This window comes from Trichosurus vulpecula, chromosome 1 (genome assembly GCF_011100635.1).
Source record: "Trichosurus vulpecula isolate mTriVul1 chromosome 1, mTriVul1.pri, whole genome shotgun sequence".
In the NCBI taxonomy this organism is placed as follows: Eukaryota; Metazoa; Chordata; class Mammalia; order Diprotodontia; family Phalangeridae; genus Trichosurus; species Trichosurus vulpecula.
Genome location: NC_050573.1, coordinates 539674965 through 539796860, shown reverse-complemented (window position 1 = coordinate 539796860; position 121896 = coordinate 539674965). Strand labels below are relative to the sequence as shown.

The 121896-nt window shown below is 41.7% G+C and overlaps 2 protein-coding genes across 5 annotated transcripts; one reads left to right on the top strand and one right to left on the bottom strand.

Annotated features, from left to right (window-relative positions):
* The first annotated feature begins 7067 nt into the window (after positions 1–7067).
* Positions 7068–7595, top strand: BHLHA15 (basic helix-loop-helix family member a15). Its single transcript, XM_036746370.1, has one exon. The coding sequence runs from the start codon at positions 7068–7070 to the stop codon at positions 7593–7595; it is 528 nt and encodes a 175-aa protein (XP_036602265.1).
* An 8282-nt stretch (positions 7596–15877) lies between these two features.
* Positions 15878–90250, bottom strand: TECPR1 (tectonin beta-propeller repeat containing 1). Of its 4 annotated transcripts, none has more exons than XM_036741403.1 (25): positions 90043–90250; positions 76872–77109; positions 75091–75273; positions 74635–74757; positions 70176–70301; positions 66685–66859; positions 66465–66565; positions 63695–63796; positions 58784–58929; positions 56781–57244; positions 53503–53648; positions 52277–52432; positions 50031–50180; positions 49585–49742; positions 45152–45279; positions 44035–44137; positions 41429–41525; positions 39954–40033; positions 36467–36523; positions 35116–35290; positions 33931–34066; positions 30178–30270; positions 24725–24831; positions 24262–24381; positions 15878–18375 (listed from the first exon to the last, which is right to left on the bottom strand). In XM_036741403.1, exons 2-25 carry the CDS (start codon positions 77094–77096, stop codon positions 18175–18177), a joined length of 3552 nt encoding a protein of 1183 aa, XP_036597298.1. In that variant the 5' UTR covers positions 77097–77109; positions 90043–90250; the 3' UTR covers positions 15878–18174. The 4 variants fall into 4 exon arrangements, with proteins under 4 accessions (XP_036597298.1, XP_036597300.1, XP_036597299.1 ...); XM_036741405.1 differs by having other exon boundaries at positions 75134–75273; positions 90043–90238; XM_036741404.1 differs by having other exon boundaries at positions 90055–90182.
* Positions 90251–121896: the final 31646 nt, after the last annotated feature.

Here is a 121896-nt window from a genome sequence, read left to right as displayed (position 1 = left end):
CCATTCTTTTATTAATTTGGTTATTTTATATTTTCATAAAATTAGTTTATTTTCTATAAGTTCTCAATTTTGTTAACATGTGTTTGGATGAGATAGTTTGATAATTTCCTTTATTTCCTCTTCAGTTGTTGTGAAATCCTCCCTTCCATTTTTAACATAAACACTTTGGTTTTTCTTTCCCTTTTTTTATAAATCAAATTAGCTAATGGTTTATCTATTTTATTAGTTCAAAAAATCAGCTCCTTGTTTTAGTTATTATTTCAATGTTCTTTTTTGCTTTAAATTTTACTTCTTTTTTTATTTTCAAAATTTTTCCTTTGTATTGAATTGGGGATTTTTTACTTGCTAATATTTGTTGCAATTCTGCTAGCAGCTGTTGTGGGGGTGAAAGACCAACACAAGCCCAACAACAAGAGCACTGCCAGCACAAGTTCTTTTGATCTGCTTTACTAAGGAAAGCAACGTTAAGGGGTTAACAATCTTACTTTAATCCAACATATATGTATATCATTCACTTAGTTCAGGGGAAAAAGCCAGCACCCTGAACTTCAGAGCAAATACAAACAAATTACAAAGATACATTATAAACAGACCAAATACAGTTCATAGTTACCAAGAAGGCATCAACATCTGGGTTCACAAGCTGGAGGGCTCTTAACTACAGCTGCCCAGAGTCTCCACATCAACACTCCTCCAAGAGTGAGAATTTGTTTGCAAAATAGGTCTAATAATTTTTATGCCACCTACCTCACAGGATATCTGTGAGAAAATCATTTTGCCAGTGTGAATTGTTATAAAGTGAAATTGAGCTATTTTTGTATGGATTGTGGAGGTCAGAATATGGTTAATTTAGATGTGATTCTTTAGCAATAACTACTGGTTTTTGTTTCTTAAAAGGCAACTACAAAAATGACCATGAAAATATAATTTTTTTTTTACCAAAATGGTATCTTTCTTTTTCTTTTAAATTTTTTTTTTAATTTTTAAGAAATTTTGAGTTCCAAATTCTCTCCCTCCCTCCAAGCCCTCCCCCAACCAATGAGAAGGCAAGCACTATGATATCCATTCCAAATGTGAAATCATGCAAAACGTATTTCTATATTATCCTTCCAGGAAACATAAAATTTTTAAGTGCAAAATGGGCTTTGGTTTATCTTTTCCCGTTGCTGTCAGTGAAGGCAGAATGTTCCTAAAGAAACATCATCTTCATAATTGTACTCAAAGTCTTAAGTGGGAAAGAAGTTGTGATATGTACAAACACTGTGATGGAAGAAAGTCTGGCTCCTCAAAGCCTGGATTTTACCTGCTTTGTGTTTTAATGTTTAATTGAAAACAGGTTCTTCTTCTTCTAATAGCACTCGATGTAGCTTAAGTTTGAGGTGATCCAACATTCTGTCATTTAACAGCAGCAACAACAAATTTTTAACCAATCTATCTTTTTGAATTCTCTACTTCCTATCTGTGATTGGGGATGGGGGATGAAATAAAAGGAGGGAGAAGAGAGGCAGATGAAGGAGGGGAGGGCTTGGCTGGCAGATAACAATGAAAAGTGTCCAAATTAAGGACTGTCATCAATCCATATGTTCCATTATGGAACACTTTGTAGGGGAAGCAAGGAAAGAGATAAAACCACAAACTATTTGGTTGGTTTAATTATTTAGGCCAGGAACTCATAATTCTCAGCTGCCAATAACAAGTGCCCCTAAAGACTGTTAAGCCTGATGGACAGCAAACAGATGGGCACCGAACATGTATCATTTTCAGTCCTCTTACTGGAGTTGAGTTTAAGTCAGGTAAGAGACTCGAGCAACACTAAGAAGATAACTGGAGAGCTTCCTGAAATTGTCTGCCTTACAAAGGCCTCATTTTTCCAAGGATGAACTATGTTGAAACAATTTCAACTTTTCTTCCATCTCAGATACGTCCTTTGAGTCTTCTTACCAACAAGAACTGTGGACGGTAGAAGGAAACTCACTTTCCAAAAGGGGATTTTTCCATAGTGCCCAAGCTGGCATTCCAAAGGATCTTTCCAGTGGGAAATCCAAAGCTTCCTTCTGCATTGCCTGGTTCCCGAACTCATTTTCCCAAAGTGCTTCTTTGCCCCTTCCTTTCCATGTTCTTTGGAGAAGGGGAAGGAAATGCTGTTTGCAGGGTGTCTTGTTCTGGATACACACACACGTATGTAATATGTATTTCACACATATTCACACCAAGCTGGCTAACTAACAATGTTTCAAAATAATCTTCTCTACTGAGATCCGTCCAGTGCGGATTTGTGATGTCCTTGTCCAGTTGTTTCTGTTGTGTCCGGCTCTTCATGACCCCATTTGGGGCTTTCTTTGCAGAGTTACTAGAATGGTTTACCATTTCCTTCTCCAGCTCATTTTACAGGTGAGGAAACTGAGGCAAACAGGGTTAAGTGACTTGCCCAGGGTCACACAGCTAGTAAGTGTCTGAGGCCAGATTTGAACTCACGAAGATGAATCTTCCTGTCTCCAGGCCTGACGCTCTATCCACTGTGCCATCTAGCAGCAACCTGATACATGGCATAGAGAACCACTATGTATTCACTAAATTAATAATAATAATAGTATTTATGTAGCATTTTGCTTTACAAATATTATTTTATCTTCACAACAACCTTGGGAGATAAGTGCTATAATAATCTCCATTTTGCAGTTGAAGAAACTAAGGCATCAGAGGTTAAGTGACTTGCCCAGGGTCACACAACTAGGAAGTGACTGAGGCCACATTTGAATTCAGGTCCTCCTGAGTCCGGGTGTAGCACTCTATCCACTTCATCACCTACCTGCCCTCAGCAACCGTAATGACCTGAAAAGAGCACTGAATTTGGAGTCAGACCTGGGTTCAGATCCTAGCTCCATCACTTTCTAACTCTGTCACCTTGCGCAGGTTCCCTGTACCTTTCTGGGCTGCAATTTCTTCATCTGTAAAAGGAAGGGGCCCCTCCCCCAGGTCTATCCTTTCCAGCTCTAAGTCCTTTAACAATGGTTATTAATATTAAATGATTAATAATTGATCATATCATAAGGTTACTGTTTTTATTATTAACTTGAATTTACAGTTATGACATTTATCTAACATATCACCAAGTACAGCATAATACTTACCATTTACATGGCACCTCCTATGTGCCAGGCACTGTGCTAAGTGCCTCCTAAATATTCTCTCTCTTGATCCTGTGGGAGGTGAGTGACATGATTATCCCCATTTCACAGATGAGGAAATTGAGGCTGAAAGATGTTAAGTGACTTGCCCAGGGTCACACAGCTAGCAAGTGTTTGTGGTCAGATTTGAACTCTGGTCTTTTTGACTCCAGTCCCAGAGCTCTATCACCACCTAGCTGACCAAGAATAGAGCCTGTCCAATTGGATGATAATAATAGCTAACATTTACTTATGGGTCAGGCACTGTGCTAAGTATTTTACACTTATTATCTCATTTGAGCCTCACAACAACCCTGGAAAGGACATACTATTTATTAATTTCATTTTACAGATGAGGAAACCAGAGGTTAAGTGACTTGCCCAAGGTTACACAGCTGGTAAGTATCTGAGGGTGGATTTGAATTCAGGTCTTCCGGACTCCAGGCCCAATGCTCTAGCCACTGTGCCACCAAGCAGCCCAAGAACAGGGTACCTACTTTGGTCAGGGAGACCCGGGTTCAAGTTCTGACTTTGACAAATATTGGTTACATGTAGGAGGTATGATTGAGTGGAAAGTCAGGCAGTCAGGCACCAGGGATACAAATACAAGAAAAAAAAGCTCTCAAGTAGTTTACATTGCCATGCAGGAAGACAATACACCAGAGAGAACTGAAGAATTCTGGAGGGTCAGGAGAGACAGGGGGGAAGGCTGGACAGGCCAGCATTGGAGCCCTTAGAAGGAGCTCACCCAAGGGAGACAGACAAGGACTTTTCCCAGGTGAGAAGGTGGCAGATGTATGATAGCAAAGTCCCAAGAGTCAGAAGGGGAGAGGAAAGAGTGATGGTTCTGGAGTCCCAGGCCCCGGGTTCAGGTCCCAGTTTTTGATGATTACTACTTAGGTAATCTTGGGCAAGTCACTTAATTTTCCTGGGCCTCAGTTCCTTCATCTGTAAAATGACACCGAAGTCCCTTCCAGCTCTAGCTATAATAGTTGTGTAAACCTGGCAGACCTATAAATGGCAGAAGAAATGCAGATCTGTAGAGGGAGGGGGCGTTTCCTCTTTGGGAGGTCCCAGTGCCAATAAAATCACAGATTCAAGTCCAAAAAAAAAAAAAGAAAAAGACATTTATGTAGTCTCTAAAGAGCTTTTCTCTTTCACTTTTTTTTCTCTGCCTCTATGCTTCAGATCTGCTGTGAATTTAGTCCATTTCCCCCACCAGACTAACTGTTTTTCTTCACTCGGTTTTTTTTTAACCCTTTTCTGTTAATAGTCTCCTCCTATACCTAAGGGAAGAGAAAGAACCAAGTTGTGAAACCGCCTGCTCCGGGCACATCTACTAGGTCTATACCCCACAGAGTTCAATGAAAGAGGGCCCACGTGTACAAAAATATTTATAGCTGCTTTTTTTGTGGTGGCAAAGAACTGGAAACTAAGGGGGAAGGGCATCAACTGGGAACTGGCTGAACAAAGTATATATGAGTGTATGTATGTAAATGTAGAGGAATATTATTGTTCTGCAAGAAGTGAAGAAGGGGTGTTGGAGAAACCTAGAATGACTTGTATGAACTGATGCAGAAGTGATGGCAGAACCAAGAGAACAATTTCTACAATAACTGCGACATTGTAAAGACTACCATCTCTGAAAGACTTGAGCAAGGCGACGACCAAGCTCAGACCATAGGACAAACGATGAAGTAATCCACCCTCCTCCAGACGGGAGGTGATCCGTCCCAGGTGTTGAGTGGGACAAACACTTTAGGTCGGGGATCTGCTGCGCTTGATTATACTTATGTGTTACAGGGCTTGTTTTTTTTCTTCCGATGGGAGGTGGGGAGAGATGGGAGAGAGAAAGAAAATCAATGTCTGTTAATTGAAATTTTTTAAAGAAAGAAGGTCATGCCAGTTCCACCCCGAGGTAGCCCAGCCGGTCAGGTAACGGCTTGGGACTAGGTTTCCTCCTTAAGCTCCTCCAGACAATGCCGGGTCTGTTCCTCCCCCTGCCTCCGGGCTGCTGGACGTCCCTCCCTCCCCTAGGCTCGGGGGGGGGGGGGAGGGGGTTGGGGGGGGAGAGGTTTCCCCCTCCCTTTATAGGAGGGAGGGAGATTCGGGACAGACACCGCCCCCACTCCTGTCCCACCCCTCGAACCCAGCTCCCGCCTCTTCTCTCTCCTCCCCTCCTCCCAGCAGACTTCCTCCTCGTCTCCCCTCCACTTCTCTCTAGCATCCCCCAACCTTTCCCCTCCCATGCCACCCCCCCCCGGCTCATTTACATCCCGGAGCCGCTGGCCCAGCCCTGCCCCGCCCAGCCAGGGCCCGAACTAAAGCGACGTGTCCTTGTCCCCCGTGGGCAGCCCGAGCCCGCTGGCCCCGCGCACCTGTCCCGGCCCAGCACCTGTTCCAGCCCCACGCCTCTGATCCGCAGGTAAAGGGGCGGGGGCGGGGGTCGCACGCAGTCACCTGGAGTGGGAGGCGGGGGGTAGGAGGGTTGATTGCCCTTGTCCTCACACTTGTGGATGGGGGCACGGGAGAAGCGAAATGGTGAGGCTGGTGCCTTCTGATTGAGCTGTGGTCCTATTGCCACCTCTCTTTTCCTATTCTGTTTCCTTCTCCCTGCTGCTGACCCTGGCAGGGCACTGGCAAAGGCTCCCAACTCCCATCCCCCTGCCCATCGCTGTGGGTCACGGAGGGAGAAGACAGGATCCTCACTCGCTAGAGGCTGTCTGTGGGAGTTCATGCTCCTTAGCCAAGTCTCCAGGGATTTATTGTTTGGGGATGGGAGGGCTGCTTGGGAGAGGGCTGCGCGGGGTGGGGGAGGGTGGTACATCGTGACAGGTCTCTTGGTGGGGTCGGGAAGCTCGGGCTAGGAGCTGCCTGCCCAGCTGAGCCTTTGAATGTCTTGACTCTTCTCCCTTGTAACTTCTGCCCCCTAATGTCTAAAACCTTCCTGGCCACCCTGTTGTCGTCAGAGCTACTGCTACATTCTTCTTGGACTCCACTCCGTTTTTGAGGTCTTCCCTTGGCGTGTTTATGAGGACCAGGGCTTAAAGGTGGGGAGGGGGGCTCTTTGCATGTGCTTTCACGTGGGAACGTGGGGGAATGAGATGATGGGTCCAGGACACACAAAGATTTGAGGGCAGTGACTTCTCTTTGAGGTCGGCAGTCAGGGAACTTCAGAGATGTCAACTTCAGGGATGAATGTCCAGGGTTTAAAGTGGGACATGGATGACCTATATCAGATTGCTCTCTGTCTTGGGGAGGGAGGAAAGAAAGAGGGAGGGGAGAAGGGAAGTGAGGGAGGGAGAAAAATTTGGAACTCAAAATCTTACCAAAAAAATGAATGTTGAAAATTATCTTTATATGTAATTGGAAAAAATAAAATATAATTTACAATTTTTTTTAAAGTGATGGCATCTTGTCTTGGAGAGGGCAAAAAGGTGAAAGCCACATAGAACCAAATGAGGTCCTACAGCATAAGACAGGGACACAAAGGTACTAATGGGAGCCCCACTGATCTCATTGAATCAATCTGAAAATTTTCCATAGTCAATCAATCGATATGTATAGCCACTATGCTAAGCTCTTGAGACACAAAGAGAAAGCAGTAACAGTCATTGTGGGAGACAACATATTAGTACAATCACAATAAATACAAAGATACTTAGACGAAAAGGCATTAAAAATGAAAGCAATCAGTTACTGGCTTCTCTGGTTCTAGTGGTGTTGAGCCCTCCTTGACAAGTGTGGTCATTCAGTCCAAAACTGTGAACCGTCTGTGTCTTATTGTTAACAACCTATTCATGGTTGTTGCCCAAAGATTTTTTAAAAAGTCCTTTTATTTGTAGGAGGAAAAAAATTGGAGATAAGCCTGGGTTGCCATTTCCCATCTTCTACTGAAATATGAAGACCAAAAACAAACCCACAAAGCGCAGGATTTTGGCGGACAAAGAGACATTTCATGGTGAGCCAACATCCAGTAAGCAGGACCTGGAGAAATGTTTGAGGAACAGAGACAGGCGGAAGGGGGAGAAGGCTGAGGGCAGCAAGGTGGGGACTGCCAGGAAGAAATCATCCTCAGGCAGCCGGGAAAGCAATTTGAGGAGGCTGGAGAGTAATGAAAGAGAGAGGCAGAGGATGCACAAACTCAACAATGCCTTCCAGGCCTTGCGAGAAGTCATTCCCCACGTCAGGGCCGAGAAGAAACTCTCCAAAATTGAGACCCTCACTTTGGCCAAGAACTATATCAAATGTCTGACCTCCACCATCCTCAACATGTCGAATGGTTGTCTTCCTCCCCTGGAAGGGGAAGGATCTGCTCACAACTCTAAATTCTACCAGCACTATCAGCAGCAGCGAGGAGAGGAGGAAAGTGAAGACCACCTAAAGAAATACTCCACCCAGATTCACAGTTTTCGGGAAGGAAGCTAAAGGGACCTCCTCCCTCTGGACCAACATCACAACGTCTTCAGGCAAGGAGTAAAGGACTCCGGAAAGGTGTAACGGACCATCACCCTGATTTTATTGTCTGTTAACGTTTTGGCCAACATCTCAAATTGTCATGCACAGACTACTGGGTGATTTTTTTCCCCATACAGAAATAGTAAAAGTGGTTCATCTTCCTTCTAAAAAATAGTCAATTACTACTGAGAAAAAACTTGAACTGACAGCCCCTTGCTCAATCACAGTCCCCAGAGGGCATTTTCCACCCCTCAGCCCCAGGCACAGTGTGACTCCCGGCTCCCCTGTGTCTCTAGATGCCTGGGTGTCCTGGGACAGGTGTCCAAGGCCTGATTCTTGTATTATCCACTTGAAACATGCCCTGAGGAGTAGGCAATGGAAAGTGAGTTGGCTCAGCTGTAGCTTGTGGTGACCAGGGTGGTGCATTATTCCCATAAACATTTTGACCTTTGTAACTGAATCATTTCTGACCCTCTCTTGTGTGACAGATAATCTTCTAAGAGATTATTTTTTTGTAAATATCGCCAACAAAAGTTGAAGCCTCAATCTACCTTTTTGCAATGAATCCCCTCCCCCCCCCTTTTTTGGTCAGAAACTGTGATTTATTTGATTTATGTAGGGAACTCCACTAATGCAAATGGCAACTCTATGATTCAATACCTTATAGTGTTAGTGACTTGACCACAGTCACACAGTTAGTATATGTCAGACGTGAGAAATTTACCCATCTTCCTGACTCCAAGGCCAACCAACTTTAATCAAATATCATCCTATGATTATTGGTGTGTTATAGTATTTGAGTGCTGGAAGGGACTTTCATAATTATTTAATTCAATTCTCTCATTTTGCAGATTAGGAAATTTGAGGCTTACACCAGTAAAGGGTTCACCTATCCAGAGGGTAGCAGGGTGGGGTGATAGTTAGTTTTTTGCTTTAGCTGATCAGTGATGGAATAGAAAACCTCTAAAACTCCAGAACAGGAGCTCTTAACCATTTTAATATTATGGACCCCTTTGGCAGTCTAGTGAAGCCCACGAGCCCCTTCTCAGAAGAATGTTTTTAAATAATTGAAGGAAATGCTAAATTTTAGTTAGAAGGTAGGGAAAATAAAGCAATTTTTCCCCCAATCCAAGTTCACATACCTCCCTGAAATCTAAAAGCCCCTTTGGGGTTTTTGGATGACAGGTTAAAAACTCTTGTTCTAGAGGGAGTTTTGCTAGGAAGGAGGGTTTTACATCTTTTTTCTCCTTCTTATGGTTTTCTAAAAGACTGTCTCCTAGAAAAAGAAAATTGTAACCAAATCCCACAAGTTTGTGAAACACATTGTTGATGAGGTCAATTCTTGCCGTTCGCTAATCTAAATACAAAAAATCATTGGACAGTGCCTTGGAAAGGACTTTCTGTACTTGGTACAAAAAGCATACTTGATGCTGGGTTGGGGAGAAAATCCTCTAGGTCCTGGGCACTAGGCCACTCTAAGTGTTAGCCTAGAGACCTTAAATGTTTTAAAGTTTCTTCTTCATGTGCATCCGTCCTTGCAGAAGAAAAATCTGTTTCTTTTCTTCGTGCAGAAATGCTGGCTATCTCTTGTAGTCAGATTGTCTTGTTCTCCCAAAGGTTCACAGTTTTGCCAAGCTCCATTCTGATCTCCTTTCTGGTTGGGATGAACTCTACCGACAATTCTTCGAATAGTTGTTTGTGTATTGTGCATTGTTCCGCATGAGGGGTGATGGGGGAAGGAACACACTTCCCCCATCTGCAGCTGCACACTTTCCTTGACCCCCTCGTACTCCCAGATGGGTATCAAGTTGGGTAGTCAGGTAAGAGGGGACATGGTCCTTTTATTCATTTGGCTCCCGTAGAGGTCCTGGTGGTCTGCTCTGGCACTGAAAACCAGACCATACAAACAAGGATCATTCACTCCTTAGAGACATTTCCTTGTGTTTCATAGAAGAGGGAGGTGGTGAACTTAGAGACAGGAGGGACGGCACAGGGTTGCTTTTGCCTAATGAAAACAATAGTATTTCTTACATAGGAGGGAATAATGTAAGATTGTGTTTTCTGCTTGGCACATAGTAGATTTCATAAATGCTACATGCTTGTGCGGGGAGAGTTGGAATTCTTGGTGTGATTCCCTTTGGAAGTTCAGAGGAAGATCTTCAGGAGAATTCAGGAGAATTGGGAAGCTTAGAAGAGGCTATAGTGTCCCTGAGCATGAGGGGAACTGATAAATGGTAAAATGTTATTTAATTGTGTTACAATATGATTATGTAATATGACATGTGATCACTGAGATGCAATCATCAGGGAAATGTGCTGGGACTTTCTTGCAGATTGCTGGTTAAAGCTGGAAACTGAAAACACAATTCCAGATCTGTTTGGTGGGGGGCACCAGTCCTGGAGTCAGGAAGACCTGGTTTCAAATCTGACCTTAGAATTAGCTGTGTGACCCTGGGCAAGTCACTTAACCCTGTTTGCCTCAGTTTCCTCACCTGGGAAATGAGCTGGTGAAGGAAATGGCAAACACTCCAGTATCTTTGCCAAGAAAACCCCAAATGGGGTTACAAAGTCTCATACGAGTGAAACAACTGAACAAGAAAAGATATGTTTTATGATGCTGTGATTAGGAGTGGAATGTTTTTAGTAAGGGTCTAGAAACAGGGTGTATAGGGTTTGTGTCCCACACACAATCTCTTTCTAGTCCCCTACTAAAAAGCATTGTTTTCAGTTCCTTGATGACAGAAACTAATAGCTACTTGACCATGAGCAAATCACAACCTCTTAGCCTCAGACAACCCTCTCCAAGACAGTTATAGAGGGATCTGCCTCCCACGTCATACTTCAAAATCACAGGTCATTTTCAAGAAACTCTGTTTTGTCTAGTGCCGAATTATGCCCTATTTGGACACTCAGTAGGTATTTTGTTACTATTTCTAGTCAATATTCTACTGGTTGTCTGCCAGACAATCCTTCACAATTTCACTTTCTTCCCACTTGCCTGGCCCTTGGAGCAAAACTTCGCAATGTGGGTAAGGCTTAGAGTCTACCAAGCTAGGTTCAAATGTTGCTTCAGGTACACAGATAGCTGTGTGACCTCAGGCCAAGCCACAGCCTCTTTGCATCTCCATTGGCCCGGTGTAAAATTTATATTTATTTCACATTTATATGGCCCTTTGAGGTTTTCAAAGTACCTTCTTCACAACAACCCTATGTGGTAGTTAGTTAATTAAGCAACTATTTTTTTTTCATAGTGAATAACTAAAATATTTATTTCCTTTGACACAGAATTTCCACTGCTAGACATCTATCCCAAGGAGGTTAAAAACAAAGAAAAAAGGCCCCATATATGCCCAAATATTTGTAATGATACTTTTTAAAAAACATTTTAAATTTTTTGTTTTTAGTTTACAACACTCAGTTCCACAAGTTTTTGAGTACCAAATTTTCTTCCCCTCCCTCTCCTCCCCCCTCCCCCCAAGACAGCATGAAATCCAATATATGTTCTACACATACCTTTGCATTAAACTTATTTACACAATAGTCAAGTTGTATAATTAGGCAACTATTGTTAAACCTGTCTTTCAGATGAGGAAACTGACCCAGAGAAATTCAATGATCATACAGCTAACATTTGAGGCAGGATTCAAACCCTGGTCTCCTGATCCCAAGGCTAGCATGCCATGCTTTCTCTCAGCGGGGGCAATGATACTTCCACTTCCTGCCTCCTGGGGTTATTGCAAAGAAAGCCCTTTAGAGAAAGAAGTTACTATACAAATCATGGAGTCCAATAACCTCATTTTACAGAGGCCCAGAGGGATTGACTTGCCCAAGATGAATGTTACTTTATAGACACAATCTGAGCTTAAAGATCTTAAAAAAAAAAAGGCTAGATATTTCTTTATTTATATAATATTTTAGAGGAAGAAAAGGAGCTTAACTCTCAGCATATCTTTCTTCCTTTTAATTTCCTAAATACACACAGACACGGATACACAGACACACACACAATATCCCAAAAGTCTTAGTGCAGTTCCTGAACTGAGGGATGAGATGTGTGTGTGTGTGTGTGTGTGTGTGTGTGTGTGTGTGTGTAATATAAGGGGATCATAAGGTTAAGGGTGAAGGGCTTATATCAGGGTGAATTAATCCATCCATCCATCAATGAATATTTATTAAGTGTCTGATAAGCCCTGGTGATAAATATATAAAGAATGAAACCCCTTTTGCAATTAATTTACATTCTGACAGAGATAATAACAAGGACATATACAAGTGTGTGCAGAATAAATATAAAGGGTAGTTTGGGAGGAAAGGCACAAGGAGTTAAATGGGTCAAGAAAAGCTCCCTGTAGAAGATGATGCCTAAACTATCTTGAAGGACAAATTCTTGGTGGGGAGTGGGGGCTGCATTCCAGGCATGAAGGACAGCCCTTGATGACCAGGGCAAAATCCAAGAGACAGAAGACCCAGTGTCGAGTGTCGTGTGTGAGGCTTTTAGAGAAAAGGCAGGGTTTGGTTGGATTGTGGAGTCCAGGAAGGGAGTTAAAGTACAGTGAGACCAGAGAGATGGGCTGGAGCAAGGTTGGGAAGAGTTTCAAAAGCTGACCTAGGAGTTTATATTTTAATCTACAGGCAATAGGAAGCTACGGAAGTTTGTGGGTCGGTGAGTAACATGGTCAGATCCACACTTAAAGGAGGCTAGGAATCTTGACACGTCGGACTAGGGGAATTCTAATTTCCTGTCTCAGTGCTTATATTTTAATATGTTATATGTTAATATATTTTATATATAGTATATTAATATATAGTGTTATATGTTAATATATATTTTTCCATAAACTGCAAAAAAATTATTTTTAAAAAGCTTTGAGAAAAATGAGACATGATTCGCCAGAACACCCATCTCTTCCACTGCATTTCCCCACTCTTAAAAAGTACCTCAGGATAGAGGCTGTGGGATCTTTCTGTGCTGGACTAATGTTTTTGCTGCAATTTCAAGTACCATTTACACAAGTAGGAAAATGACGGTGGAATGAGTCAGTCTCGCTGCTGCTCTGGAGTCCAGGATGCCCCCGTTGGGACACGGTTTCCAAGAGTGAAGATTTCCTTAGGGTGCCACAGTCAATCTTTCCAAACTCACCTTGCAGGGCTGGGCACAGGAGTGAGAGGCAGCTGCTGTTGTTCTAACTAGTTTTTTTGGACTTAGGCAATTCTTAGGGCAAATATAGGCATTATGAAATATCAAAGGGTTTGGCAAATGGCCCTGTTTACATAGAAAAGGCATGAAACAGCAGTGTCCGGCACCCCAAGGTACAGATAATGACTTTGAGTTTGAGTCTTAACTTTGCTGATCAAATACTGGTCACAGGAACTTGTTGTAACAGTTCTCCTCGCCCCAACTCATATCTCTTCCAAAGCCAAATGCGGAGGTGCAATCTGTGGGTGTTTCAGATATTCCCATAGTAATGCTGCCTAGTCAAATAGAGGCAGGATGATCTGGGGTAGTTCAGGAGATGGTTTTAGTCCCAGCTTTACTGTTTTTACCGTATATGATACAGGTAGGTCAATCTATACATATATATGAACCAGACCTATCATTTTATTGATACAGGGAACTCACAGGGAGTTCACCAACACTGACCAGCATCCACCCAGCAAGTGAGTTGCCTGGGGCATCAAGAAATTAAATGACTCACCTAAGACGTCACAGACATTTCATGGGAGCATAGATTTAGAGCTAGACGTGATTCTTATTTTACAGAGGAGGAAACTGAGGTTCACAGAGGTTATGTCCTGCTCTGGGGCACACAGCTAGTAAGTGTCTGAACTGGGATCTGAATCTAGGTCTTCCTGACTCCAACACTATCCATTGAACCACACTATACTCTTACACGAGGCAAGAGAATTTACCTTTCTCTGCCTAGTTCCTTGTCTTTCAAACGGGGAGTGAGAATACTTGTTCTACCTACCTCCCAGGGTGATTGTGAGGCCCAAGTGAGTTAGAGTGGATGTGAAAGCACTTTGAAAATCATTAAACGTGTTACACAAAAGTAAGGTAGATAATGGAGTTCTTTGTCCTCACAGAAACAAAGGTGTGTCATAGAGTTCTCTTTCTTGTCCAAGTGTTTTGAATTTCTGGGGGTGGGCCTTGGACGAAAGGCAAGATTGCCCCCTGACTTACTAGGTTTTTTTCCTTTGCATCTTATGTGTGGTTTATTCAAAATACACTCTAAACACAATTCTTAGTTTCCCCATAAATAGCATAAGACGAATCTGCTTTGGAGTGCCTCCAGTCAGATTTTGACTCAAGCTGTGAATGGGATGGGAAAGGAGGAGGATCTAATTGGGATCTTAAGACTAGCAGGACTTTAAGGGAACTCTTTAGACTGTCGAGTTGCTTTGTGAAATGTATTTGGATGGGTGAGCATGCCAGTTCGGGATTTTGTGTGGCCAGCTCTGGAAAGGGTTGGACTGCCCAGAGCGAACTCATTTCCTCGTCAGTGGGACCACCCTGTTCTGCCTGCCAAGGACACCTCCAAGGTGGGTGCCACCATTGTGCTGGATTTTGAAAGAAAGGCATGTTTCCAGCACAAGAACTTTGAAATCCAACCTGTGAAACCCAAAAGCCTGATGGACAGTGGAAAGTACTGCTTACATAAGTAGTAAATTCTGTACTGGATGCAATAAATTCACATTGTGCTCATGTTCTCTCGAGTGCTGTATCTTGATGCAAATATCCCCTGGAAAACAAGAAGACAGGTTGCTTCCCCTCCTTAAGTCTTCTCATCCTTTCTAATGGGATTTGGTGAACCTTGATTCTCAGAGGGTGGCACTTAGCTACAAACGGCCATTCCTTTTTTTATTTTTCCCATGAACAAAAATTGATATTCTCTCTATCAACCCCCCAAATTGGGGGGAAAAAATACAAGTGAAACCCTTGTAGCAAATATGCAATCGAGCAAAACAAATTCCCCAATGGCATTGGAAGCCATTTCTCCTTGTTGGGGCAAAAGAGACTTAAAACTATGTCTTCAATGATCATGAAATCTGTTCAGTGCATGTGGATGCAAGCTGAGGGATGAAAACAAGGTCGCCTCCATCCACCTTTCAACACAAGATGTGCAGGACATTTTTCCTAGGCCACCTACTATTTATCTGGGTAATTATCGAGCCTTTTAAGAGATCCTAAATCCATGACTTTCAATCCAATAAATATGAAATGACAAGGGAGGGTTTAACTACACTCATACTGGAAGTATAAATGAGATAGGGGTGAGGTCCTGAAAATAACTCAGTGGGTTGCTTCAGTCTGACTTTCTATTTCCTCTTTCCAGAATTCAGACCTGGATACTGATTTCTTAGATACACAAGAAAAACAATCCTTGAAGCCTCTTTGTGTAAGGGGGTGGAGGGAGGTTCCCTTTACCTCAGAATTGGAGAGGACTTCAAAAGCTACTTAGTACAACTGGTGGAGAATATGCTCTTCAACATACCTTCGAAGGCATCACCTCAAGAAATGGGAACCCACAACTCCCTGAGACAGTCCATTCATTTTGGGATAGCTCTGTTAGGAGGCCTATCACTTTTACATGTCTGACTTCTACCCACTAATGTTCTGCCCTCTGGGGCCACACAAAGTCTAATCCCTCATTCACATAACAGTCCTCTTCAGATGAGATCTTCTTTTAAGCTGAACATTCCCAGTTCTTTCCACTTAATGGAGTCACAAAATTCTGGCTGTAGGGTATGGGCTGTATTTTGGGATTGTAAATGTTTTCTGAAGCCAGCTTTCACAGCCTGTTAGAAGCACAGAATCCCAGGCTGTAAATAGCTCAATCATTCATCTGAACCACCTCTTATGTAAAAACAGATAACTGATCCTTGGGTAGGTCATATAAGTACTTCCCACAGATTTACAGCATGAATGTACATTTCCTAAGTGGTATATGCCCATTTTCTCTGATGCTAAAGCTACAAGCTTCCTCATACAAATAAGCAGCTATGTAAGTAGAGGAAACCATCTGAAATCAAACTAGAAAATCTTCCCAGCAAAAACATTGTCCTAAGTGACCCATGGAACAATTTCTTTTCTGAAAATAACTGACATAATAGTATAAACACAGAAAAAGATAGTTTTTCAATCATTTTAATGCTCCCCACAGTGCACAATGTACATGGGCCTTCTACACTTTATATAATCATATGTGTGATAAAGGAAGTGGCCTTGATGAACCAAATAAAATGCACAAACATTTTATTTTGGAATATATTTTATTGACTCAAAGAATCCTGGAAATTTGAGAGAATGTGGTAATGTTGAACATGTAAACATTTGATTCTCAAAAGGGAAAAAGAACAAGTTTGCCCTTTGAGTGAGTGCAGAGTTAAAACCCATAAAGTAGTTTGTTCTGAGAACAAATAGAAATTGATAGCATAACCTGGAAGTAATTTTTAGGAAAATACAGAACATAATGCCCATTTACAAGGAAATCTTGAAATGCAACATGTAAACAAGATAGGAAATCGACCCACTGTAAGTAAACAAGCTTCTCTCTTTTTTCAGGCAAACCATCTTGAATAGTTTTCCATTTGGGACATCCAAACTCTACACCCTGGTGTCAAAGATGCCAGAAGACACAATACATGCAAAAAAGACTTCACTTCAGGACTTCAAATCTGGTTCATGAGATGAAGTCACAAAGCAACTTTTCGTTCAAAATCCTGTTCATGTGTAATAAAACACAATATAGAGGAATATAATTAAACATATGCCTGTCCTCTCTCCTAACAACAGAAGAAAATAGATCAAACTAAAAGGATGATGATTCTGGATAAAGCTAATTATAAATCAGCTTCTATTTAATCTTAAAATAATAACAGAATGGGCATTTGTTTTTGATTCACAGCACATGCAAAGGTCCCTAGTTTGGAAAGACAAACTAGAGATTTCACCAAGAGGATGTAAATCTGATAATAAAATGACAGAAGAATTATCCATCATTGCCCCTGTGTAAAGCGGATCAAAAGCAAGGGCAACTTAATAAACTGATTCAGCTGACTCATCAGTTTAACAAAGTGCATTTTGATTCATGTGATGGAATGGGGGCAGTGGTGTTTCTGAGTGGAACAGCAAGCCTTATCTCATAAGGGCAGTTCATTGAAGAACTCAAAAACGAGTATTACTGAGTGCTTTAGGGGGATGGGCTGAGAAAGACAACTGCCCTCTCCCCGAAAGGTGCCTACTCCTAAAGTCTAGTCTTCCTTCCTTGGCCTTAGCGTTATTTGGTTATAATAATATAAGTTAATGACTACTCAGAGCGATGTCAATTCAAGTTTTTTGGACAAACTACAGTTTCCTAAAACTCGCCTCTCTTTCTAATCTAACGGCATATCAAATTAATTCTTTCTAATCATGGCAGCACGTTCCTTTGCAACACAAGTAAAGAGCAACAAAATAAGGAAAACTCAGTAGTATTATGTCTACACACAGAGACACGGCTGAATTAAGTCCAACTTTTTTTTTAAACAACCACTTCATTAACTGGTTGTGGTTGGATTAAGTCTATCCATTTTGTTTGGTTTTGAAATCCCGCTTTATATGCAGATACAGCCTCATTAAATGAAAGGGAAAAAATAAAGGAAAAGAAAAATGAAATAAGACAACAGTGAGTGAGGGAGGTCTGGCCATCTGGTTGTTGCCTCCAATCTCACAACTCTCCGGACCTTCCTTCCCCACTGAAGTCCAACGTTAGGCTCTAAGAAATACCAGGGGCATAGGCGAACTGTGTGAGCACAGTATTGTGATCATTGCTTTCTGGAGGAGGAAGAGGGCAGCTCAAGAAGGGACTCTGGGGCTCCCAGCTCAGAAATGATTCAGGTATGGACAGAGACAAAAGGACTGGTCAGTGCTGACAACTCCCCCTCTGGGAGGGAGGGGTCCCCCAAAACTCTTTCCTCCAACCCTGGAATCTCTTCTCTCGTCTTCACCTGGGCCCATCTGCAGTAAGGAGGCTGCTCAGGGCCCAGGGCTCTGCCTCCTCTTTGCTGTTACCAACAGGACATGCTCCCAAACCACGACTCAGACCTTAGTAGTGATGGTACTTTGTAGTGATAGTTGAGTACAGAGAGAGAGAGAGAGCAGTAGGGAACAAAGGAGCTATTTCCCATGACTGTGGTTCTTCTGGGGAGGAGGACTCGACCAGAACAAGGATGTAGGGGTCAGACATTCCATGAGACATGGAAAGATAAAATTAAAGACATTTACCAGATTTGAGACAAAAGTGCAATGACACAAAAATTCACATTTCTGAGGCGGTGGGGTGGCCTCTGAAATGGCCACCTCCCTCAAACCTCACACAGGCTCTATGCCTGTCTTCTCTCCCTGGACAAACAGTAATATTCCAATACAAGAATAAAATAAATTTAATTGTAAAAGGCTCACAATAGCAAATCTAGACCCTACAAAATCTAGCAGCAACAGGGAACTGCTGCTGCCGAAACAGCCTCCTGTTTCAAGTTCCCCGAAGCCAGCAAAGGGTGTCTCGACTCTTCAGCAGGTCACGGCACTGCCATTGACCTCTTGTAGTGAATTCATGACAAGCATCGTCTTGTTAAAGAAGCTGCTCTCTCCACTCCCATCTCCCTCTTCGAGGTCCGTTGTCCTAGAGAAATTGTCTTCCGTTGTCTCCTGTGACACACTCTTCAGGGCTTTGGTGGTATTGGCCCGGACTGAAATATGGTCCCATCCTCCCTATAAGAAAAGAGAAGCGAGGGCAACCTGACCACTCATTCAGGGCGAGTAGCAACAACTGGTGCCAGGGAAGTGAAGCACCAATGTACATCCCCCCCAGGCTGGGGGGAGGGGGAGGGGTAAGAAGAGCTAGTAAAAATAAAAGAATCACATGCAGGTTGTCAATCTCCTGACAGAGGGGGTGCTAGATTTAAGGTACAGAATAAGACCTACTTAAAAATATTTCTTTTTAATAATTATAAACCATTTATTTTTTCTTCCTCTCATCACCCTTCCAGAGTGTGTGTGTGTGTGTGTGTGTGTGTGTGTGTGTGTGTGTGTGTGTGTGTAACAAAAGAAAAACAAAACCCTTGTAATAAATATAGCAGCCAAGTGAGAAATCCCTGTTACCCAAGGAGGCTGAGGCTGTGGATGTTGAGCTCAGGAGTTCCGAGCCAAAAATGTCCAGCACCAGCATGATGGGCCCCTGGGAGCTGAGGGTCTCCAGGTTGCCCAAAACTCCCATGTCAGTCAGCAGTGGGATGGAGCCCTCGAGTGGCCACTATACTTTATACCTGGGCAAGTTAAGGAGATTCAGTCTCAAAAAAACCCCAAACCCAAAACAACAATAACAACAAAAAACAAACATGCATGGCAAACCGAACAAATGCCCACTTTGTTCATTCTGGACATAGCAAACTTGTGGATTTCCTTTGCTTGAGCAAAAGCTTGAGAAAAGCTATGCTTGTTTGTCTTATGTGGCTTCAGTTTTTCTTTTTTTATTGGGGAAAGGAGAATATGGGGAAAGAAACAGGAGCCAAAAATAGAGTTACCTAAAAGAAAGAAAGAAGGAAGGAAGGAAGAAGAGAAGGAAGGAAAGGGGAAAAAAAAGAAAGGAAGCATTTTATTAGAATGAACAAAAGAGAACAAAAGGAGGTTCAGAAGAAAACGGACATATGTCAGCTTTGAAAGTAACATTAAATTTGCTACAGACTTAAAAGCAAGTTGTTTGTAAATAAGAGATTCATATAACTTTTTTTCTGTTCTATCATGTATATGAAAATATCAGGGGGATAACTCTTAAATTTAGAATAAAAAATCAGATGCAGTTAGAATAGAAAGACGATACATTAGGGGGAAAATTCTGAACATCTCTGACAAAAATCTGACAATCCAAAATATGTAAGGAATTAACAAAAACCTGTAAGAGACAGTCATTCTCCATTAGATGAGTGGTCAAAAGATATAAACAGTTTTCAAAAGGACTACAAACTATTGAAAACCACATGAAAAAAATGCTCCAAATTTGAACAATAAAATTAAGGGAAATTCAAACAAATCTCAAATATCACCTCACTCACATTCATCAAAGACAAAATGGAAAACGTCAGTGATGGAAGGGCTGTGGGAAGCCAAGCACACTCATCTACTGTTCACGGAATTGTGACAACTGGTCCGACTCTTGTGGAAAACAACGTGAGAAAAGTTTTCCTTTGACCCTGTGTGTGATCCCATTCTTAGATACCTATCTCCATACATCAATCAGAGTATCCATCTCCTCTGATGTCCTCCAAGAAGCCAAAGACAGAAACAAGGGTCCTATATATACCCACAAATTCATAGCAACATAATTTTTAAAAGCAAAAAGCTAGAAACAAATCATGTGTCCAATGAATGGGGTGTTGAAATATCAATTAAGTTGGGACTTTCTTACTGTTTAAAAATGATTAAGTGTCTTTGATTGAGTCTTACTAGGTGCTAAGCCCCAGGCCCAAACCCCTATCAGGCGCTAAGCCTATGTGGGTGTGAATTGGTAACTAAGGTGGGGCTCCAGATGGGGCCAGTGAAGGGAGGTCTGATTATATCTTCATTCCCAAGTAGACCCAAAACCCGTAGCTATTAGGTGCTAAGCCGATGTGGGCATGAAGCCTTCAAGGTTCTAGGGGGAGGTGCTAACTCCAGAGCCAACAGTAAGAGCCTAAGTTCTGGTCGCTCAGATGACATTTGATGACAGCTAAAGAGTACATATAAAGAGAAGACAGAGCTATTTGCTTAGGGCTGTCACTCTTGGTGGCTCGCTGATGTGGAAACTCCCAGCAGCTGTAGAGCCCTCCAGTTTGTAAACCCAGATGTTGGGACTTTGTTAAACTCTGGCAACTACGCATTGAGATTTGAATCAGACAAGGTCTGTCTGCTGATGTTTGTAATTTGTTTCTATTTTCTTTGAAGCTCAGGGTGCTGGCTTTTCCCCCTGAACTGAGTGAATGATATTTGCATGCTGGATTAAAGTAAGATTGTTAACCCTTAACGTTGCTTTCCTTAGTAAAACAGATCAAGAGAACCTAGGCTTGCAGTGTTCCATGAGCTGGTTGTTGTTGGTTTTACACCCCCACAGCAGCTGCTAGCTGGACTGTGGAAATAGGTATAGTTAGACAAAGTATGGTAAATGGATGTAAAGGAATATCGGTGTGTCATAAGGAATGACAAATAGGAAGAACTGAGAAACTTGGGAAGATGCAGAGTGAAAAAGGTAGAAGCAAAATAACCATACACAGCGATCACAATGAGACAAATTAAGACACCACAATAAGGCTGAAATTGCTCTCTTCGAAGCCACCAAACATGCAGTCTTCTCTAAGATGTCATTCTCCTAGATCTGTCTGCTGCATTTGACATGGCTGACTATCTTCTCCTCTGGGTTTTCATGCCCCTACTCTTTCCTGGTTCTCCTGTCTATATAACCGCTCCATCTCAATCTTCTTTGCTGGCTCATCATCCACCATGCCCCATAATCGTGAGTGTTCCCAAACTTCTGTCCTAGGCCCTCTTCTCTTCTCCTTCTACACTGTCTTGGTATCCTAGTTGGGTTCCATGAGTTTAACTATCACCTCTACGCAAATGACTCACAGATCTATATATCTAGCCCCAGTCTCTCTCCTCTGAACTTCAGGCCTAGATTACCAATTGCCTCCCAGACCTTTGAGAGAAACCTGAAACTCAATAGTCTCAGACTCAAGTCCCCTAAACCCTCCCCTCTTCCTTACTTCTTTTTTTTTTTGTCAGAGGTCACAGTGATTCTCAGCATTATACAGAGCTCCTTACCCTTCCTCGCCCACATCCAATCAGTTGTCAAATCTTGCTATTTCTACCTTCACATTTTTCACTTCCTACTCCTTCTCTCCATGTACACAGCTCCCTTTCTGATTCAGGCCCTCATCACCTCTTTGCCTAGATTATTGCAACAGTCACTTATTTGGTCTTCCTGACTCAAGTTTCTCACCTCTCCAGTCCATCCTGCTGAAGTCATTTTCCATAAACATAGATCTAACTACCTTATTCCCCTACTTAGTCAACTCCAGTGGCCATCTTCTGCCTTTTGAGTAAAATATCAACTCCTCTGTTTCACTTTTAAAATCCTATACAACCTTGCTCCAACCTGTATTTCCAGCCTCACTGGACATTACTTCCTCTACGACATGCTGCAATCCAGCCAGACTCCTTCCTTCTGCTCCTCACATGCTCCAGCTCCAGCTCCTGGCCTGTTTGCTAGCTATGCTCCATGGCTGAAAAGCATTCTCTTCTCCCCTCCATCTCAGAGTTCCTTTCTTCTTTAAGATGCAGTGGCTCAAGCATCAGCTTCTGCAGGAAGTCTTTTCTGATTCCCCCTCAAATGCTGGTGCCCCCCACCAGACTACTGGGCTTTAACTACTTTGCATATATTTGTATTTACTCACTTTACATTTAAGCTGCATATATATTTGTGCTTGCGGTCTCCATTAGATGCTAATTTCACTGTGAGTAGGGATTGTGCCATCTGTGGTATTTGTGCCCCCAGAGGCCAGCACAGGGTCTGATGTATAGCAGGCGCTTAACAAATACTTTGACTGAATAATTGGCTAATATCGATTCCATATGAGTACGGTTAAAACATATTTCCTTTCCATTAAGGAATGAAAAACTGAAACTTGAAAGTTATATGAACTGTCAGTCAAAATCACCATATTATGTGGGTTACTTAGCTTTTTAAGGAAATCATTCTGCAGTCAATCATCAATACAAAAAAGATGAGAATTTCGAGAGAGAACAGAAAAAATATTCTATGTGAATTTGCAAGTCTCTATTAATGATGTACAGCTTGCTTTGTAAAAAGTATAATAAGTTCTCTATGTTGCTTTCAACGCTATCCTGTTTGTCCATTTCCTCTGAACTTTCTTCTATTTTCTTCTGTGTATTCTTTTAAATGCCTCAATGACACTTCTTTCTTTTTTTGGGCAATATTATGATATTCTCCATCTTTCCCCAATTAAAAAAAAACAAAACTCTTTGTAACATTCACCCCAAACCCATCAATCCACATATTGTCCATGTCCAAAAAGTGCATTTGAGTCCGTTGCCTCTGTCAGGAGGTGAGTGAACAACCTGTCCCATCATCAATTCCCTCTAGCTGTGCTTGGTCACCGAATGACCAGAGTTCTTAAGTCTTTCAGAACTAGTTTTACTTACGTTTACCTGGTTTTTATGGGATAATTACAATGTGATGATATTTACTGGGAAGTGAATAATGCAGCAAAACAAAGTGCATCAATAAAGAGTTAAGAATTAGGATGTGGACTAATTTTTTTTCTTCTTTTCATAAATTTCATCTTCAATTGCCATTTGTCAAGTACTGATTAGATAATATATCATGCACTTTCCTCCTTCTAAAAAATTATCCTAGCACTTAAGGGTTCCAGAGCTGGAAGGTACTGAGAAGCCTACTCACTGCCTTTAGATAAGGTGCCTAAACCTCTAGGAAAGGCAGACTTCTGGTTCCTAGTCTTCTTAATGACTTCACATCCATACTCTATAGCCCACTATAGTACTTCAGCATCCCAGGGATTTTTTGGCCCAAATCCCTTCTGCTTTAATTTAAACCTATTTCTCCTTTGTAAACAGAAAATAATTAATCCAAAAAAACTTCTTGATAGGTTTAGTCTTTTCTTCTTTAGGCCAACAAACCCAGTTCACATGAAATAACATGGAGTAACATGAAATAACAAGGATTTCTAAGCCTAGATGACCACATATTGTCAAGAACTATATATAGTGATAGGATTTAAAGTCCTGTGGAAGTGAGATGGTTTGTCCATAGGCAAAATGATAACTGGGACAACTATAAAACAATTTGAGGTTCTCTTGAAAAGAAGTGAAAGGCTTTTTACTCTTCACTTCCTCCTACTCCACACCAGGTATTCCTTGACTAACAGCGGGTATAGAGGCAAGTTATTAAATGGGAAGGATTACTGCTGCTGGCCATGCCACATATAACCCCAAACTCACCAGATTTAAAGACTTGGGGGAATAGGTGTGGACAGGGGTCTTTATGGTCCTACTGGAAAGCTGCACCCAAGTGTCTTAGCGGGGTAAGAAGGGGGAGGGTCCCAGATACGTGGTTCCCAAGTTCCAATTTCTAAGAGGTGTCTTCAGAAAGATAACCCTCCCACCCCACATCTCTCTTTCAGTTTTGTCAAGGTTTCAGCTGGGAAGGTGGCACCTGGCAACCAGAATGTCCTCCACCCCCTCCTTTCTTCACCAGGCAAGTATGGTGAGTAAACATTTTAGAGGGTAACTCAATTTTTGAATCTCTGCCAGGTGCTCAGGGAAAATATGTTATCTTACATAAAGCTTTGCCCTCAAGTGGCTGAAGAAGCCAAACATATACTGATTCCAAGTGATAGAACTCTACAAAATTGTACACAAATGTACTATGTCTGACAACATAACTGGGCATCCTGTGGTTGTGTGACACTGGACTGCTAAGTCCCAGCACTGACCAAAGTAATGGGAGCCTCTTTGTCTTCCATCCTCTGCAGGGACACTGCTGCATGCTCCACCATCTTAACCCGAAAAGAAGGGGTCCATACTCACCCCAATGCCATAATCCCATCCTTGCCCTTTTGGCTCCCGGGGCTGCACTCCTGTTCTGTGACACACAGTCCCACAGCTCAGGCTGTGGCTTCCTTGAACCTTATTGGCAATGACCCAGACCTAAAATGGAAGAGAGAATGAGATCCCTGACTGTCCTATTCCACTGAAACCAGCAGCTGTACTGGAAAAGCCTAGGCAAGAGTGAAATATCCTGACGGGCGCTTTACATGGAGTCAAAAAGGACAGAAGGAAGGGGCATAGCTCAACTAGAAATAAAGGAAACCATGCTTGGCTCAGAGGCCATCTCTTGGGCACTGAGATAAAGTCGTAGAGAAGTCACGAGCATGCAAAAGAGATTCAAATCCTCTGGGTTCAGGTTTTAACTTTCTCTAACACACCCCAGGAGCAAGTGTCTAACTGAAGGGCTTTTAATGACCTTACATAAGGGAAAACATAGGCTGACCTGGTCCAGTGGGCCAACAGAAACTTTGCGGACGTTATTGGAGACATGGTCCCAGCTGGATCCTTGTGGGTAGCTGGGGGTGATTCCCTGTCGGTACCACAAGTTGCCTAGGAAGAACAAGTAAGCAGTTAGTATGAGGAATGTGATTCTTAGCACTGCTCTTCATCACCTGGAAAACAGAAGCCAAATCCAGACCCACTGAGGTTGTTTATGGAGAAGAAGGAAAGTCACTCCCTTCTTCCAGTTTTATGCTTTTGGCTTTAATAGACTTAAACAAACCAGGTATTTTTTATAGCACATTAGACTTACTTTTGGGGGGAAATAGTTTACCCTATATTGCCCAGGTTGGCAGCACAACAGAGACTTGTGGGCCTTGATTAACACAGAAGTTTTAACCCACTGTTTTTCCAAGCTGGGCAGTTGGGTGGTCCTCTGCTCCCAGGGGCTTTAGGTCTACTGCAGCTCAGAGCTCAAGTGATCTACCAGCCTCTGCCTCTTCCCAGTAGCAGGGATGCCAGGGATGTGCCAACACATTTGGCCAAATATTATTACCTTGATTTTATAAGTAAAGAAACTGAGGCACCAAGAAATTAAGTGATCTAAGGTCAAACAACTTCAAAAGAAAGATGCTCAACTAGGATTTAGATCTACTGAATTCCAGTCCCCTGTTTTTTTTTTTCTGCTATCATACACTGTGACAGAGATTATTTCAGAGTCACTTCACTGGCAGGATCTAGCTCTGCTTCAGACAGACTGTCCTAGTCCATCATATGATAAAGCAAAAACATAATAATCTCATTTCATATGGAGATGACAGACTGGAGAGAAAACTACCTTTGTTTTCTATTTCCCTACCCGGAAACCCTATTAAATCTGAATGCAAATTAAACCATCAGGAAGTATAAATGGGGCTCCTCGTGCTCTTTCTTCTCACTGTTATTTAGCACAGTTCTAGCAATGCTAGCTACAATCACCAGACAAGATAATGAAATCATAGGAATAAACATTGGCAAAGAGGATGCAAAATTACCTCTATAGATAAGACAATGGTATACTTAGAGTACCCTAGAGAATCAGCAAAGAAACTGATACAATTAATAGTTACAGCAGGGCTACAAAACACAAAATAAATCCAGGAAGATCATCAGCATTTCTTTAATGTACTAACAAAATCCACAAAGAAATAATAACAAGAGGAATTCCATTCAAAATAACTGTAAAATTCTTAATATATGTGGATGCTTACCTATCAAGGTACACACAAAATTCAGAATAAATACAATTACAGAATTTTTAAAAAGACTGTCAAATAATTGAAGAGAAATTTACTGTATGTGGGGGGACCATACTAATAGAATAAAAATGATAATACTCCCTAAATTAATTTACATATTTTGTGCTAAACTAAATTACCAAGGGTTACAAACTAATGAACTTCATTTGGAAGAATAAAAAGTCTAGAATCTCAAGGGAAATAAAGCAGCAGCCATCAGAACTATTTGGTACTGGTACAGAAAAACACATCAGTGAAACAGATATAGGCAAGAAACAGAAGTAACTGAAAACAGTAATCCAGTATCTGATTAACCCAAGTAAATAAATTACAGAGGGGAGGAACCCTTTTAAAAATAACTGCTAGGAAAACTAGAAAGCACTTTGGCAGAAAATAGGTTTAGACCAGCACCTTATACCATTTACCATAATAAGCTTTAAATGGAGACATGAATTGGATCTAAAAAGTCACATCATAAAAAAATTGAAGAGAATAAGACAAATTCAAAATTAAGGTTAAGGTGAGAATTTTAAAAAATATATCTTATTTCTCCTTAATTACATGTTAAAACAATTTTTTAACATTTTTTTAAAGTTTTGAATTCGAAATTGTATCTCTCCCTCTCTTCCCTGAGATGGTAAGCAATCAGATGGTTATACAAGTACAATCATGTAAAACACTTTCATATTAGTTATTATGTATAAGCAGGCTTGAATAAGAGAAAAAGAATGAAAGTGAAAAATAGCATGCTTCATTCTGTATTCAAACAATATTCGTTCTTTCTCTGGAGGCAGATAGCATGCTTCATCATTAGTCCTTTGGAATTGTCTTGGATCACTGTATTCCTGAGAATAGCTACATCATTCACAGTTCTCCACTGTACAATAATACGGTTACCGTGTAAAACATTCTCCTAGTTCTGTTCACCTCACTTTGCATTAGTTCATATAAGTCTTTCCAGGTTTTTCTGAAATCATCCTGCTTGTCATTTCTTATAGCACAAATATTCCATCACAGTCATAGATCACAGCTTGTTTAGTCATTCCCCAACTGATGGGCATCCTCTTAATTTCCAATTCTTAGCAACTACAAAAAGAGCTGCTATAAATCTTTTTGTACAAATAGGTCCTCTTCCCTTTTTTTTAAAAAATATCTTTGGGATATAGACTAGTGGTGGTATTGCTGGATTAAAGGATATGCAGTTTTATAGGCCATTGGGCATAGTTTAATGTAAGAATTCTTCACCAAACAAGGCATATATAAACACAAAAAGTAAAAGATAATTTTGAATGCATAAACTTAAAAGTCTTTTGCAGGAATACTCAATGCAGATAGAAGTAAAATGGGAAAATATCTGATTCCAAAGTCCGATGTACAAAATGTATAGGGAACTGAAACTAATATACTAAGAGTTACTCCTTGATAAAGTGCCAAAGAACATGAACGATTCTCAAAATATTATTCACAAATTACAAATGACCACATGAAAACATGTTCCAAATAACTAGGGAGAAAAATACAAATGAAAACAACCGTGAGGTCGCACTTCACTCCATGCAAATTGGCAAAAATGAAAAAATATGCTAACAGTCCATCTTTGATGGGCTATGGACAGACAGGCATATTATTGGTGAACTCTACAGTGGTTAAACGATCTATAATTTATGCAGGAAAAGTGACTAAATTGCCCATACCTTTAACCCAGCAATCTTACCCTGAGCATATATTTCCCTTCCAAAAAATCAAAGGAAAAGGCATATACGTATGTATGTATGTATATGTGTGTGTATGTGTGTGTGTGTATATGTATATGTACATATATGAAAATACTAAGCAGCATTCTTTGTGGTAGCAAAGAACTAGAAACAAAGCAGGTACCTATTGATTGGTGAAAGTTAAAAACAATTTTTTTAAAGACTGGGTCTCCCTATTTTATACAGGCTGAAAGCTCAGGGGCTACTCAGGAGACCAATCCCACTACTGATTGACATGGGAGCTCTGACTCCGCCTCAGGCAACCTGGTGGCCCACTCTACCCGGCAACAGCAGCTGTCTGTACTGATGCTGACCTAGAGTAGAGAGCCCACTGAGAAGTGTATATCCACTGTCGCTCATAACTCCTGAGCTCAAGAGACCCACAAGCCCTGGCCTCCCTGGTAATTGGGATCACACCCAGTAAAATGTTTGTGTGTGTTTTATTTTCTTAATGTCAAGATTATGCAGGAAAAAAATGTTGAATACTAGGACTTTAAAGAAATATGAGAAGATCTGTATGAAACGATCATAGGATCGCAGATTTATATCCCGAAGGGACCTTAGAAACCATCTAGTCCAATCCCTTTGTTTAACAGTGAAGAAGAGATCTGTCCAAGGATATAAAAGTGACAGAGCTGAGATGTGAATTCAAGTCTTCGAATTCCAAATCCGGTCTTCCACTGTACCATGCTACAGAGGGAAATGAGACTCACCAAGAGAACAGTGACTACAACAATGGAAGCGAAAAAACCCCTAAGAGGAAGCTAAACTTTGAGTAACAGGGGGAAAAAGCCAATCCTAGAGAAGAAATAACAAAACAAATCTTTTCCCTCAAACAAAGAGGTAGGAAACCGCCAGAACAGAATGCAAGGTGCCCCAAAAGTCTTAGTGCTATTTTACCTTATTAAAGCTTAAAGCTGCACTAAGACTTCTGGGACAATTTGTATTGCTTATGTTGTCAAACAGAAATCTTGTTTGTTTTTCTTTGTACAAGGGATGATGGATGAAGGGGGAGAGGGAGAGGTGGAATGAAAAATGACTATGATGAAAAGACAAAGGATTTCAATAAAACATTTTTTAAAAAATTGGGCCTTTCCTCATTTACAATGAACTTGAAGATCTGCCACTGTACAGAAGCAAGCGTAACCATATTTGTCATTAGGTGATGTCCTGCCAACACGTGGGTCTTTCTTAAGATTTTCTTCTAGGACCATATGTTATCAGTGACCTGATCCCTTAGTGACTCTGAAGAGCAAAGTCTGGAGCCCTCACCAAAATGTGAGGAGTTAACTACGCCATTCAGCATCCCAGAAGTTGACTATCCATCTCTCTTTTTCACAATCACTTGAGTGGTTTTCTTGTCATATGGTCAATCCGGGGTACTTTTGACTCTGTTTACTTCTTGGCAACATGGATAATCACAATTTCTGAAAAGCCAATTAAGAATTGCTTTTTCCAATATTTATAGCAACTCTTTTTGTGGTGGCTAAGAATTGGAAATTGAGAGGATGCCCATCAATTGGGGAATGGCTGAACAAGCTGTGCTATATGATTGTGATGGAATATTACTGTGTTATAAGAAATAACAAGCAGGATGATTTCAGAAAAACCTGTAAAGACTTGCATGAACTGATGATACAAAGTGAAGTGAGAGAACCAGCACAATGTTGTCCAGGCTAACAGCAATACTGTATAATGAAGAACTATGAATGACTTAGCCATTCTCGGCAATACAACGATCCAAGACAATCCCAAAGAATTCATGATGAAGTGTGCTATTCACCTCCAGAGAAAGAAGTGACACTGTCTGTATACAGATTGAAGCATACTACTTTTCTTTCTTTCTCTTTTTCTTTCTTTTTTTTGTTGAAAAGTCTTTTTGTAGAAAATGACTAATATGGAAATGTTTTACATGATTGCACATGTATAACCTATATTGGATTGCTTATTGTCTCAGGGAGGGCAAAGGAAGGGACAGAATTTGAAAGTCAAAACTTTTTTAAAAAATGTGCAAAAAATTGTTTTAAGATGTAATTGGGGAAAAAATAATTAAAAAACCACTTTTTTCCAACAACTATGCAGATGGTAATAATAACATACATTTAAAGAGTGCTTTTGATTTTTTCAAAGTACTTTTCCATCTAATATCTCATCTGATCCTATAAGGTAGATAAGGCAGGTAATATTATTTCCATTTTAGAGAATTTAGGAAATTAAGGCCTTGATTTCCTCACCTGTTAAATGGGCATGATACCCCTTGAATGATTTGCTTACTCAGGTCAACAGCTAGTGTGGGCAGAGTAGAACTTAGAATCTCAGTCTCCTAATTCCCAGTCTGCAGCTTTTCACAAAAGATCTATTTCCTCTCAAAGGCCTGTCACACTTTGATGAACTGTAACAATTAAGAAGAATCAAAAACAACTTACCATTTTCATCTAGTGCATATACTGATGTCTGTCCCACTGACACCTGCTTTAATTTCTGCTTTGGAGGAGAAGGAATGTGGTACCAACAGTCACCTAAAACCAGAAACCCATCTTGTAAACTGCAGTTCAGGAATAACAACAGCAAACACACAGTTCTCCTACCCCATTCCTGTCCTCCATGCAACGATATTACTAATAATTACTAATTACTAAGAAGGTAGCCTTGTCAAAGTAGAGAATGATTTAAAGCTGTCTTCTTGTCCTTGACTTTAGGAAAAACAGAAAAGGGGCAAGAGAGGTCCAAATTAGGCATGAATTTCAGGGTCCAGGCTTTCCTTCTAAGTCGATTTCTGTCCCTACCATTCTACTGAACCTGCTTTCTCAGGTCCCGGTGATTCTCTAATCCTCCATTCTGAAGACCTTGTTCTCCTAGCTCACTGTGGCATGTGTGGGCTTCTCTCACTGTTCTTCCCTTACCTCCCTGACTATTTCTGTCTCCTGTTCTCCTTCACTCATCTTCTTCCTCTTCCCACACCCTTAATAGAGGCCTCCATAAGGCTCCTCCATAGGAAGAATCCAAGAGGATTACTCTTGTGTTCTTCCTCAGTGGTCTCATCCACTCATCCATAGTTTCAGCCAAGTGTAGGGCACCCAAATCTCCAGCTCCATCCTAAAAAAATCCTCTAGCTCCATTTTTTAAACTCCAAACTTGCATTACCTACACCTTAATGTGTCAAATATTGAAGTCACTGTCTTGCTCCAATCTGTTCTTCCTCATGATTTCCCTACTTCTATTAATGATACCAATTTAATTCTGCAAACACTTATTTGGTCCTTAGTATAAAATAAGGGAGCATGCTTGATGGAAAGACAAAAACAAGAAATGACAAGGACCTTAGAGCCTAACTGCGGAGATATGGGATGTACACGTGTAAGTGTACGTGCCACAAGGAAGGCACAAGCAGAGATTAAGACAAAGTGCTTTATTGTTATGACTGGATGGGAAGCCTGGAAGTAGTCAAAGATCACTCAGCGAGCCTTTACTGAGCTCCTCTTGTAAACCAGGCTCTAGGCTAGGTATAGGGGATACAAAAACATAAACAGTCCCTATTCTCAGGGATCCCTGAGAGGGGGAAGATCTGAAAACAGAACCAAAGTCGAATGGATCAGGGTTCCAGGAGTGCAGTGGAAAGAGCAGAGCAATGACAGGAACTGACAAGTTCTGAGACGCTGCAGGAGAGCTGCAGGAGAGTACTGAGCGACAGAGAGTAGGGGACAAGGAAGCTGGAACTTGTTAACACAGGGCAAGGGAAATAATCCTAAGTAGAAAGGAGCTCACAGAATAATCAGCCTCAAGGTTATAACCAGAATTTTCCCTTATCACCCCTCAGTGTCCAATAGTGGCCAGGTCTCCTCAAGTTTACCCTCCCAACATCCCTCAGTCATTCCCTTCCCTCTAGCCACACTGAAGCCCCCTCCTCACTTCACTGGTCTCCCTGCCTCAGTCTCTCCCTTCTTCAACTTATCTTCCACATGATTGCCAACAGATATTCCTAAAGCCCAGGTCTGACCTCAGCATTCCTCAGCTCAAGAAGTTTCAGGGGCTCCCCATTGCTTTTATGATAAAAGTATAAATTCCTCTTTGTTTGGCATCGAAAGCTCTTCATAATCTGGTCCCAACCCATCTTTCCGAGATAATTCTACATTATTCTCCACAGAATAGCCTATGCTCCAGCCTACTTGCCGTTCTCCAGAAATATCCCATGTCTCCCCTCTGCACCTTTGCCCAGAGTCCCTCACCCCTCTCCCTCCTCACCTCTGTCTCTTAGAATCTCTAGCTTTCTCCAAGACCCAGTTCACAAAGTCTAGTATGATTCCCCCAATTGTTTTTTGAGGGAATGATGTTGTCCCCAGTTATTGTGTATTTATTTTGTATATATCCTACATTTACTTATCTACAAACATGGTATATCTGCCCAGTAGACCATAAGCTCCCTGAAGACAGGGACTTTCTATTTTTATCTTTGTATGCTCAGGGCCTTGTATAGTGCCTAGCACATAGCAGGTGATTAATAAGTACTTGCTGATGGCCTAAATGGACGTCAGTGTGATGATGGCTTTTCAGGATCCTACCTCCCAGGTGGTACCCTCAGAGGAGGATCATTTTTACTTTTTCTCACTCCCTGGATATCCAATGAAGCACCAAAGCCTTTTAGATTCTCTCTTTACAGTACTTTCCACTCTTTCTGTCACTGCCTTAGTTGAGGTCTCTGGAAGACTAAAACAGATTACCAACTCACCTGTAGTCTCTCCATTGGCATTCTATCCTACACATACTTATGCCAGACTAGTCTTTTTAATAGATAACTGATCATACAGTTTTCTCTACTGCAGAGGGCCTGGCATTCAAGGTCCACCACACTTTGGCTCCAAATGACATCTCCAGCCCCATTATGACCCTGTGGTCCAAGGTACCTTCTACTTCTCCCCTTCCACTCTCCCCTTCCCCCAACCCAGCTTAACTAGCAAGTTAAGCTAGTTTTTCTTGAAAAGGTATTGAAAACATCCTCAAGATTTGATTGGCACAGGGGGAGTAAGGGCTCGGGCCACTGACACCACCTTCTGGTCATCTGAGTACAAAACAGCTGAGAGGAGTTCTGGGCATGCTCTGATGCTTGGCTGCTGGAGCATGATGAGCAACTAATTCAGACAGGGGAGCTTCGATCAGCTTAATCTCCTCCGGGTGTCATCAATGCATAGCCCTGTTGAATATCCTGTTACGGCTAAGGACATTTTTTGTCAGCTGCTGCATGACCTTCAAGTGTCTCATTTCATTCCAATATCAAACGTTAACTACTGGGAAACTGGCCTGAGTCAGACCCAACCCAGAACAGGCCCTTCCTCATATACTCAACACTCCAGCCAAACTGAACTATTTGCATTCTCTGACAACATCCTACAGTGGCCTACATTTGTGCCTCTTTTCTCTTGCTGCCCATCCCTAGAATGCCCATACCCACCAAGGCCTACTGCCATTCTGCTTTGAAAGCCCAGTTTAAATGCTACCTCTTGCCCCCAAGAAGTCTCTGAGATGCCCCCAACTAGAAGTCAAATTTTCTCTCCTCTGAAATCATGCAGTGCTTTGGACCTCTCTCATACATTAAGTACACTTTGCTTTGAACTATATTTGGTTATGTATAGGTATTACTTTACTAGACGGTAAGCTCCTTGAGGGGAGGCATCATCTCTTATTCATCTTTGGATTCCCTTTTGGGGCTCTACCACACAGTGCCTCATCCATCATCCTACTAGGCACTTGATAAAGATCTACTGAGTGAATGACTACTCTTTGACAAGTTGTCATCATCAAAACACTACTCTCTCTTTCTTAACTTACAAAAAAATCCCAAACGAATCAGGCACCAGGCTAATGGCCAGCTGTTATGATCTGTGACTTTTTCCTTTGTGAGGAAGTTGAAGTAAGATGTTGATTCAGACAACATTAGGATATAACCACTAAAAGTTCGCAAAGTATGGGAGCAATTTTCAGATTATCTGGGAAACACCTATCTATAAAATTGGCTAGGAGAAAAAAGGATTTCCTTAGGCTAAAACAGAATCCATTCCAAGAGGCTTTCTGAGCCTTTCACAATGTCCACATCTTGATGGCTATATCTACTGTGTAATAAGCAGGAGGATACAAGATGACAGCTAGTTCTACTCTGGCCCTGCTCAGAGCACAGCTTCACTTACCAGCTGGCTGCTTGGGGGACACAGAGCCCCTGTAGAATGCTGAGCCATCTCTGGCCACGGCCCAGACCTGGTAAAAAGCCCCGACAGAGACTGAAATGAAAGGCTGATCCGTGCCAACATGCAGCCAGGACGAACCCTGGGTAATTCGAGAGAAAGAACATTTTTGAAAGGGATAAGACCCAAGGGGACTCTAACCCACAGGGACTGGGGGTCACCAAGGCATGCAGGTAGCAGCTGAGGTAGCATCATCAGAGCTTTGTCTGTGAGATACCCAGCCACAGAGGGACAGCTTCTCCCAAGGAGGCCAGGAAAGCTTGAACAATGCTAGTTCACTAATGCAGAATTTCCAGGGATTAAACAGGTCACTGTTATTCCTCCTGTCATTTGGAAAAGTACAGGGCCTATCCAACTGTGAAGGGCAAGACCTGTCAAGTATGATCCTAGTAACATTATTAAGCTCAGTCCTTATCCTTTCTTGGAAACTATTTCTGATTGGTTTAGAAGGGACACTCCTTCCAGGGAGAAACCTTATATTCAGACCTCCAAGATCAATGTCCCCCTTTCTCCTCCACCATCTCCAGCACAAGGCCTCGAGGCAGAACCTACTTGTGAACACCTATGTTTGACTACAAGCTCTGTCAATTCTTCTGTTGTATTTCAGAAGTTTCTGTTTGTTCTGGTGGATCGTTTTTAAAAAGAATTGTCTATCGTTACAAAATTCCCTCATTCACCTGCTGATGGACTCCAGATGTATTAGGCCTGTGTGTGGTAGTAAAAAGAATGGTGGCCTGAGAATGAAAAGTCTGTATTCTAGTCCCACCCCCTTTTTCTAACTAGCTGTGTGACCTTGGCCAAGTCCCTTCATCCCTCTGGGCTTCCATTACCTCAGGACTGGTAAAATGAGGACAGGTCTAGACAACATGTAAGGTGCCTTTGAGCTCTTTTTTAACTCTATGTAAATCCAGTGAAAGCCTACGAGGGAGAGCTGCCATTCTTTCCTGCAATCTGCTTGGTTCAACAGATCTTCCTGTGGGGAGTACTTGAAAAGCCCGCCCCCAAACTCAACACTTAGACCTCTCTAGAAGAAAGCCCTGGACATTGAATCAGAATTGCTAAAAGGGACAGTCCCCAGTTGTAAGAAAATCGCATAGAAAAACGAACCAAAGGGAGGAGAAAGGCTCTTACCGCTGGATTGAGCTCTGATACGCCCAGTCTGCAGAGAACATCTCCCTTGTCACTGATGGCCCAAAGGGCAATCGAATCCTTGCTGCCTTCCTCACAACCAGGGATGATGGAGACATCCCCGAGAGAGATGGGGGCGACTTCCAACCAGGGCCCACTGGTCACCAGCTTACATTTCCTGAGCATAAGAGGAAAAACAAACACCAAAACCATGAAGTCCAGCTCTCCTATCTTGCAAACGCATAGGCCTCTCAAGGTCTATTTCATAAGAACCACGAGAGAGGCAGCAGGGTGAAGTAGACATAATTGGCCCAGGAAGATCTGGGTTCAAGTCCTGCCTTTGACACATATTAACTGCAACACCCTGGGTAAGTCCCAGCCTCTTAGCACATCAGGCAACTCTCTAAGACTATCAGCCGCAGAGAAGGTACTGACTGGGCTTGGTAGAAAAGGTTCTTCACTATATCAACGAAGTCAAAGGTCCAATCTCTATCCTAAAAACCATGACTCACACGGAGGTCTCGATGCTGCTGATGTAGCCTGGGTTTTTTATTGTTTAACAATTTGGGGCAGAATCTACAAGCTTACTACCAGGGAAGGTGAGGTCACTCAGACACAGGCCATGCCTAGAACTGGATTTTGTCACTTTTATTGGGTTTCCTGGCTTCTTCCAATTAATATCTTAAAAGGGAAGCAATGAATAGGTAGTAGGAGCTATATCCCCAGTGCCTAGCATGCTATGGCTGTGGTTCAGTCATGTCTGACTCTTTGTGGCTCCATGGACGTCCATAGGGTTTTCTTGGCAAAGACACTGGAGTAGTGTGCCATTTCTTTCTCTAGTGGATTAAGGCAAACAGAGGTTAGGTGACTTGCCCAGGGTCACACAGCTAATTGAGTGTCTCAGGACAGGTCTGAACTCGGGTCTTCCTGACTCCTAGCCCTAGGGTTCTACCCACTGAGCTATTTAACTGACTCCACCTAGCACACAGTAGGTGCGCATACTTGTTGCCTGATTGAGATCTGGGGATCAGACACTCCCCAGGTTTTGTTGCTGTTCTCTAGTTTGCTCCTGCCTCTTATGAGTTCTCAGCTCCTCTGGGAGCCCCAGCCCTGCTCTGCCCACAAAGGGCACAGCCAGACAGTGACATTTCTCTTATTTGTTCTTGAAAATAAACACTTGAGAAAACAAGGGAGCACTGGGGACCTGAGGGCATTTCCTGGTTTGACATTTACTTTGATTCTACTTCCCCCTCTGATTTGCTCTCTCTTCTTCCAAAAGGTATGAGAAGCCAGAGAATTCCCAGCAGTTGGAAGAGAAGATGGTACCCACCCTCCTTTGGCTCCCCACTATTACCTTGCCCATCGTCTCCGTCTGACAAAATCCTTCATGGTTTTGTATCCATGATAAGACCTGTGGACAGAAAGAGAATTTTTAATACAGCTTAGCTTCAAAATCTCTTTTTCCCAAACAACTTGGTGGTTGTGAGATACTGCTCCTACAAGTGTGCATTCTTCCCCCCTCCCTTGGTCAGCTGGTTAATTAATAATCACTTACTGAGTATCTGTTCAAGTCCTATGGGAGACCCTGAAGTAGAAGACATGATCCCTGCCTTGAAGATGCTTACAGTCTATACATGCAGGGGGAAAAATCCTCATTTAATACTATGAGAATACCAACATTTCCATAAGCACAAAAATGGTAAAATTCAAGCTGAATGTTTAAGTGCTAAAGCTTCATTTGTGGAAAACAAAGCTAATTAAAGAAGCGATTCTCTTTCTTCCTAGGAAGCTTTAAGGGTCCTTTTAAACTTAGGAAGGGGGACCATTTTGCAATCCTTACATCTACCCTTAGAACCCTGCCTAAAGGAAAGTTATTAAGGTTTACGCCTGAAGGGAAGGGAAGGATAAAGGAAGGAAGAGAAGGGACAGGGAAGGGGCCATCTTATCTTTGTATGCCCAGAGTCTAACACAGTTATTGGCACACAGTAGGCACTTAATGAAAACTTGTTGAAATGAGTAAGGTTCACATCAGAGTATGGTCACATCAGAGAACTTGAAAACTCTGGCTCTGGGGCTGCCAAAGTGACTGTGGTCTTCTTTTCTCTTAACTGTTGATCCAATGGATGAGCCCCCTCTGGTCCAATTCGCTCACCTGAAAAGCCAAAGGACCATTTGGGCCAGCCTTGACCTCCAGTATGTACACACACACACACACACAGGCACACAGGCAGTCTTTTCCAGGGACATGTTAACTCCTTGCAAGCTGGGACTGTCTCATTCTTTGTACTCGTATGCCCAGTGCCTAACACAGGTGCCTTGCACAGTGCAGATCCTTAACAATACTTGCTGAATTAATTCAATTCCACAGCCACAGACTGCAGCACTGATCCCTTATTGACTGTCTTAGTTATAAAGGGGAACAGGCTATGTAAAAAGGGAGAGATCTGGAATGAGTCAGCCCCACTAGGGGGAAAATGCCTCAAAGAATATGTCTTATGGAGAGTGGGTGAGAGGTATCATTACAAAGAAAAGCTCATATTATTATATTATTTTTGGACAAGAAGTATTTTGGCATTGTCAATAGAGCTAGCTGGCATCAAAATCAGGACGAACTGGGTTCAAGTCCCAAATCTGACACATAGTGTCTCTGTCACCCTAGGCAAGTCACTTAATCTCAGAGTATAAGGCCATTCTTTAGGATTTTATGTCGCACTGAAGGTGCTGACCTGTACTGGGAGAGGGAATCTCCTCACCTGGGCATTCTCTCTACCAATAAAATTGCAGGTCCTGTTCCTAGCCTATTTATCTATGTATACTTACTACTCACTAGCTATGACAGCAATGACAGTGACAATTCTCATGGGAAATCTCTATTAGGAAACTCTTTCAGAACTGTGACCAGATCTGCTTTAAGGCATCTCTTTTTAAATTTTTTTTTTATTTTTAGTTTTCAACACTCACTTTTATAAGATTTTGAGTTCCAATGCCCAAAGGGCCATAGGAATGTTCATACCCTTTGACCAAGCAATACCACTTCTAGGGTTGTATCCCAAAGAAATCACACAAGAGGGAAAGGGACCCATATGTACAAAAATATTTATAGTGGCTCTTTTTGTGGTAGCCAAGAATTGGAAATCAAAGGGATGCCCATCAATTGGGGAATGGCTGAACAAGCTGTGGTATATGAAGGTAAAGGAATACTATTGTGCCATAAGAAATGGGGATGATACGGACTTTGTAACAACCTGGAAAAACCTACACGACATAATGCTGAGTGAGCAGAGCAGAGCCAGGAGAACATTGTACACAACCACAGATAAATGGATTCCGTGAGGACCAACCCTGACAGACTTTGCTCTTCTCAGCAACACAAGGTGCAAGGGACTCACGATGGAGAATGCTATCTACATCCAGAGAAAGAACTGTGAAGTTTGAATGCAGATTGAGGCACACTACATGCTCGCCTTTTTTTCTTCTCTTTTGTTTTTGTTTTTGGGTTTTTGTTTTTTGGTTCTGTTTCTTCTTTCTCATGATTCATTCCATTGGTGATAATTCTTCTCCACAACTTGACTAGTGTATAAATTAATTCAATGCGAAAAAAAAGATTTTGAGTTCCAAATTTTTTCCCCTCTCTCCCTTCCCCGCTCCTCAAGATGGCATCAATCTGATATAGGCTATATTTATACGATCATATTAAACATACCTCCACATTAATCATATTGTGAAAGAAGAATCAGAACCAAAGGGAAAAACCATGAGAAAGAGAAAACAAAAAAAAAGAGAAAATAGTATGCTTCAATCTGCATTCAGACTAAGGCAGCTCTTTTCAAATAGGCCTTTTCTATCTAATACCCATTTCTGTTTTTCCCTATGTAGTTTTTCATTTCAATTTCGACCAGCTCTTTAGTAAGTAACACATGTGAGGACCACCTAATAGATACTACCACATATCAAAGAGCATAAACTGACTGAGCAGGAGGAAATCTTGAATGTTTCTGTATAAAAAGAGGGTAGGTTGACCCTCTTTTTCCAACTTTCTCTGAACAGCTGCTCCTACAGGGCTTCCCCCAGTTTCCTCCTAAAGCAATCTAAATCCACCAATGGGTGATCACACCAGCACAAGTCGTCTTCTCCACTCTTTAGCTTATTAACAAATTGTAATTGTTCACCGCTGCTGCTTTGAAGGTTCAGCTTCAGTGTCTGGGACAGTCTGGGGAATGAGTTTTTTTTTTTTAACCTTAAAAGGTTAACATACATGCCACTAATATATGGTATTTAAGGAAGATCCTAAAATCCTACAATCTCACACTAGACATACAGTAACTATCTGAGGCCTCTGAATAGCAGGAAATCACAAGTCCTATGACATGTAGAGCAACTGAACTTTGAAGGAAGAAGGGAGGAGGAAGAAGTGTTGACTTAGTTACTTGAATATTCAATAGTTAACTACACGAAGGGTTTTTATGAGAAATCGCAAGTGAGATAATTTATACAACGTACTTTGAAACCCTTGAAGAGCTATAAAAATGCTAGCTATTAAAAGTCTGTTGACCAGTTGTTTTTCATGTTCATAAAAGCATGAACAAGGAGAAATGGATTTAAATTTAATCTGCAGAAATTTTGGCTACACATAAGGAGGAAGTTCATGAAAATATTCATGAAAATATGCTAGGATGGGCATCTGCAGCCCTCCTCTGCCTCCCCAGAGATCTTTAATAAGGGAGGATTTAGTCAATCAGCTGTCTGAGGACATTAACTTCTGGAGGTCCCTTTCAGTCTTATAAATGAATGGTTTCCCAATAATGCTTCACTAAATGCAACTAGAAATGGAAGATGCTCACGATGGAAAATCACTTGCATACTGCCATCCTTCTCGATCAGTTCCACCAGAAATGTTGAAATCAATATACCAGTCGGAAACCTAGAGTAAGAAGAGAATGCTGTTAGGAGCTCTTTCTCCTCCCTTCCTCAAGTCCTTCCTGTACAGGGTGCCCATCAATTGAAGAATGAATGAACAATTTATGATATATGATATACTACGAGAAATGATGAAAGGGCATGGTTTCAGAGAAACCTGGTACACTGGCATGAACTAATGCAGAGTGAAGCGAATAGAATCGGAAGAACAATTTACATATGGTAACAACAAGACAAGCAGCTTTTAAAGACCAGAGAATGCCAATCAATGCAGTGACCAATTCCAAAAGACAGATGCTAAAGCATGCTACCCCCCACCTCCTGACAAGAGAATTGCTATAGACTCAGGGTGCAGAATAAGATGCTTTTCTGACATGGCCACTGGGGGCTATCTGTTTTGTTTCACATGAGTATTTGTTACAAGAATTTTGGTTTTTTTTTTTTTCAATAAAGAGAAGAGGGCAAGATGGGAGGGAAAGTAGATTTTTGTTAATTAAAAAAATTAAATTTTAAAAAATGATGAAAAGGATGGTTTCAGAGAAACCTGGGGGTACTTATATAAACTGAGGCAGAGTGAAGTGAACAGAACCAAGACAATTTATATAATAACACTGTAAAGATAAACAACTTTGAAGGATTTAATTCTGATCAATGCAATGATTAACCACAATCCCAGATGATTCAGGATGAAGAATGCTACCTACCTCATGACTAGGAGGTAATGGATTTATGTGTGTTTGTTCTTCATTCTTGAAGAGGACCATGACATCAGGGAAATGATGACATGACTTGCAGTTGACTTCGACTTGAGGGAGGGAGGGCTGTGCAAGGTCACCAGCCTCACTTTCTCATCCAGAGCCATTTGGGTCCAGTGGCCTGATATTCACCAGGACAACTGGAGATGGCCCAGGATGCATCAGGAGGCTCTGGCCCTTTCAGGCTAAGGTCTTTTCAGGTTCTCACTTTGAGTAAGGTAATGCCCATTCAGTGAATAGGCCTCTTTAAAAAGTAAATATTTGGGAGGCAATCGGGGTTAAGTGACTTGCCCAGGGTCACACAGCTAGTAAATGTCAAGTATCTGAGGCCGAATTTGAACTCAGATCCTCCTGACTCCAGGGCCATTATTCTATCCACTGTACCACCTAGCCGCCCCTAATGGATTTAAGATAAAAGATATATATTTTTGGACATGGCCAATGGGGAATTTGTTTTGTTTGCCTGTGCATATTTGTTACAATTACAAGGATTTTGTTGTTGTTTTTTCAATTGCGGTGAGTAGGAAGGGGACAAAATGTATGCCTGTTAAATTAAAAATTAAAATTAATTTTTAAAAATTCCTCCTTGTGCTAGCATTACCTCCCTAAGCCAGATGACACGAAGTGCAGAGCCCAGGACTTACCCATGTCCAATGGAGGGAGGGAGGCTTGGTGTTGGCCTTTGTGCACTCTTGCAGCCCAGTCACATCACTCCACATGTAGCGGTCAGTAGGCAGACCCCTGCAATGAGGCAAGAAGAAGGGACGAGATACACAATAGAGACCTTCAAAGGGTCCCCAAAGCAACAGGAAAAAAAGACCCCACACCTACTGTGGGATGGGTCTGATGACACTAAGACAAAATGTCCCTGAACAAGAACACCTGGATCCAAGGCCTACCTAAGTCTTAAGCCAGGCTGTTCCTGCAGGCTGGGTACTTGCCTGTCTCAAGTCATCTCCAGAAGGAGGGGAGAAGAGGAAATGGAGGCTACTAGTTCACACCAGACCAGACCATTTACTGATGAGCTATAGATGAGCTGCTAGGATGTGACCTGCATGACGGTTACAGCTAATACAGTTCCTGGAGACCACTCAACTTTCTGCATCTCTCCTAAAACAACTAGACCATTAGAGTCCCAATCCTCATTTTCCATTTGGGCTGGAAAGACTATCAGTGCTAGGGACAATTTCCTGGCACCCTCTAACCTGGTGTCTAAGAAACTCTAAGGTAGGTTCTAATGTATGGAGGGTCTGCTCGCTAACTTTGGAGGGAGCTAAGGTACTTTACCAGCCAACAGAGCTGCTCTTGCTGTCTCATCTCAAGGATTTAAAACAAAGCAAAATTAAATTAATCCTCAGAACCCACAGAGTCCTTTTTTTCTTTAAGGCTCATGCTGCTGATTCTGTAAACAAGATGATTGAGAGGGGCAAACATCACTCTCACCAACACTCATGATTACAAGGCTTCCACTTCAATCCAGGGTTCAATAAACAAGTGGCCATCCCAACGTCTTTTCTACACCTCCGGTGGGCTCTGTATCCCTTCTTCCCTGGAGTTATGGCCTCCTGCCACCCATGCATGCCTCTCCCTTGTTACAAGGGCTTTATGCTCTCTGCCTAGATAAATTATACTGTCATTATCTAGTGTAGGCTAGGGTTAAGGCTCTGGATCCAGATCTTGCTACTGACTTGCAATGTAATTTTATATCACGTAAACCTCTCTGGGCCTCAGTATTTTTCTGTGTAAAATGGAGATGATAGTACCTGCTCCTTTTCTCCTTCTCAGGGATGAGAATTGACATTTGTAGGAAAAATAACAGAAAGGTGATGGATTAAGGATGCAGAAAGATCTTTAGAAATGACTGGTGCAGGAAGTTATTTGCTTGACTATGTATGTGTAAGGGTTTTTTTTTTCTTTTCTTTTTTTAAATGGGGAGAGAGGGCTAAAAAAAATCACTTAGGGGTGATACCTCATACCCTAAGGTATGAGGAGAGAAAAAAACATAAAATTTGATTTTTAAAAAAGCACCTATGATTTAAACTCCTTTAAAAAGTAATGTATTTTGTACAATGTAAGTTACAGAAGAACCCATTTCTAACATTGGTGATGGTGATAACACAAACATTTATGGCTAACAGCATCTATCTTATACAGGGTGTCCCAAATGTCTTAGTAAGACTTCTGGGACACCCTGTATGAAGATAGCATACAGCACGGTGTAGTGGATCGAGGGCCTGTATTCAAGGTGAGAAGAGCTAGATTCAAGTACTGCCTCTGACATATACTGGATGTGTGATCACAAGCAAGTCACTTAACCCTTCAGAGGCCCTAGGTATCTCTCTAAAGGTATAAAGTTATAGCTCAGTTCCCTGTCCGCATCAGTAAAGGGAATTTCCACACCAGGAATTCCTCATACCAGTGGAATCACAGTTCTGGACCACCTCCACCCACCACCCAAATAAATTTCAAAGGAAATGATAGAAATATTTCCACGTACTAATACTTCCAGGGGAGCATGATATAATCAATCCAGTGTTAAACTGGGATTCGGGAAGACCTGGGTTCAAATCTAGCTCCAGATATATTACTAGCTATATAAATCACTGAACCTCTATGTGTCTCAGCCTTCCTAGGACTCTTCTACTGAGTCACAGATATTTTGAAATCTGTTTCAGTGAAAGGACCTCCCACACTGAAGTTCATAAGATGATTAAATCAGAGATCTTTAATGGGTTTGTTTAATACTACTGCCATGACTTCATTTGAGTGTGTATGTACTCTTTCCACCAAAATAGATGAAAGTCCCTCTATGACTTGGTCTTTGAGTTTCAGTGACCAAAAACGTCTTCAACCCGTGGTCATCCTCATGATGGTCTTTTCTGTACTTACTGAGGCCTAAAAGGGAAGTACAGTCTGTTGCTGGGCCCATATTCAAAGTCTTTCTTCTCACACACACTGGCTATGTGAATGTGAGCAAATCACTCAGGCACTCAGGGGTCTAGACAACCATGTATTTCAGACCTACTCTAGCAGAGGGAGTTTTCTTACCTGGAAGTGCCCTACACCATTGAAAACACAGGTCCAGCCCTCCCTAAGATATGGGTACTAGAATACAGGCAAACCTGAAGACAAACCTTGGTTCTCAGAGAAGAGAGGACACACCCCCCAGGTCTTCCTGGCTGGCATTCCTAACCCCTGCCTGGAAGTCTGTGGTGACTGTTCTCTCTTTTTGCCTCTACCTGTATCTCACCTGCTGGTATAGCCCGTGACAGGATTCCAGCGCTGGTTTTCATAGATGTAAACGCATTTGACATCTGACTGCATGTAGATGTTACTGGTACTGCTGGCCAGGCCTGAAGAGGAAATGTCCTCTGTGAATCAAAGTGTCAGGCAACACTCCCTGCCCCCTCCCCAGCTTCGGGTCCACGGACAGATACCTGCCAATGGAAAACAGGCTTAACCTGCTACTGCTAAGAACATAAGGTTCTATTCTCAGGCTTTCTTCATTTCAAAGCCAGCAGAGGTTACAGGCTTGCCCGTGCTTACCTGAAAATAATGCATTTTGTTTTACATGTCCCAGACCACGGGTAGGGTCTGTGCCTTACATGTATCCCCTCCTGCCCAGATCCAGCCCAGAACACTGGGCACACAGTTGGTACCTAACAAGTTCACAGCTACAGATGCCAAGCCCACCTAACCAAGGCAGGGTAGAGCAGTAGAAACTGCGTTTCTAGGGCCAGTTCAGTCACATGCTTGTTGTTCACCCTTAGGCAAGTCACCTGAGCTCTCTGTGCCTCAGTCCCCTCACCTGCTAGGAAAAGAGAAGGCTGGACTAGAGAATTTCTTTTCCACTCTACAATTGTGTGTTCCCACAAAGCTTACTTTTACTCAGCATATCAAAGTATCTGAAAGCCAAGACTCGCCCAACTGGTTGGGAAGCAGAAAAAAATTCATCCTTCACAGTTCTTTCCAGAAACATGCCCACTCAGGCAAACTGAAGGAGCAGTGATGGGCTGGCTGGTGAGGGGGCTCCACTGATAAGACAGAGGAGGGGCTGAGGAGAGACCCTGAGGTTCCCCAGGCAGCAAATGCCATGACACTGGGACTCTGTTTCCTTTCCCTTTCCTCATCTCAGCCAGGAGGTTGGCATCTCTGAAGGTCACCTGTCAACCAGCTGTTTGCTAGAGAGTAAACATCACAGTAGCAGCAAGAGTTCAGGCATTTGGTAGGAAAACAAAACGGGGATTAAACCAGGGAACAAACACACCGTAGACCAGTTAAAAAGGGACATGGTAAGTTCATCAGCAAACAGGAGATAGGACCTTGGTGACCCACACTGAACAGCCTGGAGATGAGTCCTTGCTTACCTTGAAAAAAGCCTCCACCATATCCTCCAGTGTACACCCAGGCTGTGTGATCATAACCGATGCCCCACACAACACCATGGCTGTTACACTCCACTACCCGAAGGTGGCCCCCAATCTGACGCCAAAACCTAAGAGAGAAGGGGTGACGAGATACACATTTTAACCTCCTAACATCCTTAACCTGTCGGCCAAGATCCCAGGAGTCTGAGCAAGCAGGAAATACTCAATATGAATCCATGACAGGAGGTCAGTTAGAAGGTAAAGTTTAGAAGGGTGATTTGGGGTTAGGCCATGAATGTCAAACACAATGGTATCCAATTTACGGATGGGCCAAAACTTTCCTTATCAAAATACCACGTGATGGAGTATTATTATTTCACAAAACATGGAATCAAAGCTTTTAAAAATGAAATGGTGTCATGTTTTCAAAGTACTCTGTGAACTAAGTGGTAAATTCACATGAGTTTGACGTCTTTGTTCTTAAAGGACATACAATTGGCTCTAGAAGGTGCCAAACAGGGTGACAAAACAAAGGCTGTGGAGGAAGGCGATGAGGAAGAGGCAATATTTGGGGGGCGCCTGTTAGCTCCCAAACTGGACAAGACCAATCTCCCAATTCAAGAGTGCTTCAAATTAATTTAGAGCTTAGTAGGTAGCCTGCACTCACTATTAGACCAGGCCTCACTATGTGCCAGGCACTGTGCTAAACTTTTTACAATTATTACCTTATTTGATCCTCAGAACAACCCTGCAAGATAGGTGCTCTTATTATCCCCCTTTTACAGTTGAGGAAACTAAGGTGAACAGAAGGTAAGTGACTTGCCCAGGGTCTCAAGGCTAGTGTCTGAGGCTGCATCTGAAGTCAGGTCTTTCTGAGTCCAGGCCCAGCACTCTATCCATTTGCTACCTAGCTGCCCCTTTGTACCTCCATTTTCTCATCTATAAAATGAAACAGTTGGACTCGAAGGTCTCTAAGATCCCTTTCAGGTTTAAATGTGTAATGCTATGATATTAGCTGGATCATATGCCTCTAAAGGACAGGTACTATGGCTTTTACTTTTCCATCCACTGCAACACTTAGTGCTAGTGGCAAGTAATAGATGTTGAATAAATGTTACGTTTAGTTTACTAAAAGCATTAACCAACTACGTGGTAGTGTGTCAAGGTGCTAGACTTGGAGTTGGAAAGACCTGAGTTCAAATCCAGCCTCAGATGCTTGCTAGCTCCTTGTGTGATTCTAGGCAAGTCACCTCAGTTTCCCCATCTGTAAAACAGATTTGATAATAATGATAGCACTAATCTTAACAGGATTGTGGTAAGAATCAATACACGGTGCTCTGCAAAACTTAAAGCACTAAAGGAAAGAAACCAGAACTCTTGTTGTACAGAGACTGCTGAGAGACAGAGCGGGAGGAGATAACGGCTACTCTCAGACTCTGCTGCCCAGTCACAACCAATCTGAGAGGTCCTACCAACAAGTGAAGTCAGAGATTATTCTTGGGTATATTCCAGGACAAAGCAATGTCTACTCTTCCCGTGACTGCCCTGCATATTCCCACCTCCATGCTCTTGCACATTATGTTTCCCTGCCTTGAATTCCCTCTCTGCTTCTCACTGCCTATTCAAGTCCTACTGGCTCCTCTGGAGCCCAGAGTAAGACCCATCTCTTCCAGTAAACACTCCACTAAATGCCAGTGACCTTTGTTTGATGAACTCCCACACTGCAGCAGCTTTAGAAAGACAGGACGACATCTGATTTGCCTTTGCACCGCCCCCCCACCACACTAACCACTCCACCTCACCCAAAGCAGGTTATTGCTAATTAATCAACAGCCAAATGGGGTAACATAGAATCTCAAGAACATATCAGTAGGAATTAGTCTATCTGACGAACGACTTGGCAACCATGGCATTGTGGAACAAACACTGGGTTTGGAGTAAGGACAGAGAAGCTGAGTTTGAACCCTGGCTCCATAGCAAGCACAGTACAGTGGAAAAAAAGCCACATGGCTCTGGTGTCAGAAGGCCTGAGTGACCTTGGCCAAGTTGCTTCGTCTCCCCAGGCTTCAGTTTCCTGTTGTGTAAAGAAGCGGTGAGGAGTGGGCTTGTGGCCTCCAAGTGCCCTCTGAGGCCAGGGGTGTGAACAAGGCACTCCTTTCCCCACTCTGAGCTTCAGTTTCTTCATTTGCAAAATGAGGAGTCTGAACTAGATCATCTCTAAAGACCCTTCCAACTCTAAATCTTGTGATCCAAATTTAAGCACATAATAATCAGCTTTATTTTATATGTTGTTTATGACTACCTATGCACTAAATCATTTGACTCTCAAAAGCATGGGGTGAGAGGGCAGCCTGTAGAGCAGCTATCATGATCCCTATTCTAAGTAGGAAGGATGAATATTATTTTAGTTTATTTTAATTAATATAAAGTAGGAATGATTAATATTATTTTAATTTTAACTTGCCCTTTAAAGGGCCCAGGGCTGGATGCAAAGGACAGAGACTAGAACCCAGATCTCTGGACTAGTCAATTTTCTAATCAATCGACAAGCATTTGTTGAACGCACTGGGCAGTGTCCTAGACTCTGAATACAAAGACAAAAATGAAACGGATCCTGTGCTCAAAGGGCTTGCATTTTACAGAGGAAGACATTGTGTACAACAAATAAACATAAGTTTACATAAGCACATAGAAAATAAAGACAATATATAAAAAGGACACCATATTTATTGCCTCTCTATATTATCTGTCCCTTGAGAATGAGGGAAGCAGCAACGGACAGCTGGTAGAGTGGAAAAAGCACTGAATTTGGAGTCTTTAGGACTTAAGTTCAAATCCCAGCTCTGCTACTTAGAGCAACTCTGGGGCTATAAAATTAAACAGTTGGACTAAATGATCTCTGAGGTCCCTTCTAGCTCTAGAGCCATGATCCTATACTATAGTAAGCTTGAATATAGAGAGCAATAAATGCTGCCTGGAGTATGACACTGTTGAGGAGCCCTGGGCAGCCATGTGATAAAGCAAGGGCCCTGACTCCCTGGAGACAGGTAGAGGATCATAAGCACGAAGGCATTTTTAAATGGGGAGGTGGGAGGGAAGAGAGAGAAGATGGTTTTTTGTCAGTTGAAAAAAAATCAAATTAATTTTTTTTTTCTTTTTAAAACATGGGTGTAGGTTAAAAGAAGCAATGATGAGAAGGGAAACCGTTAACTTGAAAAAAATTCTTATAACAAGTTTCTCTGATACAGGTTTCATTTCCAAAATACATGACAGACTTATTCAAAATGATAAGAACAAGAGCCATTCCTCAACTGATAAATAGTTTTCAAAAGGAAAAAATCCAAGCTATCCATGGCCACATGAAAAAAAATGTTTCAAATCACTAAATTAATTAGGGCAATGAAAATCAAAGCAGCTTTGAGGTTCCACCTCACACCCCTTAGACTGGCGAAGGTGACCAAAAAGGACAATGACAAATGCTGGAAGGGCTGTGTGGAAAGAGAATGATGAATTACTGGGCCAACTCTTTTGGAAAGCAAATTAGAACTATGCATGCCCTTTGACACAGTGATACCATTACTAGGCCTGTACACTCAAGAGGTCAAAGAACAAGGAAAAGGATCCATATATACAAAAATATCGATAGCAGCTCTTTTTGTAATGGCAAAGAACTGTAAACTAAGGGAAGGTCTATCGTTTGGAGAACAGCAGAACAAATTACGGTATTTGAATGTAATGGAACATCACTGTGCCATAGGGAATGATGAAAAAAGGATAGTTTCAGAGAAACCTAGTAACATTTACATGAAATGACACAGAGTAAAAATTATTCTGGAAGAGCAATGATGAAGAATGTCATCTGCCTCTTGACAGGTGATGGGCTCACGATGCAGAACGAGACATGTTTTGACACGGCCAACGTGAGGATTTATTTGCTTGACTATAAATACTTCTTATGGGGCCTTTTTTCTCTTTTTCAATTGGTAGGAGAGGAAGTAGGGAGAGAAGGTAAATGCTTGGTAATTCAAAAAACAAAAACAAAACAAACAAAAGAACCAAGGATATAGGAGGGCAAAGTCCCAAAGAATTAGTGGAAAGACAATGAAGAAGGACAAACTGCCTGCTTCACCTGTCAGACATTTACTTCTTCCTAAGGACCTCACACAGGATACAACCAGATCCTAAGACACCTCTTTCCTTAGGAATTACATATCCACTTCACCTTTCCTCCTGGGAAATTAACTCTAATTCATCCATTTATACAACAAAATGTAAACAAATCAATCTCTAGGGTTTGGTCTCTCAGCAGGAAGCTCTCAGGTGTACTTATCCTTCAGGAGCCAGGAGGTAAAGCAATAAATACATTAAGCTGATGGGACAACAGACAGTTCTGACATATGGACCAGAGAGCAGGTTTGCTGGGAATTGCTTACATTTGGTCACATGGCATTGGATGCACGAGTGCCTCCAGGTCGGAACTGGGCTCACTCACAAAAATATCTCCTTTGCAAGTGACAGACCAGATGGCCTGGGGGGAAGGGCGGCCTTGGATCCTTCGGCTTTCAGAGCAGGATGTACTGAGTAGAGCAAGCTGTGAACATGAGACAGATGGCAAATAACTGACCCAGAAGAGTAGCAAGAAAACTCACAAGAATCCCAGAGGACAATTTCTAGGGAGTGAGGGGGAGTAACTTGCACATTTTTATGAGGAAGAAAGGAAGGAAGAATGGCCTTTGCCCCTGGAGATTCACCCTAATGGCAGCCTGGTATTTGGGGATTTTACCATTCTGATGTGTCAATCTAGGAATAGGTCATTCAAATCCTCACCCCAAAAGATTCACCTTGGCCAAATCACATGCCCAAGAGGCTTAACACTCACCCAATCATACATTTCTTGCTCAGTAGCGGCAGCGAGACGGATGGGCCACCTCTGTTTGGTTTTCTCTGGGGTATAAAGGGCAAACGAATGTTTGGCCTCATTTAGCACGGGAACCAGCACCGTCACTTCATTGAGAAATATGTGGATGTACTGTCCAAAGAGGGCAAGAAAAAACCATACGCCTTCCATTAGTGTTTCCTTCCTTTGGGTTCAATCTGTACCCTTTTATCAATGCCAAGGGGACTAGGAACAGATGCTACCTGTGCCTCACCCAGTATTCTCAGGTCATGCCTGAGAGGAACTAAGCCACTTGGCTCAGTATTCCGTGGGACCGTATGTCCTCCTCTTTACCTTAACCATTTTCTTCTCACATCCCTTCTTTCCCTCCCCTTTCTACCTTTCACCTTTTTCTCTGAGAATTGTAATCAAATCACTTCTGGCCCCTGGAAAGGGGGTGTTAATGGACTGCTCTAGTGTTTCATTCACCATCTTAGTGAAGTTCAGGTCAGGTGGGGACTTCCTGGACTCTGTTACCTGGCCATAGTTCCCCTACATGCATTACCCTCCCTGATGAGGACATAAGCTCTGGGAGAGCAGCAACTGTTTCATTTTTGCATCTGTATCCCAAGCACTTAGCACAGAGGTTGGCATACAGTAAGTACTTAAAAAATGTTTTTTGTTCATTCAGCAGCCGAAGCACATCTCTTATTACTCAGTTGTGTTCCCTTCCTTACCAACACCCTTGTCACGGAGAGGGACAAGCCAGGGAAGCAGACAGACCCTTTGCTCTCCACATTCTTAACTTGTCTATTAAGGTTGTTCAAACAACAACTACTACAATATGGCTACCATGTATGTGGCTAATCTAAGTCACCCAATGAAACTCAGATCTCAGGGCAGGACAAGATCTCAGAACCAACAGCTTGACTATCTGTTAATGCCTGGCTTCTTAATCAGTACCAGCATCTGTAATAGTAATTAAAGTGGGACTTTCTGCTGCTGACCTTTAATGATTCTGGCCTTTGTTTGAATGGGGCAGATGAAGTGGGATGCTTTTGTATTTCTCAGCACTGAGACAACTGGGAATCATTGATTTGTATCTGATGTGATATTGGGAGTGTGGAACTTTTCCACGCCCAGCCTGGGTGAGGTCAGGGCCCTCGGGGGCCCTGAACAGGATATATAAGGGAAGAGGTTAGCTTTCTCTCTCGGAGCTCTGAGCCATAGCAGGAGTGGCCTGTGACTCTGGGCCAGCCCTTGTAATGAGCTCCCCGGCTGAAGACTCAGATGTTGATAACTACAAATTGTATTTGTAAAGCAGATGAAAAGGACCTGGGCTTGCAGCATTCTGTGAGCTGGTTGTTGTTGGCTTTACACCCTCACAGCAGCTGCTAGCCGGGTTGTTGATAACAGCATCCTGGACAATATGGCCCACACCTGTCACTTAAGAGCCAGCAGGTGTCTTTTGGGAGATGAAAAGCTCCCAGAGCACAAGAACTAAGACTTTGTTATTCAAATAAATGTTAAACAATTAGGTATTTAACTTTTTTTTAAACCAGACCTACAATTTAATTTTTTTTAAAAAACAAATCTATAATTCCACTGGTGTACGAAGCAACCACGAAAGAATTTCTTTCTTTACCAATGCAGACCAGAGACTTCTCTGTACTATCCAGTCTCAGAGAAGTGCCCAGGGCACTTTAAGGTAAAGTGATTTGCCCAGACAAACACAGCTAGTATGTGGCAGAAATGGGACTAGAACCCAAGTCTTCTCGATGACCAGGCCACCTCTATCCTCTACACCAGAGGTGTCAAGCTCATGGCCACAGACTGCAAAACCCCAGGGTAGGAAACAAATTAAAAATGCAACTGGGAAATGTTAAACAAAAATAACAACATAGAAAACCACAGATTAATATTAGCTAAGTCAATATACTGGCTGCAGAGATCCCTTTCTATTTGAGTTTTACAGTACTCTTCTCTAATCACTCTACCCACTCAAATAAACATGTACAGTTAAATTTAATAAAAGCCTTTTGGATAACAAATTTTGCTCCTAGGAATTCCTCTGGCTATGGTGTTTGTATTTCAAAGTCTCAGACTAGGATTCTTTAGGATACTTTCTTCCCAAAATAGGTTTGCCAAGAGCAACCTAACCCTATTTTCATCCCAGCTTCCTTTGTGTCCCTCCAAGGGCTTACCCTGGTCCCCACTCCCTTCCTCTCCCTTGCCATCTGCTACAGTACCTTCTTTTCCTCATGGAACATGTAGTAGATGAAAAGGATGCTGTCTCGAGTTCCATCATTCCCAGTGAACTGCTCCAGCGCCACCCGGACATCGATCCACTTGTGGGGCTTCCAGTCTGCCCACCACTGCAGCGTGCCTGTCTTCACCCACACTGACTTCAAGAGGCACCCAGAGAGTATAAGTACAAAGCAGGATTAATGGCAAAAAATTTGAAAAGCCTAAGGAGCTTTACATGGATGTGGAAAGATGCCTTCTGAAAGAGACCCACTTGCCATATGTGAAGCACATGCTCGTTCCTTCAGAGTTAGGCGATACCTTTAAAAGCTCCTTACGAGCCGCACATGCTTTCTTTTCCCTCACTTCTCTTTGCTCTATCTCTATGAAACAGGAAGAAGCAAGCTCTGGAATGCCCATTTTACAGAGAAAGAGCCAGGACACAGGCCTAACTAGGCCTCGGATTAGGTAGGAGGTCTTTGGTGGAGAAGGGATCATTCTCTGGGCAGAGCTCTTTCTACAGACAGCAGGAGGCAGCCTGCTGTAGAGAAACATGGGACCTGGAGTGGATTCCTGGTTTTGCCATTTACTCAATGGATGACCACAGAAATCTTGACTTCTCTGTCTGTAAACTAGGACTTGTTAAACTACAATACCTGTATTGAGAAGGCATTGTGAGGCAAGTGTTCTGTAAGCAACGCAAGGACAGGGAGTGCACCTAGAGAACTCCCAGGTAAGGAAATTCCCTCTACCACTGTAAATGAGCCCATATTCTTTGACTTAAAGTTCTCAGAGTTGCCTAGAACACTGAGAGGTTTAGAGACTTGTCCAGGGTCACACAATCAGTAAGGATCAGGGGCAGCACTCAAACTCAGAGCTTCTTAGCTCCAAGGTCAGCTCTCCATCCACTAGTCCATGGATGCCTTAAAGCATAATGTAATAATAATCATTACTCATTATTATTATTAGAGGATGTTCATTTCCCCTTAGTTTAGGATTTAGGCCTACAAAGGGCTGACTGAGCAGGGGCTGGTTCCCAGGTATTTCTGGTTTCAGAGGCAGGACAAGGCTTCAAGTGACTAATGAATCTGTTGGCCCAGAGACTCAAAACTGCCACCAACAACTTAAAATTCAAGGCTCAGTGACACTGGTACAAATTTTGTTTTTCTGACAGTGAAAAAGCAACACTGGTATTAACTAGTTAGAAGGGTCAAGAAGTATCCACACTCACCTGCTCAACAGCCTGCTCATAGTGTCTGAAATTCTCTAGTTCTCGCTTGGTCCTTTCAGTGAGCTGCTGGAAAATCTGCTTTCGCCATGCTGCTGTCTGGGCCGGAGTGATAGACAAGGATAGTGTCTGCATGGAGGTGGAGAAACCTGAAAGCCAGAAAGACATGATGACCCTGGCCATGCTAAGGGTAAGCAGTTTAGTTCAAAAGATAGGTATCAAGACTATATAAAACAGGGTGGCCAATAAAGGCCCACATTCCCCAATCCTCCTTTTTTTTTTTTTTAAGAAAAAAAAAAAACGGAGCTTTGCTTTTCCCAAGAAAAACAAACAAAATCACTCTTCTTGACTTGCCTGAAACCACTACTTGATGGGTAAGTCCTAATTGCATCATAACACCATAGCTTTGGAAGTGGGCAGGACTTTAGAGTTCACACTCAGTCCAATCCACTCATTTTAAAGATACAAAAACCGAGGCCCAAGAAGGTTAAGGTCACATAGGTAGTAATTATGAGAGGTAAAATTTGAACTCAAGTCTTATGACACCAGAGCTCTTTCCAGTGTACCATACTGTGTGAGGTAAATAAAATGTGAATACTTCACAGGGAAGATATGTATAAATATATATCTATATCTATACTAAGAAATGTTTAAAAATCAAGAATTAGGGAAGTGAAAAAAAAATTCTGAGGCCGTCAGAGTCTGATGGCTCAGCCTCTGGGAAAGTTTACCCTGAAACTTTTTGTTCTTTCTTCTGGTTCTGGTTTAAAGATCTGCTCAGTAAGAATAGGGTCACTGTGACCTGTTTTCCTTTACTGTAAAAGTACTGTAGAAGAATGGAGAGGGTCTCCCTCTCCCCTTATCCTATTCTCCTTCTTTAGATTTATAGATGTCACCTCAGTTGTAATCATTAACTAAAGGAAATGGGAATTGGAGTTTCTGTGCCTCAATTCCCCGGTTCTTTGTCTAGCTTTCACGCTCAGATTGTAAGCCCACCTCCCAGCCAATGGTGAGAGGGGTCAGAGGTGGGTGGGAATTCTCTGGTGTTAGGTATAGTTATGGATGCTTTGCCCCTTGTAAAGTGCCTCCTTTGCTGGTTCTGCTCTGTGCTAGCACAGGACGCCCAATTCTCGAGAACCGAATAAAATTTATTTCTGTTCCCACCCTGAGATGGCTCCTTGTTATAAATTTAATTGGTGAGGGTCTCACATCCCACACAATAATGTCTCTGAAAGGAATGCATTCAAGGCTAATGCCTTTCTCTTAACCTGGGAGGAAAATAAGCTAACCTCATCAGAAGAGTGAGAATGGATTGGGAATAGGGGGAGGAGTTGGGGAAGAGCAGGAAAGAGGGGAAAGGACCTGAGGCAATTTCTGCTAAACAATACCGTGGGAGCTAGTTCTTTTTTCATGTTACTTTATTTTTCAATTAACAAGCATTCACTTTCCCTCCCACCCTACCTCCAATAAAAAAAAAAACCCTCATAAAAAATATACCTAGTTGAGTAAAACAAACTCCCAAATTGTCCATATCCAAAAATGTATGTCTAATTCTGCATCCTGAATTCAATACCTGGAAGCTAGTTTCTAAAATCCATACACACACTTGAGCTTCAGGAAATAAGATAAAAAGCTAGTTAGCACAGTTGGCTAGGGAAGAGTGCCAACAGATCCAAAGTCACAGGTGCAATGCTGATATGAACCATTTATAACATGTTTACTGTTTCATGTTGATGGCCATGGACTGCACCTGTAACCTTGGCCTACCATTTTGCAGGTGTGTTGCTGGTCGCAAGGGGCTTGGGCAAAAGAGTATGAATGGTTCTGTGCAATCCATGCCCACCACTGGGCAAACATCTCAGGGCTCTAACAGTGGCGGGGCATCTTCATATCCTACTTTAAAAGTCAGTAAGAAGTGGGGGAGGGGGCAGGGAAGGCACAGGAGTAATATTTGCAATGAACCAAGTTCTCAGTGTAAGGATTCCTTGAGGATGAGGAACAACCCTCAGAGCATGATTCAAGGGATTGGTAAAAATGGCTAAACACCATAGCAGGAAAGAGAATCTGCTTGTCCCTCCAACTGGTCCCCCACCACTCTATGATACCCAGAGTTTTGTCATGCAGCACCTGCTTACAAAGTCACATTTCTGGCTCCTGGGGGAAGAGGAATCCTAAAGGACTCTCCTCGAGTTATTTAGCATCTGTTTTACATGTAATCTGCTCTCCTGGCCTTTCAAAGCTAGGAAAGGGAGTGATGAGAATTGCCCTGTGGAGAGTTCTTTGGAAACAGTGCCCTGAAAATCCAGTTAGCCAATCTCAAAAAGCGATATGCCATGCAGGCTGATGGCACCCTATTCAAGAATTTTAGAGCACTCTCCTCCCCTTTCTAATTGTCTAATAAATGCAGGGGACACCTGGGGTTTTAACTGGACAGTTTGCTCTGAGGTCCCTGCCTCCCATGACAAAGTACCTGAACTGAACAGCAGGTCCCAAATCTTGCTTTCTAAAATGTTCCCCAAACAGAAACAGAGGGCCCTTAAGGTAAGTCAACACTACAGATGTTTCAACCAATACATTTAAAGCTCCATGCTACAGCTGGAAGATTCCTTACTTCCCTGCCAGCAAACACCAGTCTGTTTTTAGAACTGATGCTATCTGTCCTTTTCTTGCCCACCTGTGCTATAAGAAATTCCCTGTCATACCAAGAAAACTAGATCAGTTTAGATAATAATGTATTTCCCTTCTCCTGAATCATCCCCCCAACATATATTGTCAACTGACTCATGCTTCTCCTCCAAGCCTGGGTCATGGGCATTAACAATCTACATATTTTGGTTACAATCAGGATCCTGATGCTGATCATGTCTAATGTAGGAGACAGAGCACTACACTTGAAGTCAGAAAGATGTCAGCTCAAATCCTGCCTGAGATACTTACCAGCTAAGCGATTCTGGCTAAGTCATTTAACCCCTCTATGCCTCAATTATCTCATATATAAAATGAGAGGGTTGCACTTGATGACCTCTAAGGTCCATTGCCACTCTAATCTATGAACCTTTTGTGGCTTCATTTCTCAGGGCCTCAGTTTCCTCACCTGTCAAATGAGAGGTTGGACTTGATTACCTCTGAGGTCACTTTCAGTTCTAGGATCCCCACACATAGCCCAGCCTGCCTCAGCTCATCCAAACCTTCATTTCTCCTATAGTCACTCCTGTGCTTATGTTGCATCAGATCTCACCAACTCTTTAACCCTACCCACCCCAGCCCAAGAAGGTAAATACCTGACTGAATAGTGAACCACTTCAGAACTGTGTGTGTGTCCACTGTGCAGCCTCCTCCAGACACCCAGGCCCACAATGGGTGATCATCAGCTCCATAGCCCTCCTCCAAACCCATAGGAAAGAGCCCCAGAGAAGAGAGGCTGGCAGTCTCGGCATAACAGGCTGCTGAGTGGGGAGAGACTTTCCGGGTTTCCTTCAGGTCAATGTTGGTCCAAGGGAGCTCAGCTGGAGCTGTGGCCTGAGCTTTCCCCTCTCTGTTGCCAGAGGAGGCTGCCTCCTCTTCACTGGAGTCTGCCTGAGTCCCTGAGCCCACCGAGTTCTCAGGGCAGGGCCTGCTGTTGCCTGTGGAAGGCTCATACTCAGACAGCAGCCCTGGCCTCTCAGCCTCAGAGGAAGTATCAGTGTCACTTGGAGCCAAGGAATCACCACTGCCTCTCACTTCATCACCGAAGAAACAGCCAGCACTGGAGATAAAAACACAGCCAAGTTACTGTTTATACACTTGTCCAATAACCTGAATAACTAACTCAGTTTCCCCGACCTTATCCTGAGAGGTTGGTAGGAAGAAGGATTCCTACTGGGCCCTTGGAGGAACTAAAGAATAGAGTCAGGGCCAGAATTTGGGGAAGTAAGAGACACTCATCTTGCCCCCGCTCTGTGGAGGAACGGTGCCTCAGTCTGATGGAAGCAGTGCAACTCTGCTCAGAAAGGAATGCCAAGTGTTACCCTCTCAGTCAGTCATTGAGCCAGGAGACCTGGCTTTGAGTGTCATCCCTGCCCCTTACCAGCTGTGTGGCCTCGAACAAGTCACTCAACCACCCTGTGCCTCTGTACACTCACCTAGACAACACCACAGTTGGACCACTAAGGTGCCTTTTGTCTCTTGCATTCTGATCCTATGATGGCTTTCTTGGCACCTGGTTCTCACTCATATTCTTCTTTCCTCTAATCTATGTTTTTCTCCTTCCTTCAAAGCCCTGCTCAAAACTTACCCCTTCCATGAATTCTTCTATGGTTATTCCACCTAATTCCAACCTTCTAGGATTGACTAAGTACCCAAGACTATGCTAAGGGCTGTGGGGGATAAAAGAAGTATATAACATGGTCCCTGCTCACACGGAGTTTATCATCTGGGGGACAAGACCAGCAGAAATGAAATGCTGATCAGGCCTAATATGGTTCGAGCTTTAAGTGCTTCTTTCAGAGAAGGGGTAGACCAGATATGGCTGGAAAAGCTGGGGGCTTCATGGAAGATGCAGTGTTTGCACTGAGCCCAGAAGGATGAATAGGATCTAAATGGGAGGTAAAAGGACAGGCCCTCTAGATAAGGAGAAACAGTATGAGGAAAGGCAGAGATGTGGGAATGAGCATGACTTGTCTGAAGGCAGAATGAGGAAACCTATCTGAATGGAATAAATAGTGTGCTGCGGAGCAGGGGAAATTAAGTTTGGATAGATAAGGTAGGATAGATTATGAAGAGCCTGGAAACTAGACAGAAGAGTCTAGACTTGATAAAATGGGCAACAGGGAGCCATGTTGATTCAGAAGCAGAAGAGTGCCATAATAAAACAGTGTTTTAGGAAGGCTGAACTGGCAGTGATGCTTGTGATGCACTGGAAGGGGAAGAGTCTAGAGACAGGAGGACCAGACAAAGGACTGCTGCAGTTACATTCCCTCAGAACACAACAGACATTCTGCACTTTATTTCGCAAGTTTATTTGGAGATTTATTTTGAATCTTTTTCAAGAGGATGTATCCTATTCTTCCCGAGACTATAAATTCCCTGAGACAAGGATCCTGTCAATTCCTTCCTTTGAAGACCTCAGAGGGCCTTGTCAAATGCCTTCAAATAGTAAAACCTGAACACCCCTCTGACTAAGGAGAATAGGCCTTCTCCTTAAGTATCTATCACATCCTCACCATCCTCTAGAACCCATTTTTACTGCAGACACATAGACATAGACACACACACACACACACACACACACACACACACACATTACCTAAGGAGGCTGGATGAGCTGCCAGTGTGAGATCGGTCATTCTCTCTGTTTGCAATGATGGCCTTCCATGTTTTTCCACTAAGCTCACTTGGTGTAACACCTTGTCGGAAATAAACTGCTCGATCATCACATCCAATTCCCCAAACCTAAAACAGGGAGGAAACAAGATGTCTGGAGTCAAGTCAATAAGCATTTATTAAATACATACTATGGGTCAGGCATCAGTGATTCTAGCAGCTAGGTGGCTCAGTGGATAGAGTGCTGGGCCTGGTGTCAGGAAGACCTGAGTTCAAATCTGTCCTTGGATACTTACAAGCTGTGAGACCCTGGGCAAGTCATTTAACCTCTCTTTGCCTTAATCCACTGGAGAAGGAAATGGCAAACCACTCCAGTATCTTTGCCAAGAAAACTCCATGGACAGTATTGGTGTGCTATGGTCCACAGGGTCACTAACAGCTGGACATGCCTGAATGAAAACTACACGTGTTAGGCAATGGGGATGCAAAGAAAGGCAAACAAAAGTCCCTGCTCTCCAGGAGGTACACAGTCTAATGGAGGAGTAACCATGTAAACAACTATGTACAAATAAAATATATACAGCATAAATAGGAGATGATCTCACAGGGAAGGCGCTAGGGTTAAAGGGGACTTGGAAAGATTTCTTGCAGAAGGTAGGACTTAAAGGAAGAAAGAAGCTGGCGATGAAGAGGGAGAGAGTTTCAAGCACAGGAAACACCAGTAAAAATCCAGAGTTGGGAAGTGGAGTGTCTTAGGGAAGAAACAGCAAGGAAGAAGTCAGTGTTATGGCTGCTTCTGGTACATGGAAGGGAGGAAGGAGGAAGAAGGGAAAGGCTGGGAGGGGGCCAGGTTATGAAACAGAAGACTTATATTTGATCCTGGAGGTAACAGAGCCACTGGAGTTTACTGAAGAGGGAGGTGACATTTTCAGGACTATGCTTTGGGAGGATCATTCTGACAGTTGGTGGAAGATGGACTGGAGTACATCCAAGAGAGTTTCTATTCAGATGAGAGAAAGGAAGAAGTATTTGGAGGATTATGGACTGGACTTGTGATTTCATTAGCATAAGGTATTTCTGGTGATTAAACTCCCTCTACCAATACAGAACAGCACCTGCTCTGTAACTACAGTCTTAGTTACTTGGCAGTCCTGAGAAGATGACTTACTTTCCCAAAGTCACACTGCCATACAGCTAGTATTCATCAGAATCAATACCTGAACCTAGGTCAGGGGACTGCTGAGAGCACCAGGTTCTAGGGAAGCACATAAATGTAAAGAGGGAAGAAACTGCAAACAAACAACTTTACAACTTTGCCCAAAGCTGAACTTCCTGGCACCACTTTATCTAAAATGCTGTTGTTGTCACACTGGAGAGAAGAGGAGAAAATTAAAGGGTAGAGAGAACCGGGTAGAGCACGATTTAATTGGGTCCTGGGTTCTGCTGCCCTCCCCCTCCCTGTCCTCAGTCTAAGAGAAGTCACTGGCCCATGGCCTGGTTGCAGGATCTCTTAGGGGGCTGTAGCTGAAGTGAGGTCCCACACTAGGATAACTGGGTCTTATATGTTAGAGACACAAAATCTGGTCATGTCTAAATTTTCCTATTTTTTCTGAAAGGAAGCCAAGTGACTGTAACAACTTGCTATAAAATGATCTCAAATCAATCCAGGCAGCTGGTCAGTGCTGTGAACTTCCTTCTCATTTTCCAAATTCACTTAAATCGTATTGCTTCTGATGACAGTAAGTTTGGAACTGGTGATGATTCAACAAAAGATGAGTGCTCTCCATGAAGAATTTATTAGACCATGAACAGAGAAACAAAGAGGTAGCAAGTCTGAAAGCAAGTTGTTTTTAAATGAACTTTAATGTATGAATTGATTGCATGCTAATAGCTGCTGATCTGAAAAATCAGAGAGAAATGGAGAAGTGCCACAATATCAGAAACAGACAAAAGTCCTAAATTTTTAAAAGGCAAAGGTGAATTTTCTAAACCACAGGTAGGGGAGTTTGACTTCATTTCCTGGCAAAATTATAAGGATTTTATTAAAGGAATGGTCTGTAAACCTTTTGAAAGAAAAGCAGGAACTCCTGCAAGTCACCATGAACAAGTGAATGTCAGCCTAAGCTTATTTGTTCTTTAGATGGGGTTGCTAGACTGGTAGATCAGGGGAATGCCACAGACATTGTCAAATGCCTTGCTGAAATCCAAGCATACGCTTTTCAGAACAGACACCCCTGTAGGATGGAGTTAATAGGATCACAGATTTAGAGTTAGAAGGGACACTGCAGGTCATCTAGTCCAACTCCCTCAATTTTCAAGATAAGAAACAGGTCAACTGACAAGTACAATGACTTGCCCAGGATCATACAGCTGATAAGTGTCTAAGGCCGATTTCTGACTCGAGCTCTAACACAACATCTACTGCATACTGTTTGTCAAGACATGGGTTAGGTATGATTTAGGATCATAGACTTAAAGCTAAGAAGGGTCCTCTAAGGTCATCTATTCTAACTCCTCTCATTTTGCAGATAAGGAAATTCAGGCCCAAAGAAGTTAAGTGACTTGCCCAAGGTCATCCAGGTAGTAAGTGGCAGAGACAAGATCTGAACTGGGGTCTACTGCCTCCAAATCCAAAATTTTTCCCAGTGGAATGATCAGATCCAGGGCCTAGTGAGTAAGTGATTAACGTCAGCCTGAAAAGAAGTCTCTCACAGCCTGCCTACTATATTCCCCATGTTGATTAATAGTTAGATGAAGGCCTGGGTAGTAGACTTATTATTGCAGAAGAAAGAGGAGATGCCCAGGACTTTAGGCCTTTGTGTACTGTTCATGAATTCCTACATTAAGAATAAAAAAAAAAACAATTGTACCGAGAGAGGTATGGTTGGACAATACATTAAGAGAAATAGCATGGCCAGAGCTAGGGGAGTGATGATCTGCTGTGTTCTGCCCTGGTCAGAACACATCCCAAGTACCTGCTCAGCTGTGGGCATCATGCTTAAGGGAAAACACTGACAAACTAGAGCATTTTGGGGGGTGAAGGGAGAATGACAGTGAGGACAAGAGACTGTGGTATACAAAGGCTGGCAAAATGAATAAGCCTAAAGGCTGGAAGAAAAGAAGGCATGGAGGGAGGAGAGAGAAGTAGGATAGCTGTTTTCAAGTATTTCAAGAGCGTCTCAGGTGAAAGAGGGATTAGATTGGTCCTATTTGGCCCCAGGTCAAGGAGTGATAGGTAGAAACTACGGAAAAGCCCATTTAGGCTTAATATCAAGAAAAGTTTTTCAACAAGTGGAGCTCTCCACCGATGTAATGGCCTGCCTCAGGCAGTAGAGTGGCCTCCATCACTGGAAGGCCCTTAACAGGAAGCTAGATGACCACACGTTGGGGATAGAGGAGAGGGATTCATGTTCGTGGTGTCAGATGACCTCAACATACTTTGCCATCCAGCAATACTAATCTCCTTGCTGCTCCTCAAACACAATAATCCATCTCCCAAATCAGAGCATTTTCAGAGGCCATCCCTCAAGCTGGGAACTCTCTCTTGCCTCATCTCTGCCTCCTAGCTTCCATGGCTTCCCTCAGATCTCAGCCAAAGTCCTACCTTCTGTAGGAAGCCTTAATCTTAGTGCTTTCCCTCAGATTATCTCCAACTAACCTCGTATATGTCCTGTGTGCACATAGTCGTTTGACTGCTTTTTGTTTGTTTTTTGCCTTTCTTTGTATCTCCTATGCTTACCATAGTGCCTGGAAGACAGCAGGTGCTTAATAAACGCTCCCTGACTAGTAGGTCTGTTCCAGCTCTGAGATTCTAAGGCTGTATGGATGCACTTAATAATTAGAAATAAGTTTCATCTCTACATTCAAGTAAGCTAAGTGGAAGCTAAAAAAATTACATAAACAGTTGTATAATAATATTTAATATATTATATTGTATATATATTATAACATATTATATATAAAACACAATATAATAACTTATTCTATGAATCTGAGTCAGTGGCTACTCTGCTCACTTGGTCAGAGAACTGTGGGCTTATAGATTTAATCTCTCTTCCATGGACACAGCATTAAACACCTAACCCTGAAAGACAAATACAGGTAACAAAGTGGAGGAGGCCTATGTTTGTGAATGTATAGATAAATCAGTGTAAATCCATCACCACATTAGAAAATACCCCAAGTGCCTGTCCTGTTAATGGTGAGTTACCAGTGTTACGACTACGTCTACAAAAGAGGACAAATGTTCAAGAAAGTAACAAAATTACATTTTTGAAAACATATTCCCAAATTCAGACTTTTCATGAATTCCAACAATGCCTTCCTACCCTGAGCAGTGGCCATGGGTACGGATGATAAAGATGTCTCTGTATTCTGCATAACATTTTCAAGAAGTCAGATTTAAAGAAATCAGTTTGGTCAGAAGCTTTAAATGATCTCTTTTCATTATCTAGGAAAGCACCTTCTTCCCTATTAATCTGCACTAAAAGTGCACAATTCATTCAATATCTTTCCATGATGAACAAAAACAGTACAAACCTCTGGCTAAAACTAACCCAACCTATCTATGTGTCTCTAAGCATACACGGGGTGGCCTCTTCTAGAGGGTAATTGGGCATATGTCCAGGAGCCTAAGGGCAAGTCAACTCTGCTTGCGTATTTTTTCCCAGAGGAGGGGAGGGGGAAATCAATGGCCTGAGGTCTTAAAAATCCTGTCTAGTGGCCTGGAATCTTGGCAATCTTCCTGATCTTCTCTAAGAAGGCTGCCTCACCTGGTAGTCATTACTGTAGTATTTATCCTAGGTGTCCTCATGGTAAGACAACTGCTCTTGATCTGTACGCTGACTCAAATACCCAATAATCTAAATGTTCCCAACATATTCTGCAGTCCTACCTGGTCATTTAACCCTACGTTTACCATCATCATTTCTCCAACCATTTCAATCCAGCTGGTACCACAGGGATTGTGAGAGTTGACACCTCTTCTGAACCAGACCTGGGGAAACCAAGGAAGAAAAAAATACATCCTTACAAAGTCACAGGAAAGGTAAACTAATTGTGTTACACCACAAATCAGTCCAAGAAGTCGTTAAAAAAAGGCTGCAGTTTTCACTGGCATGACAAAAAGCATGGCATAGTAGGTTGAGAGCGGACCTCGAAGCTAGCAAAACCTGGACTTGCCTCTGACCCAAACTGGCTGGATGATCCTGGACATATCATTTAACCTCTCAGCGTTCTCCAGGCAATTCTCCATGACTTGAGTTTCAGAGAAGGGGCTGAACTGCACCGGCAGAGGGAGCATCCCCCCCTAGAGTTCCTGTGTGATAGAAACCACAGGTGCAGACATCCCTATCCTCACCGTGACACTTACTAACTGTACAACAGTTGGCAAGGCCTCTCTAAAATGACAATATTTGCTCTACCTACATCAAAGGGTGTGTGAAGATCAGACAAGAACGTCTATCACATGCTTTGTGACCATGCGGTGCAAGACAAATGTAAACTCTCTTTACCTTACCCCCTTTCTAGAACAGCTGAGCATCTGTTTACCAGAGAATCATCAGAGGTACTACAAGGGGGAAAAAACCTCACAAACTCTCCAGCAGACAGGCTGGCTGAGCCACTACTGATTACATGGATCCTTATTATTTTTAAAAACATATTTGTACATTTGGCTGGTTGGTTGTTGTCCCTCATTCTCAAAGAGGACCAAAACGACATCACTATGTTGGGGTCAAAGGACGATGTGTCTGACTGGCTGATCAGATCAAGTAAGCTCAGAAGGCCCCACCACAGGTCAGACACAGGTAGTCCACATGAACATTTGGGGTGGAGATGGCTCTAAATTTTTAAAAATATATTTGTACATTTACTCTCCAGTAGAAGGGGTGACTGAGCCACTACTGATAATTTACGTTCTTCTTTTAAAATGTATTTTTATATTTCTTAATAGGCTGTCCTACCTCCTCCTCTCTAATCTATCTCTCTAAACATGTGCCAAATTCATCTTCCTAAAGCACTAATCTGTCTGTTGTTCCCCTGCTGAAGAAACTTCTGTGGCTCCCTATTACCTCTAGGATAAAAATGTTAACTCTTCTGTTTGGCATCTAGATTTCCTCAGTCTGGCTATCTCCTATTTTTCCATATTCGTCCTTCCTTACTCCCCTTCATGTACTATGTTCCAGCTAAACTCGCTGTGCTCTTCCTTATCCATAACATCCTTTCTCTTATTTCTGTGCCTTGCATAGCCTGACCCCCACTCCCGCCCAAACCTAGAATGCCTCTCCTATTTACCTCCTACTTCCCTTCAAGGGCAGGCTCCAGAGCCACCTTCTACATAAAGTCTTTCTTGATCTCAAATCCTTCCTCAAAATTACTTTGTCTATTTTGTGTTTATTAATCTGAGTACGGGTTATTTTCCTCCAGTAGAAGTGACGCTTCTTGGGGACAGGAATGTTTTCCTTTTATGTCTGGGTATCCCTGGCACCATGCCTGGCACATAACAACGATAATGACAGTTCATTTTCACTTTAAGCCCCCCAGTGAGGTGAGTGCTAATATCACACCCCTTTTGCAGATGAGGAAACTGAGGCTAAGAGAGGCTTAGTATTTTAATAGGCACTTCCAAAATACATGCTGCTGCTGTAAGATCTTTCCTCCCCAAGAGCTCCGAGATGCCTGATCTCACTTATCTCTGCAGCATTCTTGTTACAGACATAGGTATTACTGGGTTCATTTTACATCTGGGAAGCCTACAGTTCAGAGGTTAAAGAACTCATCCAATGACCTAGGGCCAGTGCCAGCTAGTATTCCAGTACCAGTAGCTGGCCTATCAACAGCTGTGCCCTTTCACAGCACGCATTACCAGCAGGCACTAAAGAGGGAGGATGCTCACTCCATCACCAGCCAGGACAGTGACTGCCCTTTTCCCCTTGATGGTGTTTCCTCTGTCTATCAAATCTAGAGAGTAACCCAAAGTCAGAGACTATATCTATTTTCAAATTCTGTTGGAGCTCACAAATGCTTAAGCATAACAAAGAATATAGAAAAATCTCAATTAGCCAGAACACTTGGGGGTTCTGGTTAATTTAATTCTCTGGTTGGCTGAAGAGTAAAACACTCATCTTTTCTGTGGAAAGGCTTTCTAAAATGCCTTAGCCTACTTTCAGTTCTCAGGAACTGGCAAAGAGGGAACATAATGGAATCTTTGCTGTGAGGCTGTGGCTCTTGACTGGCCTCCAGAGTCATGACTTTAAACATGAATTTTAAAGAAAGAGAGGAGATTGACCCCAATGTGTCTCCAGGAAGTTCTAATTAATTGAAGGCTAATTTTTATATTAAATCAAATGGTCTTTATCACTTCGTGCTATAGTTGTTTCTCACCCTGACATCCCTGGGCATGGGGAAAGGTTCTGCAGCCACTAATCAAACATGTTGAGTAAAAGGTCAGAAGCCATGCTACATCAGAAGACTACACACAGTACTTCTGGGTAGTTATCATATGGCCCAAAAATTACAATTTCAATGGATGATACAAGGTATTTGGCTAATGTCTACTTTATTCTATGTCCAGGAATGGAGTCACAAAATCAAAGAAAAGTAAGAATATATTAATATCACAAAAGAGAGCAAAATCTAAGCTTCAGATAACCTCCAACTCTTACTTTTCTGTCTTTAGTGACTGCCCAGACCACGCTGACACCAACAGAGATGTGCAGGATCCCATTTTCAGGCACTGGCGGTTCCACTATTGACCAGGAACTGCCTACATGTACCCAAAACAAAAACAGAAAAAAAAAAACCTAAGATCAGGCAAAGTCCCCCAGGGCTCTCAGAGCTTTCAGGGGACATGAGACTCTGGGCTAGAGACCATCAGCTCATTACCTTTGGGGTTATTCCTATCAATTCCTTCTCGAACCATTGCTTGTCCTTCCCAGAGGGTGGCCCAAAGGAGATCATAGGGCCCACAGCTGATTTGTACAACTTCCCCAGGGGTTTCTACGAGAGACCAAGAAGAGCCCTCAGGGTTTGGGTGGCAGACATCTTCTCTGTACCATACCTAGAAAACAAGAGAAATGCATAATGGAAAACTTCAATTATGCTGTGTGCCAGCGTGAGGACCTCTTTCTGATCCATTGCTCTAAATCAGGACAGTATTTCCCCTCCAACAAAGACGATGCTCTCTATTCCTTGAACAGCATTTATTTATATGAGAGGCTATAGGTTTCTGACAGTTCCTAGTGACTTTGCTTTGGATCAGGGGAAGACTAACATTTTCTTATGTTCACCTTGACTATGTAAGCTGCCTACGCGAGGGTCAGGACAGTTGTCATCATTTGCCTTGATATTTAGAGAACCGGTTGGGATTAAATAGAACCATCACAACTTTAAATAAACTCAGCAAGAACTTCCAGACTTTCACTGAGACTCAGCCTTCTGCAGACGTGTCTAACCCAGAAGATTTAAAAGCTGTTCCTAAAGCCTGGGAGGAAGGATGAAAGAAGTCATTCTGGCTCCATAGCTATCTGCCTCCCACATGCAGCACTGGAATCTTTAAAAGGAAAATGGCTCCTCATCCCCCAGATCTCAACCTAATTGCAATTGCTTTCAGGCTCAAAGTGTAAAGTGCTGGCCTTCGTCTGTGTCAGCCTATATTAAGCAGAAGATATACTAAGCGCTCTGCTAAATATGGTTGCAACATACTCGTAATCATATAACATACACATAATCACATAAGTGCACCTGCATATACAAATGCAGATATACACATGTCCCAAATCTACAAACCCATACCAGTTTCTAAATAGCCTGTGGTTCAAGTGCAAAGAGGGACTAGACTGCAAATGGTGGCAGCATATTTTGTCCTGCATGTCCCCCTAGTGGAGGCCTATGCTTAAGGCAACCCTGAGCAATGAAAAGGCAAGTTCTATCTGAAGAGGAAGTTGGATGTCAGAACAAGGCAAGGCAAAGAAGGGAGGGGGGAAGATTAATGAGGGGGAAAGAGGATGGTACTGGGAGCCTTCCAAACCATTCAGGAGGGGTGAGGGGGACAAATCCAGTCTAAGGCTCCAGGAACACAGTGGTAATAAAGAGGAGATCCTGAAAAGGAAAAAGGACATCTGGGCTTAATCCTATGCAAATGTGTAAGTTTTACTGGTCCTGACAAGAAACTTAAAGGATATGCACGGTGGGAAAAAGGCTTCTGTAACCCTAGAAGCGGGCATCTACTCTGTGACTCTACCTTCTCCCATTCCTAAGAATATGTGTGTAATTCAACTACTACAGCCATCTCTGATCACTGTCCTTCTTAGTCACCCATCGTATTGTCCCGTATATTTTTTCACTCGAGCAGATTCAATTTAATTCTTAATTACACAGTTTCATATTATTATTTGTTTCTTGGCTCTTCAATTAAATTGTAAGCCTTCTTTCTTAAGGTCTGGGGAAATGTTTTCTACTTCTATAAGTTTGTCAAAAGAAGAACTAGGTTCAAGTCCTGCCTTGGACAATTATTACCTAAATTCCCTGAGCAGTTTCTTTGTCTATAAAAAGAGGAGGTTGGACTAGCTGGCCTCAGATCCCTTCCAGCTTTACATTTATGATCCTATGAGCTATTAAATAAACACTAATTCCACATATACGTACAGAGTCGATTTTTCATTATCCATATTTGGCTTCACTATTTCTGGACTATTTTGGCAAATTTCTGATCCCAATCAGGCTACCCCTTACCACTGCCATTTGTTCTCGGGTCCCTTCCCTCCCCCCTCCTCACCACATTCCCCAACTCAGCCCACCTGCCAGGCATTAACTAGCATTAACAGGGAAGCAATCATAACTTTGATATTTGTCTAAGACAAATACAATTTGGAAGGCAAGCTACTCTAAACAGAAATGATTTCTGGATTAGGCACAATCAAAATCTTGTGGGAAAATTACCAGACACATTCCAAACTCAAAATAGAAATTTTTAAAAAACAAGAACAAAAACTAGGCACTTGTTTGACATTCTCTGTGCTGTTGCTTTTCTTCGCTGGAGCAGATCCTGAAAGCTAGTGGTCATCCTGCATATTTATTCCAAGGAAGTGTGAATATACTTGGGGACACATACCACACACGCACGCTTATACCCTGGTTTTGTTCCTGACTAACTGATTTCAATTGATTTCCTTTTCTCTGCTCAGACCAAGAGTCCCTTAGCATAATGAAACCTAATCTCTTATCTTTAAAAAAAATCTGCTATCTGCTCTGTGTCCAATATTGTGCTGGCCCTGAGAAGCACATAAAAAAAGAATAAAACACTCTGCTTGTGCTGAAAGAACCTGCGAGTCTAGCTGAGGAGACATCACATATGCATAAAAAGAGATTATTAACAATGTAAGGCATTAGCAAATGCTAAGCTTCATATGAAACAGCATGAACAGTAAATGGTACAGGAGTTCAGAAGGGGAAATCCTGAAGGAGTGAGATAATCTGAGGGGGTGATATCTAGCTGGGCCCTTGAAAAATGGGTAGAATTTTGCCTTGTTTTTTGTTTGTTTTGGGGGAGGGGGGTTTGGGGGGAGGAAGAGTTCAGCCAGGTAAAAATAAGTGCATTACTTTTCAACCTCTTTAATACCATGGTATTAAATATTACATAAATATTAAATATTATAAATACACTATGATATACAGGGTGAAGATAGAGGAAGGGAAGACTGGAAACCCCATGTTGGAGGAAAGTATGTAAGCATGCAAGGATAGTATTCTGACGATGATTATGATGGAAAAAAGAGTAAATGACAGTCAGTCTTGTACTTGTCCCCAGAAGCTCACCAGCAATGATAGCTGAACCACCAGGCCTCACACTAGTTGCCACAGACAACTGGCCAAGCCTTCATCTAGGTTCTAATTTAGGGGGAGGAACAGACAAAGCAGGAACATCCAGAGATTTCAGGGTTGGGATTGATAAAAGGGAACACGTAGGGCATACAGGCCAAGGGCAGATTTGGTGTCCAACCACAGAGTGAGAACTATGGCCTGATTCTGAGGACAAACGTGGTTTGGCATGATAAGGTGTGGGCACAGAATACTCTGGAGGATTGTGACACACTAAAGAGGAAGTTCTGCCATAGACCAGAGCTACACACAGTAGGGGATCCACAAATAATGGCTTGCTGATGACAAGATGCTAGGCATCTTTACACTGAAGCCAACTACTGGGAAATTTAAAAGAAAAACATTTCATCACCTTTTTCCACCTACAGAAGAAAATGGAATCCTTCACTCCATCTCAATGAGAAGAAGTCTGATTGGACCTCCCCTACCTCCTTCCCTAACTCTCATTCCCCACCCCAGGTTAAGGAAAAGTGTAAAAATAAAATCCACAGTTCTACCTTGCCTTGTAGAGAAACTGCCCAAACAGAGAGTCGACCTACAGGTTCATCTGTGATTTCCCATCCTCCAATGGAGAGATCATTGAAAGGGTCAGGCAGCTGTTTAGGGTCATCATGGGATGGAATCTGAAACAAAGAAGGAAGAGGCCAAGCCCAATTAACGGGACCATGAAGAACAAATACTCCAAAACTTTCCTTCTTACCCTTCAGGTGAATGCAATATCCAAGGATTTCTAATTTGTTCTCCAAAACCCTTTATTTCATGTTTATTTTTAAATTCTATGTCACCATCATTACTGAAAGGTCCAAAGTTTCTGTCCCTCTTTGACCTTTCATTCTTCTATTAGCTATGCCTGACCCATTCTCTATCAGTCATAATACAGCAGACACATTTGCCCAAGATCCTTCAAGACAAAGACTTGGCCATTTCATTATTATGTAAGGATATGGTATTATATTTGTGGATAGTGAATCCCAAGGGCAGCTAGGTGGCATAGTGGGATAGAGTACCAGGCCTGGAGTTAGTTAGGAAGACTCATCTTCCTGAGTTCAAATCTGGTTTCAGATACTTACTACCTGTGTGACCCTGTGAAAGTCATTTAATTCTGTTTACCTCAGTTTCCTGATTTGTAAAAGGAGCTGGAGAAGGAAATGGCAAACTATTCCAAGAATAGTTTTCCAAGAAAATCTTTGTCAAGAAAATCCCAAATATGGTCATGAAGAGTCAGACATGAAACAACATCAACAAATAGTGCGTTACATATATGTGATATATATAATGTAGTATACACAAGTAATACTCTCTCTCTCTATATATATATATATATATCTCACCTATATAATGTACTATAGACAAATACTATACACACATGCATACGTGCATACATACATATATAAACGTGTGTGTATGTATATGTATACATATGTATGTGTATATATGTATGTATATATATGAGACAAGGACTAGAAAGAGAGACTAGATCACATACAATCTTCTGTTCTACTTTTTATTCTAAAACAGTCTTTTTGGTGTTCATTAAATTCAGAATAAAAAAAATTAAAATAGGGACTACATCTGTGATTTCATTGGCATAAGGAATTCCCAAGTGAAGCTATTTCCTTTACCAGTGCAGGTCGGCCCCTTCTCTGCTTCTCTTCTTAGAGAACTTCCTTGAGGCCAGAGCACAGAGGGCTAAGGGCCTTGCCCAGGGTCACACAGCCAGTGAGTATCAGAAGCAGGATGTAAACCCAGGTCTTCCTGGCTTCCTGGTCAGGTCTCTTTACTCTATAACTCAGCTTCTCTATGACATTCATTGTATTGGTGTCTTTTGCTTTTACATCACCTCCATTTACTTCTTCCTTCTTTCCCTACCCCCAATCTCTATGAGCCAACTTTGGAATAAAGAATAAAAAAGGTGGAAAAAAATAACCAACATAATACCCAAGTCTGATAGTATAGGACCTTACAATTTTTTGAAGTTTTTTTTTTATTTTTTTGCAGGGGGAAGGCAGGGCAATTGGGGTTAAGTGACTTGCCCAAGGTCACACAGCTAGTGTGTGTGTCAAATGTCTGAGGCCAGATTTGAACTCAGGTCCTCCTGACTCCAGGTCTGGTGCTCGACACATTGAACCACCAAGCTGCCCCTTGAAGAGCTTTTGTTTGACTCATAACAAGAGGGAAGCAGTTCAGCCAACTCCCATTTAGAGATTTTTTTGGGGGGGTCACACAGGCAAAAGATCTTTTTTTGGTCCAGATCTATGATTTCATCAGTGTTAGGAGCTCTAGCTACGAAACTCCCCTCCACAGATGCAGATTAGCAACGGATGGTCTGATTCAGGGGTCCTTAACTTTCTTTGTGTCATGGACCCCTTTGGCAGACTGGTGAAACTTTCGTTTCTCTTCTCAGAAGAATGTTTTTAAATGAATAAAATAAAATACAGGGAATCATGAAAGAAACCAGTTACATGAAATATAGCTATAAAATATTAAAAAAAAAATAAGTCCACAAACCCTAGATTAAGAACTCCTGGGCTTTTGCTGCCTAGGGACACTGAGAGGTTAAGACTTGGCCATGTCATTATTATGTACAGATATGGTATTATATTTCTGTATAGTGAATTCCAAGGGCAGCTAGGTGGCATAGTGGGATAGAGTACCAGGCCTGGAGTTAGGGAGACATCTTCCTGAGTTCAAATATGGCCTCAGATACTTGGCCACATTCATACAGCCAGCATATGCCAGACTAAAAGCCCAGAATCCCTTCCTCCACAGCTGGGGCTCTAGCTGCTACCATGCTGCTTCTTGCTACAACAGCCTGCTACACAGTTATTTTAAGTGACAAGTATGTAGACTCTGCTGATACATGGAAATATGTATATAAAATATTGTTTAGTGAAAAGGGTTGAATGCAAAATAATATTTACACATCTGCTACAACAGTATGTATGAACACCTATTGAATAAAGATAGATGGTAGGAGAATTATACAGAAACAGTTTGAAGGTCATTAAGTTCTTTTTATACAAGCTATTTAAGATCATAATAAAAAGAATTTGTATATGTGGAATATTTTCACACCTATTATTTCACCAAATCTCCTAGCCATGCTATGAGGTTGGACTAGAATAGATGTCCAGTCAGAAGGGACCTGAGAGATCATTAGGTCTAACCCCTTCATTTACAGATGAGAAAATTGAAGCCCTCAGAGATCAAATGACTTGCCCAGGGTCAAACAGCTATGAAGTATGTGAAACAGCAACTGAACCGAGGCCTTGGAAGCTCCAAGCCCAGTGTGCTCCCCATCACACTACACTTGGATCTGTTTGAGGGCTTGCTCAAAGTCACAGAGCTCCTCAGTGGTGTCAGAACCAGAACTCAGATCCTCTGACAAGGCTGGGGCTCTCTGGGGTCACATGAACAATCCAGATGTGGCAAATGTTTGAATGAGGGATATACAAGAGCTGTAGAAGATCTTTTAGGTCAAATCAGTCAGTTAATAGGCATTTATTTTTATGTGGCACCTATTATGTGCCAAGCACTGTGCTAAGCATAGGGGATACAAAGAAAAGTAAAAGACAAGTCCTTCCCCTCAAAGTGGGAGACAACCTGAAGACAACTATGTAGAAACAAGACATGTACAGGATAAATTGGAGATCATCTCAAAGGGAAGGCACTAGCATTAAGTGGGATCAGAAAAGGCTTCTTTTAGAAGGTGGGATTTTAGGTGGGGCTTGAAGAAAGCCAGGAAAGCCAAGAGGTAGCAATGGAGAGAATTCCAGGCATGGGGGAAAACAAACAGCCAGAAGGTAGAGTAGCTTGGGTGAGGAAGAGCAAGGAAGTCTCTGTCACTAGACCCCAGTGCACATGTGGATATCAAGTAGTTTTATCCTATGTCAATCTTTTTATTGGGGGGGGGGAGGGGGGCAGTGTGTAGAGAATGGCAGGAAAGTGTAAACTTGGCGTATGAGGCCTTGTTAGGACAAGGTAAAAAAGTAGAACTTCTGCCTGAAGCTACAGGCCCTATGAGCTCAAGGAAAGAAACAAACTGATAAACTGAGGGCAAGGCAGCATTTAAGAGTTTTGGTCCTATTTATCACGAGTAACTATAACTAATGAGTACAGCTGATAGGAGTACAATGTTCATAAGGCCAAAGTTATAAGTTTGATCCCCACATGGGCTGAACGGTTTTGCTCAATTCTATAGCCATAGACTGCAACCCATATCCAGTCCTGCCATCTTGACATTACACTTCAAACAACACTGACTCTGGAGTCAAAAGGACTTCTGACCACTTCTGACCCTTATTATCTGCATGATCTTGGACAAACATATAACCTTACTTAGGCCTCAGTTTCCTCATCTGTAAAAGAGGGTTGAACTATGTAGACTCTGAATCTATGATTCTGTGACTTAGAGGGGGAAGTGGTTGAGAGAGTATGGATGGCTTAATCCAAGCCCATCTCCACAGATGAGAACCCCCTCCCTATAAACACACACACACACACACACACACACACACACACACACGAAAAGAAAAAGAACTTAGGGGTATGAAATAAAGAAATTCCTAAGCTGCAGTATATATCCACAGTGTGTAAACATACTATGTAACAAAAAATATAATGTAAGTAGTAAGGCATTTTTTAAAAAGGGGGGGAGAAAAACTCCACCCAACTTAAAAGCCCACATCCTGCTGATGGTGGGTCAATCAGGTGAACTTTGTGTGTGAATGGTAACACTTAAATGGGGCAGTGCAGACTGGGAGGCACAGAGGGCTAACACGAAGCATAAGAAATGGGCTGGGTTGAGAATTTGGAAATATTTATAATATTTACACATACAATATCTAATAACATGTTTCTTGGCACTGGAAACAGCTTTCTTTTGTGACCTTCACTCAACTACGTCTGATTCACACAGTGATGGATCAAAAAAAAAAAAAAATAGAACAAGGAGACCTTGGCCCAAGTGTCCCGGGATTTGTATCTCCTGTAGCGGATCCACTTCCGCCGCCGAACGCAAGAGTTCCATTTCTTGTCCCTAGTGTAGGTGGCAGGAAAGTCCATGGCATACGTCCATCCCTGAAACAACAAGGGAGTTCTCCTTTATGAAGTTCAGGTGAAGAATGTGGAGAAAGCATTGGGGTGGGTGGTCAGGACATTGGGAGGGAAGGAGGAGGATGAGGCAGTGTATCCAGAAAGAGACAGCATCACACACAAGCACATCAATCACAGCAGAGCAAGCAGGGATGGCACACACAACAGTGGCCAGGGTCAGGGTGGGGATGACGGCAGGGGTGAGGATGCTAATTCCAAGTGGTACAGAGGGGAGAGCAGCATTTCAGAGGAGGAGCCTGGCCAAAGACGTCAACTTCCTATAGGGAATCTAAGCGGGTGGGTATTTGTGTCACCTACCCCTTTCTCGGTGGGTTCCCCTCCAAAATTTTCATCCACGTACCAGTCAGACTCCCACTCCCAGTGTGGTGATGGCAGCACCAAACTATCCAGCTGTTGGTGCTTGAGCCCACTCACGTCGCTCCACTGCCAGCGGTCACTGGGCATGAGCTTTTCACAGAAACCACCAACTGGATTCCATCGCTGTTCAGGAAAGAAAAAAGGGAAAATACAGCCTTCAATTGTGCTTTTGGGGGAAAAAAAAAGCACAAAAGGGTATTGGATTTAGATTCGGAAGAGATTTTGGTTTCAATTCTGCCTCTTAACACTTAAGAACTGTATGACAGCAGACAAGTCACTTAATAATTCTAAGCCTCAGCTTTCTGACTTGTAAAATGTGGATAATACCTGGAGTACTTAAACCTCAACAAGGCTGTTACTAGGTTTAAATTGGGTAACAGGTGAGAAGTCCTACACAGGCGGCAGCTATTAATGGTGAGGAAGACAATAATAATTGGTGGTTTAGCCAGGGCGCTAGAAGAGAAGCCTCTAGGTGAGTAAGTACTTTTCTAGGAGGGAGAGGGGGCTGCAGTGTCCTGAACCTCTGGGATAATAATTAGTTACAGCTCCATAGCATTTTTATTTTCCATGATAATTCTACATGTATTAAAATGATCGTAGCACCTCAAGACTCAGAAAGCAACATATCTTATGTGTTATTTCATTTAATCCTAATCCTCACCAGCGAGCTGAGTACTATTATTATCCCTGTTTCACAGCCTCAGTTTCCTCAACTGGGAGAGTGACTTGCCCAGGGTCACACACCTAGTGTACTAAGTGTAAAGCAGAATTTGAATTCAGATCTCTCCAATGCTGAGTCAAGTACTCTATCCACTAGGCTACCTAGTGACATCTTTATCCTCACAAAAGTTCTATGAGGGAGAAAGGTGGGACAAGTATTTCTCTCATTTAATAGATAATACTCTGAACTAATGAGAGATTAAGGACCTTGCCTAGAATCATACGCTGGTTACTGGCAGAGCTGGGACCAGAACCTAGGTCTCCTAATGATCTAGCCCTGCACCTGAAAACACTGCCTGAGCACAGAGGGGCTTGATGCTCCATGGAGACTGCTTCTCTCTAGTAGAAAGGCTCTGGCCATGTCCCAGGAGAGGAAATGTTTACAGTTACATTGAAATCACAGCCCCAAACATTTAGAAAACCAACCAGCCCTCAAACATCTAAGTTGCCTCTCTTTGTATCTCTGACCCTTAAGAAAGTGCTTGGCAAATAGTAAGGTTTTAATAAACACCTATATATTGATTGATGAGAAACTCCACCTTCTGATATTTTGATCCTTATTTATTTAGCCTGGGACATAAAAGAGGAAATTAAACTTTGGTCTAATGGAGAAAGAGGGAGACAGGAAGAAAGGAAAGAAAGAACTATTTTTTCTGCCTGCCAAAAGTATAAAGGGTTATTGCTCAACTTTGCTTCTCATAGAAACAGACTGTTAGTACTGGAAGGGATCTTAGCAATCAAGGGGTCCACCCCCCACATTTTACAGTAGAGGAATCTGAAACCTGGAAAGATGAAGTGACTTGCCCAAACTCACCCAGCACCATTGCTATTATTCCTGATCTGGAGCCCAGGGATCTTTCCATTACACCATGCCCCTCCTCTTGCATTTTTTTCTTTTTAACTTTTAATCAAACCAAGTTCGATTTAGTCATACAGAAGGCAAGTGAATGTTAACGTAGCTCTGGGGTCTCCCTGGGGATGGAACTCTGGGGAGCCCCTACCTGGTTCTCGTAGGTTTCCTCCCGGTGCCGGATGGGGACATCACTGGAGCACACGTACACATAGACTTGATTGTCACAAGCGATCCCCCAGCAGCACTGCTTCACTGCGCTGACTCGCTTGAACTCCAGATGGGCATCCTTGCAGAGTTCCCAGTACTGGCCAGCTGTGGCAAGCGTGTACACTCTCCCAAAAATATCCACAGCCCACAGCAAGGAATTTGGCATGGCCAGGCAGCGGCTGGGCAAAAGAAACATCAAATTAGCAGGTAGTCAGTGCCTCCAGAATCTTCCCCACCTCACCGTGGATCCAGCTAAATAACTCCTACATGTGAAAAAGCCTGAATAAACTCACAGGTGGTAGACTTTAATAAATAATTAATAAATGATTCTCATTCATTCATATAGAGGGCATCAGCTACATTCTTACTATTAAATTCAACTTCAGTGAAGAAAACATCAAAAGGATGGGATGAGCAAGTCCAAAGTGACTAAAGACCAGTGAGCATGACTTCCATTTCTGTGAAAATTTTAGAACACGTTATTATCCAAAGGATAGCTAATGACCACACGCAGACAGCACGGCCTCATTAAGAACAGGTCGTGCCAAACTGACCTTATCTCCTTTCCTGACAGAATTACTAGATTGACAGACCAGGACAATGAAGTAGAGTTTACTTGGGTTTTAGTAAAGTGTTTGACAAAGCCACTAATTTTTGTAAAAATGATGAATGGTTATGGACCAAATCATAATACAGCTGGGGAGATTCAGACCCAAACAATATCTATTAACGTTTCAATATCAACTAACTCATCACATTTCAATCCAATTCCTCCAGCTTTCTAGCCCAGACTCATACCTACCAGGCTAGTCCCCAGACATCTTCATCCTACGCCACCGTACACATCTTTTCAGCGATCTCTTCACTGAATTTACCCTCTGGTTCTAGGAGCAGTAATCCAATCGACACTACCATTTCTGGATTCTCCACTCCTGAAACATTCCAGACCAAAACACCGCTCCAGGACCACAACTCCCCTATATGTTTTATCTACTTGAGGGCAGGGACTTGTTGACACTATTGTGGTTGCCATCATCGTTATCATCATCATCACTAGCATTTACATAGTACTTTAAGGTTTACAAAGCATTTTACAAATACTATCTCGTTTTATCCTTAAAACCACCCAGGGAGTGAGATGTATTATTATCATCCCCATTTTACAGATGAGAAAACTGAGGCAGATAAACGTTAAGTGACTTGCCCAAGGTCACAGCTAGTAAATGTCTGAGGTAGAGTTTGATCTCAGTTCTTTCTTGACTCCAACGCTAGCACTCCATACACTAAATCTGAATCACTTAGCTGGTTTTTTTTTTATTTCTACTTGTAGCACAATGCCCGGTTCATGGTAAACACAATTTTTTTTCATTCATTCATTCAAGAAGCTCCAGTGACTCCCTATTGCATTTATTTATCTATTTATTTATGGGAGGCGACTGAAGTCACATAGCTAGGGAGTGCCTGAAGCCTGATTTGCATTCAGGTCCTTCTGACTTCAGGGCCTGTGCTCTATCTACTGCACCTCCTAACTGCCTCCCTCCCCTCCCCACCCCTCACCCCATATTTAAGATAAAAATATGAAACCCTTGGCATAAAGCCCTTCACAATTTGGCTTCAGCTTATTACGTATGACTTCCCTTCACACATTTCAAGCCAAAGTGGCTTACATGATGTTCCTCGAAAATGACTCTGTATCTCTCATCTTCTAACCTTTTGCGCAGGTTGTCCCCCATGCCTGGAATTCACTCCCTCCCTTCTGCCTCATTAACCTCTCACTTCCTTCAAGGCTCAGCTCAAGTGGTACTTTCTCTACATAAAGCATATCCTTATCTCTTTGATTGTTAGTACTCTTCCCACCAAAATATTTACTTTGCATATATTTAGTATTTTCATATCTATGAAAAAGCTCCAAGGGAATGTAAACTCTAGAAGGATAGAGACTTTATTTTTTTGTCTCTGAATCCCCTAGGACAATGCTTGACATAAGGTAGGTGCTTAATATATGCTTATTAAATGAATAAAGATATTCAGTGGACAGTGTCCTTGGAAATTTATATTTGGTCCTATGCTGTGTCATGATATTTGGTGACTTTAATGCAAAAGTGGGAAAAGAGGATTATGGAAAGAAATATACTAGAAAGAAGAAATGAGAGGACAAATACCATTCGGAAGATTCATGCTTTTACATTATAAACACTTTCTTCCAGGAAAGAACTGGTAGACAACAATAAATAACATACAAAAAATTAAGTTGATTATATTTTAATAGACAAGTAAAGATGTGTTATTATTGTGTTGGTCTATCCTGAATCTGTTATTTGTGTACAGTCAGACCACCAACTTTTAGAGAAAAGATCAGAATGGTAAAAAGCTAAAAAAATGAATAATAATGAAAAATAAGTGTAAAGCCTTCACCTTCAATCAAAAAAAATCAACCTCACAAATACAATGTGAGAGAGGTATGGCTAGACAGAATTTCATCTGAAAAAAGAACTGGAGGTTTTGATAGAATGCAAGCTCAATTTGAGTCCAAGGTGTGACTTGTCAGCTAAGAAAACTAATACCATCTTAGGCTGCATTAAATAAGGTATATTATTGAGGGCAAACGAGATTGTAGATACTCCTACTGTACTCTGCCCTGACTAAACCACATCTAGAATAAAGTGTTTCGTTCAAGAATTTAGACACTACATTCAAGGAAAGGTATCGACAAACTGAAGAGCATCCAGAGGAAGGCAATCAGGATCATTCATCCGATAGGCATTTATTAAGGTGCCTACTGTGCGCGAGACACTATGCTACGCTCTGGCTACAAAATCATGCCAAAAGAGGATCAGTTGAAAGAACTGGGGATGTTCAGCCATGAGAAAAGAAGATTATCTTTAAGTATTTTAAAGTCTGTCATTGAACAAGGGAATCCTTTTGCTTGGCCCCAGAAGGCAAAACTGTGAGTAAGCTTTGAAGTTGCAAGGAAACAAATTCAGACTTGATGTAAGGAAAAACTCCCTAAAAACTTGGGGAATTTGAAAAAGAACACTGGCTCTGGAGTTAGAGAACTTGGGCTCAAATCTTGCCTCAGATGCTCACTCTGATCTCGCACCTGTGGCACGTACCTTGGGCAAATCACTTCAGTTCAGTTTCTTCCTCTACAAAAGGAGCCAGTTCAACTACTAGATGGCCTCTGAAGTCTTTCCTAAGATCCTATGAATTAGACTACCCCAAAGTGGGACAGTGTAGGGAGGAAGGAAGGCACAATGGGGACAGACTGGGATCTCCCTGACTGGAACTCTCCAGTCAAAGTAGAGTGACAGATTATGTGCTGGATCTGCTATAGAAGGTATTTTTGTTGAAGGACACATTGGACTAGATACCCCCGAGGTTCCTTCCAACTATGAGAGGCTGTGATTCTGTAACGTAAAATCAGGGCTTCTGTGCTTGCCTTTTCCCCGAAGGCTGACCCTACTAAGAAACTGACCCTAAATGCCTTGAAGTCAGGTCCCCCTCAGTTCTGCCTGCGTATGTACTTGCATGTGCTTAATAATAACTATGGAGTACTATGGAATTATGATATCTCACATATATATCCCCTTCTCTCTTCTGACATCATGGCCACCTAGGCTGTCAAAATATTTTAGAGTTACCCTGTTTTCCAGAGCTAAGGCCCAGCAAGCAGGCTGTGTTCCGAGTTTGGCTTAACAATAATCCTTTGCACTCAGGATATCACCCTCTGGCAAAGTGTATTGCTTGGACCAGCACCAGGTGTTCACTGAGGGATTTAGTTCCCCCCATTTCCCAGGGCCATCCATCACACATTCACAATCTCTGTTCCTTGTCACTGACAGGTACAACACTCTTGTTCCCGTCACAGAACGCTAGTTCTGTGCCCCGCAGGGTGGGCACGACCCCCAAGACTTGAGACAATACTGTTTCAACATGGGCCCATGGGAACAGTAATTCGTGATCTAAAAATGATTATGTCATGGTCCAGCCCAGGATGTATGTGAGACCTGCCTTTGATCTAGCATGTTAAGTCCTCCATCTTAGGAGCAGGGGCTTCCACATGCATATGTCATTTTCCTCACTTTGAAATTAATTAAACTTCTGTTTGTGTCCTGACTCTCCTGCCTCTAGCCAGTTCTGTTTGTTTGGCTCCCTCCACCCACAGGTTAGAGGCCAGTTCCAGTCTAGTGGACAAGACGCAGGCCCTCCTCACCTCACACGTGGACTACTGCAATAGCTTGCTCATTGGTCTCCCTGCCTCAAATCTCTTCCCACTCCAGTTAATCTTCTACTCAGTTGTCCAAGTGATCTTTCTAATGCTCAGGGCCTACCATGTCACCCCATTCCCTACTCAATAAACTATAGGAATTCAGGTCTTTCAAAACCTGAGAGGCTGATAAAAAAAGATCTTTCCGTAATAAAATAAAGGTCTTTAAAAGGCCCAAAGGTGGGAGACATACTAAGAAGGAAACAAGGAAGAAATAAAGAAGAAAAAGGGAACTTAATACAATCAAGAGCCAATCTGTGGGAGATATACAGAGAAGAGGATGTAGGAAATGAAATGGAGGAGAAAATTAAAAGCAGGACACAAAAACAACATGGGGGAAAGACACCAAAGATGAAAATGTAATACCTTTATTTATATTCAGAAATTTCCAAGTAATCATTTACTCAAAACTGTCAGGAATAAGAATGCTATTTTTCTTGATGTATTTTAGAAAGTTGGTATCTACTTTCAAGTTCTGAACTAGTATCCTTGAAACAAACCTAAGAATGACAATTCCTTAAGTAGCAACCAACAGGTCAAAATGATAAATCAAATTTATTTGGGAAGTGACTTCTGGGAGCCAAGATGTCAGGGTAAGCAGTAAACTGTTGCAACTGTCCCATACTCTCCTCCCAGCAACCATAAAACAGCCCCAATACAAATCCTGGAACAGCAGAATGAGCAAAAAGACAGGGTAAAACAATTTTTTAGCCCAAGAAACTTGGAAGATCCGCAAGAAAGGTCCATCTCACTTGGATGAAAAGGGAGTGTAGCCAGGATGAGAAGCATCCCAACAAGCCAGCAGCAAGCCCCACCTCAGCAAATCAGCAGGAGATCTTGAGCCCCAGTGTGGTGGAACAGCAAACACCAACACCAGGACCCCCCCCCCCATGTGCTTTAGCACAGCCAGGGGATATGGGGGATCCTGGTATTGGTGTTTGCCTGCTAGGGGACTAGCAGACTCTTCAATGTAGCCCCGTACTTCAGTGTAGCCCCAGATGCCTACCCTATGGGTTCCTAAACAAACAAGCAGCTGCCAGCCAGGGGCTACACTTCAGCACAGCCCTGGGCAAACAGGAAGCCTCCAGAGGTCAGATCATCAGGTGTTTCAGTACAGCCCCGGGCAAACAAACAAGTAGATGCCAACTCTACAAGTGCCTAAGCAAACAGGCAGCCGCCAGCCACCACCCTGCCAGGCTTCAGTGTAGCCCTGGGCAAATAGGGAGCCTCCAGAGTCTGACCACCATGTGCTTCAGTGTAGCCATGGGGATGCATAGAAACACCCCACTGGGCCTCAGTACATGCCAGACACCACCACTAGGACCCCAGCTTAGCACCAGGTAAGCTGTCAGACCCCTACAGCCTCCAGCCAGCCAACCATCACCCCACACCTTCAGTGCAGCACCAGACACAAGGGTCCCTGTGGGGCTCAGGATAACATCAGTGCAGCACCAGGTAAATAGCCAGGGTCTGCAGAGGTCAAATTTAAAAGAAAGAAAAAAGGCCAAAAAAAAAAAAGGATGAGCAGAAAACAACAACAACAAAAAAGACTACAACCATAGAAAGTTATTATGGTGACAGGGAAGACCAATGTCAAAACACCTATGGGCAAAATCCCAAAGAAAAATAGGAAATGGTCTCAAGTCCAGAAAGATCTCTTCGAAGAACTCAAAAAGGAGCTTAAAAATCATATAAGAAAGATAGAAGGGGCAGCACCGGCCCTGGAGTCAAGAGGACCTGAGTTCAAAACTGGCCTTGGACACTTGACACACGTACTAGCTGTGTGACTCTGGGCAAGTCACTTAACCCCAACTGCCCTGCCTTCCCCCCTCCAAAAAAAAAAGAGAAAGAGAAAAAAACTGGGGAAAGAAATGGGGGTGATTCAACAGAATTATGAATTTAGGAAAGGAATTATTGATTCTGCAATCATCAACCCTTTCCCCTTTGCTTCTTGCTTATTGGAAATACATTGATTAATTGTATGTATCACTAATTTAGGACCTAGTATATGCTTCCTTGTGCTGTTTATCTATAACTATACATATATAAGTATATACACAAATAAATACTTTTATATACACACATCTGTTATGTAAAACAGTATTTACTATGTGCCAGTGACTATGTAAAGTACTTTAGAAATATTATCTCAAAGAACGGCAAAAAAAACCCAAAACCCCAGTCCCTGCTCTCGAGGAGCTCAGACTACTGGAGAAGAAAGTATGAAAATAATTATGTACAAACAAGATATAGACAGGATAAACCAGAAATAATCAACAGAGGAAATGCACTAATATTAAAAGGGACTGAAAAAGATTTCTTGTAGCTAGGACATGAAGGAACCCAAGGAGGCCAGGAAGTAGAGAGGAAGAAGGAAAAAGTCCCAAGAACTTAAGACAGTCTGTGAGTTCAGAGCAGTGTCCTGTTTAAGGAACAATTAAGAGGCCAGTGTCATTGTATTACACAATACATGAGAGGAGTAGGGTATAACTAGACAGGTAGGAGAGAGCCAGGTTAAGAAGGGCTTTCACCTGGGAAACAATTTTTACAGCCATTGTCTCTGATAAGGGCCTCATTTTTAAAATACATAGAGAACTGAGTCAAATTTATAATACAAGTCATTCCCCAACTGATAAATCGTCAAAGGATATGAAGAGGCAATTTTCAGATAAAGAAATTAAAGCTATCTATAGTCATATGAAAAAAATGCTCTAAATCACTATTGATTAGAGAAATGCAAATTAAAACAACTCTGAGATACCATATCACACATATCAGATTGGCTAATATGACAAAAAATGAAAATGATAAATGTTGGAGAAGCTGTGGGAAAATTGGAACACAAATGCATTGCTGGTGGAATTGTGAACTGATCCAACCATTCTGGAGAGCAATTTGGAACTATACCCAAAGGGCTTTATAAAACTGTGCATACCCTTTGATCCAGCAAGACCAACCACTACCTAGGTGTGTATACCAAAGAGATCATAAAAAAATGGAAAAAGACCCACATGTACAAAAATATTTATAGCAGCTCTTTTTGTGGTGGCAAGGAATTGGAAATTGAGGGGATGCCCATCAACTGGGGAATGGTTGATCAAGTTGTGGTATATAAGTGTAATGGAATACTATTTTTCCATAAGAAAATGGTGAGCAGCGAGACTTCAGAAAAACCTGGAAAGACTGAGATGAACTCATGCCGAGTGAAGTGAGCAGACCAGGAGAACATTGTACACAGTAACAGCAACACTGTGCAATGACCAACTTGGATAAATTTAGGTCTTCTGAGCAATGCAATGATCTAAGACAACTCCAAAAGACTCATGATGGAAAATGCTATCCACATTCAGAGAAAGAACTATGGAGTCTGAGTGCAGATTGAAGTTTACTATTTTCTCTCTCTTTTTCTTTCTTGTGGTTTTTCCCTTTTGTTCTGATTCTTCTTTCACAAAATGATAAATGTGGAAATATGTTTAATATGATCGTACATGCATAGCCTATATCAGATTGCATGCCGTCTTGGGGAAGGGGGGAGGGATGGGGAAAAAATTTAGAACTCAAAATCTTGAATGTTGAAAATTAAAAATAAACAAATAATTGGGTTTTTTTAAAAAAGAATTTACTAAAGGGTTTAGGGGTGTATGTGACATGGTCAGACCTGAGCATCTGGAAGATCACTTTGAAAGCTGAGTGAAGAATGGACTGGAGTGGAGAGAAACTGAGGCAGGGAGATCAATCAGCAGGCTATTACAAAAGTCCAGCTGTGTGATGAGGTGGGCCTACACCTGGATGGCCATAGTGTCAGAAAAGAGAAGGGGGTATATACATGAGATATTATAAACGTAAAATCAACAGGACCTGGCAATAGATTGTATACGAGGGCTTGAGAGAGTGAGGTGTCAAGGGCAATACCCCAAAGAGATCTTTTTGTGGTGGCAAAGAATTGGAAACTGGGGGGATAACCATTGGTTGAGAAATGTCTGAACAAGTGATAGCACATGAAAGCAATGGAATACTACTGTACTGTAAGAAATGATGAAAGGCATGGTTTCAGTAAAGCCTGGGAAGATTTGTATGAAATGATGCAAAGTGAAGTGTACAGAACCAGAAGAACAATCTTCACAGTAACAGTAATATTATAAAGATAGTCATCTCTGAAAAATTTAGTAACTGATCAACACAATTCCAAAAAACTAATGATGAAACATGCTATCCACCCCCGACAGAGAATTAATGGACTCAAGAATGAAGACTGAAGCATTTGTTTTCTCTTTTGTTTTCTTTTTTTCTTTTCTGTCTTTTTTGGAACATGGCTAATGCAGAAATCTGTTTTGTATAACTATACATATTTGTAATCAATTTTGGTTGTTTTTTTTCTTGCCTCATCAAGGGGGGAAGGGGGATAATTTGGAACTAAAAAAAAAAGAACGAAAAAGTCTTTGAGCTTTAAAAGAGTGAAAACTCAAGGATGACATCTAGGTTGTGAACTCTGGTGACTGAGAGAATGGTAAAATAGTAATAAGGAAGTGTGGAAGAGGGGAGATGTTGGGGTAGAAAAACGAGTTCAGTTTTGGAAATGTTAGATTTAAGATATCAACAGGACATCCAGTGTGAGATGTCCAATTGGTAATTGGAGATGGGAGTCTAGAGGTTAAGAGAGAGATTAGGGCTGGATAAGTACATCTGAGAATCATTAGCATAGAGATGATAATTAAATTAATGACAGCTGATGAGAATACCAGGCAAAATACCACAGAGAAAGAAGAAAAGAGGACCTAGGATGGGGGGGGGGGGGACGACGGGGATGAACAACACCCAAGTGAATAAGCCTAGATGAACATCCATCCAGCAAAAAAGCATGAGAAGAGTCAAGTAGGAGAACCAGGAAAGAAGAGTGTCATGGAAACCTAAAGAGAAGAAAGTATCAAAAAGAGGTTGGAGATAGTGTCAAAGTCTTCAGAGAAGTCAAAAAGTATGAGGACTGAGAAAAGTTCATTAGATTTGGCAAATAAGAGATCATCAGTAACTTTGGAGAGAGCAGTTCAGTTAAATACCAGGCTATAGAAAGTTAAAAGAATGGGAGGAAAAGAAAAAGGGAGAAGAGATATGAGAACATTGCTAGATGGTTGGATAAAGTGAAATAATCCTTTCTCTCTGATTGGACTGCAAGACCCTTCCCTGAAGAAACTCCATCTTATAGCTTGTTGTATCTGCACAGTCTTGGTGTACTTAGCTACTAGCTCTTAGTAGGTGGATGATAAATTTCAGAATGCAGAAAAAAAGATAAACCTAAAAATAGCTAAACCTATTTTTAAGAATAGCTGAATAAATGGTATCATTTGAATGAAAACAGATTACAGAGAATTACAAATGTGTAAATTATTTGTGAAGTGTTTTTCCCTGGAAACAACTTTTTGTTATTTTTATATAAATAGGCCTTCCAATATCTCTCCTCCTTCACTATTAACTGTGCAAGCAGCTTATTGTGTGTTTCTTGATGAAGAAGTACTATAGTCTATGATTGGGTTTCTATTTATACAAGTATTTGGTAAAACTTCATTTTGGGAAATAAATAAGCAGTAATCACCGCGTAAAAACAATGCAATAAATTAGGATGACTACAGAGAAATCCCTGGAGCTGTAGGGATTCCCAATACTACAAGAGAAGAGTGGAAAGGAGTCTGTAGGGTTACTTGGCTACTCAACTAAGAATGGAAAGGAAACAGAATTACCCTACTAACTCAGCACCCAGTTCCTACAAGACATTCTTTCCAGCATTAGCTGACAACATATATAGCAATGGAACTCTGAAAAATCAAAATACATTCCAAAAGTCGAAAAGGAATCAATCTCTACTGGAAGAATTTTAGGCACTGTGCTAGACTGGAACAGGATTTTATTTTTCACTTACAAGCATTTTAAGGTCTCTTTTTTCCTTAATGAAAATAAGTCTAAAGTTCCCTTCCAGACTTAACAGAATGAAGGAAACCTTTATCAAGTACATAAACTTCTAAAAACAATGCCTTACACAAAATCCCTTTTCCAAAGCCTAACCACTTTCTGTTAGGAAACTATTAAAGAAAACTCCAGGATTCTGGAAAATGGATCAAGGGTGGTAATGGAATTAGAACTGGAAATACTTTCATGTAGTTTCATCTATCTCTGCCCTACATGAATTAAATGATTTAAGAAATTGTGAAAAATTACTTCTCTCTTATATTTAATAACTAATTACTATATTATTTCCCCTTATCTCCTTCCAGATTTAGAAATCTGGCAGAGATTTACCCAGGCCAAAGTCTAATCCGACAGTGGGCAAATGGGTGCATTCCTGTTCATTACGTGTGCTCTGACAGGTCTGGGCAGTGTTGATTCTCTCTTTTGTCAGACAGATGATACGGAAATTGATAATCTTTGACCAAGATTTGGGTGATCCAAGTCACATACTCCAAAAATCTCACTGTAATATGGCCCACCCTTTCTCTTTTCTTTTTTTTTTTGAGGGGGGAAGGCAGGGCAATTGGGGTTAAGTGACTTGCCCAAGGTCACGCAGCTAGTAAATGTGTCAAGTGTCTGAGGACAGATTTGAACTCAGGTCCTCCTGACTCCAGGGCTGGTGCTCTACTCATTTCGTCACCTAGCTGCCCCCCACCCTCTCATTGTAATATTAATTTTCTCATTAATTGTTAACCAGTCAGTGTTGACTGCCACCCTGTTCTTCCAAGGGCATATAAACTGTGAGTCCACCGCGTTTAGGGGTCTTTGGTCTAAGAGAGATGGTCAAATGACAATCCTTTTATTAATAAACATGCTGTCCTTATTAATAAAATGATTAAATTACTGAGAAATCATGTCTCTTAAACTTTTTTAAGTACCACAAAATGATTCCTTTAGGATGTACCTGACATTTTAAGTGACTATTCTTTGGTTTGAAGAAGCAAAGTGTTAAATGAACTGTTATCTAAACACTGGACCCTTGCTCAATAGTAAAATTTCCTTTGCTCAGATATGCCATAAATCCTTGACTTTGAAATGGCTTGTGTTAGAGAGATTTCTAAGGGCAGAGGAGACTGCTAGTTTGGGCTTTTCTCTTTCTAAGCAAATAAATGCTTAGATAAGAGTAATCAAAAATTAATAAAAATTATTTCTGGCAGGCTTGTGCTTAAAATTCAGAGTACAGAATTTTCTTCCACAACCCTCACCTCTCAAAGTAGATCATCACTTCTCCCTGTTTCACCTTGGTACCACCAGGGAATAGTCTTCTTCAGAAGATGCAGGACAACAGATTGAGCAGGTTTACTATCTGACCAACCAAAAACTTACCTAGCAAAACATTTAGTCCTTCCCTCATTCCATTAGAGTATTCTGGCTGCCACTCTGAAAGCCATACACTCATAAGCACGATTACAACTTCTTCCATTATAACCACAAATCTTTTCAGAAACCAAAAGATGCTTCAAAATCTCAGGAAATGAATGGGGTGGGGCTAGGGGTTAGAGAGAGAAGATTAGCTAAGCTGAACTTCCCAGGATTCATTTCTGTTAAGTTCTGCTCAGGGCAGTGTTGCATGAAAAGCCACTTCAGTCTTTATACAATCTGTCAATCAAAAGTCTATAGATTACATATCATTCAGCCTAGGATATGTGTATAGAAAACACCATGGGAACTCTAGGACAACACAGTCCATTTCAGGTATTGCCTGGAATTCGATTCAACATTTACTATCTACTATGTACAAAGCCCATGCATAATTAGGCAGTTAGATTTTTAGGTACTAAGGATCCTTAGGTTAACAGTAACAATGAAAGCTAAACCTGACTGACAAATGAGTCAAATTTTCTTTTAAAAAACTGACCTTATTTCTGTAGAAATTGCCCTACCCTGAGGACTGCACCAGCCAGCCACATTAAAATAAACTCTTATTCCCATCACAGGCAAGTTAGTCCAAGTTTCTTATTAAGTTTCTTCCTCCTTTGGAAACATGTGTTTGCAGCCACTCTGCGAGAGAATCAGTATGTTTTATGGCATTGTCACAAGCAACATATGTGAAAAGCTCCCAGCCCCCTGACCATCTGCCCATAGTAAATCCCATTGCAAACAGGGTTTATTCTGGTGTGCCTGACACCCACTTCTCATGACTGACTAGGAAACACGCTGTTACTGAAGAGTTAGATGTCTCCAAATTGTCACAATTCTTTAATAAATGTCAGATTCTATCAAGATGGTACATAAAGTGCCAGGTCCAAATACTTGCGTGAGTCACTTAGAAGCTGGTCTTGCGGTGACGGCTGCCTATCCGAGAGCTTAGCATAGCGCCTGGCACATGATGGATATTTAATAAATGCTAGTTGACTATCCCGAGGTGTGAGTTGAACAGGGGCAATCCTATTTCCTGACTCCAAACGCACAGAAAAAAGGAGAGGGGAAGTCTTTCTCTTCGTTCTGCACTCCACCCCCGCCCCAAGCAGCCAATTCAGAGTCTGCAAAGACATCCGGGAAGGTCCTGCGTACCCCGGTTCGCGTTCCTCCGCAAATCGGGCCGGATGTGAAAAAGCACGAGCATCCACCTCCCTCTCCTCTCCCACCCCGCAGCCCCAGTCCTACCTCTTCAAAGTCATCCGGACGCAACAAGACGCAAGTATATCCTCAGCTCCCTGCTCCACTCCCCACCTCTCCCACCTAAACCTACGCTTGCAGTGCACGGGATGCTGACCTAGGCCACGCTCCCAGAACTTCCCCAGCACCCACACACCTGGTTCTGGAGCGGCTTGGGAGTCCCGCCCACCTCCAGATGTGGATCAGCCCCCCCCCCCGCCGCCCCATCCCCCCCCGGCAGATGTGCTACCTCGGGATTCACCTCAGTAGAGGCGGCGAGAGTTCCGCGGCCCATCCAGAGGTGGGCGGTGACAGAGGGTCTGGGGCGGGGGCGGCTCCAGGCACCGTCAAGATCCCCGTCCCTCCCTCAGCTCTCAGCCCAGGAGCAGACCTCGGACCCTCCCCTCCCGCGGCCGCCGACCCGACGCAAAGCCCCGGCCCCACTCGCAGAGGAAGCCGCAGGAGACCTAACGGTCCTCGGATTGGTCGCCCTCCGCTCCGGCGCAGCCCGCAAGGGCAAGGCGATTGGCTCAGCCGGAGGCTGCGTCAAAGAGGCACATTTGGAACGCGAGCGCCCCGCCTCCCGGAGGGCGGGGAGGGGAGGGGAGGGAAATAACAGAGCGCTGCGGGGAGCGGGGGGAGCGAAGTAGGGGGCGAGAGCACAACGGGGGAGGGGGAGGGGCCAGACCTGGGAGAGAAGGAGAAAGGGCGGGACCTGGGACAGGGGGAAAGGCCAGAGCTGGGAGAGGCGGGGAGAGAGAGGAGGGGGAGGGAGCAACAAAGCTGAGAAAGGGGGAGGGGCCAGAGCCAAGAGAGGGGCAAGGAGGAGGAGACTAGCGCTTGGAAAAGAGGAGAAGGAAGAAAGCTAAAGCTGCGAGAGAGGGGAGGAGACCAGAGTTTGGGAAGGAGAGAGGGGCCCGGAGCTGGGAGAGGAGGGAGATCCATTTGCTTCCTCACTCAGCAATGACGGCAAGAAAAAGTGAATCCATCCCTGAACATCTTTCTCTGATGTTCACTCCTTTGGGGGGATCTCATCAGATTTACTCTGTTGCTTTCTTTTTAAAAAAATTTTTTTTCAATTTGCAAGTATTTATTTTCCCTCCATTCCATTTCCTCCACTGAGAAGAAAAAACATGAAAAATGAAACCCTTGTAATGAAACGATTATGCATGGTCAGGCAAAACAAAACCCCACACTGGCCGTGTGTAAAAATCGTATGTCATATGCATATTGAGAACAGCACCGCTCTGTCAGGAGGCTCTGATCCTCTGGCAAGCGTTGCTTTCTTAATCGAATATCCCCATCTTTGCCCTAAGGATAGGTGGCCCTACCTCACTCAGAATAATGCATTCAGGAAAAAGGGGAGGGAGGAGGGAAATAGCCACACTCAGAAACTATAGAGCCTGAAAGCATCCTATGGCCTACTGACAACTAAAACTCCTGGATGTAGCACTTAGGACGACCATCCAAGGATCTTAGACCTCCGTCCCCTAGGTTAGGAAGGTGTTCTTAGCCTTTTGCATGTCGTGGATCCCTTTGGCAGTCTGGTGAAACCTGTGGAGCCCTTACTGAAGTAATATTTTTAAATACATAAGCTATGTAGGCTTGCAAAGGAAAACAATTATATTGAAATGTAGTAATGAAAATATTTTTAAAATAAGCTTACAGATCCCACATTAAGAACCTCTGATCTGGTGTGACTCCCTCATTTTATTACGTAAGAAAGAAACAAGCATTTATTAAGCATCTATGTGCTAGACACTGTACTAATATTGTCTCATTTCATCCTTACAACAACCCTACAAGGTGGGTGCTATTATCCACATTTTATAGTTGAGGAAACCGAGGAAAGACCATGATTTTCTCATGGTCACGCTGCTAGTATATGTCTCAGGTTAGATTTGAACTCAGGTTTTCCTGACTCCAGGAACAGAACTGTATCCACAGTGCCACCTAGATTCATAAGGCAAGAATAAGAAAATGAGTCTCCATGCCAGACTTTTCTGTAGTGTCATGTAAAACACTGGGTGTGAGGCTTCTTTTCTGAAGGTTTAAGAGCTCTGGAATTAACTGGCTCCTTTTTCCTTTGAGGAGACACCTTCTCTCCTGAAATATCCCAGAGGTGAGAAGGAATGGAGAGCTGGATGCTGGCCTACATGCCTGCTATCTCTCTTTTTATTTACGTTTTTTTTGCAAGTTTGCTTTCTGCTTTTCACTGATCTTTTTTCTGAAGGCACAGATATTTTGTCAGTTGAAAGGGTCTTGGGAAACTTGGACTATTGCTAGACTCCCAGATTCCCAAAACAGGAATAGACTTTTGTCCACTTTTTTAGCCATTTTGTTATCTCATAAACTGTCCTTGGCTAATATGAGTCGTAAGTCAAAGAGTTCTCTGGGAATATAAAATGCCTGCTCCTTAAGGACCTTTGATTGATGCTGTCAGATGTTTAAAGAGATTAATATGTACAGAAGTCATCTGTGTTTTTGGAAAATAAAGAGGCTCTATAAATTCAGGGAAAAGAAAGAGGTTAATCCAAAAGATGTGGAAGAAGCAGGATAGCTTTGGAAGAGAGGAGGGCAAAGAGGGGAGAAGGAAGAATTTTTTAAAAAACCAACAACTAAATAACTTAGAAATTGTGAGCCAAGGGCAGTAGACAAACTATAGCACCAGGGGAAGGTCCACAATATTTTCTATTTTGGGCAGGAATTCAATTCAATTCCATTTTCTTTCTTTTTTTAATTTATTTTTTTAATAATAGTGCTTTTTTTTTTACTTTTTTGAGGGGGGAAGGCAGGGCAATTGGGGTTAAGTGACTTGCCCAAGGTCACACAGCTAATAAATGCATCAAGTGTCAGAGGCCTGATTTGAACTCACGTCCTCCTAACTCCGGGGCCAGTGCTCTACTCACTAAGCCACCTACCTGCCCCTCAATTCTATTTTCAACATAGATATGTCTCAGAGTCGCAAACTGAGATGGAAACAGAGATATCTACTCCTTTACACTCTTAAAAATAAATTACTCCCCCAAAGAGCTTTTATTTTATAACCACGAGTATGCTGAAAAATGTTTAAAAACCTGTTTCCCCCCAAAAAGAATATACACTCCAACACACTTTAAATTTTAATCTGCTGATAAATGTTTAACAACCTGCTTCCCCCCCCAAAAAGAATGTATGCTCAACATACCTTAAATTTTAATCTTAATTTTCTTCATAGCTTTCTTACTTCTAAATATTCAATAAAACAGTAAAGCAGGCCCCAATTTGTAATGTGTGCCAATTTCTAAAGTATAAATGCTAGCACTGAAAATTTAACAGCGGCTCCAGTTTGAACTGACTCCAGCATATTTAATGCATTAGAAGTTAAAATATCTTAGTATTATTGTGAACATAGTTTTGGACTAAAGGACCCCCTGAAAAGGTATCAAAGTCTCCTATCTGTTACCAGATCACACTTTGAGAACCAATGTACTAGCTGACCTCCAAAGTCTGTTCCAGCTTTATGACTGTGAGCTTAGGTCAATCCCCTTATTTTTAAACTGTCCTTGCTTGAAATCAGGTCTCTAGAATCCCAGTCTAGTATTTTTTCACCCCGTTTCACTGCTTCTTTGACACATGTTCTGTTCCAAATTGCCTTGCGAGAGACCAGACCTGAACATGTAGATTTTAGAGAAGAACAATTTTTTAAAAGTCATGTCATCGTTTGGCTGCTTAGCTAATAAGGTCAGTCATCAGTTTCATCAGAGCATCCATTCAGTTTTTGAATGGATCCATCTTTGACTCATTTTGGCCTTCTTGTATGTAAGTTCCGCTGATTACAAAGACGACTAGGTGGGAGAAAGTGTTGCTGTCTCAGCACAATTCATTCCTACCAATGGGGAAAAAAAAAATAAACTTCATCTTGTTAAAATAGAAAGCACATTATTTTTGTATTAAATAACTTTTTAGGGGCAGCTAGGTGGCGCAGTGAGTAGAGCACAGGCCCTGGAGTCAGGAGGACCTGAGTTCAAATCTGCCCTCAAACACTTGACACATGTATTAGCTATGTGACCTTGGGCAAGTCACTTAACCTCAATTGCCCTGCCTAAAAGCAAAAAAAAATTTTTTTAAAAAGAAATAACTTTTTACCCTAATAGGGTTGTTATTATTTTTATATCAAATGCCCCTTTACGCTATATTTAGCTAGACCTAGATTGTGTTTCACATCCCTTCTAGCTATCTATCAGGAAACCAGGGCCTACCCAATATGGGCTTGCTGTCTATCCTACTGCTACTCCCCTTTCCCCCTCACCAGAAACTGGTACCCTCCAGAGGGGTCCAAGCCCTACTAAACTGGGAAATTAATCCACTCAGCTTTGGTATTCAGCCTTGAAGCTGAACTTGAAGCTGATTGGCTTGGTAAATGAGTGAAAACTGACTTAATCCTCTATATCTAGCTGGCCCCAGGCTATGCTTCACATACCATCCAGCTGTCCTCCAGCAAAGCACAGCCTACTTCATTACTGCACTTTACCAATTTCCCTTCCTTCCCAAACCCTCCCCACCCCCAACACCTTTCTACTCCTTGCTTTTACTCTGGGAATGAAAGAAAGAATATAACACTTGATTCATAATCCCTGAGACTTCTCAGACCAAATTTTTTTTCTTTTTACACACACACATACACTATAATATACATATCACCTCATATATATATAATGTATATATGCCTGCACATATTTGGTATATATATATATATCACTATATAGAAATACATGTGTACATAAACATATATGTTTATATATGCATATATACATATCACCTCCATTCAAATGTAATTTCCTTTTTGGCATTTTTGTGTTTGGTTTTTTTGGCCATTTGGCATTTTTTGTATTTGTATCTCTAGCACTTAGTACGGTGCCTGGAATATAGTAGGTGTTTAATAAATGCTTACCCATCCATTCATTCTTAGGGGTTGTTAAAAGTCTGTTGTGCTACCCTATTTATAGAAAAATGTGAATAGCTTAGTAACCTGATCTGAAAATGGGGTCAGCTAACCATGGGGTCACTCCTACTCTTAACAGGAAACCATAAATAGAAGATGAGTCATTTGAAATTAAAAATTAAAAACTTGGGGCAGCTAGGTGGCACAGTGAATAGAGCACTGACCCTGGAGTCAGGAGAACCTGAGTTCAAATCGGGCCTCAGACACTTGTAACCTTGGGCAAGTCACTTAACCCTAATTGCCCTGCCTTCCCCCCTCCAAAATAAAAGAAATTAAAAACTAATTTCTAAATTTTTACCCAAATGTTGCTGTATGCGAGTTGAGCTATGGTAAGTGGAGTTAACATAATGAACTTCTCTTGGCAACCAAAGTACTGTACTTCCTTCCCTTTGCAGAAGCTGGAAAAACAGTTGAGTATCTCATTAACCTTTCTGAGACTCAAAATCCTCTCCAAAAATCTCTTCAGAAAGGGAAAAGTTCACACTAGAAAAACAAACAAACAAGTCTCAAGAATATTCTAAAGTTCTGAAGAAAATTGGAAGCTTTCTGAGGAAAGTATCTAGCTGAAGTGAGATGTTGTCAAGGATTGATCCAATGAAACACTCTATGATTTATTCGATTGTAGTTTTCAGCCATAATTTCCCTACCTAGCAAGTGACCTCTTTGAGGGCAGAGGCCTCATGTTAAGTTCTTTTGTGTTCCCCTCAGTAAATATCACAATGGTTGATGTTCCTCTCTCTCCACCCCCACCCCACCCCCCATCCCCACATCAAATCCTGGGTTAAGTTTTGCTGATTCTACCTCCACATTCCTCACATACTTCCACTTCTCTCCTAAAAACATGGCCACCACCCTAGTTCAGGCCTTTGTTACTTCTCACCTGGACTACTATAATTATTCTTCCTTCTCCCTTTGCATCCAATCTATCCTACACACAATGAACAAAGTAATATTCAGTCCTAAAGCATGTCTATGTCATTCCACTGATCAATAAACTGCAGTGATTCTCTATTATTTCTAAGATCAAATACAAACTCCTCTGTTTGGAATTTAAAATTATTTACAACCTGTCTTCAATCTACATCACTAGCCCAATTATATAGAATGTCCCAAAAGTCTTGATGTAGTTTTAAGCTTTAATAGCTTAATCATCACTCCTGTATCTTTGCCAAGAAAATCCCATGGCATTACTAACATGATAAAAGAAATGACATCAGAACATGAGCCCTTCAGGTCAGAAGGTATTTAGTACACTATTGGGGAAGAGTGGAGGACAACTACAAGCAGCTCCAGTACTGATGAAGCCAAAGCCAAAAGGAACATTAGCTGCGAATGCATCTAGTGATGAAAGAAAAGTCCTATACTGTAAAGATAATATCGCATAGGAACCTGGAATGTATGATCTATGAACCAAAGTAAGGTGGATATGGTCAATCAGGAGATAAAAAGATTAAATATCAATATCTTGGGTGTCAGTGAACTTAAATGGACAAGAATGGCTGATTTTAATTCATATAATTGCTACATATACTACTGTTGGGGAGAATCCCTTAGAAGAAAGGAAGTAGACCTTACAGTCAATAAAAGGGTGAGAAAAGCAGTACTGGTGTATAATCTCAAAAATTACAGAATGATATCAGTTCAAATCCAAGGCAAACCATTCAACATCACAGTAATACAAGTCTATGCTCCAACTGCTGATGCTGAAGAGGCCAAAGTTGATCAGTTCTATGAAGAACAACATACTCTAGAAATAAAACTTCAAAAATAGGGAAAACCATATAAGTATGATCTAAATAACATCCTGATGACTATGAAGGGGAGGTGATGAATAGATTTAAGGAATTAGATCTGGCAGATAGAGTGCCTGAAGAACTACGGACAGACGGCTACAATATTGTACAGAAGACATCAACAAAAAACATTCCGAAGAAGAAGAAGAAGAAGAAGAAGAAGAAGAAGAAGAAGAAGAAGAAGAAGAAGAAGAAGAGGAAGAGGAAGAGGAAGAGGAAGAGGAAGAAGAAGAAGGAGGAGGAGGAGGAGGAGGAGGAGGAGGAGGAGGAGGAGGAGGAAGAGGAGGAGGAGGAGGAGGAGGAGGAGGAGAAGAAGAAGAAGAAATGGCTGTCTGATGAGGCTTTACAAATAGCTAAGGAAAAATGAAAAGCAAAAGGTAAAGGAGAAAGGGAAAGATATACTCAACTGAATGCAGACTTCCAGAGAATACCAAGGAGAAGTAAAAAGGTTTTCTTAAATAAGTAGTGCAAAGAAATAAGAAGAAAGCCATAGGATGAGAAAGACAAGAGATCCCTTCAAGAAAATTAGAGATATCAAAGGAAAATTTTGTGAAAAATGGGCATGATGAAAGACAACAATGGGAGAAACTTAACAGAGGCAGAAGAGATTAAGAAAAGGTGGCAAGAATACACAAAATAGAAATACATGGTATGGTTACTGGTCTAAAGCCAGATGTCCTGGGGAATGAAATTAAATAGGTTTTAGGAAGCATTGCTAACAATAAGTCTAATAGAGGTAATGGAATTCCAGCTAAGCTATTTAAAATGCTAAAAAGATGATGCTGTTAAAGTGTTGCACTCATTATGCCAGCAAATTTGGAAAACTCAACAGTGACCACTGGATTGGAAAAGATCTGTCTACATCCCAATCCTAAGGAGGGGCAATGCCAAGGAATGTTCAAATTGTGCTCATTTCATGTACCAGCAAGGTTATGCTTAAGATTCTTCAAGGTAGGCTCCAGCAATATGTGAATCAAGAATTACTAGAAGAGCAAGCTGGTTTTCAAAGAGGCAGAGTACTAGAGATGAAATTGCCGACATTCACTGGATTATGGAGAAAGCAAGGGAGTTCCAGAAAATCATCTACTTCTTCTGCTTCATCGACTACACTAAAGCCTTTGTGTCCATCACAACAAAATGTGGCAAGTCTTTAAAGAGATGGGAGTACTGGATCATCTTACTTGTTTCCTGAAGAACCTGTACGCAGGCCAAGAAGCAACAGTTAGAACTAAACATGGAACTATTGATTGGTTTAACTTTGGGTAAGGAGTAATGACAAAGCTGTATATTGTCACCTTATTTGTTTAACTTACATGCAGAGCACATCACGTGAAATGCCAGGCTGGATGATTCAAAAACTGGAATTATGGTTTCCAGGAGAGATATCAACAATCTCAGATTTGTAGGTGATTCCATTTCGATCACAGAAAATGAAGAGGAATTAAGCCCTTGATGAGGGTAAAAGAAGAGAATGCAAAAACTGGTCCCATCACTTCCTGGAAAATGGAGGGAGAAGAAATGGAAGCAGTGTCAGATTTTATATTCTTGGGCTTAAAGATCACTGCAGATGGCAATTTAGCCATTAATAAAGACCCTTGCACCTTGGAAAGGAAAACTATGCAAATTTGGACAGAATGCTTAAAAGCAGAGACATCACCTTGCTGACAAAGGTGCCTGTAGTCAAAGTTATGGTTTTTCTGGGAGCAATGTGTGGCTGTGAGAGTTAGACCTATAAAGAAAGCTGAGTGCTGCAGAGTCCATGCTTTTGGATTGTGGTGCTGCAGAAAACATTTGAGAGTCCCTTGGACAGCAAGGAGATCACATCAGTCAATACCAAAGAAATTAATTCAAGCTATTCACAGGGAGGTCAAATACTGAGGCTGAAGCCGAAATACTTTGGCCACACAACAAGAAGATGGAACTCATTGGAAAAGACCCTGGTGTTCGGAAAGATTGAAAGGCAAAAGGAAAAGGCAATGACGCAGGATGAGATGGTTAGTTAGTGTCAGGGAAACAATGAACATGAACTTGGACAGACTTTAAAACATAGTGGAGAATCCCATGGTCCATGGGGTCACAAAGAGTCTTATGTGACAGGGCAGCTAGGTGGCGCAGTGTACTCACCAGAGCACCAGCCCTGGAGTCAGGAGGACCTGAGTTCAAATGTGAACGCAGACACTTGACACATGTACTAGCTGTGTGACCTTGGGCAAGTCACTTAACCCCAATTGCCCTGCCACATGACAATGACAAAACAGCAACAATGGGACACTTTGTATTTTACCCAAATCCACAAATTGTATCTTCCAGACAAGCTGGCCTTCTTGCCTTTCATTATATCATCTCCTGCCTCCACTCTCCATGCCTTTGCACAGGTTGCCCTCCATGCACTCCTTCCTCACCCCCTCATGCCTTTAAGAATCCCTAGTTTTCCTCAAAGCTCAGCTCAAGTGCTACCTCCTAAGGAAGAAAAGGAAGGGAGGAAGGGAGGAAAGGAAGAAAGAAGAGAGAAAGGAAGGAAGGAGTGCAGGAAGGAAAGAAAGGAGGGAGGGAGGAAAGGAGAAAGGGAGGAAATAAGCACTTATTAAGTCCATACTATGTGCGAAACACTGTGCTAAGTGCTTGGGATAGAAGCAAAAAGCAAAATAGCTCCTGATCTCAAAGAGAGCATACATGAGACTGTTCCTGATTCCCCCAGCTACTAGTTCCCTCCACCAAAAATCACCTTGTATTTATTTGGTACATATTTATACAGTGTCCCAAAACAGTGCAGTTTTCTGTTATAAAAGCTTAAAGCCACACTAACTTTGGAGACATTCTGTATGTATGCATGTTTCCCTCCAATAGATCTTTCAAAACAGGAACTATTTCATTTTCGTCTTCATAGCCTTAACACTTAGTAAAGCGGTTTGTACATGGTGGGTAAATATGATTATGAATGGTTTGAAAAAAGTAGCCATAGACATACCGTTCCAGCATATAGCATTCGGCAATTCAGGTGATTCATTCCCTAAAGTAATGATACAAATCCACTCAGAGCTATAGACCAAGTCTTCATTGGTATAATCTACAACATGGTCCTTCATATGTAAAGACAGCATAAGTAGAGTGTACCATTTGAGTTTTTCCCTTTGTGGTCATGGGTTTTCACTCACTTATCTACAGTGTCTATAGATTGATGTCTTTTCACATCCATTAACTCATTTAATCTTCACGACAAACCTTTGAGGTAAAATAAATATCATCCCCATTTTGCAAGCGGGAAAAAGTGAGGGTCAGAGATTTTAAGCCATTTCCCATGGGTCATACAACCAGTAAGTGGGGAAACTAAGATTCAAATCCAAGTCTTCTGATGCTGTCGAGCGCAGTAGATTGAGTGCTGAGTTCACCCAATAAACTAGGTGAGATGTGGTCTGTGGTCATGCAGCAGAGCATTCAGCCCCAATATCAGGAAATAACTTACTCAACCAGCCAATGAAAAGGATCAGATCATTAGTCTTTTAGACAGCTAGCAGACTAACAGATATGTTTATTCAGTTGTTAATTCAATGAACAAATATTTGTTGAGATATCTGCAAGGTAGTTAGGAGATATCCAGAAGAACAATACATATGTCCTAGCCACTGAAATATCTGTAATCTTCTTGAGGAAACATACCCTATGCAAGTGAAAATAATATAAAATAACAATGTAAGACACATCCAACGCATTCAGTTCAACACAGACAAGAATTTAAACTGAATGGAGAAGGCTCTGGTAATTTTCTTTTCTGGATAGCAGAAGAACATTGGATGAGGAGTTGGAAGGCTGAAGCCAATTCCAGGACTGTCATTAATTCACTTTGAGTTCCCTTGAGGTTTTAGCTCTTAGACTTAGGGCTTCCTTATCTGGAAAACAAGAGAATTAAACTATCATTACCTATAAAGTCCCTCCCAAATATAAAATTCTATAACTGTAAATCTAAAATATATATGAGACTTTTAGAGAGGGGAGTTAGCTAACTGCTACTCATGTTATCAAGAGTTTAAATTGCACTAATAAAGCTAGCTAGTTAGCATTTAAATAACATCTACTATGTGCCAGGGACTATGGTAAACATGCTTTACAAATATCCATTTTGATCCTTACAACAGCCCTGTGAGATAGGTGCTATTATTAACCCCATTTTACAGTTGAGAAAACTGAGGCAGAGTTTAAATAACTTGCCAAGAGAACCCCAAATGGGGTCACAAAAAGTCGGACATGACTGAATAACAATAAAGCACTTATAAATGTAAGCTGTTATTTTTTTTTATTCTCTCCACCTAGGCCCTCAGACATACAAGCTCTTTCCAGCAGGAGTAATGGCTGCCTGTAGGCTCCTGACAGATAATACAAGATTAGAATGTTATTTCCTAGTTAATCTGCCATAACATGAGCATGTGTCATTATATAAAGTCCTGGCTTCCCTTTGCTTTTTGCCAGTATTTGAATGGAAGGTGGACTGTGGTGGTGGTTAAGGGTGGAGGAAGAAAAAGGATAACTGGCATACATGTGTGTGATAGTATATCATTTTTAATTATTCTGTGCCATCAGTGAATTAGCTGGATTTTCCATGTAACTGAAATTTAACACTTTACCGTCCCTTTCCATTTTTAACTTTTTTGGGGGAGGAGAAAATCATTCTAAAATGTATTCCCTTCTATCTTCTTAAACTGCCTATGTTGACCATAATTCAACTTTTTGTTGATAACAGGGTCATTTTAAGCATCAATTTTAATAATTTATATTTGGAAAACATCTTATTTTTTCTTTTTTTATTACATTTTTGTCTTAAATTTAGTAAACAATAAAAACACACATATAAGCAAAATGAAAATGAGATCATACGTAAAGCTATAAGTTTCATTTTAGTTTATTTACAAAAGTCTATATTCAACTTAACAAAATAATAACAAAATATATCCACGTTGCTTTCTTTTTTTTTCTTTTTTTTTTTAAGTGGTGAAGGCAGGGCAATTAGAGTTAAGTGACTTGCCTGAGGTCACACAGCTAGTAAGTGTATCAAGTGTCTGAGGTCAAATTTGAACTCAGGTCCTCCTGACTCCAGGGCAGGTGCTGTACTTACTGCGCCACCTAGCTGCCCCTCCATGTTGCTTTCTGATCCTTTTTTTAAAGTACATTTTGTCTAATTTTTGTTATTCTTTGTATAGTCATAGTCTATGTTCTGATTCTTTCTTAATCTATATTGCTTCACATAAGTCCATTAATATTTATTTGCATTCTCCATATTTGTCATTTCCTTTTGTGTGATCATATTTCATAATGTGAATATTTCATAATTTATTCAGCTGTTCTCCATCCTTTGAACATGTAGGTTGTTTCTGGATTTTTGCTATTACAAATAAATCTGCTTTTGTTCAGAAAGATCTTTATTTTCCTTTTTTTTTTTTCATAACAATCTTAGGAATATCTTGACTAGAACAGGGCTTCTTGATCTTTTTTTGTGTCACAAATTCCTTGAGCAGTGGTGGAACCTAGGGACCCATTCTTAGAAGAATGTTTTTAAGTGCATAAAATAAAATACATAGGGCTACAAAGGAAACCAATTATGTTGAAATACAGTTATTAAAATACATATATATTTAAAAAGTCTATGGACTCCAGATTAAGAACCTCTGCACTAGAAGGATCACAAAGTTTAAGGATGGGCTGGGGAACCTGCAGCCTCATGGCCACATCTGGACTTTTAAGGTTCTTGATTGGGCCTTTTGACTAAGTCCAAGTTTTACAGAATAAATCCTTTTATTAAGGGGATTTGTTCTGTGAAATTTAGATGCAGTCAAAGGGCCACACTTGAGGACCTGTAGGGCTACATGTGGCCTTGAGGCTGCAGATTCCTCACCCCTGGTCTAAGGGATCAGTTTTATAATTCTTATTGTTTATTAAAATAAGAGCTTTTACTAATTCATAATTCCAGTAGCAATGGAATAGTATGCCTATTTCTCCATAGTCCCATTAACTTTGGATTTTATCCTTTTTAACCATCCTTGCCAATTAAACTGGTGGACCAAAGAGTTCTTTTAATTTGCATTTCTCTGATTATTAATGAGTTTGAATAGTCTTCAAGGTGATTATTGACAATTTGTGTCTCCTCCTTTGAGAGCTACCTATTCATATCTTTTGACCCTTTCTCCTTTAGGGAATGGAATTTATTTTAGTAAATTTGCATAAATTTCTTATAGATTTTGGATGTCAGATCCTTGTTAAATATATTTGTTACAATGTCTTTTTCTGTTTCCTTACTGTGCTATGGAGGTAAACCTAGGTTAGAGCTGTAACTAGAATTGTTTTCAGCTGGAGTGAAAATAGTAAAGAGGCAGGAGTGCTCAAAGCACTTCAGAGATCAGTTCTCTGAGAAGTGTAGTCACAAACCCTAGTGGGGTTTGGGTTTTGAAGGTGGGCCAGACAGGAATGCTACTGTGTCAAGACCCTGGAAGAACTCTATGGTCCTCATGGCAGCATAGACTAGTGGAGAATTAAGTGGAACAGTGGTCAGCACTGGAAAGAAGGGCACCTCCTGGGGAGGGAATGTCACCCTCTCACCCCGCGGTAACAACAAATAGGGCATAATCCCATTAGCCTCAGGTAATGGCTTTGTCCTTGGTTTTCAAAGGAAGTACCTGTTGAATACAAGCTGTCCTGTGTCCTTCTTAGCTGGAAAAATTCTGAATATAGACCTGAGGATTGACCATACATCTCTTTAGACAGTGGAATACAGTTTAATGTCAATTCATACTCTAGGGTCCCTTTCATGCTATGATGAAGCATGGTAATATAATTTTCTTCCCAAATACCACAGAGAAGTTGTTGTTGCTCAGTTGTTTCAGTTGTGTCCAACTCCTTGTGACTCTTTTGAGGTTTTCTTGGCAAAGATACTGGAGTGGTTTGCCATTTCCTTCTCCAGTTCAGTTTTACAGATGAGGAAACTGAGGCAAACAGTATTAAGTGACTTGCCCAGGGTCACTGGTTCTTCAGTTGTGGTTGTATGGTTTGTCCTTCATTCTTGAAAAGGACAATGACATTGGGAAGACGATGCCATGACTTGCAAGTGAATTGCATTACAGTGAGGGAGGGCTGTGCAAAGTTACCAGCCTCACTTTCTCCCCTAGAACCACCTGGGTTCAGTGGCCCAAATCAGGACAACTAGAGATGGCTCAGGATACTATAGGAGACCTTAACCTTTTTTAACTAAGGTCTTTCTGAGTTCTCACTTTGACTAGGCAATGCCCATTCAGTGATTAGGGCTGTTTAAGAAGAGAGCCAAGGAATGGCCCCTTTAATAAAAAAAAAAATCAAACAGGGAGTGGGAGATCCTCAGGGTTGTTTCTGGCCAAAAGAAAAACAATTACTATTGTGTTAGTAAATGTCTGAGACCTGATTTGAACTCAGGAAGATGAGTCTTCCTGACACCCTGTCCACTGTACCACCTAGCTGCCTCAGGGAGGTCATAGCTTTCATCTTCTTCACTGTGTCTCCCATCAGTGCTTCTCAACTCTGCTGCCTTCCCCCTTTTTGCTACTGCTTCCTTCTTCTCTCATTTTTTTCTTCTTTCTTGACTCCTGTCTTCTTTCCTTATCACTTTCTCTCAACCTTCCTGACCATGCACAGTGGTTTAGTTTTTGCATCCTTTATTGGTCAGTGAGAGTACTTCTTCCTATTGTGGTAGGTGTTGTATACTGACCTCCAGGACATTCCCTTTCTTTTCTCAATGAATTTGGTGCCAGGTTCACACTCTTTCTCTCCTCCCCAAATACTGCTCTCATACTAGGAGGTTTCAGTCAGTCAGCCAGTAAGCATTTATTAAGCATGTACTATGTGCCAGAAACTATACTAAGTGTCTATACTACATATTGACACTCCCTCAAACACCCTAACCTCACAGTTCCTTAACTAAATCATTTCACATGACCTGTTCTTCCACCCAACCTCAACCATACACAAAGATGTTCACACTCTTGATTTTGCCATCAGCCACAAATCCACCACTTCCACATTCATGAACTTCCTGTATCTGATCACAATATGTTGTCATTCCACCTCTACTTCTGCCTTGCAATACCAAACTTCGTACTTTGTCCACACTGGGACCCTATGTCCCTTAACCTTTCCTTCTTTCCCAGGCCATCACTCTTACACTTGTTAACACTATTCTCCCTTCCCCATCTTGACTCTGTAGTAAACCAGTTCAACTCTACACTGTCCTCTTCTCTTGAGTCCTTTGCTCTCTTATCATGTTGCCGATCTTGCCCTGTAACTTCTCAGCTTGGATCACTCTTACCATCTGCTGCTTTTGCTATTACACATGTGCTGCTGAATGAATCTGGAGAAAATCACAAAACCAGCTGACTGGGACCACTACAAATTTATGTATGTTACCTAACCTAAACTGGGCCCTCACTGTTATAAAGTAATCCTTTTACATCTCTTTAACTCACTGTCTGGCTCACACAGGGGTTCTTCCAAACCTTTTCATCCCTCCTCTGACTTCCCATGTTTCTCCCTCTCTCATTCTCTCCCCTAAGAACTTTGGCTCATGTTTTACTGAAAAAACTGAGGCTATTTGCCATGGGCTCTCTCTTCTCCTCTCCTTTTGATCTCATATCATCAAGATGCCTCCTGCTGATGGCTTCTCTTTTAGTCCTGTCTCATATGAAGAAGTGGCCTTCCTTATATGTCCTGTCAAGTTCACAAGTACAGGGATAGCTATAGCTATAGCTAAATAAGGACAGTTAGGTAGTGCAGGGGATGGAGCGCCAGATCTAGAGTCAGGAAGACTCATCTCCCTGAGTTCAAATCTGACTTCAGATGCTTACTAGCTGTGTGACCTCTGGGCAAGCCACTTAACCCTGTTTGCTTCAGTTTCCTCATCTGTAAAGTGAGCTAGAGAAGGAAATGGCAAAGATACTGGAGTGATGGAGAAAGCTCCAAATGGAGTCATGAAGAGTTAAACATGAATGAAACAACTGAACAATAATAATAGATAAATAGATTTGTATGTTGTGTATATATATGTATATATGCAGATATATATGTATACATACACATACACATATATACCTGTGTGTGAGTGTGTGTGTGTGTGTGTGTGTGTGTGTGTGTATAACTATAGACAGAGTCAGGCCCTGGGCGATGCTTAACCCCAGCACAGGGACAGAGTCAAGTCCCAGCAGTGGCAGTGCCTGGCACAGAGACAGTAGCAGCCCCTGTGGTAGCCATGTTCATGCACAGGTGGTGCAACTCGGACCCCAGAGGCAGCAGAATTGTTCCCCATAGCAGTGGCTACAGGCAGAGACGCAGATACTAGTAAGAGCGGGCATTGGCATAGCACTTTACTTATTAGAATCTGGAACTGATAGGGTGCCTCCATATTACTACCAGTGGCCATTGGACATCTTACTGCTTAGAGGATACTTAGAGAAACATTAGGTTGGTATTTCTAGGTCATAGCTTACTTTCTAGTAACAGAAGGGAGGGGAAATGATCTATCCAGCCCAGGAAGGAAAAGGGGGCATTTCCTTAGAAGGGGCCTCTAAAGGAGCAAGGATTTGATATTAAGATATTGGCTGGTGGACTAGGGAACACTAAATGGGTGGTCATACAGGGTGATTCTTAGTACTGGGACAAGCCTCATACAAGTGTATAACGATTTGTCAGTTACTGTACTACAGATGACTCTGACTCATGATGATGAATGGTGACTTTGCATAAGTGTCATCATCTTGTAAGAGACGGTAAAGGAACGGTTTTATTTCCACAGAGTTGAAAGCATTCCTCTTCCTCTCCCTCCCCCCCTAACTTCAGCAGAATGTAAGTCAGGTGATTAGTTGGAACTAGTTCTAATCAAAGCTGTGGGGTGAAAAGTTAGAGGCTCGTACTCATGCTTAAACGAGCCATTTGAGGATAGCATGATATAGGCAGTCAGGGAGTTGTATCTGGCCAATGAAGAGCCTGGTGGGAGATTCAAAGGGAAAGTCAATAAAAGGACTGGCACCCATCTGAGTCCTTTGTACTCTCCTGTACTCTGTTCAGGGGACATGCCCATTTATTCAGACCGAATAAATGTAAAACATAATTAAAGTGCCCCTGCTTGGGTGGCGTCCTTTCTCATGAGAAAGCAATAAAATTCCTTTCTCTCAAGAATGGTCTCTGTCTATTTTTAATGTGAATAGCGGTCTCTGACACACACAATCTGAGCTATATTTTTGATGTAGCAGCTTTGCTCCTGCTCATCATCTTCTCTTTACATTGAGAAACCCACCGTTAATTGCAAAGTTTGACATTAGTCACATCATAGACAGATTGCTAAGATTCAAGACTCCAGCCTTTCAAAAGGGGGAGGTTAAGCCTGGAATATCTAGTCTGCATTCCTCCACATTTGGTCATTCCCTCTTCAAAGGCCTCTTAAATGCTTTGTTTTGGTTATTGTTCTATTTTAGTTTTTCTTTTCCTTTTTCAATGCTGGCTATGTTATTGGGCTTCTTGTGTTTCCAAGGTCAAATTTGTCCAGTAACAGCTTTAAAGCCATTTATGTGGTAGATAATCCTCTAGAAGACTTTTAGGACTTTACCACCTAGGAGTGGGATGTGATGGGAACAATATACTATGGCCCCACCCCATGAAGGTTAGTCTAGTTTTTCCTTAAAAGGTATTGAAACTGTCCTCCATAGAGATTTAATTGGCTTAAGAGACTAAGGCTCAAGCTGTTGATGCAGCTTCCAGGTCATCTGAGTACAAAAACACCCAGGAGGGGCTAGAGCTCCTCCCTTAGAATTCTAACCACATACCATCAGAATGACAAATAATACCAGAACTAGAGAGCTATGCCTAGATGAATCAAGGCTATATTCTTAGTGACTGTTCCTTCCTTGTTCTGAAAGTCTTTCCTCTGCTATGGCTAAGTAAACCTTCTTTTGTTAATTGCTGAATGACTTATGAGTATCTCATTTCTTTACAGTTTTAGAGTTGAACCGCCAGACTGGCCTGGATAGCTCTGGCTTATTACATTTCCCATTGTTTATACAGACAATTTAAACTATAACTTTCCATCTGGTCAAAATTTTTTTTCATTTGCCATTTTGAAATTTTGTTCACCTTTTGGTTTTTCTTTCTGGGTGAATTATTTAAACCCAAATTGGTTATCACGTCATTCCCCTGGGAGCAAACACCTAATCATAAATGATTCATGACATTTTCATTTTCATATTGCTTATGGTTACCACCCTCCCGATAAAGTTAAAAAGAGTATTGTCTAATACTAAGGAAACTTTTTTATGTGCCGGGGCTGATTATGTTATTATGATTCTGAGCTTGTAACATGATTATTCTCTATACTATTCCTTATCCCCCTTATTCTTTCCTAAACGAACCTCCACCCTATCCTCCTAGGAGCACTTAACACATTCGCAGCTCTGTAATGTACATTCACCGCCCATTGTGCAGCGTTGACTAATTCAGTCCAACAATTTCACTTTTTCTCTAGCGTAGCACCTCAAATCCTGAGTCAAATGACTGAAAAAATGGCTTTCCTACAGGGAAGAAAAAAAAAACTTGCTCAAGACAGAAACTTGCAAATCATTTAGGGATTGAAAAGTCTATATAGTTCCTGTGCCAGGATTCGCACACCTCAATAGGACTAACGCTTCAACGCAAGAAAATAATTCACTTTGTGGGAAGAAAATGAAAATGAAGCCACAAACCTTTAACACCTAAAAATTGTGTTTATATTTACAAATTCTGAGCTAGACCTGGAAGTTAAGATCAGAAATACACGCGTGGAAAGATTCAGGTGGTTAAGCTTGGGATCCAGGCACCGACATTCTGTTGACAAAAGGATTTATGATGGGTGTCTGGCAAAATGAGACTGCATTCATTGAAAACATCTGTAAGTACCTACACAGTGGTAGGCACTTGTGTGGGGGTGTGTGTGTGTGTGTGTGTGTGTGTGTGAGTGTGGGTGTGGGTGTGTGTGTGAGTGTGCTCATGGGGGAGCGTAATGACAATTTAGATTTGAAGATCTTTCCCACTCATTAGTAGGCCGTGTGACCTGCTTATGTCATAGGAAGCCTAAGTCACATGTGGTGGGAGGAGCTTGTTGAGAGGAAAAGGAAAGTGTGTAGCAGGAAATTCAGGGCAAACAGTTAGAGCTGAGGGAAAGAGCAGATGTGTGTTGTGCTGTGAGTGATTGTTGGTGGCGAGGCCCCAGCAGGGAGGCGGAATGTTACGGGATGGCGAGGCTCCGTGCTGTGATAGTGTATTTTAAGTTCTTTGCTGTTATGATAAAGTGGGCTTACTGGTTTTGGGAGTTGCTTGCTGCTTGGATGGGTTGAACTTATTGGTTATGGGATCTGGTTATCTGGTGTCCGAATACCTTCTATATGGAGAGTCTCCTATATTTTGCGATACAGAATTACGTAGGCATATTCACAATTATTGTCGATGTTGTGTTTATTGCCTCCCTAATACATTTGGCATCATGAAGAGGATTGCAAGGTATAAAATCTCTATTTGGAGGTAGAAGGGCTTTAGAGGAAGAAATGGTTATCCCAGAATGGGAGGAGGTACCTTATTCCTCCCTAGCAAGGGAATGGTCTCTTGGAACAGGTCTGTGGGAAGACTGGAAACAGAAGCTACAGAAAGGAGAACTTAGATTTGGAAAGGTGTTTGCAAGAAATTAAAGTTAAGCCAGGGAGAGAATTGTCAACAGAACTTTCTCAGAGAGGCTGGATTTTACTCACAGAGTATCGTATTATATATGAAAGCAGGGACAAACTGTTAAGAGAAAGAACTCAGATGATTAGAGAATTGTCTAGCTCTAATGAGAATATTTCTATACCACAGCAATACGAGGAATCTCAGGTGGCAGAAGAACAGACAACTGTTCAGGAATCAACTGATTTTGCTGTTAATTTGGCTAGAAGAAAGAGGAAACCAAGGAGGTAAAAAGTACATTTGAGTTCGGTCCAGGTCGAGTCTAGCTGCCAGTCTGGTTGCCGTGGTGACAGGGGAAGAGAGTCAGGAGAGAATGATACAATATTAGGAGCTGAGGCACAAAATGACACTTTGTGGCTTTATGCTTCTGAGCCAGAGAATGATGCAATATCAGACCAAGCTCCTCAGATAGAAGTGCACCCCATGCAATGAAGGGGGCAAGAAACCCAACAAAATAATAGAGTGTTCAGAGAGGTTGTGGAGGATTTTACACAGCAGGAAATCACAGGTATTTTGAGTAGATTTACCCAAGGAATGAGAGAATCATTAATATTTTGGATTGTGAGAATCAATGACAAAGAGGTCACAGGAGTATCTGCGGATAGTGTGGACTGTATGAAATTCTTACAAGCATTAGTCAGAATCCTTTTGTACAGCAAGTTTTTAGGGATTATCATCTGCAAGGACAATTAGCCGGTTAGCTTTAGCAGCAAAAGGATGTTACCGAGAGTATCCCACTGATTCTATGTGGCCCAGTGCAGATAGGCCCTGGTATTCATTTAGGAGCTATATGAGAAAGTTAAAAAAAGAGGTAATGAAGACTGCTATTATGATGGAAAACTCAGATGTGTACTATGATGCTCCCTTGGGAGTCCTCATAGAAATTTAATAGTTAACACAGCTCCTCCTACTTATAAACACCTAATTCTGACTGTTTCAGAGATGCTAGATAAGATTTCACAATTAAGTGACTTAGGAGACTGGGGGAAAGATAAATTTCCTTGGGACAGAAGAGTGAATATCCAGCAGATTCAACATCAGAATAGAGTGACAAGAAAAGAAATGGTTACTGCCCAATTGAGAGCAGGGTTAGATTTTGGAGGAATAGATGATATTCCAATTAATGACCTATACAAAATGTACTGAGATAAGGGGCCTAATAGCAGACAGAATACAGAAGAAAAGAACTGTCCCTACAAATCCTACAGATCTTGAACCCTTGTATCCAAGTGAGTCACACCTTCAGGGAGACTAGGAAATAGTCCAAGCCCCAGTTCAGATTAGAGAAACACACAGATGGGATTATAGACCTCATATTAACCTGACTATATATTGGAAAAATGGATCAAGTACTATAACTAGGGCATTGATCCACATCCAGGGTAGAGGCCACCTTGATTTATGGAAATCCTGACAAATTCAGGCATGGAACTCCTATTACCATCACAGGACTAGGAGGGGCTGGAATATCAGCTAGACAAGTCAAACTAATGATGAAAATTGGACAATTGCCTAAGAAAGAATATATTGTGGTCATTGTACCCATTCCGGAATACATCATTGGAATAGATATATTGAAAGGCATGACTCTGAATTTACCTGAGGGGAGACATCAATTTGCAATAAGGAAGATAGGAATTAATACAGTTTTGGTGGGAAAAGTAAAAATGGGCCCAATCACTTTACCTGAACCTTCTAAAGTAATTACTTTGAAGCAGTATCATGTGCCAGGTGGGCAAGATGAAATTGCCAGTACTATAAAAAAATATGTTGAAGCAGGAGTGTTAGTCCCTACAACCACTCATTGGAATAATCCTGTATGGTCAGTATGGAAGTCAGATGGAACATGGAGAATAACAGTGGATTATAGACAATTGAATAAAGTGACTCCTTCCTTGTATGCTGCTGTTCCAGTTACTTTTACCTTAATAGAAAGGATCCAGAAATATGGTGGAACTTGGTATGCAGTTATTGATTTGGCCAATGCTTTCTTTATGATCCCAATAGACTCCAAACAATGGGACCAGTTTGCTTTCATGTGGCAGGGCCTACAGAATACATTTACATGATTGCCACAAGGATATCTGCATATCCCAACTATTTGTCATAGGATTGTGGCTGAACATTTGGATGAATTAAAATTACCTGGTGTACAGCTTACCCACTACATAAATGGTATGATACAGGGAGTTTGACACTATTAATTAAGCATATGAAAAGCAAAGGATGTGAAATTAACCCTGAAAAGATTCAAGGACCAGCTCAAACTGTAAAGTTTTTGGGTATACAGCGGAATAAAGGACTGTGAGAAATTCTCCCACAATGGTTGACAAAAGATTCAAGATTTTCCCATCCCAACCAATAAGAAAGAGGCCCAAAAGTTTATAGGACTGTTTGGATATTGGAGACACCACATTACGTATTTGGGACAGATTTTGAAACCCTTATATAGTTACTAGGAAAAAGTATGAATTTGATTGGAGACTTGAGCAAAGTAAAGCTTTTGAGGAAACCAAAGCTGCTATACAATTGGCTGTAGATTTATGGCCTATGCAGTGTGGCCCAGTAGAATTACAAATGACTGTACAAGATGACTGTGTGAACTGGAGTTTATGGCAAAAACAACAAAGCCAAAATGTACCCTTAGGATTTTGGTCTAGAAAACTTCCTTTGTCTGGAGTTCAATATACACCTTTGGAAAAGCAGTTGTTAGCTGGATATTGGGCTTTGGTAGAGACTGAACAACTGACTTTGGGCCATGAAGTGATATTAAGGCCTGGAATCCAGATTATCACTTGGGTAATGAGTACTCCAGCATCTCACAAAATTGCCCATGTGCAAGAGGCTAGCGTAATTAAATGGAAATGGTATATTCAAAATAGGTCAAAAACAGGCAAAAGTGGAGTTTCTGCTCTGCATGAATCTATAGCAAACATAGGTATTGAGGAAAACGACAAACCCTCTGATCCAAAGCAACAGTTGGTACAATCCTTGGTAAAATGGAATGAGGGATATGATGGATTAACTGAAGAACAGAAGAAATATGCATGGTTTACTGATGGGACAGAAAATATTTGGGCCATAAAAGACATTGGAAACCAGTAGCCTATAACTCATGTAAAAATGGACTTTGGAAAGTACTGGGATAGGTGGAAGTGGTCAATGTGTTGAACTTAGGGCAGTACATCAAGCTATTAAAGCAGAACAAGGAGGACCGTGTCATATATTCACTGATTCATGGGTGGTAGCTAATGGGTTAGCTACATGGATGCCCATGTGGAAAAATCAAAATTGGGAAATTCATGGCAAACAAGTTTGGGGCAAAGAATTATGGGAAGATATATGGGAAAAGTCCTTGGTTACTAATTTGTCAGTTTTTCATGTAGATACTCATGTAGCCCTGACTACACCAGAATGTGAGTACAATGCACATGCTGATCGACTAGCAAAGATTGCTACTGAACATATTGTCCCTACTCTGACACCAACTGATGATCTGGTACTAGCAAAATGGGTCCACCAAATGGCCAACCATTTAGGGGTCCACACCACACACCAGTGGGCACAAGATCGTGTGTAGCAAGAGTGGCCTTTGTTTTCTTTGAGTGACTCAGTTTATCTCATTGAGCATTGCTGGGCCATGCCTGGGAGCAGAGAACTTCCTGTGTGACCTCTTCTGGGACAGGGAGCCCAGAAACCCATGCCAGGAAGAAGAGAACTTCCTGTGTGATGAGTCATGGGGCTGGCTGAGGGGAGGTGTTGACTCCAGAGCCACGCCCTATTGGGTGTTAACCTAGTCTACGCTAGGGGGAGAGGCCAACTGAAGAACCAATCGGCCCTGGTCATTCAGGCGGCGCTTGATGATGTCAAAAACTCTATGAGAGGGGAGAGGACAGCTTGAAGAGCTCTCTTTCCTTTTCTGGTTGGTGTGGGAGTGGCGGAAAGCATGACTCTGGGCCAGCCCTTGCTCTCGGGCCAAGCCCAGATGTTGGTAACTATGAATTGTATTGGGTCTGTCTGTTGATATTTGTAATTTGTTTGTATTTTGGTTTTGAGGTTCAGGGTGCTGGTTTGTTTCCCCCAAACTAAATGAATGTTCTGAACCTCAGGGTGCTGGCTTTTTCCCCTGAAGTACGTGAATGAATCTGTATTTGGTATGTCTCTTGATGCTTGTCTCTTTGCTCCCCTGAACTAACTGAATGCTGGTGTTTTTCCACGGAACTAAATGAATGTTGTTTGTATGCTAACTGAATGCTGGAGTAAAGTAAGCTGGTCAACACCTTCACCGTGCTTTCCTTGTTTAAGTAGATAAAAAGAACCTGTGCTTTCCCGGCATCCCAGCAGCCTCCTGGGTGCTGGCTGTGGGGGACATCTCATGCCCCCACAGAAGCTGCTACCCGGATTGTTAAAACATTGTGGTATTGGTATCTCTTATTCCATGTTAAAACAAGTAACTGAGGAATGTTATACATGTCAATTAGAAAAGGAACGAACTGCTCTTAGGGTAGTAACTGGAGAGAAAGCAAGGGGAAAAGTTCCAGCCCAAATTTGGCAGATAGATTATATTGGACCACTACCCCAAGATAAAGGATGTAAATTTATATGTACTTGTATTGACATCTATTCTGGTGTGCTAGTGGCTTGTCCTTATGTATCAGTAAGGCAATAATAACAAAGTAGATGGTAATTGTCAAAATGCCTATGTAGTTCTGTATCACAAAGTATGAGAGACTCTCCATAAAGAAGGTAAAAGAAGTGTAACATTTATTCAGACACTAGAAAGTCATATCCCATAATCAAATGTTCAGCTTCTACAGCCAATCAGCCTGCTTTATCATAACAGCAAGGAGCTTAAAACACCATATAACAGCCTGGAGCCTCGCCATCCTTAAACCTCTCTAACCCCCTGCTGGGGTCTTCCCAAAGACAAACTCACAGTACAGCTAAGTCAACCTGTTCAGTTCTTTTTTTTTTTTTTTTTGCCTTTTTTTTGGCAGGGCAATTGGGGTTAAGTGACTTGCCCAAGGTCACACAGCTAGTACTTGTGTCAAGTGTCTGAGGCCGGATTTGAACTCAGGTCCTCCTGACTCCAGGGCCGGTGCTCTACTGACTGTGCCACCTAGCTGCCCCGTTTTTTTTTTTCCTAGTAAGATTTTATTTTTTAATTTTTTTTAAAATTTATTTAACATATTTAGTTTTCAGCATTGATTTTCACAAGAGTTTGGATTACAAATTTTCTCCCCATTTCTACCCTCCCCCCCACTCCAAGATGGCATATATTCTGGTTGCCCTGTTCCCCAGTCAGCGCTCCCCTCTGTCACCCCACTCCCCTCCCATCCCCTTTTCTCTTCCTTTCTTGTAGGGCAAGATAAATTTTTACGCCCCATTGCCTGTGTATCTTATTTTCTTGTTGCATGCAAAAACATTTTTGTTTGTTTTTGAACATCTGTTTTTAAAACTTTGAGTTCCAAATTCTTTCCCCTCTTCCCTTCCCACCCACCCTCCCTAAGAAGTCAAGCAATTCAACATAGGCCACATGTGTATCATTATGTATAACCCTTCCACAATACTCATGTTGTGAAAGACTAACTATATTTTGCTCCTTCCCAACCGATCCCCCCTTTATTGAATTTTCTCCCTTGGCCCTGTCCCCTTTCGAAAGTGTTTGTTTTTGACTACCTCCACCCCCATCTGCCCTCCCCTCCATCATGCCCCCCATTTTTTTTTATCTTCTTCCCTCTTCTTTCCTGTGGGGTAAGATTCCCAATTGGGTATGTATGGTATTCCCTCCTTAGGCCAAATCTGATGAGAGCAATGTTCACTCATTCCCCCCTCATCCGCCCTCTCCCCTCCTCCCACAGAACTGCTTCCTCTTGCCACCTTTATGGGAGATAATCCACACCATTCTATCTCTCCTTATCTCCCTCTCTCAGTATGTTCCTCTCTCATCCCTTAATTTGATTTTATTTCTTTTAGATATCTTCCCTTCATCTTCAACTCACCCTGTGTCTGCTCTCTCCCTCCCTCCCTCCCTCCCTCCCTCCCTCTCTCTCTCTCTCTCTCTCTCTCTCTATATATATATATATATATATATACATACATACACACATAGATATATACATACATACAAATTCACCCATATATATACATAAACATATATGTATGCATATTCCCTTCAGCTACCCTAATACTGACATCTCATGAATCACACACACCATCTTTCCATGTAGGAATGTCAACAAAACAGTTCACCTTTAGTAAGTCCCTTGCAATTTCTTTTTCTTGTTCTTTTTCTTGATTACCTTTTCATGCTTCTCTTGATGCTTGTGTTTGAAAGTCAAATTTTCTATTCAGTTCTGGTCTTTTCACTGAGAAAGCTTGAAAGTCCTCTATTTTATTGAAAATCCATATTTTGCCTTGGAACATGATACTCAGTTTTGCTGGGTAGGTGATTCTAGGTTTTAATCCTAGCTCCATTGACCTCCGGAATATCGTATTCCAAGCCCTTCGATCTCTTAATGTAGAGGCTGCCAGATCTTGGGTTATTCTGATTGTGTTTCCACAATACTCAAATTGTTTCTTTCTGGCTGCTTGCAGTATTTTCTCCTTGATCTGGGAGGTCTGGAATTTGGCGACAATATTCCTGGGAGATTTCTTTTTGGGATCTACTTGAGGAGGTGATCGATGGATTCTTTCAATTTCTATTTTGCCCTGTGGCTCTAGAATATCAGGGCAGTTCTCCTTGATAATTTCTTGAAACATGATATCTAGGCTCTTTTTTTGATCATGGCTTTCAGGTAGTCCAACAATTTTTAAATTATCTCTCCTGGATCTATTTTCCAGGTCAGTGGTTTTTCCAAGGAGATATTTCACATTATCTTCTATTTTTTCATTCCTTTGGTTCTGTTTTATAATATCTTGATTTCTCATAAAATCACTAGCTTCCACTTGCTCCAATCTAATTTTTAAAGTAGTATTTTCTTCAGTGGTCTTTTGGACCTCCTTTTCCATTTGGCTAATTCTGCCTTTCAAGGCATTCTTCTCCTCATTGGCTTTTTGGAGCTCTTTTGCCATTTGAGTTAGTCTGTTTTTTAAGGTGTTGTTTTCTTCAGTGTATTTTTCGGTATTTTTTTGGGTCTCCTTTAGCATTGACTTGTTTTTCATGGTTTTCTGGCATCCTTCTCATTTCTCTTCCCAATTTTTCCTCTACTTCTCTAACTTGCTTTTCCAAATCCTTTTGGAGCTCTTCCATGGCCTGGGACCAGTTCATGTTTTTCTTGGAGGCTGTTGGTGTAGGCTCTTGCACTTTATTGACTTCTTTAGGCTGTATGTTTTGGTCTTCTTTGTCAGCAAAGAAAGAATGAAAAGTCTGAGACTGAATCTGGGTGGGTTTTCGCTGCCTGGCCATATTCCCAGCCAACTAACTTGACCTTTGAGTTTTTCAGCGGGGTGTGACTGCTTGTAGACTAGAGAGTTCTATGTTCCACGTTTGGGGGGGAGGTGCCAGCTCTGCCACACCAGCACTGCTCCTTCCCCAACCCCCAACCCGAACTGGGCTTAGATCTTCAGCAGGCCGTGCACTCCTGCTCTGATCCGCCACTTAATTCCTCCCACCAGGTGGGCCTGGAGCCGGAAGTAACAACAGCTGTAGCTGCCCTACCTCCGCTGCCCCCGGGGCTGGAAGCCGAACCGAGAACTCTTTCTACTCCCGCAGCTTTTCCCACTACCCTTCTCCGCAGTCTTTGGTGTTTGTGGGTTAAGGAGTCTGGTAACTGCCGCAGCTCACTGATTCAGGGCACTAGGGCCCCCTCCGCCTGGCTTCTGGTCTGGATGGTCCACACCGCCCATGCTGGACTCTGCTCCACTCCGTTCCCAGCTCCCAGCTCCCAGCTCCGTGTGGGATAGACCTCACCCAGAGACCATCCAGGCTGTCCTGGGCTGGAGCCCTGCTTCCCTCTGCTGTTTTGTGGGTTCTGCTGTTCTAGAATTGGTTCAGAGCCATTTTTTATAGGTTTTTGGAGGGACTCGGTACGGAGCTCATACTAGTTCCTGCTTACCAGCCGCCATCTTGGCTCCACCCCCAACCTGTTCAGTTCTAACAATCATGAGAGTAGCCATTAGCAGCCATAACTGTTTCTCTCTCTTCTCTCTCTCTCTCTCTCTCTCTCTCTCTCTCTCTCTCTCTCAGAGCATTTCCTGTGACATCCTTTTCCTGTCAGGAAGCTCCTCCCACCACATGTAACTTAGGCTTCCTGTAATGTAAGCTGGTCACATGGCCTATTAATGGGTGGAAAAGATCTTCAAATCTAAATTGCTGCTATACCTTATAAGAATGCAACTCAGAAGAACACCTATAAAACTACAGATATCATAAGTCTATATTATGGAAGCCCAATGCAGATTCAAAGTAACAATGGGTCACATTTCAAAGGTAATAAAATAAGGAGATATTGTTTATTAAACAATATAGAGTGGATATGTCATATTCTGTGCTATCCACAAGCACCTGCATTAATGGAAAGAATGAGTGGATTATTGAAAGAACAATTAAGAAATTTAAGTTCTAATAATTTGTATCAACATTGGAAAGATAATTTGTTCACTGCTTTATGTAATTTGAATAATAGACCATTAGGAGGAAATACACCTCTAGCTAGAATGATGACCCCAAATCTGCAAATTAGAAAACAGCAAACACATAAGATCCCAAATATTGAGTATTGGACTGTGAGGGAAGATGCCCCACCACTGTATCCAGGAATACCTGGTTTGACAGGATATGATTTACATTGTTTAGAGGACTTTGGGTTGGATAGAAAAAAAAAAATAAGAAAAATCTCTACTGGAATATGTATGAGAATCCCTAAGAATCATTTTGATTGGATATTACCTAAATCAGCATTAGCAGCTTGAGAAATACTTGTATTAGCTGGAGTGATAGATTCTAATTATCAAGGAAAAATTATTGTGACACTCCAGAATTTGGGTAAAGAACCCATACAGTTTTGTAAATATGATAGAATAGTTCAAGTGATTATTATTCCTTGTGAAACAATACCCCTTGTGAAAACTGACCCTCCTTCCAAAATAACTAGTAGAGGAACAGAAGGGTTTGGCTCTACTGACAGAATGAAATTGGGATCTAAAGTATGGGTAAAACACAAGCCGGACAATGTTCCAAAAACTGCAGGAATTATAGTACATGGGAAGGATAATACTGTAACTGTTGTTTATCCAGGAGAAAATGATTATGAAACTGTATGAAACTGACTCATGTATTCTATCATGAATGAGGCTATGATTGTTTCCTTGTTTCTTTTTGAACTTTTGTCTGTTAAATTTGTTTTTGAGATTTGTTTCCTGCAGGTTCAGTACCATCCACCTGCAGATGCCTGATTGCTTAAACCAGATGTCACCCTCTGATGTGTTTGGATGTCGCTTCTGGACCTGTTCATGGCTGTGATGTGTCGTCCCTGGACCTGGTGCTAACTGAGTTCCAGATGCCAGCTTGCTAGAGAACAGACCTCTTGAATGAGACTCTTGACCTCTTGGGGCAGGGACAGCTCTACATCCAATTTCAGTGGGAAGAAGCTATGGAGGACAAGACTTAGGCCCACTTACCCCAAGATTTTGAGCCCCATTCATTCCAAGGGGGAATGATAATATTGTTTTATATGCTTATTTTGTGTTATTCCTGCTATATTGTTGTAAAATTCTATTGATACCAGTTATCCTCAAACTCCTATTGATTGCCCCATTGACCTACGTAATACATAAGAAAGATCTTGGGGCCAAATGCAATGACAATTTAGATTTGAAGATCTTTCCCACCCACTAATAGGCCATGTGACTTGCTATGTCACAGGAAGCCTAAGTCACATGTGGTAGGAGGAGTTTGCTGAAAGGAAAAGGAAAGTGTGTCACAGGAAATCAGAGGAGAGCAGTTAGAGCTGAGGGAAAGAGCAGAGTGTGCTGGGCTGTGAGTGTGTTTGTGGGAAGGCCACAGCAGCGGGGCAGAAGGTTATGGGATGGAGTGGTTCTCTGCTGTGATATTGTGTATTGAATTCTTCGCTGCTGTGATGGATTGGGCTCATTGGTTTTGGGATCTGGTTCTCTGGTGTCTGAATAAATGGTTTACTTCTACCTTCTATATGGAGTGTCTCTTATATTTTGTGATACAGACCCATACAGGCATTTTGACAATTATCATCTTTATTGTGATTATTGCCTTGCTAATACAGGGAGATACAAAGAGGAATGATAGTACCTGCCTTCAAACAACTTACAATCAATTTAATGCAGGAGTCAGGAGGTGGAGAGAGGTGGAAATAACTATAAGGCAGGAAAGGATTTGAATGAATTGAATAAAGCATATTAACCAGCAGCTAAGTAAAGCCATGATATCAATCAGAAAGTGTTTTGAGGAGAGGGTTTAAGTCCATCCAAATTTACCCTTTATTTTTCCCTATGAAATTCCACTTATGTTAATACTTGTGCATAACATGAATGTACTTTATTTTGAGCATTTAATATTTGTAGACTCATAGGTCCAGCATACATTAGTGTTGGCTAAAACAGTGAGCTTCTGGCTAGGGAGCATAGTGTCTATTTTATCTATTATGTGTTATCTAGCACAACTCTATGTAACTATGCTTTCTTAATAAATATTATTTTTTTGAAGCTTATTATGATGTTAGGCATAGTTACAGAAATGGAGTTTGTCAGAGAAACAAACGGTAGCAATAACACCTCACATGACATACTTGCATCCATTATTTTGGGCACATCGTTAAAGGGCATGACATAATCACTTGCATAAGCTAGTTGTATTCAATAACATTATTCTATTGCAGAAGAGTGTACCATCTCTTTTCTTCCCCCTCCTAAACCCTATAGCTACTGCCTCTTGCTATGATCAGAAATGAAACTGTATATAGTACAACAATAATGATGAGGATACAGATGCACATTAAGAAGCAAGAATGTTACCAAGTTCCGTAGCAATGGAATATTTATGTGAAAGTGAATAGAGAACTGACCTAGTCAGGAAGATCTAGCTTCAAGATAGGCTTCTGATGCATACTTTGTAACCATGGGCAAGTCACTCAACTTCCAAGAGCTCCAGGTAACTACTGCTATGACTATTAAACTCCAACCAGCCGTTGAACTGTATTGGAGGAGGGAGCTTCTATGTCTGAGTTCTGATCTCCTCACCACCCATCCTGAACTCAAGCTCCCACCCCTGAAACACCAGACTTCTGACTGATGAGCATCCCCTTTTTCTTGTTTGGATCTAGTCCCACAACACTACTTCCAGGCTATTTTCTATGCCATGGTTGTGTATGTAGCATACTTCTTGCTCCTGCTTTTAATCAGAGCATCTCCATGGTGTAATGAATAGAGCACTAGAACTGGAGTCCAGAAGACATGGGCTGGAATCTTGTCCCAGATACTAACTAATGACCCTGGACAAGTCACTTAATATCTTTTTGCCTTAGTTTCCTCAAAGGATTGTTGTGAGAGTCAAACAAAAGAATATGAGTATCCTAAAAGTCTTAGTTCAGTTTTAAGCTTTAATAGCAAAGTTAAGACTGTCTGGGACACCCTGTACAGAAGAGCTTTGCAAACCTTGAAATGATACACACACACACACACACACACACACACACACACACACACACACATGCATGTGTGCATGGTATTATTAATTGAATAAAAAATGCTATTCCTCAAAAAGGACACATCAATCAGTTGTCTTATGGCTCCAATCACCATTTCCTCTGACTTTCTTCTCCAAAATACTCTTTACTGGCCAATGCTACCCTATAGGCACTGTCTCCGCATTTCTAGAATGTAACCTCCTTGAGTTCTGGGACTTTGTTGCTTGCTTGTGTTTTATCCCCACTGTGTTTAGCATAGTGACTGGCACGTAGTAAATGCTTAGTAAATACACTTTCATTCATTCATTAATTGAACAAGTCCATTGCCATCTTGGAGTGGGGGGGAGGGTAGAAATGGGGAGAAAATTTGTAATTCAAACTCTTGTGAAAATCAATGCTGAAAACTAAAAATATAAAATAAATAAATAAATAATCCATTAATTGAACAAGTCCAATGTTGTGGATGAATGATTCTTTAGAGAGCAATCTCTATGATATAATGACCCATTAAGAATTTTTCAGTTGTGATTTGTATAGCTTGTTGAGGTTTTAAAAAGTCCTCACCCTTTTAAGTCATTAAGTATTGAGGGCAGCCACATTAGATGCCTTCTTTTCCTTTGGGCTCTGATGATGCTGTATTTCAAGAAGAAATGAAAGGGACCATTTAAAAATTACTGGTCATTTTTATTATAATTGCTAAAAATAATACTTCAATAGATTTTATTGATGTGGGTATTTTCTTCACATGTAAAAATTACAACCCATACAAACCTTTTTATCCTGAATGATGATTTTCTATATCTTCCCATATATACTCTGTATAGTATCTTCACAATGTGCTGGAGAATCTTCCTCTATAATGTGCATTGTATGTTAAATGCCTGTCAGTGTAGCCCCTGAGGCAATTTTTCAAAGAG

Bases quoted from the DNA above. Each gene is read 5' to 3' on its own strand.
- TECPR1 (XM_036741402.1), bottom strand. The intron at 30,271-33,930 runs GTAAGTGAAGCT...TTCTGGTTTTAG, and splicing joins GTCCCCCAAGCAGCCAGCTG to GTGACTGTTGGTACCACATT. The intron at 18,376-24,261 runs GTGAGTATGGAC...CTTTTCTTATAG, and splicing joins GATGGGATTATGGCATTGGG to GGAGGATGGGACCATATTTC.
- BHLHA15 (XM_036746370.1), top strand. From the start codon at position 7,068: ATGAAGACCAAAAACAAACCCACAAAGCGCAGGATTTTGGCGGACAAA.